At 39.9% G+C, this 144179-nt stretch overlaps 1 protein-coding gene across 2 annotated transcripts; it reads left to right on the plus strand.

The window, feature by feature from the left end:
• The first annotated feature begins 42027 nt into the window (after positions 1-42027).
• cntn3b (contactin 3b) lies at positions 42028-104497 on the plus strand. Of its 2 annotated transcripts, none has more exons than XM_075460248.1 (23): positions 42028-42446; positions 50611-50745; positions 55000-55135; positions 66404-66579; positions 70063-70161; positions 73158-73361; positions 76005-76107; positions 76437-76621; positions 77015-77151; positions 78141-78270; positions 78899-79049; positions 83068-83195; positions 85125-85300; positions 89436-89553; positions 92578-92736; positions 92868-93017; positions 94459-94529; positions 94924-95158; positions 95573-95682; positions 96676-96862; positions 98661-98773; positions 98865-99030; positions 99555-104497. In XM_075460248.1, the coding sequence occupies exons 2-23, from the start codon at positions 50670-50672 to the stop codon at positions 99644-99646; spliced, it is 3102 nt and encodes a 1033-aa protein (XP_075316363.1). In that variant the 5' UTR covers positions 42028-42446; positions 50611-50669; the 3' UTR covers positions 99647-104497. The 2 variants fall into 2 exon arrangements, with proteins under 2 accessions (XP_075316363.1, XP_075316364.1); XM_075460249.1 differs by having other exon boundaries at positions 42028-42361.
• The last annotated feature ends 39682 nt before the right edge of the window (positions 104498-144179 follow it).

Below are 144179 nucleotides of genomic sequence, written 5' to 3' on the forward strand. Positions count from 1 at the left end.
GTATGTTAGAGCAGTATCGGCCCGATACCCGATACCAGTATCGGTATCGGTATCGGTGCATCCCTAGTATTCACTTTCAATCACTTTCCATAATTATTACAAATGGACTGCTCCTCTGTACCCAGAGACTCACTGCCTGAGATCAGGAACTGCAAACAAAAGAGAGACACAGCGAAAATGCATTAAGAAAAAAAACACAAACCCACCAATTGACAGACTTTATCCACCGGTGGATCAAGGATTGGAACGATGGCAGGCATTATAATTTGCTTACTGGCAAAACATACCCGTTTTGGGTTCAACATTATTAAACAGATGCCCGAAAAATGAAGACTTCAGAATGGAGTCCTCTCTGTTTTTTTTTTTTTTTAATGGGACTCTACGGTGTCTTCAGATAACCTGAATCCATTTCTACATCTTTGAGTAAGACATGAAGGCTAACAGTATCTGATTTTGTGCTCTCACAGCCTTCAGCGGAACATGTAAGGTTTCCATTTTCACAGCAAGAGCAAAACACAACAAGTACCTTAGATGTTCTCCACCTAGCTCGTGCATGAAAAAAACAACTCATAAGATTTACTGAAAAAAACCCTTTGTAAGTATTTGCACTCAAATGATTTAAGTAATATTTAATGCTGCAATATCAAGTAACACTCACTTGCCAGTATCAAGTAAATTTTACTGACCATAAAACATAACAGTTTTGAAGATATTAAGTAACATTTACTTAATTACATCTAAGTTTTATTTAAACAAATTAAGTAAAGTCTACTTGTTTTTCGTAGGCAGAACATCATTTTACTCAAAATTTTAAGTAAATTTTATATATCTGTAGTATTTCCTGTTATGAAGTAGATTTTAACGTTAAACTCTTAATCATTTAGATTGTATGAGGAAACCTAAGTAAAACTTATTCTTCCCCCATAATTCATGTATTACGTTAATAAAATGTTTAATTTTACTTAAGAAGCTCTAGTTTTTACTGAATCTTAAAAATACAAGGTAGAAATTATGACGGTTACTCTAATAGAGTTTACTTCACCAAAAAGTCACTGTTTTCAGTGTGCTGTCTCCTCTTACTTGTTTTTTTTCAGTGGTTCCTCACAGAGCATTCAAATTAGCTGTTAAGCCACGCTCAACAAATAGTTTGGATTGGCAAAGTCAGATTTCACTCATACTTGAATGCAAGCACCTTGGCAACAGTCTCAGTTTCTCGTAGACATCTAAAAGCTTCTTGTCTGCAAGTAGGATCTGACGCTCTTTCTGTTTATCCTCCTCCGCTGGAGCGTTTCTTGCAATGGCAGATTTCCTCAGATCTCCACAGATTTTCATTGCGATTTTGATCAAAACTAACAGACAGCCACTTTTAAAAGAGTCGATCTTTTCCTTTTCAACTATTGCTTTGTGTCGTACGTCTGCTTTGGGTCATTATCCTGCTGAACAACCCATTAACTCCACAGCAAATTCAGTCACAAAGCAGGCAAATGCTTCACAGTGTTATGTGTGTTAGTACTTTCACAGAACAATGTTTTGCTCTGTGCGCTGAAAATAAAGATCCTATGCTAATGGCATTAAAACCATAAAAGTATACATCAGCCAAACTTTATGGAAAAACTATACAAACCCCCGTACGACCTCAAAGACAGCTAACTGGAGTGAGGCGTTAGCTAATCTTGGAAACACGACTGGAATTGTGATTCAGTACAACATCCTAAAGTTAGCCTAAGAGCGTCTTGGCACTACACATTGCAGCCTCCAACTATTTCATAAGAACCAACAATATGAATTTTAGGAACTAAAGATTCTTTTTGTCAAAAGAAAAATCACTGGTTTCACACTGGGAGAAAGGATTACCTTACCCAATTCCCTCTTTAAAGCCAGACAGCTTTCTGCAGCAAATGACTGGTCAATCTCACAATGTTTATCGATTATATTCAGACTCTTTTGCATTTGTACATTGCCTCCTTGGTGAACCTTGCTTACTGTACGATTTACAACAGGCCTCCAAGGAGCAGTGGAGCCTGAACACCCTTTTATCCTTTTGCCTCAAGACACAATCAGATAATTGTTTCTCCGAGCAACCATTTGAGCCGGCCAAACCATGTATTCCCCAGTGCTACTCCGATGGTGTGACAATAGCAGGAGACTGCTAGAAGCTCCAAGGGTCCAATTGTAAACTTGTGTTTGAAAAGAAATGGCTTTGAGAATTATTTAGGTCAGAATAGGAACCACAAGCCTTCACTTTCCCTTTCAATACCAGAGGATGTTTCTTTTTAAGGAGGGGATAGATGCTGTCAGATGTTCATGAAAGGGAAGAAAAGCCACCTTTTCTTCAGTTACAACTTGAAATCTGCTCTGTGTGCTGTTGTTTTTGCATCTTGCCCACGAAACTTCCCATATTATTTTTTTTTACTGTTACCTGTCAGCACCGTCACACTGCCTTTTCACACTGAGGCATATGGGGATTTAGGTATATATGCTATACTCATAGAGACAGTGTTGTTGGTGTGTTGGCTGCTTGAAATATTCACTGGTAACACTGCTGTAGATGTAGTACCAGAATCGTTCGGTAGCATCCTTCATGGAGGGGGAATGTGTCACTTGAAAATAAGAACATTTGTGAGATAGAGGGAAATTACTAGAAGGGAGGAGAAGATAAGATAAGAGAAGAGAAGAGAGAAACCTTTAGAGTGACCTTTGCAGACGGTGACTGGGAAATCACATCCATGGCATTTCAACTAAGCAAAACTATTTTTAGAGATGAATTGACTAATTGGAAAAGAGAGCTTCAAATCCCACCTCTAATTATTTATTTCAGCTAAATCATCACTCAGAGTACGTTTTGATTGAATTGTATTAAGGACCTTTTTTTTCCTCTCGAGGAAACTTCCCCAAACATGCTGCAGAGTGGCACATTATTCTTCACTGAATGGCTCTATTGTATGACAGTGGAGAAAAAGGGGGACCGTTTGCATTCAGGTGTAATTTTCTATCCGATATCCAGATGAGGTGAAGAGTCTGTTTATAATACGAGCATACATGCTGGTTATTTTGCAGATTTATTTATTTTTTCTCCCAGGTTTGAAGTGTTGTTATTCCCACTGGGCAATCAATTTTTCATGAGCGCTTTTGTTTGGAGGCCGTAATGCTTTTAAAAGCATAGATGGACAAAGAGCTTTTTCATATTTAAAAGAGGAAAATTTGCTGACCACCCGCATAAGGGCGAGGAGTCGCAGTGAACTTTAAACTTCCCACGTCTTCTCAAATCAGTGTCAGTAAAGGTGGAAAGCTTGAGGCCTCACTGACAATTCAGGCCTGAAATTTTTGTATTTCGCGTACTTGGCAGAGAGATATTGTATTTCAACGTTTTTGTATTGCTACGGACAGAACAAAGCTTTCATGTAAAGCTGAAACTGAATGATTTCAAAGCCAGCACTCTCTTTTGGATTCAGTCAAGGCCTGCAGCCTGCAGGTGTTGACTTGTTTCATGGAAATGCAGCGCTCTGTGTCAGCCGCCTCGGTGCCAGTCGTTCTAGCAGAGAATCACACTAGGTGAGCCCCTTTTCCAGCCTGGGAGCCCCTTTTCCAGCCTGGGAGCCCTGGGCCCTTTGCCAATACGATTAGGAAGCAGATGCTCTGCACATGGATCCAACTTAAAAGAACTCTTCTGACCAAAGCATTTCACCAAAAGACGTATTTGGCCTCTCTGTTCCCCTAACTCTAAAATTTCCTGTGGGTAATTTGAATCAGCTTAAAATTAAATGAACACTAAATTTATGGCACTGAGTTTTGCTAGATGATATTTGAATATCATGCACAGTATATAATGTACTAAATGTAAATTATTTCATCCACAGATTTCTCATTTGTAATTGAAATAGAAAAGACATGACAGCCGGTCAGTGAAAGAGAGGAGTAGGTTGTGTTCAAAGTAAATTAATGTGTAGGGAAGTTTTAAGTGTTTAGGGACCCAGGGACAGAGTAAGAGTGAGGACAAATGTGCCATCAATGAGAAACTGAGTTGTGCTGTAAGAGGAGAACATGGAAACTTGAAGAGGTAACTTAATAGGAGCTTCTTTAGCAAATGGCACAATTTTGAGATGAGATTTCTTACATTAAAAGTCGCTCTCCTTATGTTCTGCTTCTGAATATTTTTTCTGAGTGTTCAGGATGCGCTTCTGATTCTCCAAATTGAGAGTGCACAAACCACTGTCAACTGCAGGTAACTGCATACTTCACACTATCCCACTTAAAAATAACTTCATGAAATATCCCTTTAATTTTCAAACGAAAGGGCTGCTCCAAGTTAGTAAGCCCCTGCGCACACGGAACACAGATTTTTGTACGCATTGGCGTACATCACGTTGGCGTCTCCTGTTGGGACCAAGGATTAACGACACACAAGCAAATAAACCCTCGTTTTCCAGTTCACACATAAATGTTACAAGCGAAGTAAGTCAAGCAAGGAAGTGTCCAAAAAGCTAGGTTTCAGTGCCCAAATTACCATTTGCAAATTGTCTTGGTCTCAACAAAATGACAACGCCAACAAAATGTTGTCACCGCTACCCTTGCTAGCAGCACTTTGTACATGTTTATACGTAAATGTTCTGTTACTCTCTAACTTTATTGAAGAACAAAGGCGTCAGAATGTTCACCGTTGCATAATCTAACATAGAACCAGCTGCACACACCCCCGTTTTTTTTACAAGACTTGACCGAACCTCTGTTAGTTGGAAACGACTTTGAGAATTAAGTGGTTTCTAGTTAGCTGCTTTGTCTGTACATTGAGGGGAAGACAACCGTGATGAAAACACCTATAGGTGATTATGGTAGCGAATGCCTCTAGATGGTCATTTGGACAATAATAAGGCAATTATTACAAATTATAGCCTGTGTTAATGCAGTTAAAAAATCCCTTCCATAACAACAAGTAAGGACAATAGAAGCTTCTCATTTTTTGGTGTACATATTCATTTCCGAGTCTCAGTGAAGTTCAATCCCCACCGTTGGAATATAGTAAAAAGAGCGCATCTGTACTGTACAACAACTGCTCAGACTCACCACAGCTTCCTAGGGTGGAGTGTGCTGCCAGGAAATTCATTTGCTCATATCTGATACCGTTTGAAAAAGAAGTAAAAAAGGGGTATGGTTTCCACAGCAAATATGTAGCAAGAAATTCCTTTTGCAAGCTTTCTTTTTAACCAACTCTGTCTGTACCTTGCTGTTTATAAGAGTCCAGTCTCTGAGTTTATACTGTATACGTATAAATTAGAGACATGGGTACTCCCTTTTGTGGGCCACGATTTGTATTACTTGGTAACAGCAATAAAGCAGATAAGCAGTGATTTATATCTCAGAAACATCTTGTGATAGAAATGGCAGAAAGAGCGACAACAGTGAACATGACAAACCAACATTTGATCACAAGTAACGAGGCTTCGAGATATTTATCTGGAGTTTCACGTGGGTGTGATATTTAAAAATCCCACGACAAAAACAAGTTTGTGACATGCCCGTGAGTCATATCGAGGCAGGCATTTTTTCATTTAAATGTGCTTTTGACTCAATGGTATTCAAATTCTGACATAAATCTTCCTTGATAACAGCACAGCATGTGGGGATATGAGTAAATGGAATCCACAGGGACTGAGTTCTTCTGTAGTCAGAGGTGAAGTATTTACATTGCATGAGTGCACCGGATATTCAAATCCCCATCCGAAGAACACTGATGAATGCTCCTATGATTGGTGTGAGGTATAATGGAATGGCAGCATGCCAGTCTTTCGAAATGGGGTTTCAGTTGCACACGCTGACATAAAATTTGAATTCTATTCTTTTTGATGTCTATTGCATAAGACTGTTTATCGTTTCTGGGGGCTAAAAAGGAAGACAGCTCTTCAGCAACTCCAAAAAAACACAAAGTAAACCAGCGCTACCCAATTCTGATTTCCTTTTTATCCGGCCAAAACTTCAGAGATCTCTCTCAGTTTCCCCTTTAAATGTAAATTCATGCACATAGATCCGGCCCCTGCTCTTTGGGTTGTGGTTGCTGTCCGTGCTTGCCGATCTCTGTGGAGTCACACTACTCCTCATACATGGAGAAAATGAGCAGATTCTTGACTCTTGCTTGAGGCGAATATGCCCTCTGTGTGCCTCTCCATGCACGAAAATTGTGAACTGGGAGACTTGAGATATTTACCAAGCGCACCGTGGAATTGTGGACATGAGTAGATATGATTGAAACCTGTCAGAGATGATAACTGGTGTATTTCTGCCTTATAATCATCTTTAACTGAGTGTCCTTTTGGCTGTTTAAACTTAGATTATTGGAAGGGATGCTGATGCTGCCATTATCTATTAAGTTTCTTATATGACTGTCCTGTAGATTTGTTGAAATATTATAGATGATATAATGCAAACCATTTTGCTGAATTCTACATAATATATCATTTCTCCATCTAATTTGATAAACAGCTTAACAGAAGACATTAAACCAGAGCCATATAGCAAAACATTTTGTCCAATACTGATACCATGCTGCAAGGCTTTGAAGATGGAGCCCCTACCCTTTAAGTTCCGTGCACATGTAAAGACAGATACAGCATACAGGCAAACATTGAGTGAATGCAACAAGCGATAATAGGCATGCCCCAGGAAAAGCTGGGGAAATGAAGAGCACAAAATGCTTATAAACACAATTATCAATGTAAAAGGGATTAAATCACATTTTATTGAAGTCTTCATAAGAATAAGACAGAGAAAATACACTCAGTGCTGCCCAATGTACAAATTATTCAAATTCGCGTAAAGGCTGTTTGTTAGCTCACTTTGTGGCTATAGTCGTAAAAAAAAGAAAGTACACCCTCTTTGAATTTTAAAGTTTCCCTTATCAGATTATAATACAAGAAAAAAATGTCACCTGGTCCAAACGAGGTCTTAAAATCTGGGTAACAACACATGACATATTTTTCAGCCATTCTGTTGTAGATTAGCTAGCAACCTTGGTGCCAGTTAACACGGTTATCATCTCTGACAGTTCAGCTACGGTTATAGCTCGACTGGGCCTTTTAAAGGGGCACTAGGTAGCATTTTCACCTAAAATTATAGCCTTCAGGAGTTTAACAAAGGTTAAACAAGTCAAAGGTAAGCGAATGAAGCCTGTCTCGCTCCCAACAGGGGTCTGTATGCTGAAAATCCCATATGTAACTTCGGCAGGAGCGACCCGCTTCTGAAGTGTCGTGATGCGCGAGAAGAGTCGTTTGTGTTTACGGCACTTAGCTAGGTACTGTATGCTAGCTGTAGTTGTAGCTATGTGTTCGCTTGCGTTGAAGAGCCAACACCAAGCGTTTCATATTCTGCCTTTCACAGACTGAATATGAAACGTTCGATGTTGGCACTTCCCATCTTTGTGAAATTTCTCCGAGCGTGATCTTGTTCATCTACCATAGTGACCTGCGTTTTAGATCGTAAAGAGACAGGTGATGACGGTGCTCTAATTCCTTCTGAGTTCGAGACGTAGCCTAGCTTCAGAAATACACGGACTGACCTGATTAGAATAAGAATAGCGTTTTGATCCAAACAAGAATTGTTATCTACAAATGAAAATTGATTAATTTGTGATTATAATCGGAATAGTGTAGAGCTAGTCTGCGTTTATTGCGGCGTGTGTTGGTAGTGCTTGCGCGCATCTGTCTAAGATGTAACTAATACAAAGGAATCACTCCACGAATACACCATGATGAGGGAAGAATCCCATTCAAGATCAGCAACAGTCCATCCATACATCCATACATCCATTATCCCCCGCTTGTCCGGGGATCGGGTCGCGGGGACAGCAGCCTGAGCAGAGAAACCCAGACGAGCTGTCCCCGGCCACTTCCTCCAGCAACAGGATTATAGCATATTATCTTGAGTTCTCTCTTCAGAAAATCTCTGATTATAGTATCTTACTTGGGCAGTCTACACTTGTGAATCAGATGACCTAACTGCACTGACTAAATAACACAATGGCAGCATTTGCCACGATGGTTAGTTAGTGGGTGTGTACAGGTGGGCATTTTTACGACAGTGTAGAATTTCAGTTTGACCAATAGAGATCGCTATACTGCCGCTAAACTACCTTGTATCCCTTTAAGGAAAACTTTTTTTTTTTTTTTTTTTAAACCTGGACCTTATTTCTGGCATAAAATACGTTCATCTACTCACTGATAACAGTTTGGTGAAAGTCGGAAGTCCTTTGGACGATATTTAGATCCGTGTATATCTATATATAGGGGCTTCGGGCGATGCCACTGTTCACTCCTGTTATACGGATATACACGAATCAAAATAACGTCTGATGGACGCCGACTTCTTGTTCTAGGAATCAGGATTTGATACTTTGCTTAAAGTGATTGCCAAGTTGACACGGTCTTAATGGGCTGATTTCACATCGCACTTTCTGACACAATTAGCCGTCTGACAAAAAAAAAAGTTAAAAAGAATTTACAGAATTTGGCTGTATTAACATACACTTACACTTTAATCATTTAACAAAAAGATGCAAAAACAGGACTGTGGAGCAAGTGCAGAGTACTTAAGCCCATTTGATCCCAGTTCAGTGTATACATGCAGGATTGATTCGAACTCCAACCACATTATCTGGGTATGTTAACACGGCTTTGAGAAGCTCAATTCCATAGGATTACAGCAAGACTAGCATGTTTACATGTATTTTTAAAGTGTGATATTGGTTGGACTAACACAATAAATTGTACTTTCTGTGATGTAAATGGCTTAGTGTCCTACTCTCAGCCAAGATGGCCTCACATTTGGCTCTAAAATACTTTGGTATACAGTGAAATTCATGGTCAACTCATTGACTGCAAGGTTTCCAGGTCCTGTGTCAGTAAACTAGCCCAAATCATCAGCCCTCCACCACCATGTTTGATAGTTGGTTTGAGGTGTTGATATGGTGTGTTTGTTTTTATTAAATGTGTTGTGCATTATTGCCAGACATCTCTATTTTGTTCTCAACTGTCCAAAGGGCAGTGTTCCAGAGGTTTTATGGTTTGTCGATTGAGGCAGTTGGCCATCCTTCCTGAGTCTATTTATGCTTGAGGTTTCTTCCTGATAAAAGGGAGCTGTCCTCTCCACTATTGGCTCATGCATGCTCAAGGCACAGGACTGAATCGAGCAGAAGATTCGGTGCAACCTGAGATAACATATTAGCATAAAGAGAGGAGGCGTTTTTTATCTATAAAGTCATTGGTATTAGTTTTCCTAATTCTCTAAGTATGTATTTTGATGTTTTAATTCTGAACACACAGCACAGAGCACCTTTAAAAGCTAAATTTAACCAAGTAATTTGAAAGCCTCCAGGACTAGAGAGGGGGGAAATAGCCTGTCATGGGAGTGCATACAGAATCAGACACACAAAATACCAGGAAAAAAGGATATTCCAATATCTGCAATAGTACTTCTGAACCACTTCGATCTAGAAACATGCAGAAAGGTGCAAAAATTTGTAGCAGCATAAGAATTACAATCAGGGTCCACGGGAGCATGGTACCTGTTAATTGTTGATAACTAAGCATTATAGAATGATGTGCAACACAGTCTGTGGGATACAGTGATTATAATCCAGAGCATTAAGCGTAATCTCACTACTACTAGTAAAGGGAAAGGATTTAATTGGCAGATTTGATTGGGTTTAAAGCTGTATTTAAAAGCATGCAACTGTAATACAATAGAAAAATAGTAGCGTGCTTTTGGGTGCAGCGGAGGAGAAACCATCTTGACAAACTACAAGAAGGTGGAGAAGAAAAAAAAAACTGCAAAAGAAACTTCGGAGGCAAATGCTAACTGTGCAAAGCTTTTACAGATCCTTTTTACAATCCTGTCCTTGCCAAGGATTTTATTTAATGCAGGTTCAGTCTGTCAACAACAGGTGAATCTTTTTAAATCTCACAGTATAAGTATTCATATATGTATTGCCTGGTCTGACATTGTGTGCTCGACATGCTTGACATGGAATGTCAAAACACGATTTGATGTGATGCATTTTACGTCACCTAGGAAAGAACCCAAAGGTGAAGAAAGGACCAACCATTGCCATGGAGACACAGTTTGCTGCAGCAGTTTGGAGGATGTTGGACCCTGTGATGGAAAAAAACACAGGTGGGTTTTCAGTGCAGCTGCTTATAAAAAAAAAACTCAGTGTTCATGAGGCACATTACAGTTTGAAACATTCTTCTAAAAACAGAGAGCAGTTGACAGTGGGACAAACACAGGTTATTATTTGCGAGGTTTTTCCTTGTAGAAGAATGCTGAGAGGAGAAAAAAAAGACTGAAGGCAGACATAAATGTGCTCTGCTGCTCATACAGGTAGGCAGTCATAGAATACTTGGCATAGGCTGTGTAAACATTAAATGTATTTTACCAAAATAGAGAAATTATTGTCTTCCTACTGCAGACATTCTTTGTACTTTTGTGACCACAGGCTCTCCAGGGTCAGTGTTATATAGCATTACAGAGCAACTGTCATCCTTTGGTTTGGCATCGAGACATACTTTATTAGCATGTATCGGTAGTGTTTGTTCTTTTATGCCGCAGGGGGAAGACAAAAGTTCCACACTTCAGCTTTAATCATTCGCACACTGCATTTTTGTGAGATTCCGTAGAGCTTGTAACACTGTGTTTAAAAGATAAGCCCACCTTTCAGAAGGCCTCCAAATTAGTAAAGTGTAATATCTTCCATATCAACAAAACCTTCCCTCACTGGACAGCACTGACATGACATCAGTGATGTCTATCATCAAAGACATAGCACTTGTAGTCAGAGTAAAAACCTATAAGCTATACTTAAAATAAATTAAACTGATACAGGTAGTATAGTTTTATATTTGTATTTTTATTTTGGGCTCAATCATAAGTAGGAAAAAAACTCAACACACATTTTTTAATCCCTTAACTATCATGTAAGGTCATGAATGTGAGTGTTGACCAGTACATATGCAGATTTCTTCAGAGGAAGGCCATGGAAAGAATGACTAATGTTTGAAAACCTGTCAGCAATGCCAGAAGAGTATCGCTGTGTGTTTCCATTGTTCCAGAAATAAAAAAATGATTGTGTTTTGTCTGACAGAAACCAGATCTATTAAGATCTATTTTCTAATATGAACTTACACATAAGTAATGCGGTTTAGAATGGAGAGACTCCTGCATGTAAATGTTCAATTCAACTGGTTCTCACTTCTAAATCATCACTTTTGGTCATTAGCCTGTTGTATCGGCTTTGAACGCAGAGGGTTTAACCGAAGTATCCCACCATTCCGACAAGGCTTTCCACAAAAGGAAATTTGTGTTACTCAACAGGTGAGTCCCTTCTTTCTGTTCATGCATTTTCCCTCTCTCTGTGCCTGTTATTCTTCAAAGCTTGTGATGTTTGAAAGATATTAAATTGATACTGAATGATAATTTAAGGGTCAAATCTACAGTCAGAGGGGAGTATCAGGTGGATGTGGGCTTATTTCGGATTTTAGAAATAAAAATAAAAGATGATGGAACTCAGGATCCATCCACAAGGGCTATGTTGTTACTATTTCACTATAAATCTGGTGTGTTTGTGCAACAGCTGTCATGTCGCATACCGTCAGATCCTGACAATGTCATGACTCCGTGGTAATTTTCAAAACGCACTCCAAAAGCAAATTAATGATATTCAAATAGTTTATTACACAAAAAGGAGCGACAAACATAGACAAACACTGTTCACTTATTGATTTAAAACTAATAAACTAATAATAATACTAATACGTTTTGGGTAGCCTAATATATGAAATTGGTTTTATTTGCAGCACCGGGAGGTCGGACACAGGTGAGCTGTCACTGATTGTAATTATTAATGTTGCATATGATGTCAGCGTAAAAAAGACGCATGGACTCTGTGGAGAGCTCCGCTCCAGATGGTTGCTGTGACAGGTCACTGAGACTGTATTTCTGCTTAATCTAACATGTTTCAGACTCGCCCGATTTACATTAAAACCTGTATTTTGATATTTGAAATTTCAGGGGATTTTGATAATAATTCATAATAGTTGGTTTGCGAGGTTGTGGAGTTCCTCTTAAAAAAAAAAAAGGCTTTAACAGGCTACTAAAGGAATTGGCGGGATGTTAAAGATAAAACATCCCACCATTCTGACAATTGAAGGCCCATTCAGGCGTGTAGGGTTTGCTGAGCCGGAAACGTGGAAACATCGTGGGACGTATTTTATTATGTAGCTTAATGCCTAACCATGATGCTTACTTCACCGTGACGAAATACTATAAAAGTTTTTTAGTCTTTAAAAGTTATTACCACAAGGGGGCAGTGTTTTAATTGTGTATTTACAAACATATAAAACTAAATGGTATTTCTTCATACAAAATTATCATGAATTTTATCTCTGGAGTGTTTGGAAATAGTCATTAACCCGAACAGTTGCTTTGCACAAATTTGATATCCTAATATATTTATTGTAGAAAAGTCAAAAATCTGAAAAGCAGACTTTCGTGTAGCGCTTGCGATGGCGTTCTCCAGTTTTTCTCCTGCTTGTTAATTTCCTATCAGTGAACTCTTTAGTTACAGCCAGCATTACCATTTTGTGGTTTCATACTTTTTTCTGGCCCTTGACATCTGTTTGCTTCTCTCCCACTCTCGCTGTTCACATTCTGTACCTCAGTACAGCTAAATTCCCAATAAAACTGTTCTCATTCACACATTTTTCTATTTTTGTTGTCAGAGGGCAAAAAAAAGCAGGACTAGGACATGGTCCTTTTGAAAGTATTGCAACGCTGGGCTCTGCTCAAAGAAACTCTTGAACAGAATCATGTTACATAACCACCATCCTCTTAACTGAAAGGCAATCTCTGTGCTGTGATTTAAGCTGTATGTACATGAACAGTAATCAGTTAAAAATGGCAGAATGTCTCAGACGTCTTCTGCTGTGCAGCAGCTGCTTCTCAGCCCTGTCTGTGTTGTGCGGTGGGCACTGCGGCTGTGTTAAAGTGAACAAGTCGGCCTGCTATTTCTCACTCAATAGACCACATGGCTCCCACACAGCAGACAACTAGATCCTGTCCTCAAGGAGTAACTTTGTTAGCTTTCCTCTCTACAAAGTAGCTAACATTTGTGCTAAAAGTAACTAGACTTGTCAGCTGCGGTTTAAAAATGAAAAAACTGAGGTCACTGAGGAGGTGGCAGCTAAATATGGCAACAAATCCACCAAGGTGGCAACACTTCTTGATGCTCTGTTACACTCTGTTCATTTGCTACTCCTTAATCCTTTTCTTCTGTTGGCTCTAGGGCAACCGAGTCATTTAAAAAACCTAAAAGCCTACAGAAAAAAAAAAAAGTGTCATTGGAGGGGGTTGTCTGTCTACCTCCTCTTCCCTGACCTCCTGGAAGGGTTCCTTGAATGATGTCTTTCTGCTGCTGTTTGATATTTATGAAGCCGATGTGTCACTTACGATGGCTGAGGGATAGCGAGCAATATATGCCTGTAGAGCTGTTGATTATGTGTCAGAAATTGATGCTTAAGATGTACCCCTTACATGGAAAACTGATGCAAAGGGGTCTTCACCGAGCTTCAATATGTAATGACCTGGTAATGACAGTGTGTTGGTCAATTGGAGTGAAACTGGCCTAAAGGCCTCAGTATGCTTCTCCGTCGCTATCCGTCAATCCGTCTCCGTAGTTACGGAGAGGCTCTCCGTCCTTTCGAAGTTCTCCGTCGGGCTGTCGGATACGCAAGGCAATTCACCTCCCGATCAGTAGGCGTCGCTACGTTAAACGACCCAATCTCGCGACGTCTAGCGTGAAAGTCGTTGATTGATAGTTTACCTTCCGGCTCCGTTCCACTCCTCACAGTGAACGATGGCGGGCTTATTGATTTTGAAATGCAAATAATTTTGACCAAATGTTGACCGACACACAGTAAACTCTTTCAAAAATGTATGTCTTTGGTGATCGGTGGCGTAGTGGGTTAAGCAGACACCCCATGTCCTCGCTGCAGCCGGCCCCGGTTCGAGTCTTGTATCGGATGGCCCTTTGCTGCATGTATTTCCCCCTCTCTCTTCCCCCTGCTTCCTGTCTCTCTTGAACTGTCCTGTCAATTAAAGGCATAAAAGCCCCAAAAAATTATTTAAAAAAAAAAAAAAAAAAATGGCGGTGTTGTTGTTCTGAGAGGAAGGCGCTAAACCGGAAAAGTGATTCCGGAAATGATGTTGTTAGCCGACCAATCACAACCCTTGCGGTCTCCTGACTTCTCGACGGATAGATAGGAATTTTGGCCGACGCACGCAAGTGACGGAGAGCGTCTCCGGGAGGATCACCGTCGACCACAAATCAGCCTTAAGTGCTATGTGCATTCTTAGCAATTACACTCCATGACAATGATCCAAAAGTTACAGAAGAACCCAAGAAACGATGTGTTTCTTAATTGTAAAATACTTAGTAATGGTACTTAAACATACATATAGCATTCAGCTGTCCAACTTATTACCAATTTGCTCCCATTTTCCAGTTGTATGGGTCAATGATGAAATAGGGCAACCCAAAAAACGGAATACTAACAAGCCAAAAGGGAACATATTGTCACCTATTGTGGTAGAGTCCGACATACTTTGTTCAACATATTGATTCCCTCTCATGCGTTGAATTTAATTGGACTGCTTTAAAAGGACAGCAGTCCAATTAAATGGCCTAAATAAGCTATAACTGTCCTTCAACTGTCCATGTAAACGTACTGATTATATCCACACCTGAGGCATGCCAATAAACACGATGTGGACCCAATTCCGACTCTTCCAGACTTGTCACTTTATATGGAAATGGGGGGAAAGTTAGACATTATCATTTCAAATTATTACGACACATAATTCAAATCACACTACATGTTGTTGGCTCCGCTATTTCACAGTTGATACAGAGTTGATACTGTGTCTCCAAAAATATCTATTTCGATGGGGGTCAAGGGTTCTATTCGCAATTAAAATCATCACAGCTTTCTTAATTTCATCTCAATTTCAAGCAGTGTGATTGTTTGCAGACACCCTGCCCTCGGCCTCCTAACCCTCCTATCTATTTAATTTGATACAAAAAAAGACAACATAGCACAGTAAAATGATTAAGACTTAAAAATAGAAGAAAACAGGCATTAAAAAAAAGCTAAACACATAGAACACAAACCAACCAGAGAACACTCTGCCAAGCTGTCACACAAAGTATAATTATGTAACAGCCTTTTCTTTCAGTAACCCCCACGCAGATAGTTTGGACACTATGGGGAAAGTGGTTTTAGCATATGAAGATGGCAGGGCTGTATGCTCTTGCACATATCAAACCAGCCTCTCCAGCTGTAAAATATGATGACAGAACTGCGATCATGTGAATGTGGGAATATGTTTTGAGTGTGCTGCTGGGGAGCCTGGGGTTGGATGTGACATGTGCTGCATGTGATTGATTGTGCTGTTATTGCTAAGGACTCTCTTCCGGCAGCCTCCGGGACCCTTTTCGATCCATCCGCTGTCTGTTTGTACTGCTGCTCATAAATTTTACAGCCATTGCTGGAACCCACTGGGATCTTAAACAATTGCTTTATTGATGAATTTGTCTCATACAAGTAGGAGTGCCACACCAGGCTTGTATGAGACTTTCCACCTCACCAAAATGAATATTGCTGGGTGTTTCCTCACTTTTTTTTCTTTTTAATATAAATCTAATAAGAACAGGTGCGGCGTGTGTAGGTGAGGATGGCCCTTGAAACTATTTCACTGGTCTGCTTTATTTACCACGCCTTTGTTTTGTCTCAGGAAATAAAATGAATCTTTAGATGGAGAGGTGAAATCCTGGTTTATGTTGTTTGCAAGGCATAAGTAGTTTCATTAGATTCCCTTTAGGGCAAAGAAATGTAAAACTGTGGTACAAAGATGGCTTTTGTAATTAGTTTCTAAAGTTTTAAGGCTGTTTATTGTGAAAGTAACCTCAGACGTGGCTTTGTGTGAAACATACATTTATTAAAGGGTTTAGTGCTGCTCTGATATATTGAGATGTTGTAGTTGTAATCCACTTTTAAGTAAGTACACCTCACTTCAGGTTTGGGAATATATAAGGGTTAAGGGCTGTAACCATAAATATTGTGCATATAAATTCTGTAAAATGCAACTTTAGTTTGCTTATCATCAGCGAAGCAATTCCAAATGCATTACATTTACATGAATGTGAAATATAAAAAAAGTGGGCTGTTAAAAACTGTCTTGTTCCCCAACCTGCTACAACAACAAAAAAAAACCTTGCTCATAATGTGTTTGTTCCTCTAGTAATACCATCGACAAAGGCACAGAACCTCTGAGGGCGCACAGCGCTATTTAAATGGTTGCTTCATGTGTTGAGGTAGCAGCAAGTATTCCAGTTGATGCAGTCTGATAGATAATTTGTTTGTACACGTACGACCCTGAACGGCATCCTGTAAAGTAAGGTCCCAAACGAGGGAAATATCCCTCACATGAGCGTTTCCGCATCAGAGCAGACACAGGATGACGTCTCATACAAGTAGGAGGATGCAATGACCACGAAGAAGCCCCGAAACGGAGCAGGAGCTGGATGGCACCGTAACCTGCAGCGCTATCAAGCATTCGTGCATTCATTAGATGCATTCAAACAACATATGATAGCTTCTTTTCCACTTCTGATCTACATTCATAATAACACAACACCAATAATCCCAGAAAAGGATATTTCTTTATGCGGTACATGATTACAGGGTCACTTTTTAAGCAAGCAGTGATGTTTTTCAGACCTGAACCATCTCATTTTTAATTCTGAAATTGAACTTAGAAGGTTGTTGTGAGTAAAAGATCAATGAAGCAGCAAATGGAATTTCAATTAAACAGGGTGTAAATCCAAAAAACAATGTTTCAAAGTAGAGTAGAGGCCTTTGCACATCTCTCATTTTTGGTTGCGATTTTTTTTTAACAGAATCCAACGAAAATGATTAAGCACAGAAAGCTTGCACACTGAGTATGATACATTTTATGTGTTCGTATATTCACTATAAAAGGCTAGCATCCAGTCCACTCCTGCCCTGTTCCTCTCGGACATATGCGTCCTGCAGGGTGTGCCACATTTTATTCAGGGCTTCAGCGATCTTATACTACAGAAGAGAAGGCTTCCTTAAAGGATAAGACCGGTTTTTTGACATTGGGCCCTTGATTTCACATTATAACATGATGTTCTACTCACCCCTGCTTGTTGTTGAACATTTGGAGCTGTTCCGAAGATATTCGCGAGGCGTCTGGCTGCTCTCTTGAGATATTCGGCCATGAAACGGTTTCCAATGGGCAAGTTTATACAGGCACAAACTATGCTGTTTATAATTTATTAATTACTGTACACTAGCACTGATAACGTGGAGGTGCGTCGCTTACTTAAAAAAATCCGGGTTACTGTAATTTTGAATTTTTGTCGTAAAGTGGGTGTTACTGATGTCCTCGTCGTGCTACTGCCACAGACAGCCCACAGACCTGCTGCCTATTTATTCATTCGGCTAAAATTCAAAATTAGTAACCCGGATTTTTTTAAGTAAGCGACGCACCTCCACGTTATCAGTGCTAGTGTACAGTAATTAATAAATTATAAACATCATAGTTTGTGCCTGTATAAACTTGCCCATAGGAAGCCGAATATCTCAAGAGAGCAGCCAGACGCCTCGCGAATATCTTCGGAACAGCTCCAAATGACCAACAACAAGCAGGGGTGAGTAGAACATCATGTTATAATGTGAAATCAAGGGCCCAATGTCAAAAAAACGGTCTTATCCTTTAAGCAAAATCCCTTCTGTCTAATCTTTAAATTCTGCGTCTCTGTATTCTTTGCATGTTTTGTCATAAAGTGCTTTGTGCAGGGAAATGTGAATCAGTTTGTCAGATGCCATTTTGGATAATGACGTTTGTGTGTACGGTGACCTTTTGTGATTGAACATCTCTCAAAAATAATTGAATGGATGAAAACTTTATATTCACTGTGTACACGTTGTTGACCTAATGTGACTTTTTTTTCTTTTAAAGAGCAACAATATCGGACGAAAGTGTGCCGGCCTTAACTTGAGGGCACGAATGCAGTAAGATTGGACGAGATCTTTACTCTTATGCTGCGTGTACACCAAGAGCGACCTACGCTACCTGAGCGCCGGAAATCATTATTTCTCTATGGAGGGTGAGCTAACTGAGCGACCAGAGCGGATTCCAGCAATTAAACTCAAGCTAATATTATGGTAATGAGCTATGACGCGGTTTGGCGAAAACCAATGACAATCCACAGATTGTAGGGGTCTGACAATCCGCAGGGTTCGCAGAAACAGACGTGTAAACTTTGGTTCGTATCCAAACAATAGTTGTTTAATCCTCAGACTGTTGCAATTGCCGTGTCAATGCTTCAATACAATAGTGTAGTAACCCCACGCATACCTTTCTCACTGCAATTAAGTTTTATTTCGGATTTATTTCGGATTTTATTTCAAATTTAGTTTATTTTTCACAGCTGCCTCTGCTATTCCTGCTCTTCTCAGGTGTACCTAATGTAGTTTTACATAATTTGTAACGTGATGTATATCTTGTATAACAAATTGTAAATAACAACACGTTTATTCGTGTCCCTGCCCTGTCTTTCCTCATTTGTTCTTTTTCGTGGGGGTGCTGCACAGCCGCGGGGCCTTTAAGCAAATTCTCAAGCGAAGCTTCTCCAGCTACCTCCGCTACCAGGTAGCGTAGGTCGCCCTTGGTGTACACGCAGCATTACGCTTGTCAGAATGGTGTGCAGCGCCATCCTCCAACCCCTCTGACCTCCAAATGTGGACATCTATGCATATTAAATGTGACGCAACACTCACCACGCGACACTTTTGAGTCATTGTTGTGTGCTTTTGCATGAAAAAATAACAAAAGTCATCAATAGAAAGAATACATGGGTTACATGTCGCCATTCCGAAGGTTGTGTATTTTCAAAAATATAGCTTGCAGGAACCGTTTTTCCAAGATCTCAGACCCCACCTTTAACCTACTACGCCACCGACCGCCCCGGTACGTTCTATTTTTTATAAACATCCCACCATTCCGACAATTCCTTTAATAGCCTGTTAAAGTCAATTACAGACATCAGTGACAGCTCACCTCTGTCGGACATCCCAGTGCTGCAAATAAAACCAATTTCATATATTGGGCTATCCAAAACGTATTATTATTATTATTATTTTTATTAGTTTATTAGTTTTAAATCAATAAGTGAATAGTGTTGGTCTATGTTTGTCGCTCCTTTTTGTGTAATAAACTATTTGAATATCATTAATTTGCTTTTGGAGTGCGTTTTGAAAATCACAATTGAAGGTAATGTTGGGATGTCGGAATGGGTGGTGCAACCTGAATACATGACTATTTCACATTTTGCTGTGAGACCACATTGCTCAACAAAGAACAAAAAATAAATAAATAAGAAAAATACAAGTATGACCTTAAAACTTAAGTCAGTAGTTCAACTCTTTATTCAGAAGGCTAAAGAAGTCTGTGTGGGTGAGAGGCATAGAGAGGCACAGTCTACAATGTGTGTGATACTATTTATAGTGTGAATAACAGTAAGGTTACATTATTTTGGAGAGTGTATTATTGGTGTCATTAGTTGTGTTGACAGAGTTGGGAAGATATATTATGTCATTAAAGTCAGAACTTTAAAACAGGCGAAAGATCACACACTAACCTCTCGAAATCATCAAATCAGCAAGACACCGTCTGTTTTTACAGAATAAATATTGGAAGGAGAACATGTTTAATTCTCACCAGGATCAGCTCCAGGTTCCTGGTGAGTCAACCAGGGGTTGGGGAAATGGAGTATTGAAATATTTATCAGAGCGTTGCATATTCAGCAGTGGGTCCTTTGTGCATGCTCTTGTGATCTTTCACAACACGTTCACAAATTAAATATTTATCGCATTTAAATAAAAAGGCGAGTGCCGGGTCTCTCCAAGTGGTTGAATGTGTGTGTGTGTGTGTGTCTGAGAGTGTGAGGGGAAATGCTGGTTGTGTGCTATCCGAAATGATTGGTCTGGATTCCCGGGTGGCAGGGGTGTGTTGAGCCTGTCAGGATGGAGATATGTGACTCACCTTCATATCTACTCATTCACAGAGACTGGAATCAGCCTCAGCTTATCCACTGCACTGTGGCTACTGAGGGAATCTGCAACAGACAAAAAGAGCACGGTGCTCAACCTAATGCAGCTGTATACACTTTCCACAGAATAAATATAGAAACAAAATCCCAATATATGCACACCACGTTCATGACTTTTCATTCCGAATGACTGAACTAATTTAATATGCATTTGAATCCTTTCTTATACATCTTCTCTTTGCTAACTGAATTACTTTGGGAAATTTTTCTCAGTCCTTTTTGTAAGAATATTTCTTAAAAAAGTTCTTAAAAAATAAAAAAACAATTTTCTATTAATGTACGACGTCTAATAATGCTCCACAATCAACCAGATTTGGCTGACATAGCTTTGGGCTAAAGAATTTGTAAAAGAAAAATCAATAAAATACTTCGATGCACAAATTAAAACCAAGAAATTTTTATTTTTCATTGGCTTGGTCTTCGTGAAACAAACCTACAACCACCGATGTCCACAAAGAGGTACTTAATAATGGTCCACCTGGTCTTGTAACTGCTACACCCCGAATGGCTGAAAGTGTCACGATCACTGATGCTGGCAAAGGAGAACCCAGAAGCACGACAATGAGGCAGGCGATTAGCAAAGGAAGATCAGTTTACTTAGTCCAAAAAACAGTTGGGGTCAAAACCAGGCAAACAGAAAAAGGCAAACAAATCCGACAAGGGGCAGGCAGGTATCCGGAATCCAAGAGAGGCAAAACAGAGTCTGAACAGGTAGGCAGGACTGGAAATGCTGGAGAGCTTGGCAAAGTACAAACACAAGACAATCTGGCAGGAAACAAGTGAAAGTGACTAGTATATATACACTGAGGAACTGATGAGCAAATAGACTGCAGGTGAGGAGGAGATGGGCAGGAAACCTAGGTGAGGGAAATGAGTAAATTGCATGGCAGGATCTGAAATGACGGGAGAGTTAGTGAAGTGACATGAAATAAAAATAAATACAAACTAAGAAATAGTGTAACTACGTTACAGAAAGATGAAAGTTCCAAACCATCTCTGACTCTATCAGACTCCCTCCCACTCAAAAAAACAAGAAAGATGCATAAAACTAAAAACTTCATAGCTTGATAAACTTTATTGCCAGCTTGTAGGTATTTTCTCAAGACCAAATGTCTATGAACTACAAACTCAGAAGTCCATTACCAGCAGAGTTCAGGTTCTGCTTCAATGGGGAAGCCATGAGTCAAGCTGATCCTCTGAGGCAGAAACAAAAAAAAAAAAACAACAAAAAACAAACATTATTAGTATCTGACATGAGCGCTTGTTCCATCTACAAAAGAGTACCTCATCAACTCCAATAAAAACTATTCCAACATGACAGAACACCTCTGTTGATAAGCACATCCCAGCATGGAGCGCGCTGTAAATCACAAAATTAGGTTTTTCTTTTTTCTCCTTTTCACAGAACAAGGATATTTTATGCATACAACCCAATAAACCATACAAACTCAGGTCTTTTTTCTTTTCATATCCACTTATGAACTCTGTTGCCGATGCAACGTTTGACAGAATTTTTGTTGACAAGGGCAGCTGAGGAAGAGGGAGTCCGCCCCCATCACGGGGAGGTTCAGAAGCGTTTTGTCTTGAAAATGCAGCACCGGTTCATTACAGGGTAATGGTGCATTGATGATAAGTCTTATCCACCTCCTCTCTGCTCAACTAATGGTGCACTGCTCAGATGTTGACATCTTTCAGACAGTATGAATGTTTTAGTCTTTGGGTGAGGTGCTGAGGCTTTGCAAGCAGCCAATGCAGCATCACAGTTCTTTTCAGCAGAATGAAAGCAGTATTCAGGGGCAGGATTTATTACCTAATGCACACTATTCTCCCTTCACTAGTCTGTAAATCTTAATGAATTGAAAAGATAAATCAAAGACTAGGATATCTTTATAACCCCGGATCTCAGTTTTGCTTAAGGCACAAGAACCTGGTGTCACATAATGAAGGGTTACTTAGACTTTCATATTCTCTACCTTAAAATATGCCCAAATATTAAAAAAGTAAGACTATAGACTTAACAGTTATCTTTCACATTGGGCATTGGACATGTGGTAAAAGGGCATTGCTTTTACATTTCATCAACTACAGTGGCTAAAGAATACAAAGATGCTTGGATTTATATGTGATCTTGGCATCTAATTTGATGATATATTAGGTTATTTTAAAGTAATTAGGCAAACTGCGTCATTTATCTTCATTTTTTCAAGAATGGAGATTAGTAAGCAAAAGTGTTTATGGTGCCTGTGGTATATTACCTCTGGAGGAAGGTGACCGCAGTTACTATTCCTGGCCACCTGCCAATGTAGTCCAAGTGTTTCATAAATGAAGAGACTGAACAATCTTCGAAGAAACCTTCAGCCATTAAACTTTTAAGTTATATATTAGCTCATTTAAGACGGAGGCAAGAACGAAAACACCTAAAGTAGTACTGAATTGCTAAATTGTTAACCCCATTTCTAATGTGAGTGCGAACGAAGAGACTGTAAGTGTCATCCAGCTTGTAAGACATCTTATTCACATCAGCTTGTCCCAGGTGCTGCTTTCTAGTGGTGTAGTTGGGAAGACAGCAGGAGCATCCATCCTCCTGGGGGGGGGGGGGGGGGGTTGCGAGGCCAGAGGTGACATTTAATCCCTCCAACGAGTTCTGGGCCTGCACCTGGGCTTCCTCCCTGTAGGACTAGCCTGGAAAACCACCAAAGGGAGGCAACCAGGAGGCATCCTAACCAGATGCCCGAACGATGCGGAGGAGCATCAGTTCTACCCTCAGATTGCTGAGCTATAAGGCTGAACCAGCCATCCTCCGAAGGAAACCCATTTCAGCTGCTTGTATCCGCAATCTAGTTCTTTCGGTCACTACCCAGATACCAGTAAATTGAAATCTTCGCCTTCACCACAGCGGACCGAGCAGTAGAAGCAGCTTTGTGGATGTTAAACAGGCTTGATAAGTCCTCACTTATAAAAACAGCCCTGAAGTGAGCAGAGTGTTTTTTTTTTCCCAGGCCTGTAACAATTAATATTTACTCTCATAATCACAAGTAATTAAAATAGTGGTGATCTTGTCTGCATACTTGTTATCATTCACCTGTTGGAAATCAGCTGGGTGAAACTAACAGAAAACTATCAGTCAGGCAGAAGTTCTACAAAGAGTTCTACACTGTGTTCTACACATTTGTCTGACAAGTGGGAGAGGCAAGGTAAAGGCCGGCTCTGACCGCTTATGCCTGAGTGATTTTGAAATGAAAAGTTGACCTTCATGTAACTGCACTCTCAGTTGCTGCTTAGTTGCTGTTTTTTTTTTTTTTTACAAATGACCAACCATTATTATGAGATGAGATAGTTTGTGTTATGCATTAAGCAGTACATGGTTATGGTTAGGTATTTAAAAAAAATAGGTGGTTATGGTTAAGATGATTGCAACAGAAATAGACATTGTAGCCTAATAATTAATCTTATCAAAATATCCTATTCCTGGATTACTGGCTGCTGAGTCCTACCTTCTCATGTGCTTTAAATGAGTCAGATGTCCCAAACAAATACACTATACTGACAAAAGTATTCACTCACCCACCCAAATAATTACATTCAGGTGTTCCAAGCACTTCCATGGCCACAGGTGTATAAATTCAGCACCAAGGCATGCAGACTGAAATTTCCTTGCTACTAAATATTCCATTCAACTGTCAGTGGTATTATAACAAAGTGGAAGGGAATGGAAATGACAGCAACTCAGCCACGGAGTGGTAGGCCACTTAAAATGACAGAGCAGGGTCAGCGGATGCTGAGGCGCGTAGTGCGCAGAGTTCGCCAACTTTCTGCAGAGTCAATCGCTACAGACCTCCAAACTCCATGTAGCTTTCAGATTAGCTCAAGAACAGTGCGTAGAGAGCTTCATGGAATGGGTTTTCATGGCTGAACAGCTACATCCAAGCCACACATCACCAAGTGCAATGCCAAGCGTCGGATGCTGTGGTGTAAAGCACGCCGCCACTGGACTCTAGAGCAGTGGAGACGCGTTCTCTGGAGTGACGAATCACGCTTCTCCATCTGGCAATCTGATGGACGAGTCTGGGTTTGGCGGTTGCCAGGAGAACGGTACTTTACGGACTGCATTATGCCAAGTGTAAAGTTTGGTGGAGGAGGGATTATGGTGTTGGGTTGCTTTTCAGGAGCTGGGCTTAGTTCCAGTGAAAGGAACTCGGAATACTTCAGTGTACCAACACTGGAAACAGATTGGAGATGACCCCTTCCTGTTCCAACATGACGGCGCACCAGTGCACAAAGCAAGGTCCATAAAGTCATGGATAAACGAGTTTGGTGTGGAAGATCTTGACTGGCCTGCACAGAGTCCTGACTTCAACCCGATGGAACACCTTTGGGATGAATTAGGGCGGACACTGCGAGCCAGGCCTTCTGTCCAACATCAGTGTCTGAGCTCACGAATGCGCTTCTGGAAGAATGATCAAAAATTCCCATAAACACACTCCTAAACCTTGTGGAAAGCTTTCCCAGAAGAGTTGAAGCTGTTATAGCTGCAAAGAGTGGGCCGACGTCATTTTCAACCCTATGGATTAAGAATGGGATGTCACTTAAGTGCATATGCGTGACAAGGTAGATGAGCAAATACTTTTGGCAATATAGTGTACATTACTTTGAAAGTAGTGCTGGATAGCATTGCAAAAATATTTTGTCTTTGTCTGCACAACTGTATGCTTTTCTGTTATCTAACTATTTCACATTTTTTCGACGAGACTTGGTTGTAAAAAATGGAGTCATGCAAAATATTGACTTTTAAATAGCTTGTTACAATTATACAAACTCAGTTCTTACCTTTAATTGAATTTCAAGCAATCGCACTTCACTTTTTCACATAGAATGAAATGAAGGGTGGCTCAAGGCTTTTGGACAGCACTGTAATACATGCATACACTGTATATACCTATATATGTGTATACCATATATATATATATATATACTATATAACTTTATCATCCTCCCATTGCCATTCTGTAGTTTAGATAGCTGCAGCACTCACAGTTTGGTCAGAGGTCCATTGTTGGATCACTTCCTCACTAGATCTAACCACCAACCAGCTCGATGATAGCTGTCGCTCGTTGATTCTTCTCTGAATAATTTTCTCTGACAGGCAGCATTTTTTGAGTGCATCAACTGTGACTGTAATTCTTGACTGACTGACAGATTTTTTTCCCGCTCTCGTCTATGTGGTCGTTTTCACTCGTCAAGAATTTATTTTCTCTGGATTTATCATTCAGCTCGGAGCCTGAGCCTTATAATGGCATGGAAAAACATGCATTCAGGGATTAAGTTGAGGCGTTTTTTTTAAACTGGCAGCCTTTATCAAAAGATACAGTTTTCTGTCTCCAGGCATGTCAACTACAAAAGCTGCAGCGCGTTATTCTGAAGGGTTTGGAGTTGTTTCACAGCTCTGTTGGTGGAGGCAGGCTCAGTGAGAAAGTCAGGGAAATAAGTCTGAAACAGCTTTAAATGCTGAGTGATCGGAAGAGCTATGCAACTGCATTTTACAAGAAATATCCAAGCATGCATTGTTATCTTTTGTATTGAGGCCTTGATTTAACAGCCAAGAATGACAAGTTGTTATTATGATAACACTACACTGAAGTGATGCACATAGAGAGGAAGCATCAACAAAGACGAAGGACTAAACAAATATGTCCCTTCACATGAGCACCAAAGTGAGAGCATGCTCACATTGCTTACTGAGGAGGTCCAAATGTCCCCAGAGACACTTTTATTTTCCTGGAAACATATAACCTCAGAAACTGCCAGGAGAGGCAGCTAATAGAGTCATTCAGGATGGATGCTCAATCAGCCACAGAGTTCCAAAACTATGCACACACAAGCCGAATGTGCTGATGTCCTCGTAGAACAATGTGGTTGATTATTGAAGATACTTTTGTGACTGACTTTGAATCCTGTAGTTGTTTTTTTTTTTCTCCTACAACTGTCAGACAACCTTTTTAAGAACTGCATAATTGAACAGTGTTACTTTCGTAATTACTGCTAAGCCAGCACAGGCAGTCGAACTCTGCCTCGGGTCTTTCGTGTGGTTTCTTAACTGACAAATGTGCTGTTTTCTGGGCAGTCAGCTATTCCAATTGCCTACTGTTATGAAGATTAATGTTGTTCTGATTGTTATCATCTCCACCTTTGTTATGGGCTGATGGTGGACACAACTGGAGGAGTGGTCAGCAATGCTAAAGTTTACTGGTGACCCTGTGGGAAATGCTGCAAAGAGTAATTAAAAAGGTTTTTACTTCACTACATCCCTTAAAACCCTGTGGCATAAGACATTATTACAACCCCAGTTCCAAAAACTGTTATGATGCTGTGTAAAACGTATGTTAAAAGTGAGACATTTCACTATTTAATGAAAAATATGAGCTCATCTTGAACACATTTTTAAAAAAAGTTGGGACCTGAAGAACAAAAGGTTGGAAAAGTTAGTGTTAGCTAAAAAGAAAAACCTGGAGAAACATGTCACAATTAAGTGCGTTAATTGACAACAGGTCAATACCATGACTGGGTATCAAAAGAGCACCTTAGAGAGGTGGAGTCTCTAGGAAGTAAAGATATCCACCGGTCTGCAAAAAACTGCACATTCAAACTTTGAAGAAGTTTCAGAATAATATTCCTCTGGTTTGAAGAGAAGGACCGGCACTCAGTTCAAAAGCCTGCATATCTGAAGGTATGGGGGTTTATTAGTGCCCATTGCACTGGCAACATGTATATATGAAAAGGAACCATCAATGCTGAAAGTTATATACAGGTAACATATGCTCCCAGTTAGATGATACATCCTTGTATGTATCAGCAAGACGATGCTAAACCACATACTGCATATATTACAGCAGCATGGCTTCGTATTAGAAGAATCTGGTTGCTGGACTGGCCTGCCTGCAGTCCAGACCTTTCACCAATTGAAAACATTTAGCACATGACAAAACAAACAGTATGACAAAGAAGACCTAGGAATGTTGAGCAGCTATAATCTGAGGAATGACATGAATGGGACAACATTCCTCTCCCTAAAGTGCAACATTACTTTCCAGATGTTTACAGACTGTTGTTAATAGAAGAGAAGATAATAAACAGTGTAGAACGTGGTCCTGTCCCAACTCTTTTGAGACATGTTGCTGCCTTAAAATCCAAGATAAACTAACATTTTTCACGAAATGGTAAAAAAAATGTATTTGATATGTACCTTTGACAAAGCATCCCAACTTTTTGGGAATTGGGTTTGTAGTTATACTACTCCTTTGTGTCATGTTCACTAATGGTTCTTCTTTTCACAGTCAGACAACAGCATTTTTATTTTCCCATCCTCCCACTGTCCTAAAACAGTTTAAGTTGATTGGCGATTCTAGATTGAGCCTAGGAGTGAGTGTGAGCAGGTTTGTCTGGTCTGTCTCTGTGTGGCCCTGTGACGGACTTAAGACCTCTCCTGGGTGTGCCCCCCCCCCCCGAATTCAATTAAACAGGTGCAGAAAATGGATGGATAGATTTAGAAATAAGATCATTCAATTGCAACTGCCTTTCAAGGCTGCATGCTATTTCTCTAAGCAATGGAGGGGTGCGCTGGGTTCCTACAAAAAACTCCTGGGATTTTGGTTTTTCAAACTTTTTTGCTGAAGCTTCATATAAAGAGCTGAGCAGAGATCGCAGAAAAAAAAGCTATTCTCAGCCCAGAGAGAGCTGCGAGACCTTGGGGGGGGGGGCATGTGCCTTAATTGATGGGTGGTGATATACATATTATTTCAGTTTTGACAGCAAATCTGTTCTTAAGTTGCCGTGACAGCCACTCAGATTCTTGCCAGAAAGCTATCATATGGAATAGGTTATTCTCTGTGTTCCATGTCTACAAACCAAACCAAGCGGGAGAATGACACAGTTCCGCTGCCGGTGGTTTGTGGGGTGGCATGTTGCCAAGGTACAAAGGCCCCAGCTTGGCAGGAGCACACATGATGGAACAATGGGAACATCTTCATAGGTCAGGCTCGACATTCAAACTTATGCAGGTAAGGAAAAGCATCTGTCGCAGTCGATTGCAGTCTCGCTCCGATGTGTAAACCCAGATGGTAATTGTGCTCGGCAGTGGAGTGAATCATACCAATTAGTGTCCTCGTGATCCTTCCTTCCTGGCGAATGTAGATGAATACTATCATTGGTTCGCTATCATAATTGCTTACAGTACATCTGCGAATATCGTCGTATCAACATCTGCAGAAAAGGCCATGTGTGATGACTGAGGGGCTCTCGACTTCATGCACTATTTATATTCCTCCCTGAGAGGCCTCTGCTCTTCCGTGCCATTCATGGATGTAAACATGCAATTGAAGGTGTTTTTATGTTTCTTTTACATATTCTATCATTCCCTGCATGAGACTGTGTCATTAACATATGACAAGACGACAGATTTAAGTTTCAATTCACTTCGCTTCAGTCTTGAAAGCCTGCAAAAGAAATCCACTTTGCGGTGCAAGAGAGTATAAAAGCCATCATTTACCAAAAAGGAAGTCACATACCTACATCACTTGAAATTAAGCTATCGAAAAGGTGCCTTCAGTACTGTATTAACACCTAAAGTGGCATCCATGGGTTGCAGAATCAGCTTTCCTCGCCGCCATCATGCTCTTTGAAGACTTTCACACAGTAGCAAACATATGGTACTGCATATTTTCAATTTTCTCAGTCTGCCTCTAACAGTCGATACGAAAGACACCGTCAAGCTCAGGAAAATTTCATCAATCAATGTGGGAGTGCAGGAAAGAAAACATGTACAAAAGGGACAAAATGTTTATCTAAATATTAAATTATGGAAGCATGTGGAAGGAATGTAACCCAGGGGGAAAGCCAGATGAAAGGCTGTGATAGGACAGCATTGACCCAGATACCCTGAAATCTGTCAGTAATGAAGGCCAAACATTCTGCAATGGTAACATCCAGGAGCTTACAGTATATCTGATGTATTATTTTTAGCAACACATGATAGGCATCTCATTTCTTTACAGGATTCTTCTGCATTTTTTCCAGCTGTGCATAAAATCTTTTGTAAATCTTCACCTCCTGCTCTGCCTTCCTAACCTCCCTTCTAGTTGTTGTAACTGCTGTGCCCTTGCCTCCTGTTCATGTAATTTGGTAAAGTTGTCTCTAAATGACATATCTGAAGGTGCAGCCTGGTGTCATGAAAAAATGTGAAATTGTCAGAAAGCAGAAAGTCACCCAGCACTTCTAAAGTAGTGCATTTCAGTAGAGCCTCATGGTTGTGTTTTTAGACAAGGTACACATGCTTAACATCATCAACATAAGAAAACACGAGAGAGTTTTATTAGGTCAGCTTGGTATTCAGATTCTTCAAGGCTGATTAAGGCATGTGATCAGCAAGAGGTGGAAACTTAAGCACTTTCATAGATGCTTGCAGTCACAACATTTACAATACCCGAAAAAAAACTGTTCTCCCTCTAAAATGGGTCCCTGAGGAAACTCTCAAAATGAAGATGAACATATTCTTTAAAACTTGTCATCAGTCGTGTCCTCTCTATGGAGCTGTCAGACCCAAAGGGATAAGGCACAAAGAGGATATGGAAGATCTCAAGCACAGTGTGTAGTAGCCACTAACCAATTGGGCCACCTACACAAAGCCACTCCAGCAACCCAATGAAGCCACATTTTTCAAGCCACTACCGCACAAAGTCTCAACTCTCCGACTTTACTTCAGTGCAACAGAGTTTAGTTTGACAGTTATCTACACACCATTCAGACCATGATGGGATGAAGTTAATAACACTGATTATTTTCACACAAAGACTTGTGTCAATGTGTGAGTGAATTAGGCAGCAAGTCGACATTTTACTCTTTAGGTTTATGAGTTAAAAGCTTTAAAAAAAAATGTGACATGAGGATTTGACAAGGATTAATGTGAGAAGGCTTGATATCTGGGTCAGAGCAGCTCCAAAATGGCAGATCTTGTGGGTTGGTCCTCGTTTGAAGAAGATGGTCCCAATCAAAAGTAGTTCAGGTAAAGCCAAACTGTAAACTGGTGACAGGGTCTTGGGTGTCACTTATCTATGTAGTTTGGGCATTGTGATCAGATCCAACAGAAGAGCTGCTGGAGAACAGATTACAGAAAAACCCTTAAGCATCGCTGGCTGCAGAGCTGCAGACGGGTAGGGATGTCCTGCCTACTGATAAACCAGCTGAAAGCAGGATGCTGGGAAAACTTGGGTCAAAGCATTCATCTGGATGTTACTTTAACCTGTAGCATATATTCAAACATTTTTACAGACCAATATTAGATCTCAATCTAATCAAGCTCCGGTGAAAAAACAAGTCTGACCCATTTAGGTCCCACCTAGTAACTTACAGTCCTTGAAGGATCTGCTGCTCGTATCTTGGTGCCTGATATCTGAGGGAATCAGAGATTTCATGGAGTCCATGAGTCAAAACTAAGGGGTATGTACGTGATTTTACTTAAGGAAGCTGTTAATAATGCGACTTTTATACAATATTATAGGTTCAAAACACTCTGTATAGTATTGTATTTCTGTATTGTGTCGTATTATTAATATATTCACCATTATAGAACGGTGACAATGTTCCAAAGTCTATGGTTGATGGTATCTCAGAACAGATTCACAGAGAGAAAAAGTTAAATTGGCAATATAATTGTACTTTACACTATAAGAGTTACACGTCATAATTATTTTTCTGTTAATAAGCATGCACAACCATGACAAAAGTAAGATCATGAATAAACTCTGTTCCATTGATTAACTAACAATGTGACAATTCCTATTTTATGTCCTTCGATATAAAGTGTCCTTCCTGTTCTTCCTCATTTTGTATGACATTTGTGGTTAATGTTAACACTTGCAAACTACTTACAAAATTTTCGACAGCATTTCCACAGCATCCTGAAAACTACCATAAGCCAAGTAGGTAAAGTATAAGAGAAAAATGAAGCTACTCTGTGCTCAAAGCCTCGTGATTGTTATCTGTTAATGAAGCGCACTGTTAGGTGACAGAAAAATTTTAATTAATCTGTCAACAGTATTATTAAAGCAACGCTGTACTTCTTCCATAAGAAGAGCAGGTTTTACATTTTTTCAGCGTTATATTTATTTCTGAATCCCGGCTTAAGGTTTTTTTTTCCAGCAGTGGAGAGAAGTAGACAAGTCTGTGAAAATGGGGCAATTTGTGTAACAATGGACAACAAGTCTGGGGTTTGGGTAAATTGAATTTATTTCTTCCGAAAAACAACATCTATAGATTAGGAACTAAATGACTCTTTCAAAGTGAGTTGTAGGTTCATGGTAGAAAATAACACGAGTGAATCATGATGTTAAAAGTCATGCTTCGGGGCATACAGCACAAATCTAATCCAATAAATGTTGCACCAGACACCTGCATCAAAGCTGTTCCGCACCTCATCCACTAAATAGTGAAGTAGACTCTGTTCTTCTTTTCATTACTCTCATTAACTGAAAGTGAGACGTGGCAACTGAAATGAAAATTTGTTTCAGTCTCATTTGCAGAAACTGTTACGGCCCGCCTGTTCTGCAGGGGTGGACCCTCATCTCAAGGCTGAATTAGCTTTAAATTAAGGTGCATTAAAACAATTATGTAAGTACTTATTCCTTCAAACTTCTTACAAGTTAAAGACATATAAATTAACTTTCAATTTGACTGAAAAAAGGTTGTCAGCACTTTTTCCTCGATGCAAAAGTTTGCGTAACCACTGCTTAGGGTATAACTGAAAGTAGGGAATAGATCTGGATCTTACAGGAGTGTTACATCGTAACATAATAGGTTACACAGTCCAAAAAGTCCTTGTTTTGACATCCTTTCTTATCCGACTGGAATACGATAAAGCCTCAAAAAATCTACAATTTCCACCTTTCCCTTTCCCGCTTCTCTACTGCGAGACAGCGCCCTCAACACTTCCGATGGTTTTCACTCCAGTCGCAACGTAAGGACATTGATACTCGTGACATATTGATGTCAACAGACGACACTTTTGACGATGACAAGAGGTAAAAAGGGCAGGAAGAGCTAGGTGAGCAACACTTAACATCTGACTCTCAAGCAAGAGATAGTAAGTTTAAATCCTGCCATCCACAGTTCTTTTCTGTTTGGCCAGTACTAACTTTTCTATTTTTCCAAAAATGGCTTGGTTGGAAATGTAAAAGTACACAGTTATGGTTGGAATTGATGTACATAATTAGCTTTACATGTTGCAAAATATGTAGTTCGGGTTAGAAAACTGTCAGAAAACAGTGTCACTGACTTCTCACAGACTGCTCATTTTATTCTCATTATTCTCATCCTCCTGTCATGGAACGCAGTGCTACATGACAGAAAACAACCGTCAACAGAAGCATTGTCATATCACAGTTTCTTATCTTTGATCGTGACACTCCTCTGATTTTAACAAGGACAAAAGTATGTACGACACATTTTCTGGTGACACTGGGCTTAGTATGTCTGTGCCTTTGTCCCCATGGACTGTTTGGTTTGAAATTTGAAATTGCCGACTGAAAATAATTCTTCTAACTCTCAGAACCTTGACACTCAACAACCACAAGCTCCTCGAAGCAGCAGACTGAGGATCAGAAATTACACTAATTAATGCCTGCAAAGTAGAGTGGGCTATAAAAAGATATCAAAGTGCTTCTGGTTTGGAGCTTTCTTCGGCTTAACTGTCACTGAGGCAGGGAAGTCAGAGGAAAATGTGGTACCCAAAACACATCTGGGAGACCTGGTCATCACATAAAACTGCTCATCTGCTCGGCAAAGGCAAAGAAAAACCATATGACTACAAAAGAGCTGCAGTGGGAGGGGTGGTGCATTTTTCTTATTGCGTTTGAATGGAAATATTCTAATGTTGGGGTTGTGTGGCAACAACACCACGCAGATGTGCTTTAATGTGTCATCTTGGCTCAGAGGAACTGAGACGTAACCCAGAACACTTCTGGCTGTGACCAAGTTCCACTCACTCTGTGTTGGCTATATTTCAACTTATTTTACCTCCAATGATAATAAGCCCATCTATGCATTCCTTTAGTCCATCCAGGACAGAGTGTCAGGCGCAACAGTCCCTCTACACAGCCATGTCCTCCATCTCTCCCAGAGGGATACCACACTGGGTGTGCCCCAGGGCCTTCTCCTGGTGGAACTGTTCGACATACCTACCCTGGATATCTGGAAGGCATCCTGATTCGTTGCTTGGATAACCTCAACCGGCTCACATCAGGCCCATGTGTCCTTAAGTCCAATCTTGAGTTTTTCTTTTTCTTTTTGTAAACGTTTGTATATGCCACAACGACTGTTTGATCTTTTTAACTTGTCATTAACATTGAATATTGGTGGGTTTTTTCCCCCCTCACCTGGGGGATGCATTGTATCACCATTGTTAGAAATCAACAACATCGACAAACTTTTGTACACAGCTGCCTGTGTATTGCATTTTTTTTTTTTTTTCTAGGCTCACATATTTTTCAGTCAGCATACGTTTCTTTAAAGTTATATACTTAAAAGTCATTCCACTGAAACACAAGAGCCTGGAGAACAAAAACTCTAACTGTCCAAATACTGTACTTACACACTGGACTGTACATTTTGATGATTTATTTTTCTTTGGGCTTTTACACTTGGTCCCCTTTTCCACTTTACTTTTTTTTTCTTCTCTTTTGCTTCCCAGCTCAGACCTGAAGTTAAACAATAAAACTGTGTAATTCTCACCATCAGATGTTGTTATACCTCTGACTTTAGAGAACTGGCAGCCGCAACAATGAAAGCGACACACTGTGTGCTGCCAAGCCCGGAGTTTAAGATGGCTTCACCTTCAGGGGAAATTTATCTTTCTCTTTTCTACTCGCCTCCAACTTCTCTGCTCCTGATCTTCTGTCAGACGTTTTGTCTTGAGTATGAAAGGAATGGGGAAAGTGGAAAGTAGCGTGAGCCGTCCTTAATTAGACCCTTTCTTTCACTCCTTCTCTGGAGGATCAGATGAGCTGAAAAGCAATGTTGTGTTTCCCTTTTGCCTCATGACCTCTTTTAAAGGAACTGATTTGCATATGTTTATGCCAACACAAGGAACCCCTCCCTCCAAATGTTGTGTCCCTATTGACTTAACAGATATTATGTTTATTAGAAACATTATAGCGCCTTAGCAAATCCTCTGCTGTGGAGTTCTCAGTTGAAACAGTTTAGAAATATGTTCCCTGTAAAGCAGGGGTCTTCAACGTTTTTCAGGCCAGGGACCCCCAAACTGATGGAGGGACCCCCCTACTATTTATATGGCATACAATTGTGTTTTATATTTAACGGGGCTTAGTGCCGTGTATAAATATAGCTACTCTGTTATTGTACATTCAATACTAAGCTATTCAAATAATACACAGGTTAATATATTCATGTTTTTATTTGAAACATGTGCAAGGTACAGGGTGGCCGCGCCACTGCCATTTATAAACGAACATCTTGCATACAACACTGAGCTATTCAAATAATCCACAGATTTGAACTTTAAACATGCATGTAGATGGGACAATGAATCCTCAAACCATCTGTGGATGGCACACGTTTGCACACAATTTGTGAGAAAAAAAAGTTTAAAAAAAAAAAAAAGTTTTTTTTTTTTTTTTTAATGTTAAAAATTGTCTAATCAACCAAAGATTTCGCGACCCCCCTGCAGTACCTCCGCGGACCCCCTGTTGAAGACCTCTGCTGTAAAGTAACAATTTTTGTTACATTATCATCAAGTGCAGATTTTTACTGGCAAGTATTGGCTACAATACACATGTAGTAGTAGGAGTATTTACGCATGGAGAGGTTGGTGCTGTGTGATGAGGAGTATTTCTGGTTGCTGCCCATTACTCATGCAAAGACCACATACAGTATGCATGACTCAGCTTCAGATTCTATCTTTATTTTTTGCATCTATTGAGAGAAAAATCAATTCCAGTGCTGGGAGAAGTCATGCAAATACTAATTATGATCAAAATACTAAACATTGCATATGTATAATTTACATCATGAGACATTATTTTGAAAACTTTGAAAACTTTTCAAATTCAGTGTGAGGAGGACATGACGTTTAATATGAAACTCTGTTATTTGTTAATCAGGGTGCTAAGTGAGTGAGTTCCAGTGTGTTCACTGATGAAATTCATTGTATTTAGATGATAAAATCTAATTTGAAATCTGATGCCACTCAAGACATTTGGGAAACAGGTCCGTTTACCCTTGTGTCACAAGGCCTTCCTTACGATCACACAGTTTAATCAGCTGGGAGCTGAGAATAAAAATTGTTGCAGTTTTGCTGGAAGAGTGTGTGTCTGTGTCCTTTCTTGTGGTGCAACCCTCTCCCTTCCGATAGCGAACAATACATTTGCAATAGGAGACAGATCTGGTCCGCTGGCAGGCCTCTCAAGAGCAAACACACTCATTATAAAACTGGATAAATATGACTGGAAAGTTTTCCTTTGAATATGTTCAAAATGTAGAGTTCAGTTTGTCAAGCTCGCAGTCTCTTAGCCTCTTTGCTTTTTCATTCATCCAACTTTCTGGCACATGGTGCGACCTCTCTCCGAAATCCACCACAAAAGTTCAAATATGTTGACGTTCTTGAGGCAAGAGAGCTGAAAATAGAAGACAGACATTTGCACCTCTTTCGGAAACAAAGTTTTCTCTCATAGTACAGTGGAAACCGCTTATAGTGGTCACGGATATAGTAATCAACCGCTTATATGGATCAAAAGGCTTGGGACAGAACCATTTCTATACAAATGCTGTTTAAATAATTTGTTTATAGTAATCAAGAAATCCGCTTATAATGTTCATTTTTGGCCATTTTATGAATGTAAACATGTGCAAAAATAATTTTAAAACTACATGTAGCTATTTTATTTTTTACTCCCTTGATTCCTTTCTGGACGTCTGCTTCTGCCTCGCTAGCTAACGTAACGAGTTGACACCGGGCAGCAAGCGCGCGAATCATGGCTGGAAAAAGGAAGTCATTTTCTCTGAATGAAAAACGTAGTCTCCTCGAGGCGTATGACAAATGACCAAAAACGAGCCAATGAGATGCTGCGGCAAAGCTTGGCATTCCTCAGGTGCTTTTCCCGGGCGCCGTCGTTTTCTTTCTCCGTCGTTAGCATTCATGACTGTCTCTCGTTGCTTAATTAGACTACACAAGGTAGCCTGAGGAATGCCAAGCTTCGCCGCAGCATCTCGGCTTGCTGCCCGGTGTCAACTCGTTACGTTAGCTAGCGAGGCAGAAGCATAGGGCAGAAGCAGACGTCCAGCAAAGGAATCAAGGAAGTAAAAAATAAAATACCAAAAAAAAAAAATAATACAAATTCGGTTTTAGTAATCAACCGCTTATAGTGTTCAAATTGGCTCTGGACCAACGTGATCACTATAAGCGGTTTCCACTGTAATAAATAGACTTCTGGTTGACTCACATATGAACCCACGCATATATAGAAAAAAGGCACAGGCCTGTGATGAATGCACCTTTTATACCCAATCCTGACACCCTCACCAGCCATCAATTAATTTGCAGATTGCAGAGTTTCAGAACAGTGTTACTTGTACTTGTATACTCTATAAATGGTCCTGTCTTGTTTTGCCTGTTTCAGTTTTCCTTATTTTTCCACCCATCCATCCATTTTCTATACCCGCTGAATCCGTCGGTCGGGTCGCGGGGGGGGGGGGGGGGTTGGAGCTAATCCCAGCTATCATCGGGCGAGAAGCAGGGTGCACCCTGGACAGGTCGCCAGTCCTTCACAGGGCCACACAGAGACAAATGAGAAAAACAACCAGAGACACGCTCACACTCACTCCTAAGGACAATTTTAGAGACACCAATGAACCAAACATGCATGTTTTTGGACAGTGGGAGGAAGCCGGAGTACCCGGAGAGAACCCACGCATACACGGGGAGAACATGCAAACAGAAAGGCCCCAGCTGGGAGTTGAACCTGGAAGTCTCTCGCTGTGAGGCGACGGTACTAATCACCACTCCACCGTGCAGCCCCCCCTCCTCCATATTATAGTTATGAGCATCAAATTCCAGATTTGTGTAAATTTCCTGAATATAGGGACATTTGTTCAATCAGATAATCTCCTTTGTGGCTGTATCAATATGTTGCAATTTAGAAATCTTCCCAATTTCAATGGAAATGAGGTATATATTCTTGCTTTCACGTGCAAGTTTTGCTTGTTTTCATGCAGTCTTAGACATGCAGTAAAACTCATAACTGTGTCTTTTATAACAGTATGTTGTGACATTAAAGGACAAAAAAAGATTTGTTGAGATTCTGTCACAATTTGGACTGTTTGGACATCAGGTTACAATATTCCTACAAAATCTACAGCCTTCAAGTATCTCATTCATTTGTTGTTTGTGATCATAAGAGTACCAGGTGAACAACGGGATACATTTAGCTGTAAAAGTGCTCCGAAGCAGCACTGAGTTCGAGGAGTTTGAGATTCAGTGTATTATTCCTTATCATTTTTAAGACATATCTCTCATATTTGAAGCCACCCGTAGATTTTAGTTCAGACATTATGCAGGTTATCTGCTCATCTCCAACAGTTTTCAAAAGCATTAAATTGTATTTGGTATCAAATATTGGCTGTCTGCTTTTGACACATTGTGCACCAATTGTCATGACAGTACTTAAAACGCTATCTAAAAATAAATAGACCATTTTCACAGCAGCCATTTTGACATGAAATTGTAGGCAGACGTGTTGGTTGTACAAATTTAGCTTCTTTTTCTTTTTTATTACACTAAGCACAAGGTTTCGAGTCTCTTGCATCTTTTGGCTCTGCAGACAGAAAGCCAAAGATGGAGATTTGTAAGAAGTGGGCGTTATGCAAGTGTCGGGTTTTAAGCAAGTTGTTACGTTTTTCTAAGGCAAGCCACTTAGTTGTTAATGTCTAAATCTTACCACAGTACCAAAGATGTCTTTCATGTGGAAATCAGACTGAAGATTTAGCTAGAAATAATCTCAACACCTGGTTAATGTACAGACACTCCAGCGGGCTCTCATGTGCCTCTGCTCCTTCTTCTGCTCGTAAATGCAGAATGGTCCCATCATTCATTTCCCTACTTGGTTTACCTGCAGATGAGGGTGGATTATGTGCAGTGTCAGTGAACGCCACAGCCTCATATCTCTGCTGACCTTGATCTGTCATTTTCCCAAACACCACCCGCCCCTCCTCCACACCTCTCTTCAACCAATAAGACACCAAATGACCTTAATTAATGGAGTTTCACCTCCTCTGTATTTTCCATCATTTTCCATCATTGGTGTTCTTGCTCAGTCTTGCTCCTGTGACCAGAAACATTAAATATTCAAATATCCATCATTTTAATATTTACGTCCATCAATTGCATCGCTCCAGATCAAAGTAAGAGCAATTATAGCGACAGGGAGACGCATTTTGTGTGATGAGTGACACTTGGTGAAACATGAGGGTGAAAAATGTTGACTGCTTTCCATCTTTTCCGTTTGTTTTCCTTTGCTTCTTCTTTTTTGTTTGGTGATAGTGCCTCTTCCTAAGTTCAAAAGACAATTGCTGGGATGGCAGTGAAGTGTTCTGAAAGTGAGATGGACGCTTTTAAAAAACAGTGTACCTTCACAGTTACTGACAATACAAGAGTTTCAGTTATAATTATAGTGCCTAATCTGTGTTGTTAACCTACTGCAATGCACCACTGTCTTAAAAAAGAAAAAAAAAAAAGTCTCAGTCTGAACCCTGCAAGTGTAGAGTCATACACATGAATTTGTCATCAGCCTAGAAAGTCACCATCAAAAGACCAAAAAATGGAGACGGGGCAGGAAACCTAACCCGTTAACTGTGGTATCCAGTTAAAAAAAAAAAAAAACCTGCGGTATCTCAGCCCCTGCGCACTTTAGGGCAGTTTCAGGCCCGGGGGTTAGGGTCAACTTCAAAACAAGTCTGAAGCACACGATTTCAAGGTTCACAAACTCCTCTAATGTTGCATTAACATGAAGAATCCTCTTTTTCAGCAGCTCCAATGTTTTTGGTCACGCACTCAAAAGCAGTTCACTGGACGGGTGTGGTCTATGCTTTCTGCTATAAACTTCTTAATCATGAATGCAGATAAAAGATACCGTAAAAGTTCCATACAGTCCCAATAGGTTCGTACTTGCAGACGTATAAAGCATTTTACTCTCTTTGGCGCACTTAGATAATGATACGCTCCTTTCCGAGGAGTGTTATTCACTTGGCTGAATCATGGGAAGGATCTCGTGATCATCCACTCCTGCTGTCTTCTTTCAATGTCTTATCCTTTTTTTTAAATTTGTTTTTATCTTATAAAGTTTTTTGTTTCTTAGAATGCGCCGAAGTTTTGATTGATCCATTCTTAATCTTGACACTGCTTTCTTTTTAAAAGAGCTTCTTTTGTTTTTTGCAGCCTGTGGATGGTCTGTTTTTGTTACGTCGAGAGGCACAGCACTTCCAAACTTTAATGTTCTAGGGTTTTAATGTTGCACTCACAGTAATGGTGTCCAAAAGAATGTCCAATCCAGTCATTCACATAATTACCTTTTGGGTCAGCTGGGCTGAATGTTCTAATTCATGTAGTAACCACTCAAAAGTACTTTGCAGGGCTGTGGTACAAACAGGGGCTCTGCTGCAGTCTCTCCTCAAACAACTTCTTCTGCTCCTTGTCTTGTTTGTCTGGTCCGCTGTTTCTCTGAGTAAGCATTCATCCAGGCACATGCATAGTCTTTGTGTTGTGTCCAAGTGGCAACAAATACTTGGCCTGCACACAGTTGCTCCAGGAGGGACACAGTGAACCCCTGGGAACTGGGGAAGATTGCGAACTTGGTGTCACACAGGCCCCTTGTGTCCGAGCGGATTTTCATACTATGATTAGATCTCAGATCTAAAACCATGTATATTAATCCTAACCCTAACCATTCACGTGTAATGGTAAAAAGTAAAGAACTACAAGTGGGAGGGAGTAGAAAAGTATAATGACTGTGTGGAAAAAGTTATTGAAGGTGACTCTCAAACGAGGAATCTTTTCAAATACCCCATTTTGGGTGACAGGGCTCTGCTGCAGAATGATTTGAGAGCTCTCCTCTGCTGACTTTGAGCACTTAGATGTCCAGACTGGACCTATAGTGGCACAACAGTAGTGTGTCAAAATGCTTCAGATCAATTACATGTATGAAATATATACTTGTCTAGTTCTATTTATAGCAGTTTTTGACATAAAATATAAGATTAGGCTACTCAAAATATAACTTTTGCAAAAAACCACAATGAAAGCTTTGAGGTTTGTGTTGTTTTAGATGCCAAAAACGTGCTCTGCAGGAAGCCCTGTTCCAAGTAGCTGTTAGCTTAGCTCCCCTGTCAGATATTTTCTTGTAAAATGATCATTTAGAGAAAAAAAGTTAGTGGCCGTTTCTTACATAGTCCATAGATTCCTAAGGCATTCCAAGGACAACAGTGTATGTCCAAGCAGCTTGCAGGTGCAGCTGCTGCTTCTGTGATGCTGACAGAACAACAGAGGAAACGCTTTTTCCTGCAGGGGGAGAGAGACCTCATTTCTGTGGAGCAGTATTGCGTATGTTTGTCCTAAAAAGTGCAGGATTTGTCATTGTTTGCTTGTCAAAAAGAAGAAAAGTCATGAGCGCAGTCTCAGAAGAGGAAAAAAAATCCAAACAAAAACAGAATATCCTTTTTTTTTTTCAGGAAGTAGTTTTCCAGCTTGTGCGCATTCACCGCCTTAGCTCAACCGTCAGAATTCTCCGCTTCTCCAAACTGAGAACTGACAAGACACTGACTACTCAAGTAAGCTACTTCACACATCCCCACCTCTAAAAAAAGAAAGAAAAAAGGGTATATGACTATAAATACTGATAAACTAACAATGTCTATGTGCATGGACATACCATCACAAGAATCTTGCCAAGGTGAGCAGCCCATAAGAAAATAAATACCTGATGGCTCGTGCGTTTTTAATCAGCAGGTAATTGAATTCTGCAGCAGCAACACTGCGAAGTGCTGTGAGGAGGTAAAAATAATTGAGAAAAAAATGATCAAAACCTCTCTCAGATTGCGAATGGTTGCATCATTTAAAACAATGACACTAAAATGAGGTGAAATGGTGTTTCTCAACCAAACGGCTTGACGACACTTTCCCCTGTGATCCTCTACCACACATGGAGTTCACAGCTGCTGCCTTCTTCTCAGTGAAGGGCCCCAAGACGAAATCCTCACACATTTTAACGGGGATTTGACGATGAATAGATAAATAAATAAATAAATGAGTGAATAAATTAATGAACTGGGCTTCAGAACATGCTAAAAACCTGATGTGCGTCACTTTTTTCCCCCTGCATTTACTGAGAAGTGGTCAGCTTTATTAATGTCAAAGCTGGGGTGATTTGATAAGAATATTTTGCCCATTCTCACGACATTATCTTTCTTTGTTTCTCTTTTTATAATCAAAACAGTGCTTCCCATGTATTTTCTCCTTTTGAGTCATATCGACATGACGATAAATTTCCCGGCTATTCCACTGTAGCAGTGGAAAAGCGGGTGCCCAAAGGCTGGTGGCGCATTATAGTATGTGAGTATGTGTGTGCACGATGGGTGTTTTTTTTCCCCCGGTCTCTCTCTATCTCTCTCTCTTTCTCTCTCTCTCTGTTTCACTCGTCACCAGTGGGCGCGCTTCTTCCTGCGCACAAAGAGAGCAGAGCCCGAGGATGCGCGCGATGTGAGTATCCGCTCAGTGGCACCGCTGTCCTCTCCGCTTCCAGGCAGCATCTCTTGGAGTGTACGCAAACACGAGGAGCTCGAGGAACACCCCGGCGCCGCGCGCATCGAGTCCTCAGCCGGCAATTTCACTTTTAATTGTGAAGGAAACCGAGGCAAAGCTTACTTTTAGTCCTGTCCTTAAAGACTGAGTGAGCAGAATTAGGGGCAGAGCGCAACCACTGCTGGAGCAGAGAGCACCGATACCCTTTTCTTATCTTTTCTTTCCTTTTTTTTGGCGGTCGGGGGTCCTGAGAGAAGAGTTGCGGTAAAAGAAATGTGAGTGAAGCAACACATCTGATGGATACTGGACTTACAATCAAAGCAGGTTGATGAAGAGAAAAAAATCTCCATCATAGGAGCAGTAAGTGTTCAGCCAGGGATCACTGCTGCATGCTTTTCTCACCTAATTGTGTTGCGTCTGCTAAGTTTGCTGCCATTGCTTTGCAGGAAAATAGCACCCAGCGCAACTCACCGTGACAGAACAAAATGAAACTACCGTAAAAAGCCTTATTCCTCTGCTGAGAGGTTTTTTTTACCTACATTTGCAAGGGTGGGCATGAGCCAGAGTGTGCGTGCTGATAGTGGTCACACATGCGTGATGCTGATGGTTGCGTTTCTCGACGAGCCTCAAATGGTTTGAGTGGTCCTTCTGGGATTTTCAGTGTTGGGGCTCAAATAGGACGACGTCCATTTGGTGCTGCTCTGCTCAGTCACACAGAGAAACAGCATCAGGACTGTCCGCCTCAAGAAAAGCTTTCTCTCGAACTTGTTTGAGCAAATCGTTTGAGCCTCTGCTTAGACAAAGTGAGATCGTGTCGATTTTTTTTTCTTTTTTGAAATCTCTATTTTGTGATTTAAAAAAAAAAAGAAATGTATCCCCGTGTTCTCTAACAGTACAATATTCCAATACTGTGTCCTTAGAATTTAACAGTGTAATGATAGTGGAAGCCCACGGGGGATAGCACTTAAAGTGATTACTTTAACAGCTAAGCTCAACTTCTCTTTATCCTGCTAAACCAAATATTTAACCACCAGTGTTCTGTACACAAGTGTTCCCTTTTTTTCCCCCCACCCAAACGGACGGAAGAGTGCGAGGAAAATGCAGGGGGCTATATCTTCAAAGTATCCTCCCATTCAGAGGGGATTGCAATCGTTCTCCCCCTTTTCTATTCATGTTTATTTATAGAGCCTTTGCACATATTTTGAGAATAACAAGCAGTAGCCCAATGAGAGGTGAAGCATGTCTTTGATGCCATGCAGCAAGTTATTCCTAATCCAGGCAGTATTCAGCATGGCAGTGATGGGATGAGTTTGTACTGTTGCACCATTTGCTTTCAAAAGCCCTTTTGATTGAACCAGAGAGGCAATTACACTCTACTGCCAGTTTATTTTTCCCGAAAGGCTGTGAAATGAATTGAATGGGATCGAAGAATGAATGTAAAGAGGCTGCCTAAGTGTCTCCTTCCTCTCCCTTTTGACCTCCATATCATGTGTTTTGTGGTTGTATCAGCCTGTGGGGATGGGGGTCTGGGAATGTGACCATCTGATGATGGGGTTTGAGAGATGGATCGCTGCTTCCCTGCCTTTTAAGTGCACTTACTCTCCTGCCCCTTCGTCGGGGGGGGGGGGGGGGGGCGTCCTGCTGACTTCCAGGGATTCGGAGATTTCTCGCATAGAAATGCACAGCTGTATGCCTGCACAGTGTCCCTCCCAGATGTTTAGTTTTACAGTGGTAATCAGATTAAGGGGGAGGGGGGGATAACATCAGACTGTCACAGATTTCTGTTTGTGTGTGAAAAATCCCATTCTGAGGAGAGCTATCAAGTCGCTGCTTTTCACTCTCCTGCTTGCAGTTATTGCTGCATGGTTGCCCTGCATTCAAACCCGACCTTAGCCACTCTCCTAACCGCACTGCCCTATTGAGGTGTCAATCACAGGTGTGAAGTGGCCTTACCTGTTTTTTAAGCTCTGCAGTCTGCTCGGAATAAAACTGAAGTTTCCAGAGTGTTAACATAACAGCAGCTGAGACTGGGTTTGGAAGGTAAAATCCCTTTTTTTGTTGAAAACCTTCATGGTAAAATGTGTTATTTACCATGGGATGCATTACTCACACACATTTTCTCACACCCAATACCCAACAATCCCTCGTTTGCTTATTCTTTTTCATTTCCCCTCAGATGTTTTTGCTGCAGTTTAATTTGAGAAACACAATAATGCAGCATTTAGTTTCATTTTTTTTTTCCCCCTGACAAAGAGACAAACATCAGAGTACATTAGGAGGCATCAGTTGATCAGGTGGAGCCCCCTTGTCTCCCATGCTCTCCATCTGAATGATTGGATAGAGATGGCGGCAGATAGCGACGCAGACAATAATAACGTGAGAATGAATGCATCATATGCTGATATGAATTCATGCTCATTGTGCCACCGGTGATCCAATTTGGACGGAGTGAGTTTTTTTTTCCTTGCATGATCTGCCATATAGTAGTGCCATATCTCCCGATCAGTCTTTCTTTGTACTGTATGTGATCTGATTGCAGACCTTGAGCATGCACACCTCTTTGATAGAAAGTCTCCTTCCCTCCCTACCTTATTAGATTCTTTTGCAATTATGCTGCCCTCGGGGGGGAGGGGGGGGGGGGGTGGGGTGTGGATGGATGCCTTTAACCATCTCACCTATCAATTATGCACCAAACAACAGCCTCGCTAACCAAGAAGTCATCTCATTTACTCTGGAATGCCTTTAGCCAATGGCTTCCATTAGGTTTAGCTTCTGTGGAGGTGAAAGTGTGATGCCTCATTACATTTGGCAGAGCAATCTTTGGCTCATCATTTCAGCTGAGAAAGCTGAAGGGGGAGGAAAAAAAATCCCACAGTACCTTCGTTGCTACAATTCTCAGAGGGAAGGAGTCATTTTTTTTTGTTTTATGTGTCCAGAATATTGTATGCTTCTTATCTCAAATTTGATAAAACGTGAGGCGATTCTCAGCTCTAAGAACTCTGAGTCTAGTACAGGTTTTTGTAGGTTAGAGGTGTTTCAGTTTTGGTTTAAAAGAAGAAACGGTGTGAACCAAAGATCCTCAGTGATAAACACACAAGATTGGCACTTTCAAAGTGAAAGCCATTTTCAAATTTGGTAAAAAACAAACATCCCATTTTCACCCTTTGAGATGGTCTTGATTTAAAAACTCAAAGCTCAAAATTAGAAATTTTGTTCTCGGTTCTAGAAGCTGAAGAATAAAGGCATCCTCTGGGACTAGCATTCATTATATCAGCAGAGGCACAGTGTACCATAGACCAAATAACTATATAAAAAAAAGTCTTTCCAAGGATTTGTTTTTTTCACAAACTTGTAACTTGTAGAAATGATGGGTTGGGATGAAGAGGTTGGATCTTCTGGAAAACAGATGGCAGTTAATACTGTATTGCACTCAGACTGAAAAATGCTGCTCACATTTTTCCCTTTTCCTTTTGTAGAATCTCAGACCGTGTAATCCAATGTGATGGGTTTTTAGAGCGGCAAAACGCCCCCTAAATTTTGAAAGACACCAGGAAATCCACTCTGAATCTGGCCGTGCCCGCAATTACACAAGATGAGGAACAATTACTGGCACCAGGACAGTTGAGCTGAGCCAACACTGGCTATTAAGTTTTGATCAAGCAAATGGCATGATTTCCCCTCTCTACAGTTTCTACTGTGCTGCACACAACCCTATAGGAGCGACGCAGCCATTCCTTTAACATCCAACCACAGCCACAAACTAGTTATATAGTTACAACTTGGTGACACAAGTGAGTGGTTAGTATGTAGGTCTCATTGACGAATTCCAAAGATAGCCTTGGGCTAATCCACACAACAGGGTTGTGTTGTAAAGATGAGGGGCTGGGTTGAATTCTTAATCCTGAGAGGCATATCAGTTTCCTTTTACTGTGATGTAGGTCACAGCTCAAGCAAAGCCCCCCCTGTGCCACTGAACCGCACTGTTAGAGGCCTCCATTCCATCTCCACATAAGAAAAGATTCAATGTCCTTTCAGTCATTGGTCACTGGTTTTAGCACTAAACCACTACAGCTCCCTTTCATACCAACAGGCAACAGAAATGAGTAGAGGCATTGATCAGAGTGAGACATGATTAGGGCTGTCACAATAATAACATTTTACTTGACGATTATTTGTCATGGAAATAACTGCCAGTGATTTCATTGTTTTCATATAACCCTATTTGAAATGTTATACTTGCAAGTTCTGAAGAATGGATACGACAACATAAATAAAAAGTAGGGCTGGGCAACGATTAAAATTCTTAATCTAATTAATCACATGATTTCCCTGATTAATCACGATTAATCGCATTTGTACGCAAAATCCAAAAATGAATCCAAAAGTAGTGCATAGCTTTTTAGCATTTAGTTTTATTTTAAATGTGCTGCCATATGAATGAAAGTGCCATAACATTTGCTGTGCAAACACACTTTTAACATCAGCATCTTTCTGTAGTTTTTATGTAGAAGCCTCGCTCCGCTGTCTGTTTCCTTGAATGACTTGCTGCTATCAGTTGTGTGTTTTGCCTTTAAGTGATATTTTAGACTGGAACTACTACGCTGAGAAGACAATTCAACTTGGCAGTGTTTACAGATGACTTTGGTTCTGTCGACTCCGCCGTCTGGAAGAAGCATGCGCCTCATGTACAATAGGCTATAGTCCTCGCTGCAGCTGGCCCCGGTTGGAGTCCCGCATCGGACGGCCCTGTGCTGCGTGTTGTTCCCCCTCTTTTTGCCCCCTGCCTCCTGTCTCTCTGAACTTTCCCATCCATTAAAGGCCCCCCCCATTTATTTAAAAAAAAAAATAATAAAAATAAAAACCTGCGTTAAAGCGCAATAAAATATTTATCGGCGTGAAATAATCAATGAGTTAACGCGATAATAACGAGTTAACTCGCCCAGCCCTAATAAAAAATGATATGACTGTTACACTTTTTAGATCTGTACAAGAAAAAAACTGTATATGGTAGATATGCCAGCCCATTCTCACAAAAAAAAAAAACATGTAATAAGTACATTTGTCCACATCTTCAAATAACTTTGACCATTATTTTGTATTGGGCAGCATTCAGGCGACATAACACCAATCTGTAACCATACATTTAGAAATATGTAAGCCTAAAAATGTGTTTTTAAACAACAACCCCAACCAACTGCAGTTAATAGCAAAGTGAAAAAAGGGTTAAGTCCTTGGACAGTAATGGGCTGAATGGGGCTCAAACTTTGTTCTTTTGCATCGCAGCTCTTCAATGGCATCACATCATCATGACATTACTTGTTACGTTTCTTTCACTGTGCAGCTTTGAGCTCGAGCCACCATGTATAGATATTCAGTGTTGTGTTCCACTTTTAGGGGAAAAAGAAAGACGATATTGCTTCTATTGTGTACCAGCTAGCCAATCAAATCAAAATAAAAGTAGAATCCACATACTAATGTACCATAATGTATCCTGTTCATTCTCTATTGTTCCGTGTGATTGCTGTATAAACATTTCTCCAAGGCAATTACACTGTCAGCAAACAGCCCTATTTATATATAGTTTTTTTTCCCATTCAGTATTACAGATGGAGTCACGATTATGCATTCGCTCAAGGTTTCCAGTCTTTTTGATTTTGCTTTAGAGAAAAACAACAGTCTAACACTGAAAGAGCAGCAGACCCTGCAGTGGGTCAGGGTATTAGAGCACATTATGAATGTCAGAGTATTATGTGTTGCCTTTGCTGCACATTCTTTTCTTTTTCTTTTCTTTTTTTTCTCTACTCAAGTCAGATAGTTGTTTGACTTTTACATAAATAGTTACAGCACTGAATTTCACTGTCAGTTAAGCCATTTTCACACATGAGCACCAGAATTTTTTCTGGTGAATGTGTGAACAGTTTGGTCCAAATTTTTTCCGCAGTTTCTGTTCACACATGTGCTTTTCACAGCAGGAGATTTTCTGCTGGAGCTCTCGCAGCATGAAACACAAGGGAGGGGATGAGCGGAAGGCTGTGATGCAAAAAAGGGAAGCATGTGATGCAAAAAGTACGATGTGGAAATCTGTTTTATTCACAGCAGGTTAAGGGTGAAGGATTAAGCTTTTTTACTAGTTTTATTTTGTTCTATTATCAGTACAACACCTATCTGAACATATCCACAGTATTATTGAGTGATTGCAGAGCAACATACAGTCAGCAGAAAAAAAATTCTACCATCACAGTAACTGACTCACTTGCAGGAAAGTTTCGCCTGCTAATCTTCTAGACATTTTACTGGGATGCTGGGTTGAAAATCTTTGCAAAAGTTTTTGTGCTCACACATACCAACACTTCTGAACAGCTCTAGAACATTTCAGGGCTGCTGTGCTTTAGACAGCTTTATAAGTAGCAGCTAGCATAGCTCTTATAAGAATACATAGCACTTTAAGTCCTATCCTCACAGTGAAACTGTGAGATCACCTTCCCACTCTGAGGCCTAGATACTTTCTAACTTGATGAAGCTCAAAATGTAAATACATACATTTTTATTTAAATTGTTTTCAGGACATTCCTCCTCTTTTATTTTGATGCTAGCTAACTCTTTGCCCAGTCCTGGCACAAAGCAATATTCTCCAGACAAGTTTTGAAAATTAGGTTAACTCTAACTTCCAACTTTCTGTTTAAATGGCCAAAATAAGCTCATCAAATCCCAAAAGTGACTAAATTAAACCAACAATTCCTGTAATAAATAGTGTTGCATGCTACGCATGAATGAGATATGCTGCCCAGCAAAGATGTTAATGGTACGGTCCAAATCATAGAGGACTGCTGTCACATGCTGAGTAGACCAGAAACTGTAGTATGGGATGACACATTTCTGTACATTTATAGTGTAATTTTAACAATGTATTTAGTCAGCTTTTCAATTTATACTGTTTTAGTGTGTGGTCCTGTTGTATTCCTTTCATCATTTAGTCAAATCAGATTTTATATGCCATTTATAAAACCAGTCAGTTTAGTTGGGCACCAAACCAACATTTTGTGTTGGTGCACAGTCTGCCAGCTCCTATTTGATTGTCAAAGTGGGAGTGAAACACAAATTTATATATATATTAGTGGTGGGCCGTTATCGGCGTTAACGTGCTGCGATAATTTGAGAGTCTTATCGGGCGATATAAAAAATATCGCCGTTAATCTATTCTCAAAGTTGGGTTGGGAACTGGGTCAAAATAGGTAAGCAAACTGTGATGACTTTTACCAAACTTTATATCAAACACAGTCCGGCCAACGCAGACGAGCTAAAAGTCCAGCAAACCTCCCTTGGGCAAGTTCAGGAGCCGCTCGTGCAAGATGTTCCAACACGGTGGAATTCCACCCTCGAGATGATCAAGCGCGTGAGGCGCAACAGAGACGCACTGCACACAACGCTGTCTCAACAGCAGCACCATCTGGCCCTCCCAACAAGTGCTGAATATGAGAAGTTGGCGAAGCTAGAGAAACTGCTGGAGCCATGCATGTGAATAAACTGGTCTGCCTGCTGCATGTACACCAAGAGCGACCTCGCTGGAGAAGCTTAGCTTGAGAATTTGCTTTGGTAGCTTTGGTAGCTCGTGACGTCACATTTAGAATGTTAAATTCTTAAAGGCCCCGCGGCTGTGCAGCACCACCGCGAGAAAAAAACATGAGGAAAGTGAGGGCAGGGACACGAATAAACGTGTTGTTATTTACAATTTGTTATTCAAGATATACATCACGTTACAAATTATGTAAAACTACATTAGGTACACCTGAGAAGAGCAGGAATAGCAGAGGCAGCTGTGAAAAAGAAACTAAATTCGAAATAAAATCCGAAATAAATCAGAAATAAAACTTAATTGCAGTGAGAAAGGTATGCGTGGGGTTACTACACTATTGTATTGAAGCACTCGATTGAAGCACACAGTCTCAGGATTAAACAACTATTGTTTGGATAGGAACCAAAGTTTACACATCTGTTTCCGCGAACCCCGCGGATTGCCGCACCCCTGAATGAGCCATTTTAATCTAGATTAATCTAGATTAATTTCAAGATTTCAGTGAGATTAATCTAGATTAAAAAAATTAATCTATGCCCATATATATATATATATATATATATATATATACATAAATAATGTGTATTTTTTTAAGGTTTATAATTTCCTTTCTCATTTCTTTTTAAAGAAATGCAGCAAAGAGCTTGTTAGGTGGTATGATACGCAGTAAACGAAAACATACCCATTCAGCACCTGTTTCTTCTTCTCTGTCACCTGAAAATCTCACCGCCGGCTTGGAGCCTCAACTTTTTATCTGCGGCTTTTTTTCCACTCATCGCCTCTCAGTTCCTCAAGATTCACTTTATCCTAACTCAAAGTAACTCAAAAATAATAAGAACCACTTATATAACTGAGTGATGCTCTAATCATGTTTTTTTTGCTGTTGAATGCTTGTCGTATTTGGATCAAAATGTCACATTTTAATCACATCCATAATTACTTTCTCCTTAGATTAAATTCTTCAATTCAAGGGAGAGCATTCCATTCAGAAGCAATTGGATGACTGTTTTATGAGCTCCCGGCAACTAAAGATGATGTTACCATGGAAACAAATTGTTCTGCTATCAATCACTGGATGCCTTGCAGGTAAGACATTTTAGCACATACGTCAGTCTCACTCTACAGCTTCTTGTCATGGTTGATTTCACTACAATGTTTCTCCTTAAAGTGTGTTTTCAAAGTATATTTAACTGAATATGCATTTATTCAATGTTTTTCTTTTGTCTCACCAGTGTTGTTTTTGACAACCATCTTAGATTTAGTCTTAGTCTTAGTCTTTTGGACTAAAATGCTTATTAGTTTTAGTCACATTTTAGTCACTTCTATATGTGATAGTTTTAGTCCAGTTTTAGTCGACGAAAAGTCAAAAAGGTTTTAGTCTAGTTTTAGTCAAAAAAAAGAGAAAAAATAAGTATAGTCTACCGTGTTAAGAAAATAGTATGGTCTTAACTATCAAACAAGCAGAACGAAAATACATAGCTTATTAACTGACCCTGTACTAAAGCTTTCTGATTTTTCATTCTGTACTGTGCGTGTGTCCCAACTTTACTGTAAGCGCACTTAACGCACAGGTCCTGGTTAGGGCTGCACAACGTCACTTGTGGCTTTTAGGCTAAAGCTAGCAGACTCTACGTATAACAGTAACTCGACCTGTTTAACATATCAAGTTACGTGCTGACAGAACGTACACACGAAGAGATAACCACACCGTCACTGAATGTAAACATGCTGCTAAACATGCTGCTAAAGTAACACACACATAATGAATTGACGTTAGCGTAACAAAAGGTAACTTTAGCCTGAAGTTAGCAGCCCATTTGCGCCAGGAGTATGTGGAAAACGTACTAATGTATTAGCTTACTATGAAATTTATCGATTATGTTAACAGCATTTGTAACTTACCTTTGAAAAAATATCCCTGTGGCGAGCCTTAAGGTGCCGCAGCAGATACTTTTTAGGTTTTAATTGACACACACAATAAGCAGAAATGTCATGCATTTTAAACGTCTGACAGATCACCCACTAACATTTTCATCCATTCTCGTCTCGTCAACGAAAACTTACACACGTCTCGTCATGTTTTCGTCATCAGACAGCTATGTTTATCTCGTCACCGTCTCGTTATCGTCATGAAAAAAAGTGCCGTCAACGAAATGATTTCGTCATCGTCATCGTTGACGAAAACAACACTGTGTCTCACAGAGTGTGTCAAATTCTTAGTAAGAATGTCTCATTCTTAGCAGTCTTAGTATTTCCATAAAATGCTGTGATACAATCAGAACAATAGTCCTGGCTATAAAGGTTACATTGATTAAGGTGCAGTCATTATATGCACCTACAGTAATCCCTTTTTCTGCCCTTCACCATTCCCCAGCGTCCTGCTGCATGTTTACCGTACATGGTCAGGGGCAACCGAGAGTCCAATCCTATACCTGTTTATGGTCTGTCCAGATCATTATCAGGATCTATGCATTGAGTTCAGCTTCGCATTTTAGCACAATCTACTTGCCACCATGCCTCATTCTGCCCTTGGGCAGCCACCTGGGATTGTAGCACGAGAAGCACAGACATTTTACCAGAATGTCAACCCTTGTTCAAATGACATTGTAGCTCCCAGTGAATGTTATTCAAATTGGCTCATGGGTAATTCACGCACTGGGCCCAAGGGAGTGAGATCCGAGCAGTCTCACCTTCCTAGCGGACAAGTGTTTTTTAACAGGGCCTTTGTCTCTGCCTGTGGGTGCTACTTCAGAGTCAGGGTTGTGAACATACAATGGCAGTGGCTCAAATATCACTACAGCTCTCAACGGTCATTATCAACATGCGAAGAAGCATTGCATTCTGGAACAACTTCACAAAACAAACATTTATTCATTTGATTTAACGTTAGCTTGAAGCAAGTTCAAATTTCTCCATTCTAAAAAAAACCTCCACAGCAGCTGTGGATGACTGTCCTATCGCTCAACAATTATTCCCAGTCAAAACCACATGTAGAACTGCTGGCCACATGCTGCAATCTGTTAGCAGTAGGATATTAATTAGTCCTACTTTGACCGTCTGTTGACTATGCTTTGATTTACCAGATTGTTGTTCAGCATCTTTTCGTTTTAGGCTGCTGGCAGATGAGTGCATCCTTATGGCCCCAATTAGCTGGTGCTTGTGTAGTATGACACAGATAATCTTAGAATAGATCATACAAACTCTGTCACTCACAAGGAATCATTCATTACTGAGGAAATATTTGCGACTGGCTGTCTTTGTTAGTAGTTGACTTCTGCTGAGCGCTCAACTTAAGTCCTCAACTGCCTTCGTCATTATATTGTGTCCGAGACAGGTAATTAACACTGAACACCTCTGTTATGTTGAGCCACTCGACCAGCTATGTGGGACATTTAAACAGTAATCATATCAGTATTTGATAGTTTTACTATGTTTCTATTTAGTTACATTTTAAAAGTGACTTTTTAAGTAGGGAGAGAAATCAGATGTTGCTCATGTGTGGCATAGTCATTGTTTGTTATCTTACAAGCAAGTGTCAGGCTTATGTGAAATACGCAGATACAAAATATATTAGCAATTGCCGTACAAGGGTAATTGAAATTTACTTTCCTCACAGCAAGATGTGCAAATAATGAAGACACTACAGCCTGAGCAGCATCCTAATGTATTCCTTACACCACATATGTCAAAGTCAAGGCCCGCGGGCCAGATCCGGCCCGCAAATTAATTATCTATGGCCCCCTGGATGATATTTAATTACTATTAGAACCGGCCCACAGGCCACAGCTGCCCGCTGGTGTTTTACACGCACCAACACTACATTCCCCACAATGCAACGGTAGCCTGCAAAGGCACTGCAGCGGGCACAAGTGGCTTCATTAAGCCTGATTCTTACTCGGCGCAACCTCGCTTTGACCCATTCTTACTAGCTGGTCGCAAATGGCGCAAACGGTCACGTGACCCAAAATTCCGCCACGCCCCCCGTCGCAAGCTAAAAAATCCTCGCGCGTCGCAAGGGCGCGCACACAACTTTTTTTCTGACTTCGCGCGAGCTCAACCGGAAACAGCTGACCAAGAGAAAGGAAACATGAACACTGCAGAGACCGCGGTGACCGAGAGGGTGCGCCTCTACAAACATCTGTACGACACGTCTATGAAGTTACACTGGGACAACGTTGTCCCAAAGGACAACGTTTGACAACGTTCGTCTTGTTGCAAAGGACGAACATTCCACCTTCTCGTCTGTTTTTGCCGCAGCCGCTTAGCTCTGAGATACATATACAGTTCTACACCCAGAGTAAATTCATTCCGCATCAGATGTGCCAGCCTCTGCTGACGTGACACCACAGGTGGCATTGTGTATGCTTTCTTCGTATGCTTTTCTTCGTCCGGTTCTTCAGCTTGTTTCCTCAACAGTGACGCCCGCTGGTCTGGAGAGAACTGCAAATGTGACGCATACTCGGCACAAACTGCGCTTTTGAGCTGAAGGAACTGTGAAGGGGCTGGCGCTTTCGATGACGTCATTAATGGTTCTCGAGCCAGAACAGTTGCGCGGTTGCGCCGAGTAAGAATCAGGCTTTATTCATCAGCAGTCAGAGCAGAGATCAACTTTCAGCTACCCCTCTCCTCAAAAATGGCTAAACGTAAGGTGGACGCTGAGAACAGGGGGTTTAAAGCCAGGTGGGAAGCAGAGTACATGTTCACGGAGGTAAAAGGTAAACCTGTGTGTCTTCTGTGTGGAGAAAGTTTGGCTGTAATGAAAGAATATAATCTAAGAAGGCACTATCAAACGTCTCAGAAACACAGACAAAGACAAGAATATGGACACGGAACAAAGGCTACAGAAGATATTAATGTTAAGATATTGATATGAAGAAACACATTTTGTTTTTAAAAACAATTACATTTTTTGCTGTTTGCCTGTTGAAAATGTTTTCACTTGAAGTTACTGACAGAGCCATAACAAAATATTGCTTTATTCATTTAATCATTAAATAATATACAGTGTGTTAGGTCTTGGTTCAATAGGCTATGTGCAATCATTTCAATATGTTTTAATAAACATTGAACCAGTCCGGCCCTCGGCTTGTAACAAATTAGTTTTTTTGGCCCTCGGTGTATTTGACTTTGACATCCCTGCCTTACACTTTGCAAAGGGCAAAACTGTTTTTTGAGAGTAGGAGGCAGGATATTGTACAGTGAAAAAGCGATATGGACTTAGTGTTCCTGTACTTGTGTCAGATTTGCTTTTGCCTCATTTTTCCAAGTATTTTCTCTTCAGGTCAAAGAGACAAATTTTCTTGCTTGTACAGCTAAAGACTTTTTCCCCCTCTTTCCCAGCCTGTACAGAAGATGTCATATTTCAAGGGCCAAGATGGAGGACGGAGCCAAGTGACTTCGTTTTACCGATCAACTCCCCGGACCACCAGGCAACCATCACGTGCGAGGCAGAGGGGAGCCCTCCGCCGCAGTACAGGTACATTACCGCACCAGAGTGTCGACCTCAGCTGTATACCTACTCTGTGAAAATTCAGTGCAGCTGAATTGTGTCACCGCTGCTCGACTGCTTCATAGCTGCTTTCATGATTATCAAAAAGGCCGCTGGTAGCGCTGCTGTTGATTAGTTTAAAAACGTCAGAAGTGCTTGAGAGAGAAATAAGGCATCATCCAACATAAAGACAGGCTTCAAAGAGCAACTGCTTAATTGAGCAACCATCTCGTATTGAAAAAAGCTTATCTTTCTTGAGACTGAGCTATGATGTGGAGTCAGAGTCAACTGTACTTGATGAATATACCCACAACTAAAGAGGATTGAGGTTAACTTTGATAATGAAAATATTGAAACCACTGTGCCTGCTAGAGAAGATGATTTATAAATTGGTGGACGGCTTAACAAATCATTAGTAGAGAATAGGAGTTTCCAGCCACTCATTTGCACCACAGATCCTTTGATATCTCTCCGGCTACTCCCTGGCGGTGCAGGGAGCTTGTCTGAAAATGGCAGCTGGCAGGTTTTCTTTTCTTTTTTTTCTTCTTCTTTTTTGTGGTAGATTGTGTTTCGGAGCTTGGTCAGCACCATGCAGATGCTCAGCAAGCAGAGTAGAGTAAAGAGGCAGTAACCTTGTGAGTGACATTCCGTTCAGTGCTTACATTTCCTATAATGCGTCTGCGCTGAAAACACGGTTCAGGCACAGCAGCGGGGAGTATCATTATACTTGTTGTGCAACATGAGCCATCCCACGGATGAAGGAGAAACCATCCCCTGCATTAGTTCTCCCACAACTTATAGCCCTCTGTTGTTCACTTGTGTTGTTCTACAGGTTTTGTCTTTCAGCGCTTTATGAAGTTAATGCAGTCGTGGGAAATGCTGGTGTTTTCAGGATGATCTGTAGCTTTTCCTCGGGCTCTGACGCAATGTTACAACCGCAAATACACACAGATTATCACTATTGGAGTGGATTCTCGCATTAGAGCTGCCCCAATCAATATCCTATATGAACAATGGATCAAATGACAATGTATAATATGAAAGGGTTCGCTTGGTGTGACATACCCAAAGAGATTTATGACCAACTCTGCAAATCCCATTAGCGTTACAGAGTGCATTGGTGTTTTCCAGCTCATTGTTTTGGTTTTATGTTCAGCGTCATCACTGCCTTTGTTTCGCTTGCGTCAAGCACATAGCACTTCTTTTTCAATCCCAAAAGGAAAAGCTCACATAAATAAACCTTATTCAACTTACCCAGCACAAAACGCAGGGAGGTTAGCGACTAGCAAGCACTGAATAACAGCAGTCACCAGCTAATGTGCCAGATGTATTTGTCCGGGAGAAGGTGGAGAGCAAAACAAAATTTATCATTGGAATTACATTTGTCAGGTCACAGAAACACAACCCCAAATGACAGAAAATTCCCACCAGACTGGATGTATGAATAAGTAGTAGTTTGCTAAAATGTTATCTAATAACATGTGACTTTAGGGCTCCTTTTGTTCTCTAATTTTTGTATTTCAGAGAACTCGGTTTCTGTTTGGAGCACAAAAACAACTCGCATGCCTCGCTCTGATCGGCGAATATTATTCTAGGTCAGTCACTCCACTGCTTGGAGTCACTGCCCACAGTTATGGAATAGAACGTGAGACCAGGTTTAAAAAGACAAATTGATGCTCGAGTAGGCAACCTGTCACCACTGTGGATTGACAGTTTTCATAATGCTTTTAAAGACACTTGATTTTTCGCCCATAATTTTACTTCGAGTATTGAGACTTTTTATTTTTTAGCTCCTTATTTAGGTTGCATCAGTTTTTCTGACACTGATTGTCCTTGACTTGTTTCCCCCTCGGGCAAGGAGAGGACTTTTTTTTTTTTGTCCTGCTGAGAATATAGAAAGCGTAAATTTCTTGCAATTTATTTCACGAACGCTTAAATTAGAAGCTCAAAATGTCCCATGCAGGGCTGAGTGAAATGCCTTTAGGATGTGGTCATGCTGCGACTATCACTAGACTGTGCAAGCTCTGCGCAGCGCTATACCCTGCAAATTAATTGTATTTGTTTCATTAGTTAAGCCAAGCAAGAGGACATTATGTTCAGAGCACCACATTTAATTGCCAGTTACCCAAGATATTAACAAAAATATAATCCATTTGGTTTAATATCAAGGCAGAAAATGAGGCCTAGCAGTTTGGAATTGGTCAAAGATGATGTTGACAGGGAGTCTCAAAGGGAAATCCATTTAAGACATTTCACACTGTTTAAATGATCTGTTTTTAACTCGCATGTTACCTGGTTATTATATTTTCTTTTCTTTTGGTGTTTACTTCTTTTTTTTTTTCCAGTGGAAGGAGGCCAAGGAGACATTTGCCCTTTTCAGACATGTTCTAATACCATTAAGGGCTTTCATCAGTCTGTTACAGTAAAAACATAAGTCACTAATGTTCCTCGGTACCAACACAACACGCCATTCACATGTATTGGAACAGGTTACACATGTGCTACACACTGCTATAGAGTTTGCACACTTTTCTCTGCAGTGTGCAAAAGGAGGATGGATGGTGGACGCTGTTACTCTGCTGACTCTCAGGCAAGAAATGGCTTGATTTCCCGCTCGCTATTCTTTACTTTTCTACTCTATTCTGATCCATGAATATTTAGGGTAAAGCATTAAAAGTACATGGTTAGGGAAATGAAAACTATCGATGTTCTCCCCAACCTTGTCCGTCAACTGGGAAGTTGGATCTGGGGATCGAAGGCTTTGCACAATGACGAGGCAAATCCTATGTCATCATCAGCTCTGTATTCCCCTTAATTGGAGTTTCTGGTGAGGTTTAGATGGCGCAAATACATGGTTAGGTTTAGAGAGTACACATTGTTTCTGGTTTAATATTTTAATACTCATAGTCGCGGTTCCTATTATGGGACATTGATGTTGTCCTGTATCCAACAACAGCCCAGTCTTACTTTGCCTTTTCACAACTTTTCACAACCATGGATTGTGACGTGACAGCATTTCGGACATGTGGACAATCATGCCTATTGCACGTTGTCTGATGAGACCTGGCTGGTAATTCCTCTGAGAAGCTAAATGCCAATGCAGTAGAAAACGTTAGCAGGTCAGACTGAAGATTACAGTTGTGACTTGCGGTTTTACTCAGTCAAACATGATGACGACACATTCAGATGCCGCAACAATAGCGTAAGAATAAAATAAATGAGTCCATCTTCAAATAATTGCAAAAGAAAAAACAACTCAAAAGAAGAGGCAGAATTTTCTTTTCGAACCATCTAAAAATATAACAATTTGTCCTTTTCTGAATGCAACATGAGTTCTCTTTGATATTCTCCTCTCAGCTGGTGCCTACAGATGACTGCTGAAAGTAAAGATATTTAGAATAGGTTGTTTGATCCAAAAAAAAAAAAAAAGTCAATGTAATATTCTGAACATAATTGGTGCTGCATGGATTGCTCAAACAAAAGTAAACAGTGCATTAGTTGGGGGCTATTTTTTTTCTTTCCAGGAAGGAATGAATAGAGGCTTTTATATTCCCAGCGGGATGGAGGATCAATACAAAGTAAACAGCAGCATCCAAGTTCTTCTTAGAAAGAGAACATGTCACCCAGCATTGGTGTTCTCAGTGGCATGAAGGGGGAAGAGTTTCCAAGAAGGGTTGGATACAAGAAGATGTGCCCGCACAACACTTATGACACATGCAGGTGATTGACAGTAGGTGCAAATTATATGGAATCACCTGATTTCTCATTTTAATTGGGTGTAAATCATCAACAGTAACTGTCTTGAAGCTGGAGCGTCAGTCACAGGGAAAGTGAGTCAGAGACTTTAGAGTCACTTGTTTGTGTGGATGCTCAACAGTCACACACGTACAAAAAAAAAAGAAAAAAGAAAATGAAATCATCGTAGAAAAAGACCCAGCGGAGCAGAAAAAATTGCGGACTGGCATTTTGGGAAAAAAAAAAGTAGGGGAGCACGAAGTAAAAAGGGCTAAGGTTAATGGAAACTAAAAATAAAAATTTCATTTCTAATTTCTTACGTCGTAAACAGAAAATTACAGATTGCTGATATTTAACAGTGACATAGAGGTTTCTCCATAATGGGCCATTAAACAAGATGAAAAATTCAGTCTGGCTACTTTAAATATTGCAGTGCAGAAATGCAGCAGATATGATCAAATGCCAATGCCAGCGTGTCGCTTGTTTTTATGCTCATAATCCTCATGAGTTACTGGACCTGGCCGGCTTCATCCCACTGATTCTGTTTTCATCTCTCTGCTCCACCTCCCCCTCGCCCACTCGATGACACGGTGAACATACGAACGGGAGCCCTGACAGTTCCTCGGTTGACAAATAGTTCAGCGTAGCGCCGGAGCACAGAGCTCCGCTCTATGAATACACCTGTCACTGTGTTTACTATGAATCTGCTGTAACACAGGATCAAGGGCACAGCGGTGATTGGAAAGTGGGAATAAAAAAAGTGCTCTGGCTTGTTTTTGCTATCGTCTAATGTATGACTCGGCCTTAGTTTACAGTCCAGTACGCGGTAACGGAGACATGGAGACAACACGAAGGGTGTGATTAGAACGTGTTTTTTTTTGGTTGTGAATCGAATCATACTATAGAGCCAGATAATGGTGGTTTTATTTTTTGCTTAATTAAAAAAAAAAAAAAAAGCCTAATTTCTGAGGTTCTGGGAAGTAGATATAAGTTCTTGTTTTACTCTCTTGGCGTTTGATTGATATGGATTTGTTTACTTGATTTTTAATTAGTGCAAAATCGTCATATTCAGACCATAAAATAAATCAATTGTGCCATGCCTGCTGACAAATATCAGTGGGACTGGGTGTGCATGTATCTGCACGTTTGCTGTACATCTGTCAGTTTTTCACTAATTCCATGGGATTTTACAAGCTTATACTCACGAATACACATTCCCAAACATGTACACACACACACAAAAGTAGCCACAACGATAAAAGGTAGTTTGAGAGATATTCATTGTGTTACACTTGGTTAGAAAGCAAAATGAACATCAATTTAATAAAACACAGCAGCGATAACCTGCTAAACGTAATTGCAGAGAGTGCCCTGGTCAGCATTGAATTTCCATTATCAACTCTAAAGCTCTGAAACTGTGTGTGTGTGTGTGTGTGTGTGTGGTCACCGCAGTCTCAGTGGGTGTCTGGCCTAAAGGAAAGCCAGGTGAGCCAGTGCTGCTGCACTACAATCCCCCCCGGTCTATTTGATGAGGAAACCTCATGCAAAATTGATAGGAACCTCAAGGTCAGGAGGAGTTCATACAGAGCATGCTCAGATTGGCGCGGGCCTGCAGCACAGCGCAGCAAACAGAGCTGTTCTCCTGGACTCTGGTCGATTTAATGTAAGCTCCTCACAATATGGAATGCTGTTTGATTCACTGCTTTGACTGCGGGCTCCGCATATTAAGATATCTACCTTACTTTTCTCTATGACTGATGCGGTTTCAGTTTTATAAAAACTGATATAATTAGTAGCTTAATTATCAACACACGCGTTACTATCATTGCTTTTGTTTAGTTGTGTTTAATCAACAATTGGTGTTAGTTCAATTGTTCTACTTGGTTTTTTTTCTAACCCAAATTAACCAGTTATTGTAATACTTGCAATGCAATGCAATGCAATACTTGCAATAAATTCTGGCCTTATTAGTCTCAGAGATCTTATATATCAACAAGAATAATGCATTTCAAGGTGCTGTAAAAAGACTTATCCGTCCACATTGTGTGGACGGATAAAGGTAAATATGAATGTTCTTCCAACTTGTCTGGGAACTGAGGAGACCAGTTGTTGAACCTTTGGGAAAGGAATGTGGTCCCATTCTTGATATCAGATTCTAGCGGCTCAGCAGTTTTGGGGCTTAGTTGTTGTACCTTGTGTTTCATGTTGAACCAAATGTTTTCAGTTGGTGAAAGGTCTGGACAGCAGGCAGGCCAGTCCAGCACCCAGAGTCTTCTACTACAAAGCCGTGCTGTTGTAGATACAGTATGTGCTTTAGCATTGTCGTGCTGAGATATGGCCTTCCCTGAAAAAAGATCTCATCTGGATGGGAGCATGTTTCCTGTATCTTTCAGCATTGATGACACCTTTCCAGATATTCATGTTGTCAGTTCCATAGGCAATTATAGTATAATGCAAAATGTAATATAATGCACCCCCATACCATCAGAGATGCAGACTTTTCAACTAAATGCGCTAAGAAGCTAGGTGGTTCTTTTCCTCTTTTGGAAGGAAGATGCAGTATACATGATTTCCAAATAAAATTGAAAGAAGTCTAAATTTGATTCGTCTAACCACTGAACAGTTTTTTTTTTGTTTTCAGTCAACTTTAGATTAGCTTTGGCCCTGAGATGTGGCTTCTTCTTTGCAAGATAAAGCTTTAACCTTCAGTTGTGTGGATGGCATGGTAAACTGTGTTCACAGTTAATGATTTCTGGAAATGTTCCTGATCCCATTCAGTGATTCCCATGACAGAATTATGTCTGTTTTTAAAGCAGTGCTGCCAGAGGGCCTGAATATCACAAGCATCCAATATCGATTTTTGCCCATGTCCCTTGTCTCCAGATTGTCTGAATAATTTCCCATTGTTGCACATAATTCTGACTTTTTAGATGGATTATTGTGCAGGTTGCTGAACCTCTGCCCAACTTTACCTTTGAAAGACTCTTCCTCTCTAAGGTGCTCTTTTTTTTTTAAATTCCAGTCACCTGTTGTAACCTGTTGCCTGTTAACCTAATTAGTTGTAACATGTTCGTCCAACCGATTCTTTTTGAAACCACTTTCTTTTCCAGGCTTTTGTTGCCATCGTCGTAACTTTTTGAGACCCTTTGCTGCCATCAAATTAAAAAGGAGCAAATATTTTGAGTTAAATAGCAAAATGTCTCACTTTCAACATTTTATGCGCTTTTTATTTTCTGTTCTGAATAAAAAGTAGGTTTGTGAGATTTCCAAATAATTCCTTTCTGTTTTTATTAACATTTGACACTTTTTGGGGATTGGGGCTGTAGACTGTATGCATGTTAAGTGCCAGGCAGCATATTTTTTATATCTGGTGGCAAAAAGATAGCTCGTGTTGATCTTTCCACATCTACAAATCACATAACAACAGCAAACATGTCGGCTGGTATCAGAGTGAGTCCAGGTGTTGCTGTGGGAAGAGTGGGTTGGTGGCTAACTGATTGTGTCTGCACCATTACACCCAGCCAGCTTGCCTCTGCAGGGGTGTGTGATCTGTCCAGGATGCACACCTTCATCTCCTATTAAATCCAATCATGCTGGGCTGCTAAAGTCTTACTAGCTGCCCATCCCTTTTCATTTAACCTCCTCCCCTTTTGCACACAGAATAATCCTTCCTTTGGCACAAACAGAGGAGGAGAGGGACAGCGGAGAATTCAAGTGTGTTGTTATCAATGTTGGTGTTTTTATGAATATTCTTGGAAAACTTAAGCTTTTTCATGGCAGGTGTAGGGTCTTTGAAAGTAATATTGTTGAAACGGTGACAAAATCAGTCAGATTAAGTGACTGGCACAGACTGTTAGATGAATAATGCAGGATACAAGATGAAAGACAGCTTTGTCTTTTGTAGTCTGTCAGGCAGGAAACCGGGGAGAGCCGCGACTGGCTTCAAGACTGCATGATGCATCATTCTAACTGCCTGATAGTTTGCCTGGGAGGATAAAAATGATATTGATTATTTTTCCCCTTATGATTGGAATTTTCATTTGCAGCCCCGTTGCAGACGGAGACTCACACCTGGCATTCTAATAAGGCTTTATTTCTCAAATTCTAGAAGAAATGTGATACGTAACTTCTTATCTTTGCTCATGTTCTGAGATAAAGTCTTGTAAACCTGCCTGCTTTTAAAGGTGTCATGTAGAACTTTTCATCTCCTTCAAATATGTCTCACTCAGACTCTCAGATGGCTGGTTGCAGTGAATTACATGAAGTGTTTTTATTGTCGAGCTAAAACATTATTCAGTGCTTTTGTTTCTGTAGCTGTGATTAATTGCTGTCACTTGCTGAATAAAGCTTGCATGACTGCGTATCTCGTGACCTTTCTTAGGGAAATGATCTGTAGACATTGCAATATGAAGCTGTCAGAAAGCAATACGTCAGAAACACAAACGCACAAACAGAAAAGTAATTAGAAAGCACAAAAAGAGCACATAGATCTGCCAAGGCTGCTCAGTCCTTTAGATTTGTAACGTTGATATCACACAATATTTAGACATTTTTAAATTTCCATTTAGATCCGAATCTGCATCAGATTGCACAAACAGAAGAGATTACAGGCACGGTGAGGATTTTTTTCAAGTATGCAGTGCGGTAAAAATCAAGAAGCAAACGGGACCCAAAAATCTACAGCCCTGCTCACCACCAACACGTTCCTATTTCCAGGGCTGTCAAAGCCCCGGGCATCTCTGAGATGTGCAAGTGCCATTTTGTGTTGTTTACTTACTGTATAAACAGGCAACAGGGTCCTGAAAAGATGACTAAAAGGGAAGTGGAGGAAAGTCACAAGACCCTTACACATGAGACTTGAGTTTGAGACCACCATGGTGGAGCTTTTTGATAGATCGTTGTGTTAATTAATTTTCTTTGTACTGTTGTTTTTGCTTACTTTTTGACTTGGGGTTTGGTTAGGTTTAGCAATTACAATTAACTGGTTTGGTTGAGGAGCTAAAAGTACTTGGTTACGTGTAAAGGCTGAGTTATACCTCTTTTAACTGCCCTTGCGCTTGCGTCTTGCGCTTGTGTTAATGGCTCGAGACGTTTATGCTTCATTTTGCTTTGTCGGCGGTTGCGTGTGCTGCGTGGCGATTCACCGCCAGGACAGTAGGTGGAGTAGCGGGTTTTTTTCAATGACAAGCCTACTACGATGAAAGGAAATTCACCGCCAGGGCTTGCGTTGCGTCTTGCGTCACCGACCATAAATCAGGCTTAAGAATGGATTGTGGATTGTCATTGCTTTATAACCTTTACCCAGTGCATTGGCTAACACACAGTTTCACTATATTTACCTTGTACACTGTAAACTGAAGTGAGCGATCTCCACCCTAAGTTTAAAATGATGGCATAGGTCTTGACAAAGTGGCAGAAAGTGACGTTTTCAGAGTTAGATTTGATTGTAGCCATTTTGTGAAATTGTGCACTCCTGAGAGCTAAATGCTCCTATCTGCATGCTATAGATGACAGTTGTTACTTATCATCCATATTTATATCTGCAATAAACTTGTGGTGGTGAATATAATGCCCTGCTGATTTAAAGGTCAAGCAATGAGATTGACATATGCTAATTAGTGCTTAACAGAGTACATTTTAGGGTAATGGGAATGGCGGTAGTTTTGTTGGTATTTTCTAAACAAACATATCCAACCAAAAGAAGTGTAAAGCCAAAAACAGGGGATTACCAGAGGTAAACAATAGATTCCAGAGGAGAACAGGAAAATCTGCATCAAATGTAATTGCAATCAAAAGTGAAAGGGGTGAAACTATAGGGGGGATCTTTATATCTGTGGGCAACTTGTACAATATTGTGTACTTGAGCCACCCCTTATCTATTTATGTGTTGCAAGGAAAATTGTAAATCTGTGCAGCGACTTAATAAAACATGTACAATCCTAAATGGAAACGCTGTATATCAGGTGAAGTCAGAGTTTGTAGAATTGTAAAAAACCTTGAAAGTCAATATTTGGTCTGAGCACCTTTAATCTTCAACACAGTCCGAACTTTCTGCCATTTCTTTAAGGAGTCTTCAGGAATAGTTCTCCAGGCTTCTTGAAGGACATCCCAAAGCTCTTGTTTGGATGTTGGCTGCCTTTTGTTCCATTCTTTTAACGTTTAAAGTTGAGGTCCGGGCTCTGGGGAGGATTCATCCCAGCACACCATCCAGAGATATTCTTAAGTTTTCAACTCTTTGGGAATCACTCTTCTGGTGCAAAAGTACTATTTCATATCTGTAAAACTGTGTAATCTTTGGCATTTTTAATGGATGCAACTAAAGAAATGGCAACAAATTATTTGTCTTGGCAAAAGGCAGCCAGTAACGAAGTGCTTTCAGATAAGATCTGAAAAAGTTTTATGGCTAAGTTGTCCGTTATGTAGCTGTAAAGCACTTTGAATTACCTTCTGTACCTTGTGTGCTCTACAAATAAAATTGCCTTGCCTTGCCTTGCCTAGATAAAACACTGGTTCATCCCTTGAGTGAGGCGCCTTTTTCATACTTGAATGCCTTGAAGATAGTTGGGTGCAAGAGCTGGACTGTAAAGGAGAAAATAAAAATTTTTTAGACCTTGAAAAGCCAAGAAAATCTGGCTCCCTCGAAGTAAAATATAAAGAAACGTGGGGTGGCTCAACACTATTTCACAGCACTGTTTACCTTCAGTAATGTAATGTTGATGAATATATTGCCCTATTGTGCTAAACACAAGAGGCTGATGGGAATGTCAGCAGTTTTGCAGGTATCTCTTCAACTGACTCAAAAAGCCAAAAAGGAGATGACCAGATTTATATAATTAACCCTGAGGAGAACAATTAAATCTGCACCAAATTAAATGGAATTCCATTGGAAAATGGTCCAGATTTTTCACTCAAAAGTTGCAAGTGTGACAATCTCTGCAAAGCCAGAAGGATTTCTCAGGGCACTATTCATATGTCCTAAAACACATGATAAGAAACTTTTAAAAGTTCTATCTTACTATATGACAAAACATAGTTTTTCCACAGTCATTTCCTTGCCCATGGCCTCAGTTTCCATATAGTTTCAACACCCTCCAGTGAAGATATCCATCAATAAATCTACATTTTAGATATCCTGCTCGTAGACTTAGCTGACCAAACCTACTTATCAAAGCTGAGATTAAATTAATTCCTCTTCACCAAGCAAGTAAGAGAAAGTCATAGATGCTCAGTGTTGGAATTTTGCCGAAATTAACACAAATACTTACTTTATATATTCGAATGGAGTCAAGCTTATTGAAACCGTAGCTGTCTACATGGACAACAATTTTTTTTTTTTTGTTTTTTTTCTTTACTTCCTAACTCACATTTCTCTGTTAAAAATACAGATTCCTACCCATACTACTCACCTTTTATCCTCTAAGCATGATATGGGTGGACCCATCAAATCGATGTGTGTGATAAGACACTGCCAGCGTTCATCTCCAGGGAGCTCGGCTACTGATTGTGTTTGCGTTTTTCCAGATGGTCACTCAACGGAACACTCATTGATCTGGGGAGCGACTACCGGCGTCACATGTCTGGGGGCAGCCTGATCATTAGCAACCTGGACAAGGACCAAGACACCGGTGTGTACCAATGCACGGCTTTCAACACGTGGGGGTCCATCCTCAGCCGCAGAGCCAGCCTCCAGTTCGCATGTAAGTGATGCTACAGTTGCTAACCCGTCCCTGGCGTGGCTCTGCTGCATGACATGCATATTTTGCTTGTGGCTCAGATGGTTTTTTTTCAAATTATCATCTGATTTCTCATTAAGATTGCCCGAGAATAGATTTTCAAGAGGGGAGATGGTAATCGAGTGAAATGTCAGATGGAACAAACACGAGGGTAGCCTCTGACTGCCACTGAACCCCATTGATTCTCATTAGTGGTTTCAGCTCTGACAGCATCTGTGCTCCATCCGAACACACTCGTGCTTTGCCAAGTAATCTTCCCGGTCTTGTGATCCAAACTTTAAAGCAGACACAGACAAAAATAATGCTTGATAAGTCTTTACACAGTAATCACCACCTACTTCTTTGTGTATAACATATACAGCAGATTTTGAACTGATCAGACAGTGACAGGCAGCCTGCTGCTTAAAAGACAAAAGGCAGGCTGAAATCTGATGCTGTGAAATGGGGTCCTACCTCCCAGACGAGCACTGTGGAGGCACCACCCCTTTCTTGATCAAGCCTGCTGACTATTGATCTTGTCCCAAGGATAGGGAGCCTTTCACTTCCTCTCGTGAGATGGACTGCCATTACCCCTATAGCTGCGTAATGAATCTCACTTGTGGGGACCGAATGAAGAGCAGAGCTGCTTGACATTTATTGTCATGCCTAATGCACGGCGAGGGAGGCTGAGGAGATCAGCGAGGCTGATACTCTGCTTTTATGTGTAATGAGGCTACTGTCCCGAGACGGAGATGTTGTGCGTCCCTTGTTGCTTTTGTTTCTCCCTAGATATTCAGCTGCATTAAAAAGAAGAAGCGTGTCCTCTTACAGCTCACTTTAACAGCATAAACAACCTAAATTTCTTTCAATATTGCCAAGAAAACAAGAAAATAGGTGCATTTTTGCAGGACATTCCAAAGCTTTTCTTAGGATGTCGGCTCCCTTTTGTTCCGTTCTCTGTCAAGATGATCCCACACTGCTTCAATAATGTTGAGGTCCGGGTTCTGGGGAGGACTCATCCCTCCATAAGACCAGTTGCCACTGATTTTCAGTCCAGTTCTTGTCTTTTGACATACCATTTTCTACCTGTTTCAGTTCCTTAAGAATGGCTTCTTGACAGCCACCCTTCCATGGAGACCATTTCTGATGAGGCTTCAGTGAACAGTAGATGGGTGAACTTGTAGGCTGCTGCATCTCTCTGGGTCTTATTTCTTATGGACATAACTTTCAGATACTGCTCATGTGCTGTAGACATTTTTTAGGCCTGACACTTCTTCTTTTGTCTTCCACTTTCCTCAAATTTTTTATGGACACAGTTTTTTGGCAAATTGTTATTTTTTGGTGAAAAGATACCATTTCCTGTTTTATACAACTAGAGTAATGAGAACAAATTATTTGTTTGTGACAGACTATTAGTAATAAAGTGCCTGTTACATGTAGACACAGCATTGACCCATCTCTTGAGTTAGATGTTTAAAGTGGCTTCACAAAAAAAATGCACATTCCTCTAAAAAAATGTTCAGGTACAAGGACAGGACTGAAAATGAGTTAAAAAGCAGCCAATGGCCAAATAATAACTTTGACAGACCTTCAGAAAGCCTGGAGAACTATTGCTCAAAACCACTGTAAAAGATTAAAGGGATGTCTGACTGCCTGGAAGTAAGAAAGAAAGAGATGAGGGGTGGCTCAACACTTTTGCACATAACAGTTCACAAACACCTAAAATGTTTTCCAATATGCAGTACAGCACAGTAAGGACAGAGTACCAGAAGTTAGGGACTAGGAAAGCATGTTTTAAAAAAGATCTAGCTGTGCTATTGGCTTCTTTACAGCCTGTCTTATTATTATGCTTACTTACAAAAGCTCCTTGCTGCAGGAATACTAAAAATGATGTACGAGGATACACTGTTACCCCAACCAAGTCATAAATAACCTCAACTTTTCATTTAAATGTTTTTATACACTGGTCGAGCTGTGCTGTGGTGCCTCTTGAGCAGGTAGCTTTGCTTAAGAATTCTGTCGGACACAATATAGAATAACAGGGAGTGTCTCTACGGCGGCGCCATTGCCCAGCCCAATCATCTTCGAGCTGTAATGGTCTCTCTCTGTAATCTCTGGGCCAGCCATTCTTGTATGGCAGAGATTGATTCTGCTTACAAAGGACTCACTGCAGCTATAGTGAGTTTGGCCTCTAGCTTTCAGAGTTACAGTGTGTGGTCAGTTCACTCCAGTGAAGCCCATTATTCTTCTGCTCTGAAGCCACAGTAGAGAGAGGTGTATCCCCTCCAGCTACACCTTTACCCTTCTCCGTGCAACTCTGCACAATCTGGGTGAAGGAGTCATCCTTCCCTCTTCCACTAAGTAATCGCCAGTAGCTCTTTGATTCACCTGCTGCTGTTTTCAAAGGCGTTACTGTCTTGATTATCAACTGCTGTAATGTCAGCTTCTTAAAACCAGCTGGGCTTGACTCTCCAGCACAGCTAGTCAGAATCAGAAATGTTGTTCGGAGATGGACTCGCTAAGGCAGCATGGTGAGATCAGAAGGATGTTACCCCTGTCTGTATATCAAGTCCCTCCTCAGGACCTCCTCCTGTGGCCTCTCGTGGTCCTGCCGTTCTTTGGCTCCGTTTGATTCCTCTGCGGTCAACAGAGAACTGCTCATTAATCTTAGCAGCACTCTGTCCCACTTCTCCTTATAATCTTCCTTCTCCTAATTTCCCTTATCGGTCACACTGACTTTCTTTTGTTTGTGTTTGGAAGGCTTACTCAAGGCTGTTAGCCAGAGGGTGCAGACAGAGTGCAGAGCGGACTGCGGCAGCTTCCCTCCATCAGTCATGAAGCCGGGGATGGTTTATCATCCCAGGTTTTGGTCTTTCCTGCCAGCAACTGCTTATTCATTTGCAGGGGATAGAGTGTGCGGAGAGTATTGATGGGGAAGCTAATGCTTTTAAGTGCAAGATTACACCACATTTAATAATGATGTTACTTATTGCTGCTGGCGCTGCAAACTGTCATTTGTCATGCACACTCCCCTGTGTTTGTTCGGTGCACGCATAGCGTTTCCTTCCTCCTGCTCGTTTTCTCCCATTTCAGTCTAATCTCTTTATTGCTGCGTTGCCATGTAAATGTCACCAAGTCAGGTCCATCTATTTCATCAGCACCCCAGATGCCTTTGAAAGTATCGGCCGCTGTCAGGAGGTGTCCCAGGGCAAACGATGATGCCCTATTAAGGTTCCTGTGCTCAAAATGTAACATCAAAAACATGCCTCAGTGGTTCAGTGAAGGGAGTTTGGGGAAATGTATGTCCCTCTTTTCAAAACTATCCTTGTCAAAGAAACCCTTGTGAATAGACTAAAAAAAACACATTTTTTGTGCTGTCAGGCACACAGTGCAATGCTGCTGATGATTTAGTTTTTTTTTTTTCAAAGCTGCTGTCAAATTCCATTTCAACTTTGTCTGACTCATCAGATCTTGATAACTTCAAAACTCAGACGGTGAGGAGTGCTGTCAACGTCCGTGAGGGCCAAGGAGTGGTTCTTTTATGTGGACCTCCCCCACATTCTGGAGGTAAGTCTGCTTTATCAGGCTTTTGTGCATTCCTTGTTTTAACAATACTCACAGGAATTACCTCACATCAAAATGCAGCATGAATAAAGAATTACTCCCTTTGTAATTATATCTGTTTTCAGAGGCATTGTGCTCTTAATATTCATCCCCTAGTGTAGTATATACTAAATGCAATCAAACAAGTGTCAGTTTTTCTGTTTTTTAATTTATTTTTCCAATTTTAAAAGCATTTATCTCAGATTAGTCTTACAGAGGACATGTTATTTATGAATGACATCACTTTTTATTTGCTTCAGAGCATTTTTTGGGGATAAAAATACTGCTAGCTCAAAAAAGAAAAAGGGAAAAAAATGACTCAGGTACTTTGTTTGGGCCACCCTATGTTTGAAATTACAAGTGAATGGTTTCAATTTTTTGGATTTCTATGTCACTCTCAGCTCAGAATAGTTATACATACTGTATGTTACTTTCTCCTCTTTATTTCCACCAAACATCTTGTTCAATTCATTGTACCTACTTTCACTATGAAGTTGGAAGTTGAAACTCTAATTTTGTTGAGAAGTAGCCCAAATGACCAATATTTTTTTTAACATAACACAGAAAAATGGTCCAACAGTTTAGCAAGGAGTTCACCTGAGTTTTGACTAGAATATAAACGTGCTGGCTGACCCTTTCAATGCATTACTAAATGAGGAAAATTGAAATATTTGAGAATAAAATTGCCAGTGAAGTCTTCCTCTATCTGTGTGTGGTAGTCTGAGCTTGATTTGTTGTGTGTGCTATTGTGAGCTCTCAGGTTATTTACTGTGTCCTATAAGATGGTAATGATGTGCTTCAAGGGTTGATGGATCTCAAAAGAGGAGGGAGAGAAGGGTGGAGTGAGTAGCTCGGGTTTAAATTCATGTTGTTAAAAGGAGGTCTTTCTGTGTTCTTTTGATTAAAGCACGTCACAGACATTTCTTTAACATTTCAGGAAATTTTGCCAACTTGTAAAAAAGGGCATACTATTTCTCCTTTAAGGAGGCACACAATGTATATTTGAAATTCATTTTGATTCAAATTTAATTCTACACTCTCTTCTTGTCAATTGTAAATATGAGGCTGTAGTAAGCAGACATCTAGCTTAGCTTTTCATAAAGACTGGAAACAGGGCAACAGCTAGGTGCTGCCAAAAGGTGTCAAAACCACTGCATGGCAGCATGTCTGTAGCAGCTAATTAACACATTATACTGATTAGATATTCTGTAAAATACCTAGTGTTTTAAAGGGTGGTATGTTTTACCTAGTACTTACATTTTTTTTCACTTAAGGTTGACAGATAAAAGGTTGAGAGGCTAAAAGCTGGAACTTGTTGTCTTCACACAAGCTGTTTCCACACTACTTACAGTCTGTATGCTAAGAACATAGAGCTGCTGGCTGTAGCTTTACATTCATGCAGCATATATTCCAAAAAAGATGCTTTAATTGTTCAAGTGAGACGCTGAGACCGTGCTTTATAAATGAAAGGCTACGAATAGGAGATAAAGTTGTAAGCTGCACAGGCCCACCACTCTGCATATCTCCAGAAAACTGAGTACATGCACAATAGCTGCTGCCTAGCTTGTCACCCTCTTGATACAATAGCTTGCACACTGGCACAGCCAATTTCCTTCACAAGAGAACAGTGCATTGTACAGCTGGTCTTTGGGATAATGGGTCAGAGTACTCTGTGTGAAATACAGTTTGACAGCTTTCCTCTCTGACACAGGCTTATGCGCGGCTGGATGCTGTAACTGTAGCGCTTTTGTGTTTTACCACATTTTCAAAAGTGAATGAAAGGAAGGCATTGCAAGCCTACCGTACATTTCTTATTTCTTCTCCTTGCTGGCTCCCTCACTGACTCCCCATCTCCTTTCGCTCCAATTTTTCCTTTACTCTCTTGAATTTGAAAACATCGATGTCCCACATAACCTTGCACTCCACTGAACTATATTAGACACCTATGAGGCGTTTCTTCAGGTTTTCATTACGCTTGATTGGGTTTGAATTCCGCTGAAGCTTTCTCCCCTCTGATCACATGCTTTATCACACCACCCAGATACAAAAAAGTCAGACTCAATTTTGCCACAAATAATTGTCATTAGATGGCCTCTGTACTCAAACAGAACATTTGTTCAATTAAAAAGGGCTTTTTTATTTTTTCCCTAGTGCATAAAGGTTCTTGTATCGTATTTCTCTTCACTGGTGATAAAGAACTGCTCTGCGAAATTCTATCACTGCTCATTACAGCCACATAGTTCAGACAGGGGTTATGCTGACTCTGAGCTATGTGGATCCTGCTTGCCTAATCAGAAGCGGCTTTGTAACTGCATCGCTGCCCTCAACTTGGACACTCCATCCTATCCAAAGCCAAATGGCTTGCCCCTCAGGGCGTGTTGGATGTGATTGACAGTCATTGCAAACACCTTTTGACTCATACCCGATCCCCCCCCCCACGGTCCCCACCCCCACCGCCACCAACCCACCCCTCCCACCTCCGAAATGGGAAATTACATGGAGCATCTCCTTGCTCATGGAAGAATGTGTAACGTGTACCTCTTGAAAATGACAAAGTAATTCATCATGACAGGTCTATCCATTTTCATGGTAGTCTTGCCCCTTGTTAAGAGGAGTGACAGCATGTTCCTATTTCCTGATGACGATCCATTGATCCCTCAATCCATCCATTCATTTGTTCATGCCACCCTCAAACTGAGTCTCTCAGGGACCCAGAGAATGGAGGCCATGCGTCAGGGGAGGGTCACTGACGCGCTTTAATCCAGTTTGTTTCGCTCCCTTTCCTCTGCTCCCTCATTTTTTCTGCCCAGATAGGTATTACACTCTTGGTATCTCCTCCTAAGCAAACCAGCAGAATAAGGAGATGAAAATGGCATGATATGTACTGCAGGCCTGCCTAAAATGTGGAATCAGCAAAGGTGTGATGAGTGACCACTGCTGTTTTTTCCTCTCTTTTCTAGAGTTGACATTTGCATGGATCTTCAACGAATACCCGTACTTTGTCCAACAAGACAACCGAAGATTCGTCTCTCAAGAGACTGGAAGTCTGTACTTTGCCAAAGTGGAGACCTCAGATGTGGGCAACTACACCTGTGTGGTTAACAACACTGTCACAAGGGAGAAAGTTCACAGTTCTCCAACACCACTGGTCCTCAGGAGTGATGGTAAGAAAAAAGGAATGAAACTAAAAACAATTATAAAAATTACAGGTTACTCTTGGTTGGTGCCGTTGCTGTGTCATAGAATATGTTCACATAAGCAGCCACGTTGTTTGGTTCCGATTCAATTCAGATTCAGGACGGATCAGATTTAACAGTTCACAGTCATAACTCCAAGGTTCTTGCATCTGACTTTCATGTGAAGATACCTCCACCAGATACCTTTTTGCATTAGATATGTGTATCAACAACAACAGAAAACATCATATTTGTGAGATCACTGGCACGATTTCACTGAGCCACACAAGTGATTCTGGAATGGAAGCTGTCACAACAAATTTGTGGATCACATTAAGCTCTAGAGTACATCAACCACTTGTCCACCTTTGGAAGAAAAAAATGATTGGCAGCTAGCTTTCTTTGGTTTAGCAGCTATTGCTAGCAGTGGTACAGTTGTGCTGCAGGTTTATGCGTACAAGCAAAAATCCACATGAAACCCATTACTATTATTCTTACTCATGTCAAATATCTATCTGTCTCAGACCACATAATGAAGTGACACAAATCAGATTAAAAAATGAACTGACGATTGGATTTCTGTGTCCCAACTGTCCTGAAAATATCAGATATGAATCACATCTATAGAAAGAATTGGATTTAGGTCACCCGATGCTGGAAATGTGAACATAGCCATAGAGATTAAACTGCAATCTATTATCAGATCTTTTTCTGCCCATTTTCATGGTATTATTATGACTGATACCTACTAAACAAAATATAAGTGCAGCAACTTGACCAATGTATTGTGTTTCAGTTTAAACAGAATTCTGATCTATAGGGGGAAAAAAATCAGCCGAACATTAGTGCTATGATTGGCATCACCCCACCATATTTAAATCTGAACTTTTCAAATTTAAATGTGCCGTTACATTAATTAACAAACTATTCACAAGACTCTTTTTCATTTTTCTTTTTTTATGGCTCCAGTTGAATTCATTTCCACGGTGTGCTCGTTGTGCAGGTTTAACTTTCCACTTGGGACAATATCTTGATGGCTTATGCTCATATTCCAGTTTTGAATATAACTGGGGCTATTTTTTTATTAGAAAACTCTTTTAAATTGAGATTGCAATTAAAAGAATCATTAATTTCCCTAATTTCAGCCCCTGCTTCTTGTTTTTAGGTGCAACTGTGGAGCAGTGGTGGATAAAGTATTTGAGTTCTTTACCTTTACTTAAGGAAGAATGCCAGTTCAGAAATGTGTAAATATTAGCAGCAAAATGTAGTTAAAATATTCACTAAAAGTACTACTTTTGTTTCTGTCAATAACATTTTCTTACTATGATTGAGATAAGTAGAGTATTAACACAGTTCCATCTGTATGTAAGCATCATGGATCAATTGAAACTGCTGCAGATGGATTTAGAACTACAATAAAAATAGTTTTGTAAACAGGAACAACTCATGAATCATCTGGTGTTGCTAGATGATTAATCAGAGAAGAAAGGAGAAAAAATAAGCTCTGGTGGACTTCTATTGATTTACTGGGCTGGATTATTGAAACACATTTAAAACAAACAGTGTGGTGGAGCTTTGAACAACTCAAAGACATCTGAAATGGGATCCTGTTACTCTGTTTTTTGCAAACTATCAGAAACCAAAAATGTTGGAAACGTTCTATTTAATCTGTTATGATTTGTTTCATTTTTAATGTTTGTCATAATCCATTGTGTAAAAATTTCACCTTAAAAGTAAATAGTAATTGAAGTTACTAATTGATAATTGTAGAAAATGTTCAATGTTTACCTCAGATTCGAGGCCCAGAGTAGCACACAGTGGGCAGTATCCAAGTTCATGTACCTCAAAATTGTACAACACATGAGTGCGTGCCACCACTGCTGTGGAGTTAAGTTGTAGAAAAAATATCCTTAACCTGAATCATGTTTAGTGATGGTATATAACCATTTGTGGGTATTAGAGGCTTTGACAACCTTGAAAAATTAGAAATCTGTGATTATTTATCGATTGATTTGTCACTCTTACACTAACTCAACCACATCATTGGTCCTATTGGAATCCCCTTTCACCACATAAAGCTTTAAAGAGCTATTACTGTTAAATCATAGTAGATTCATATTAAATTAAGCATTAATACCATTAGGGTATGAATGATGTGTTGAAGGACATTCTGGCATGTTCTCCAAGAGGTGTATGCAGTGCCCACTCACCACAGTCTGTTGTGACTTTTAATCTGAGAGCATGCGCAGGATGCCAAACCTTGCTCTTGCTCCCAGGCTGCCGGGATGTAATTGGTAATGGTAAAGGGCGTGCTGCTATCTTAGAAAATAAGTCCAAGAGCCATCCTAGTGATGTGAATATAAATAAAGTCATAAATGAAGTCACATTCATAAATCTCTACCAAGCCAATCTTTTCCCTTGATGTGTTCTCTGAATCTTTTATGACCCGCCTCTGATTTCTCTCCCTCCTTATACCCTTCAGTGGTCACTTTTGCTCCATTCCCATAAAAAAACTAAAGAACTTTTCTGTTAGTATATTCCTACTGTGTCAGTGCTCTCTTCCTTTTATGAGTGTAATGTCTGTTCATCATTGATGTAAAAAGCTTCTTATCTATTGTCTCCCTGTTGTAGGAGTAATGGGTGAATATGAACCCAAAATAGAAGTTCATTTTCCAGATCCGGTTCCAGCTGCGAAAGAATCCGTTGTGAAACTGGAATGCTTCGCTTTGGGAAAGTAAGTCAGCATCATGGTGTCTGTGAAATTAGCTGTAGGTGCATTCTTGCATGAATTAGAGTGACTGAGAATGATTTGATGATGCACACGCATAAGTCATTCTCAGATCCATCAATCCATAGGAGAGCAAGTGCCAGCGCATAAAGACAAGCGAGCAGAAATCAAAGGGCCTTTAAAAGCATCTGAAATCTGAGCTATCACAGTTTGATTTCTGTGCAGAAGTATTTCACAAGGCTTTGGCTTCAACTGCTTTCCTTCTGCACTTAATCACACTTTGATCACCATAACTGACAGTTGCAATCCTTGGAACGTTTGTGCCTCCATTGCAGCCCTGTCCCGGAAATAAGCTGGAGGAGAACCAGCGGCGTCCCTTTCCCCAGCAAAGTCAAAATGAAGAATTCAAATGCCGTCCTCGAAATCCCTAATTTACAGCAGGAGGACGCTGGGACGTACGAATGTATGGCAGAGAATCGGCGTGGCAAAAATGCTGCACGGGGTCGCATTTCCTTCCATGGTAAGAGAGAGCCAGTTCAAATTGAATGATAATGAAAGAAGGGACACGCAGGGATAAAAGTAACAGATCACCAGCTTGAATCCTGTTTTATCTAGAACATGTGAAGTACAATGTTTATACATGAAATTTCAAACTGAGCCCTGGGATCTGAGGGTAGAATTTGAGAATTAATATTAATTTAAAGGTTTCAAAATGATTTCTGGTTAATACTGCTGTAATTTTTTTGTTATGATGATAATCCAACTGTTGAATTTCCATGCTCTTGCTAATTCATACTTAAATACTAGGCTCCTTATACAGTTTTTATGATTTTTGATACCAATTTTCTCCCAGTCCAGGGTTTCTACGAATAAAACACATGTTTGAATAGGTAATCCTTTCATTTATTTCAAGCTAAACCTCACTGGCTCCAGACAATGACAGACACAGCTCTGTCCATAGAGGAACACCTCTTCTGGGAGTGTAAGGCCAGCGGAAAGCCTAAACCGTCCTACAGCTGGCTGAAGAATGGAGAGCAAGTGATGGCTGAGGTATGAGGATTCGTTAGTTTGTCAGCATAATCACAGGAAACCTCAACAAAAAGGTGCCCACTGATGCAACCATCAAAGGATGAGATCAGAGTAGGCCAAATACCTCTTCTAGGTCAACAGTGCAAACATTTTTCTTCTGGTTAGCTAAGTTTGTTGCAGTAATATTTTGAACTGGTCTATCACGTGTGTTTCACAGTTTTGGTAACGGCTAATATTTCATGACTTAATGAGGTAACACAGTTAGTCCTGCTAATTAGCTTAACTGAACGTATAGGAAGAGAGGCAGAAACCAATTAAAGAAATAATTTGAGAAACAGTGAGCACAGATAGACAGCAATCTTTTGTATAAATCACACATTAAAAAAAGTTAACATCTGAGTTTTCATCCTGTAGCTACACAGAGCTCTTACTCAGAATCTGGATATAAAGGTTAATGCAAAGCAAAGATGCTTAAAGAGTCTGGAATGAGAATATCTCTGAATTAGGTCTCAATCAGGGGTAAATTCATACGATGCCAGCATACACAGTTAGTGTATATTTCTATCTGTCTAATATCTAATATATATTTGTTATATTAACTGTTCTATTGCTTGAGTACAATTAAGAAAGATTGCTCCATTCCCCCTGCAGTATTTATTGCATCCCTTTCCAATTTAATGGGTAAAAAAATCACCCATCATTATCCGCGTGTCACCATAGTTTTTCCAACTGAATGACTACAGAGACTAAACTACATTTTAATAACCTGTGCTTTTGTCAACATGGCTTGATTTCTGTGTGCCTAAGATGCAAGTTAACAGTTTTCACACTGCCTCCTCATCTATTCCGAGCTGAATATACATACAACGCTTTCCAAGATTTTTTTCCCATTTCTCCTCCCCTGCTGTCCTCCTCCCTTCATGGTGCATCAGTAATTGCTGCTGCGCCTTTGGAAATAATACTCTGGCCTTGCAATGGATACGCAGAAATGTTTTCCCTTTCCTCCGCAGGGCCGGGTACAAATCGAAAATGGGGCCCTTTCTATAACAGCGTTAAACCTGTCAGATTCCGGGATGTATCAGTGTGTGGCGGAAAACAAACATGGCATTATTTATTCCAGCGCCCAGCTAATGGTGTTAGGTAAGATTGCCTCCCTCATTTTGCTTTAACTCTGCTCATCTCACCTTGCATTTGATCGTCTGCGAAGTTAAAAATCAGCCCGCCGTATTGTTCCTCCAAAATGGGTCTGCTCACTCATTTGATGTCACCATGGGCTCTGCCAACAAAAAAAATTGAATCTGATAGAGTGTCTCATGTTACTTGCAGTCGTTTCATATATTGATCTGGATACTACAAACACATTGCCTTGTGGCATTGTGCATGCTTTCTCATGTAGACCGGGTATTGATTGATTTGCAAAGCTTTGATGACTTCCATCTGACTGGCTCCATGAGAAATTCAATTCTCTCTTGATACACGTGATGACACTTGAGGGTCTGAATGATGGCTAACTTAAATGTGATGATGAGTGCAGACAGTGGCTGCTGGCTCGAGACATGATGAAGTTTGTGTATCGATGAAGCTGAAGGATGAGGCAACCGGTATGCTATAGCCTTCAGCCCGGTAGGCCTTTGTGCTGAGACTCCAAGCTTCCCTTAGTGAAAGCTGAAGGAAGGCCTATCTCAGCACAGCACTGCTGACCTGCAAAGGCTCATTTTATTTAATTTTTTTTTCAATCTCACACCTTTCTCTTTCTCCTTGAATACAGCTTCAGCTCCTAGCTTCTCCAAAAGTCCATTAAAGGCCTTGCTAAAAGCTCGCTCTGGCAGCGAAGTCACTCTTGAATGCAAGCCTCAGGCCTCGCCCCCAGCAATTAGCCTGTGGAAGAAAGGGAATGAGATCCTGCAACGGACTGAAAGGTAGGATAAAAGTCCATGTGCATATTCGCAACAGCTTTCATTCACATTCCCGAGTCGACTCGTTTCAATGGTGTATTTGGCATTTGTGCAGATGCATAAAAGGAAAGGCTAATGAGGAGAAAGAAAGCAGGGCACCCACCAGTAAAAATGACACAAGCTGAAGTTAATATACTGCATTCACCTTTACATGGAAATAGCTTGATACGAAGATGCCAGGTGGTTGTATCAACACTGCATATGTTAAATATTTAAGAGGATAAAAGATTGGCAAACAAAATCGCTGATGAAAGTAAAGTCTATCCACTTTAGATAGCGGAAGGAATTTAAAAGTAAAACTGGGGCTTTGCACCTGTAATTATCTACTTTATCATGTTCAAAAGGGAGATACAAGAGTGTGATTGATGCAATCACCAAAACAGCAGAGATGAAAGCCTGGTTGTAAATTGAAGAGCAGAAAAATCTCACAAGACCAGAAACTGTCCACATCGGCATGATTATGACAGTGATCAAATAAATACAAACCACCACTTCCTACACCCTAACATGGTGCTTAAGTAAGGCTGTTACTCTACTCTTTCTGATTTTTTTTTATTGAACATGCCAAAAGACGTCATGAAAATTTTAAGGACAAATTAAAGGTGGAGAATTCCAAAAGCAAATTAAAGACACATTTGAGCAATCACTCAGCAGACAGAGACAAAATCTCGCTGCTAATGGCAGAATAACACAGGCATCTCAGAGCAGCGACGAAATACTGTTTGAATCACTCCCATGCTGCTTATTGTAAAGGAGGTCTACAAAATAGTATGAGAAAATGATAGTGTCCAAAAGACACTCAAGCCCTAGATGAGAGGCTGCTTCTCCAGCTGCAGATAATTGGTAGAATTCCCAAACCGACTGACATTTAACGTACTGTGCGTGAAGCCCACATACTGAAGGTTCATAGCAATGAACATAAGCAGACTGTGGCATGGAGGAGGGAAACTGTCAGAATCTGAAATAGATTGGCTCAGTAAAATAATTAATATGACATTAAATGCAATTGAAATTAAATACAGTATTAAGTAATGCAATAATTAATCACAGAATGTGAAGTAAATCTATATTTCTGTTTTAATTTTCAACCATTTTCATTTGTTTTTGTAATGGTACCCAGACTGGTTTACTTTGACAGTTAATTTTCAATCTTATTCATAAACTTGATCATTTATTCATACATGCATTTTTTTGTATCTTTGTACATATTACTCCATTATGTTTTCTTGCATATTCCTATGTATTTTATGAAATTAAATCACTGCACATTGTATGTGTAATTTATGGATGTATTTTTTTCTCCGTATTATTTCCTCTCTGACTTTTCGCCTCCTGTCTATTTCCCCAAGTGTATTTGTTTTTGCGTTTCCTTTTTTTTAACATTTCTGTGTACATTTCTGCTTCATTCTGCGAATGAGAGGCCAGTTAGTGACTGAACAAAGACAAGCTGTCACAGTTTGTCACAGAGTTAACAAGTTATTTGTACACAGCTACTTGCAAGAAAGTACCGTTTTTTTCCCACATCTGGTTTCTGCTCTCTGATGATCAACAAATATGTTGGTAAGTTGAGCTACCCTCACTTGCATAATGAAGGAAAGATGCACGTAAAAACGGTGCCAAAGAAATGCTGAGGGACTCACGGTAATACAAGCGCTCTTGGAAAAAAACAGGGAGAAAATGCAAAGGATAGACAATAGGGAATTACAGTGATTGGAAGAAAAATCCACTAACAAATTTAATAGAAACACAGAAATGAATAATTTAGAGGAATTACAGAAAGGACAAAAATGAATATACATTAATAATAAAGAAACAAATGAAAAAGAATTGTATAAATAAGTAAATCAGATTAAAAGAAAGATATGGTAAAAAAAAAAAATACAGTTGATAAATGATGTTAAGGTTTGGTGGGTTGTGGAGTTTGTTGAGGACCCAAATTTAGAACACCAGACTGGGGGCAGATGGAAACTTACCTGAAGGTTTCAATGAAACAAACAAAAGGTTCAGCCAGGCTGGAAAAGCAGAAACTGAGCTAATGAAAGAACAAAAGACCACACGAATCATAAAATTACTAGAAGACAGAAAACAACCCGGAATAAACGGGAGTAGCAATGACGAGGCTCTAACAAAGACTGAGCTGAACCATGGAGCTTGAATACAGAAGGGACTGATGAGACAAGTGACAGCAGCTGAAACCACTAAGCTGGAGACAGGTTGTGTAGAAAAGCTGTAGGAGGCTGAGGAAATCCAAACTTAGGGAACTGGGGACAGCTACAGGTGCGCATGTGAAACTCAGCAGAGACCAGGACTGAAATAAACACACAAGAACAGAACAGAGGGAGGACAAGGACCCTAAGACTACATTAGATAGATATTTCAAAAGCAACAACAACTAAGGGCAAATCATAAAAGATACTAGAAACAAAAAAGGTACAACAAAACTAGACTAATACAAACAGAGAACAAATCCTAATCCAAGGTAAACACAAGAAACTTGTGCTAAAGAAAAAAATAAATAAATGAACCAGACTCCGTGAATAATTCCCTATACTCCCTATTTTATAGATCAGTGAGCAGTGCTGACCAACATGTCATTGGGGTCATCAGGTGGGAACCTCCTTTCATCAGTGTTTCGTCTAGTTGGGCCCACGACACCTCCAGGAGGCTAGACAATGACCACTGGCGTCCCAGAGTCACCCCCCTAATGCCAGCCAACACTGCTCCTCACACCACAACAACCATCTTTTACAGCCACAAGCTACCTAATCCTAAAACCATAACTCAAAAATACTAAGAACACAAACAAGAAAACAGAATCAAACAAAACACAGAAAACAACAATACCAGGAAGCCTAGAGCCAAAGTCACAAAATAAAACATAAAAAACCTCCACAAACCCTGCATATCCGCATTGCATGAATTTATTTTACCTTTATCTATTTCTCAGATGGCAGTTTCAGTCCTCCATACTTTGAAAAGAAAAGTAATATTTATGTGTACAGATCAGCTATGACATTGTTACCACCTGCCTCATATTGAGTAGGTCCTCATCTCACCAAAACAGTTCTGACCAGTAAAGGGATTGACAAAGTACACATGAGGGTGTCGTGGAGTGTCGTGTATAGATCTGTTGTGGGATGTGGGGCTTTATGGATTGGACTTGCTTCCCATAGATGCCACCAGATCCCATCATATTGGTAACTGTGGAGTTTGGAGGCCTGGTGAACACCTCAAGCTCTTTGTCTGTTCTCTAAGCCCTTCCTCGGCTGTTTTTGTGGGGCTCACTCCTGTGTTGCTGGGTGTGGCTGCCGCTGTGCAGAGTGCTGTTGCCATAAGGATAAATCAATGTCAATGCCAGGATACGACATTTCCCAGCAGAATGAAAGCAGTGTTACTCCCTTTTTGCCATCAGTGGTGTTAATATTGTATGTACATTCATGTTAAAAAATTAAGCAATATCAATCAATCAATCAATCAATATACTTTATTATATACAATTATATTAATATAAAAAAGTATAAACGTTTAAATTCATTAGCAGCAAAACACACCGAGAGTGTTAGTGATATGACTGCCCTTGGTGTAACCAGCTTCCAGCTAGCTAGCATCATCAAATCAAACAAAGTTTCCCTAATGGTTCAGTTATTTACAAACACTCTCTGTTTTATTGTTATTCCACACATTTACCATTTACCATTTTCACGTAATTCTGTCTTGTAGTCACTTACATACTGTAGTTTTATCAGCCCAAACATGGTGATAATAGGCTACATTGAGTGTGACCTAAATTTCAGATCCACTTTATTCAGCTGGATGGTCGGGTATATTTGTTAGCTTTAATCATTTATCTACATTTAATTTTTCTGGGGGGTTCTTATGTTTAGCTTACAGCATTAAGACTGCACAGGGGGTATTTAGTCTGTGTACTTGTCACTTTGTAAAATAGTTGTATTGTAAAAGAGAACTTCTTTGCTTTCCACAGGATTAGCTTATTTCCAAATGGAACATTACAAATTGCCAATGTAACCAAACGGGATGCAGCTAGCTACACGTGCATCGCTAAGAATCAGTTTGGAACGTCGAGCACAACTGGAAGGCTCCTTATTACTGGTAAGTTCTGCTATTACATCAACAGCTGCCAAAAAGAGCTAATCACAGCTAATCAGCTGGAGGTAATTGACTGGGAGGCCCTGCCTCACTGTGTTACTTTGCCATGCGCGACAAGCAGTTTTTCAGTAATAACAATGGAGATCTAAGCTTTAGATTTTCACCTGGTCGATTTTTTTTTTGCCCGGTTTACAGATTTTCTAATGATGACGCCCATTAAGTCAGTGGTCATAAAGAAAAAAGTTAAAGCTAAAGTTAAAGCTAAAGTTAAAGAAAACCTTTACATTTGTGGTGCTACTTGTGCTACTCCACACACAAATCATTAAAGGGATGGTTAGGATTTTTGAAGTGGGGTTGTGTGATGTACTAATGAGTAGTTAGTACCTTATCTACAACAGTCGGTAGTAGTTAAAGGACTGTGTGTGGAGAAGCAAGGAGGAATTCTTATGGTGGAGCCACTGGATAATTAGTACAGCGGTGGAGAAAATGATAGGCTTCGCATAAATTCTAACTAATTGGGGAAATTTACCAGTTATTTTTTTATCCACAGTTTAAGTTTTCCCTCTTCTGATTTATTTGATATTGGTGTGTTTGAATGATGTCACCCACAATGATGAAGATTGATGTAATTATCATTATACTGTATGTACAGTGAGCTCAGCTAGCCTCTGCATGAGGAAACAAACTGCTCCTATGATAGAAGATGCCTCTGCATTGGATGCCAGATGGCAGAATTGTGAACAGGTTGAGGCTGGGATGGCTTTGGTCTTTTAGTACCTTTTAGGCTCTGTGCAGACACCACACCTCACTTATATCACTGATCCTGGTTAGATAGGTACAGATGTTGCTCTGTGCAGTTTAGCCACCTGCAGAGCTGTGTCAGTCATTTCTGTGCTTTCTTAATGACTACACAAGTACCTTTGACAATGCAAGTGAGTGAGAAATGCTCTTAGTTCCTACCATATATCAAACATTTTTTTCCCTTTAACATGAGAGAAATGCTGAAGAACAATGCTGATTCAATGATTTTGGCAAACCAGTGCAGAGCAGCCAGTGTTGCCGTAACGTACATATTGTATCAAGGTACATTATAATACAATTTATGTTTAAGTAAACATTAGGTTACAACTGAAAGTAATAAGCTGGCTGTATTGTTGTTCTTGGAATAGCAATATAAATAGACCATCCTGCACACTTGGTAGATGCCAAGTATTCCTCTGTGTAGAGTTGTTATCGGACCATTTCTTTCTGGTTAAATGATCAGCTTTTGAGAAGTTCTTACTGTTTCTGCTAATAGCCTGAGAGCATTCAGAGAATTGAATTTATTTTTATGCTATATTGCTTGTATGATATTGACAACCAAGGTTATTGTCAAATGAATGTGGTCGCTAATACATGTTATATAAAATAACAGTTTAAAAATACAAGAAACATCACACTTGATTTAGGTAAAGGTTGTTATTTGTGAGTGCTTGTACACCTTGTGTATAAAAACCTGTTTTCTTCTTTTGTGTTTGCCGCCAGCTAACTTATTCTCATTAGCTTCTACTCTATTCTTGTACACAGCTGAAATCTTTAATGTCATAGTTTTTAATTACTGTGACCTTTCCTCAACATACTCCCAAGTTCTCCAGCCCGCCACAGTCACAAGTGTGTGCTCTGATCTCTGTAATACTATTTTAAACTTTCTCTCCCAAACTGATCCTGATAAAATACAATAAAAAAAAGTCCTCAGATGTCATTAAATGTTTTTAATGGACAGGCTTGAAATTTGACTACTTGTAGAAGCACGCAGTCATGGCTGATTTAATGGTGGTGAATTGAGTTAGCTGCAAATTGTAGTGAGACTGCTGCTGTAGGGGTCACGGGGTGTTAGCGGTGCTGGTGGCAGAGATATTAACACGTGTGCACTGTCATCTGCTCTCTGGCCAGATCCCACCAGAATCACTATGAGACCCACTAACATGGAGATTATTGTTGGCGAGAGCATCGTGTTACCCTGCCAGATTGCCCGCGATCCAGCGCTGGATGTTTCTTTCTCGTGGGCGTTCAACGGCCAGCTCATCGACTTCCAGCGGGACAGCGATCACTTTGAAAGAGTGGGCGGGGTAAGTCACCCTGAGCTCGGTTTTAACTTGGTTACTCTCAAGCTCGTGTGGGATTAATTGGGAGACGCTGTGTGGTGTGGGAGGGCATGCTCCACTGCCCGGCTAAGGGCTTCTTAGACACCAGTAATGCCCAAGCGGAGAAATTCATGCCAAGAGTTGTCCATTTGAAAGTTTCTCTGTGGTTAGAGATGAACAGAAAATCAAAAGCAAGAGATAGCTACTGGGAGCTGATTATATTCGGTAAATCAAATATTTAAAAATTTCAGTCAATGGCGCTATCAGGCCCATAATCTGGATCCTTACTTTTTGAATAGGCAGGGTGAGCTGCCATGTGTTACACCTATATTGGTGAAATTCCATTTTAATTTAACTGTCCTCATTAATAAAGTCTTCATACTTTTCATCCCTTTAACTTCTAATTCTTGTACCTCAAGGGAGAACATTTTCTTATCATCTCCCACCACCATAATTGAATTTGCATACCTATTTATGAATCTTTAGCCTTGGAATAATTAAGTAATGAGCTGACTGGCACTCACCAAGGGCAGGCCTGACACCGGTAAATGTTCGTTTGAAAGCCTTACACCTTGAAATAATGACTCTTTGTTGGATATTTGTTCCTTTTTGATGAAGGGCAAACTTAATTGTGCAGAGCTTGTCAGTCTAAAATTATCACTCACACTCTTTTTGTTGTTATGTAGCACCATTTATCATCCAACATTTGTCGCGTGATTACTGCCAGTCATGTGTTAGAGGTTGATATCATATTGGAATACCTTCACAGTGTTGTGGACATGCCAAGCTCATATCTTCATGAATGCAAATGGCAATTACTGGTGACATTGAACAGTGAGACTGCATTTAATGAGATATAGTTTTCACAGAATCTGCATCCCCTGTCCAGAGAGATTACCAGCCCCCTGCTCAACAGCTTCTGATGAATTAATTAACATAATTAAAGCAAATCTGCCTCATCACTTCCATCCTGCCAAGACAGGAGGCTTCGCAACTCATCGCAGGCTCTCAGGTCGTCCAGGTGGCGGTTGACATTGGAAAGCAAATCAGATGTGGAGCGTAAAAAAAGCTGTTTAGTGTATGGAAAGGACATGAAAGAAGGGGGAAGGGAAAAAAAGAGGGGTGGAGGCAGTCTTTTTCCTCCCATGGCCAAATCGAAATCCCATTCGCCTCAGCTCAGCTTTGTCAGGTGCGCCTTACAGAAGTGGAGATCCAGAGGCATTCTTTCCCTGTTGCGGCACAGTGGCTCTATGATGACTAGCCACTAGGGGTGATGAAATCTGCTGTGACTGTTATCTTACCCCGGGTGACTAGGTCCTAATGCAGCATCCTCCTTTTTACTGACATCCTTTATGACAGGCCAATTCGAGAAGTGACTTTCAGGGGGTTGATATGGTCGGCAGTCAAAATGAGGACTAAATGTAATTGTTTGGGCTGTTCAGGCAAGCTTTTAAATGACTTTTTAGTTTAATATATATGTGTTGTTTGAACAGGTAAGGATGGGGATATTTCGACATTTTTGTTTTTGTGAATCCAACCAGAAGACTCACATTGTCAGTGAACTGATCCTGTCAAAGGTAATTTTCATGAAGCGCAACAACAGCAGTCTGAACATGTTCAGTGCATGCGGCACTGTGCAGGATAGCTCTAATGATAAACTGGGTGCACTCGTTGTCCGAAAGACACAGACCCAATGCTTAGAAATTGTACAATGTCAGTTTTTAGACTTTTAGTGTTGAATTTTCCTGCACATTAAGAATTCTCACCACACAATGACACATATTCAAAAGAAATATTTTCTTTGTGCCCTGACCTTAATAAATCTAAAGTTATCTTGCAGCAAAACTCAGTTGTCCAAAAACTGAAAACCTCATTTCCATAAAAGTTGAGATATTCTGTAAAATGCAAAAACTGAATGAAAGAAATCCTAAAAATCTGTCATTTGTTTATTGGTTTGAGCATTCACTTAACAGCCACACTTAACAGCCACATCCAAAGAAATTACTTATTGTTATTGTCCATACTGAGTCCAAACTTCACTGTAGTTAGAATTAAATAAAATAGAGATAAAATGTGTTGCTGGCAACATGCTCATCGAAAAGTTGGCATAGAGGCATGTTTACCATTGTTACACCTTTTTTTTATATTACACTTTTTACTAATTGTTGCAGTTTTTTCAGAGAATTCTGTGTCCATCCTTGATGAATACAAAATTTCATCAGCTTGTTGTTGTCTCTTCTCCCCTTTCCTCAGTACATGTACAGTCATGCGCACACACTGTGTCTATGAAGACACGCCACTGTAAATTACACAGAGTTTCATACTGAAATAACCCAGGAAAAAACGCCGCCTTAATGGTAGCATACGAGTCTCCAAAAATATACAATATACAACTCTGCACCAGGGCTGCAGGGTGATGTGGTGGTTAGCATTGTCACCTCACAGCAAGAGGGTTCCTGGATTGAATCCCAGCTGGGGCCTTTCTATGTGGAGTTTGCATGTTTTCCCCATGTTTGCCTACCGCCCCAAAACATGCATGCTAGGTCAATTGGTGACTCTAAATTGACCCTAGGAGTGAGTGTGAGTTTGGATGGTTGTCTGTCTCATTTGTGGTCTTGTTATGGACTGGCGACCTGGCCAAACTGGATAGTCGTTGTCATCTTTAGTTCTTAGAACCCAACGTCGGTTTTTTTTGCCCAAAAGCAGCTGAAACGTCTCATGAACACAGAACATATCCACTGTCTTTCTGTCCATCTTGTGTATATTTTGGTATAGAGTTGATGTATGGCTTCCTAGTTGTGTGATACAGTTTCAGGTTATATTTCTGGATGCAGCAATTCACTGTGTTGAGTGCAAATTGTTCTCAAAAGTGCTCCTGAGCCTATGTGGTTATATTGATCATGCTTGATCATGATGATTTCTCATGCAGTGCCTTCTGCACTGTCACATGTATCCAACAGGGATTTTTGTCCTTGGCATTAATACACATATTTTCTCAGACTCCCCGAATATTTTCACAATATGATGCTCTGTAGATGTTATAAAACCAAAGTTTGTTGCAATCAACCAATGACAAATATTTTCTTGGAATTTATTGATGATTCTCTGATGGATTTTAACACAAAGTGGTGAGCCTTGACCCATCCCTGCTTGGAAAGTCTAAATCTTTGATGGATGCTCCTTTTATACCCAATCCTGACACCCTCACCGGTCGCCAATTAATCTGCTGATTGTCGAATTTTCCAGAATGATTTTTGTCATGTGGATTGAATAAACTGTCCTCCTTTGGTTTAAGTTCCAAGTTTAGTTTTTGTTGCATTTTTGAAAACCTCTTCATTTTATTGGGAAATGAGGCTTGTATGCACGATTTGGTCCCACTATTCTAGTGGTGACGTCTTCTGTTCATGACCACAGGCAAAACTGAATCATGAATCGTGAATTTTTATAGCCTAAGTAATAAAAAGTACAAGTGTACCCAATGCAAATTTTTACACTGCTGTAAAAAGTCCCAAACACATTAACAATCAGTCCCTCTTTAAGTATTAATACGAAAAGCACTGCTCTTTTAAGAAAGCACTGTCCCTTTTTAATATTGAATTACACGTTGTTTGCATTTGTTAATTGTTTTTAACAACATTCAGGAACAACCACGCGATCTGGGTTTGCATTGTTCTATTGACAGAAAAAAGTATGGAATTTCGTAAAATTAATGTTTGTTGCGATGTTGTTCTCTTCATGAGCACCACAGGTACACCACTAATGTAAGACAATATTTCTCTTTACATTGGGATTTACACCCATATCATGCCTGAGTGTATGTAATTAGAGTATAATAAGCATCGCCTTGCCAATTAGCTGCACTGTTTGTTTTGTGTGTCCTGTGTGAAGCTGGTGGCTGCTTGCAGGGGGTTGAGATGCTGGCTGGCCGCGTATAGCCTGAAGGACAGCCAGTAGCTTCATTTGTGCAGCGTACATCTGCCATATTGTTGCTTGTAGAGATGCGTAAATCGGTGGCCTTTAGACTCAGTGATGGTAAAAAAGACTTTTAAAAGTTAAAAAAAAAACAAAACAGTGCCAGACGCACACTAATGAAATAACACTACATATCTATCTGTTTTAGAGCATATCAGGGGATCTGATGATTCGCAACATCCAGCTGAACCATGGTGGGAAATATGTCTGCGTTATCGACACTGATGTGGAGAGCCTGTCAACATCAGCCATTTTGGTTGTCAAAGGTAGGAAAACCAATTGATTTCAACAGCCAGTTTGTGTCAGCCATTGCATGAATAACCCAGTTTATTTCCTGCAGAATAGAAGAAGAGGTGTGGAAGTACTCAAAGTGAAAGACATTTGAGAGAAATGTGGGGAAAAAAACCCTCAGGCTTCCTGTAGAAATACAGTATACGGAAGCAAGAATGGATGTTCCCCAAGTCAGTGTTATGTCAGATTCTATTTATATCGTAGAATAGATGCAACTGAAATGTAAAAATGACACATTCAAAGTGACATGTGCAACTATGGGTTCAGCTATGCTATTGTAGCTTGTGCTTGGTGTGCACCATAAGGAAAATAGTTCCTCTTCTTGCCAGCTGTTTAACTGGCTTTATGAATCATGGCTTTGTACCAATCACAATGATGTCTGCTATATTAGTTCCAGTTATTAAGGATGGAAATGCTAAGGTGGGTAGTTTAGATTATTACAGGCCCATTCCTTTAGTCATAATCTTGTCAGAAATCCATAAAAAAAAAATCCTGCTGGATTGATTAGATGAGTTTATTATTTAGAGGTTTTATAACAAGTTTGGCTTTAAAGGTAAACAAGTCACACTGACTTGTGCAAATCTATTACAAGAATTCTGGATTATTGGTATGTCCACATGCAAATTAACTGGGGAAATAGACTTACAGGCCCATTTGAGTTCAGCAACAAAGAGGGCTTTTATCCCTAATTCCTTTTTAATCTTTATATAGATGACGTGCCCACACAGCTTGTAAAGCCGGGTCCATGGTTGGTCATTCACTTTTCAACCATATTATGTATGCAGATGATGTGTTCATTATTAACACTAGCCTCCAGCAGCTCCTTTGCACAGCAGCTTTGCGTATGCAGAGGACATGATATCAAATATGATGTTACAAAAGTGTGGTCATGATCTCCAGAACCAAAGAGGAAATGTCTGAAAATACCCGACTTAAAATTGTCTTACAATAATCTCAGTGAGTCTAATAAGGTTAAATATCTGGGGCATTTAATCACAGAGCACATGAAATGAATTGATGCAGATATTTATTGGCAATGTCGTGTGATCGATGCCCAGGTAAACATACTCCTATAAGTTAAGCGAATGTATAAATGGAGTAAAGATGTCTTTGTTCATATTGAACACCACTTTACGCTGCACATGGAAAGCAAATTACAGGAAAGCCTACAGAGACTACGTGTTCCTTAAAAGGATGTCATGACAATATTACTTAAGACTCAGAAGGTACAGTGCAAGTCAAGTGTTTGTAGCTGCAGAAGAAATTTAATGTCTAATATAAACAGTGTATTATTTTCTGGTCTATCTAATGTACAGTGTGGTACTACACATTATCTTTGGAGACGTTGGTATACAATCACAATTCCAAAAAATTTTGGTACGCTGTGTATAGTGCAATGATTTCCAAATCTCATATTCCAATATTTTGAGCATAATAGGACATAGAAAACGTATCAAAAGTTGAAAATTAGACTTAACTATTTCATGAAAAATACTAGCTCATCTAGAATTTGATGGCAGCAATAAGTCTCAAAAAAAGGGGATATGGGAGTGACAAAAGGCTGGAAAAGTAAGTGATAATTAAAAGAAACAGCTGGAGTAACATGTTGCAACTAATCGGGTTGATTAGAAACAGGTCGGTAACGTTACTGTTTATAAAAAGAGCACCTTTAAGAGGCAGAGTCTGTCGGAAATCAGCATTGGATGCTTGGAACACTTCTAGAAATAGCTGTCTGTGAACACATCCACAGATGCAGGTTGAAGCTGTTATGGACAGAAGAAGAAGCCAGACGTGAATATGATCCACAAACACTGGTATCTTCCCTGTGTGTGGGAGTTTTTATGGTGTTTATTCCATGTAACGTCTTGATTTTGTTGTGGATATTGAGTCTGCAATGATGTTTGAAAATTGTCTCTGGTGATTCCGATGATAGTTTAACAAACTTTAGTGGCTGTCCCAGCTGCGTTAAGAAGGCAGTGTTTATCACATAAAATGACTCCACTGAGTCCTCCCATGAATGTCATTTGTTCGATTTACACTTCAGCAAAATAACTTTGAATATTAAAGCAGCACAGGTAACAGTCGGCGGGGTTACATGGCACTGAAAGAATCGGATTTATGGCTAAATTACAATAAGAATGAGTTATTAAGTTCATGTATACATCTTAGTTTGACAAAAAATTTGATCGGATCGGGTTACTTGCAGTTGGATTAAGACCCCGAGATAACTCGGTTGAAAGTCACACTAAACGTGCTTGTAGACGGTGAATTAGACTTTGCGTTCTGCAAAGAGATTCTTTCCCGGGTCGTGAACCGGAAGTCAAAGGAGACGGTATTACTGTTGTTGTCGCCGCCATCAGAAAGAAACAAAGCAATGGAGAATGCGCCGTTGTGCATCGCATTGGTGCAAGAAGCATGCTCATCACAAACGAATGTAGAGGGACGTAGCTTCATCTTGCTCTTAGTTCGCCATCTTTCTCGAATGTCTGAGTTTTTTCTCTGTTGTTGGTGGTGAAGAGGTCAACCAGAAGTGGCTCTGGTAGCAATAGTTGAAATGGGTACAGCGCCACCTGTGCTATGACTCCATTCATTCACCGCCATATATCCAAGGATAATTGCCCTTGCTCAAATAAGGAGCATAATTCAACTATAGCCATAATCCAATTAATTCCATCATGTAGACCCAGTGAGTGACAACATGGTCACGCACAACAGGTGCACAGTGGAGTCCACATGTAACACCTATATGCTCTTCTAATAAAAAATTCCATCTGGTTTATCTTTCAACTGCCAGTGACCTTGTTTTCAACATGCACTTAGTAGTTTGGCACATCACACAAATAGGGTGAACACACCACATACCCAATTCATAATTAAAATGACTACGATAGCTTTGATGTGGAACAAGGTGAAGAAGTCGTTATGAGTTTGAAGAGGAGAGGTGCTCTAGAAGGGGTGATTACCTCGGGTTCACCCTCCTCGTTGTCTGATTGATGCAGGTCCCCCAGGCCCTCCGGACAAAGTCGCAGTGGAGGAAATCACAGACAGCACAGCCCAGCTATCCTGGACTCCTGGAAGGGACAATGGCAGCCCCATCACTGGCTACATCATCCAGGGTCGAACACCTTTCACCGTGGGCTGGCAGGCTGTAGACACAGGTGTCCCACAACAGCTGTTCTTGTAGTATTTATGTCTGGCCTTGGGAGGGTATTTATTTATTTATCATTCCATTTGTGGTGTGATGCTCTGATTTTTTTTTTTTTCTTAAAGTCTAATTTTAACTTTACAGTGCCAGAGGCGGTCAACGGAAACATGCTGACAGCCACGGTGGTGGGTCTGAACGCCTGGGTGGAGTACGAGTTCAGGGTGGTGGCCCGTAATGCTGTAGGTCTCGGAGAGCCAAGTCCAGCCTCAGCCACGACCAGGACAGAGGACACCAGTATGTCAAACTAAGCACTTAGAAAACTGCACACATACATAGAGATGAAATAGTTACTCACTGGGAATTGAATATATTAATTGCTGAGAATTCTTGAAAAGGTGATAAAAGAGAAAATAATTTAAATATCCTGCTGCTTTTAGTATTTTGACAGTAACAAAGCAACAAAAATCATAACTCTGTCCTGTGTGTTGACCCAACTTGCGATCATGCAAGAATGTCAGTTTTTAAGGCATTACGTAGCAGACAGAAAGTAGAAGCGTTGTGTGAAAAAGAGGAAGTACATCCCATTATTCAACAGCTTGTAGAACCACCTTAACAGCAATGACTTGAAGTAATCATTTTCAGAATGACGTTATCAGTCTCTCACATTATTGTGGAGGAATTCACAGGCGTAATACAAGGTAGATAGATAGATAGATAGATAGATAGATAGATAGATAGATAGATAGATACTTTATTCATCCCAATTTGGGAAATCATTGTGTTGCAACAGCGTACAGTATAAAAGATGTAAACAATTAAAGGAAAAACAAGCAAATAGAATAGAATAAAAATAGAGAATAAACATCAGCTATAAACAAATCTACAGTATAGATGTCATGATCCTGTAGCTGCAAAAGAAGCCCAAATCATCACCCTTCCACCACCGTGCTCACACTGCATCTACATTTGGGCTTAGCTTTTGTCAAAAGAATAATGACACAGTCTAATATTTCATATGTTGCTGTTCCTTTGCCATCGTATTCACTTGGTAATAAGAACTGTGTGTGACCAGAGGACCTTTTTTTAATTTTTTATTATTAACTTCTAATATGTACAACCTTAAAATCTGAAAGAGGGCGTATTTTCTTTTTCACAGGACTGTTTGAGCTTTCATCAGAGAGGCTTTGTCGCTTTGGAAACAGATATGTCCCTCCACTCATTTTCTTTCTTTTTCTTTCAATTTGGGAAAAATACAGAGCTACACAATCTGTGTTGGCTGTAAGGAAGTTTGGGAAAGAAAGAACAAATCTTGGCAAGAATTCCTGGTATCTCAATGCGTCATTCATTCCTGCATCAGACAAAACTGCATGTTATTAAAGCAGGGCTCCACTTACTAACGGACACTATGAGGATGTGGATGAGGGCTCTTTTTCGCCGACACGCTGCAGTGCACAAACAGCTGAATGGGAATAGAAACAGAGTGGGCTGAGTCAAATGTCACTCGTAAAATATTACAAATCCTGACTTGCGAGGGTACGCACTGTGACATTTGGACAATGTGAGTAATTCACAGTTCTCTGAAATGTTTATGTTTGCAGAGTGGGGTATGTGTGGGGTGCAGAACTGTATCTGCAGCAGGCAGCCTTGACATGAGGCTACAAGTACAGTTTGAAGATTTTCGTTGAGCTTTGTAAACAGAGTTCTAATTGCTCCCCCTCTGGGCTTTACCTCTCAGTTCCTGATACAGCTCCCACTGATGTTGGAGGTGGAGGCGGCACAAAGTCTGAATTAGTGATAACATGGGAGGTAAGTCATCTGTCACATTTTACTGTTCTCTTCGTCGCAGAGTAATGGTTTTGCTTAATTGTGCAGAATTGAGTGGAGCAATTTTATGACCTACATTAGAAGGAGACATCCCTCGTCTGGCTCAGCTACCAAGTGCCATTTCTTTTTCCCAAAGCAGCGACAGAGAGTACTTCTTTTGAAGGGTTTTGCACTTTAGATACAATTCCCAAAACCTTGCAAGAGGAAAGGATAAGGGAAAAGGGGGTTGGGGAGACTTCTGGGTGGTTATGGCAGATAAAAGGGGCTGTGTCTGCTTCACAGAAGCCCCAGTTAGTATGCTGTGCAGAGAGGGGCCTGTCTGTTTCTCTGTCTGTATGCATTTTAATATCACTATAGTTTTGTGTTTTGCTCCCAGCCTGTGCCTGAGGAACTGCAGAATGGAGAGGGTTTTGGCTACATCATCGCCTTCAGACCTGTGGGCACGGTCACGTGGACGCGAGCGGTTATCTCCACGCCCGGCATGGCGCGTTACATCTTTCGAAACGACACCCTCCCACCCTTCTCGCCTTTTGACGTCAAAGTAGGAGCCTATAACAACCGAGGGGAGGGGCCTTTCAGCTCTATCGGCATCGTGTACTCGGCAGAAGAAGGTATAGACTTCACAGTGGCAAAAATATGCTAGAATCTCTCTCCTTACAACTATGACCTTGAACAGAGATGATGATATGAGTTTTCCTTTTTTTCTTTTCTAGTGCTGTTATTTTCCTCCCCTCAAAGCAGGGAATGTCAACTTGATATTAGTTATCGTGCTGGTAGATTAGAGGAAATCCTAGCAGACACTTACCACACGGTGCTGTCAGGGAAGTATCCTGTTAATTGAATTTACTGGGCAGATAGTCTTCCCTTATGTCAGTCACAGATCCCATTAAAAGAGAACAGGGGAAATAGCTTCTCAGTGAAACTGCAGGTCTGTTTTGTGCCTTACCTCGCATTGCTATTAGCGTGTGTGATGGTGTTGGATGAGTGTGTGGGATCCTCACCGCATTTCTGCTCTATTTCTGCAGTCCCCAGCGTGGCTCCGAAGAGGGTCGGGGCTAGAAGTTTGTCTGCAGCACAAATTGAAGTGATGTGGGATGCTCTCCCTGACATTTCTGAAAGAGTGCTTGGATATGAGGTATGACTCACTGTAAAGTCATTCTATTTTTTTTTTTCTGTAAATAACATGATAACTGAGCATTTCTTAGCAGTTTGTGATTTCAAAACAATCCTTTGTTTGTTCGTTCATTCGTTTTCTTTCGTCTTTCGCTAATATATTCAACTAATGTACATCAGCTCGCTCTCTGCAGAGACCTTGTTTTACCCTTTGATAATATCATGAAGTGACCTTTTGAACGTCCACAGCAAACCCACAAGAGAAAAACCTAATTCCTCATCTTTTCAGAAATGCAAAGAGGGCCTTGCTGTTTTTAAGTCCCGACGGTGCTCTTTGAATATCTGTCACCTCTGGCCCTTGGCACAAGACTCTTCAGTTGCCATAGCGCTGGTCACACTGTCTTTTCAGAACAGAGCTCAATTCCCCAATTGAAGTCTCAGAGTGGATTAAGGCTGCTGAATCTCAATAGGCCACCAACAGTATGGAAACAGAGCTGTGTACTGCATAGGTGTGGCATTTATACTTGAATTAGATTTTGATGGGATGCCAAGTCAAATCCAATTCCATATTAGATCCTCTCAAGAGATTATGTCACTGTAAACTGTAGCACACTCACACACTGTAGCACAAATGAAAAGCAGATGAAGAGCATCCCTAAGGGAAGACTTCACAATTAAATTATTAACCCCAAAGCAAGCAGAAAAAAAAACTCCTCTTCATTCTCAATATACAGTTTTCTCAGACAAAGACAGATGGAGGTTGAATCTTCCTTCCTGCCTAATTTATCACATGGCCCACTAATGGTCCATTCAGAGGACCTGGGTGGCTGACAGGATGTGCATCAGTAATTGAGACTCCCCTTGTAAAAAATCCATTATTCATCTCTTCCTTCACCCCCTTCTGTGATATTACCAATTTCACAATCGAATATGAATTTTTTTTTTACCAAAAAAGAATGAAAAAAAATTGAAATTTTTTCATGATCATGACTCCCACATCTCCCTTCTTTGCCAGGTGGTGTACTGGGAAGATGACACAAAGCCTGACACTGTTGGCAAAGTGCGCATTACTGGAAACTACACACTGGTTAACATCACGGGGCTGAAAGCAAACACTGCGTACTACCTCTCTGTGGCCGCCTTCAACACCGCTGGCCCCGGACCGCAGTCAGCCCCCATCAACAACACCACCAAGAAAGCGCGTGAGTGCATCCCCTGAGGAGCCATGACGCAGCTGTAGCATTCTTTCTGCTGTGTCACTCCTGCTCCTGACAGTAGACAATGACAATAGAGCTTTGATGAGGTCTGGCTCTCAATGCCTTACACCTGCAGTGAATATAGAAAGTTTTGAGGTGCCCTTGAAGTTGAAGAAATATTTCCACACACACACACACAAGCAAATGGAGATGTATCAAACTAAAGTCGTTTTCAGCTTCATCAAATCTCCATCATGGTGGGCACATTAAACACAGATTGTTTACTTTAGGGAAAATGATTAGCCACTAAATTTTCAGGTTTTATGTACCAGGACATAATGAAAATAAGAGAAAAATGATGTTAAAAAAATAGATGAACAACAACAAAACATGACTGTCATTATTTATTTAATAAAAACTGAGACAAAATGTAGAAGCAGCGTGCAAAAAACACCTTGTGATTCAATAACTTGTAGAGCCACTTTTAGGCAAGGCAAGTTTATTTGTACTACAAGGCGATTCAAAGTGCTTTACAGAGACATTAAAACAGTAGAGATAAAAAGCATGATTTAAAACAGAATTTACCTGAAGTTATTGTTTTCTGTATGATGTTATCAGTCTCGCACATTGTACATTTTGGTCCACTCTCATTTACAACGTCTCTTCAGTTCATTGAGGTTTGCAGCATTTGATTATACACAGTTTCTGGCAAGCTTTATCTGTCAGACAGATGGCCTCACATTTGACTGTAGAATACTTTTGTATACAGAGGACTTCATGGTGGACTCAATGACTGCAAGGTGCCCAGGTCCTGTGGCTGCAGAACAAGCCCAAACCATCAGCCCTCCACCACCGTGCTTGACAGTTGGTGTGAGGTGTTTTTGCTGATATGCTGTGTTTGGTTTTCTCCAAACGTGCTGCGTTGCATTATGACCAAACATCTCCACTTTGGTCTCATCTGTCCAAAGGACATTGTTCCAGAAGTCTTGTGGTTTGTTCAGATGCAGCTTTGCAAACCTAAGCTGAGCTGCCATGTTCTTTTTAGAGAGAAGAGGCTTTCTCCTGCAACCCTTCCAAACAAGCCATACTTGTTCAGTCTTTTTCAAATTGTTCTGTCATGAACTTTAATATTTAACATGCTAACTGAGGCCTGTAGAGTCTGAGATTTGCTCTTGGGTGTTTTTGCAGTTTCTCTGCGCATTGCACAAGTCTGAACTTGGGGTGAACTTGCTGGGGCGTCCACTCCAGGGAAGAGTAACAACTGTCTTGAATGTTTTCCACTTGTGAAACATTTTTTTCACTGTAGAATGATGGGCCCAGATTTATGTTGTCTAAGATCATTGCTGATGTCTTTCCTCCTTGGCATTGTGTTAGAACACAACTGTCAAAATTTCTGCTTGTGTTTACACTGGATGATGGTCACCTGGCGGCTACTTACCCTCTTCATTCTTAGGAAAGTAAGGGTGGACTTAGTTTTTCACGCACTGCTTTGGAATTTTGGCTTAGTTTTTGTAAAATAATGGCAACATGGTATCATATGTCAAGCTTTTTTGTTCATCAAAAGTTGTATTTCTGTAAATTTAATACCTGGTGAGGCCCAGATGATTTTTTTTATTATGTCCTGATCTTAGAATCTGTCAGTACCATACCTATTCTATTTCTGTAGGTTTTCTGTGAGGAGCCTCCATAAAACCAGGACTCTCTTAATCATTCTATATGTGTTCTATATCCTTCAGAAAGACAACCAGAGATTATACTAAACCAGCATACCATATATATATATATATTTACCTCTGATTTCTAGCTCCAGATCGAGCCCCGCTTAACATACAATGGACCATGACTGGCTCCACACTCACACTGCACTGGGATCCTGTAGTAGCCACAGATACGGAGTCAAAGGTGACTGGCTATTTGGTAGGTATCTGCTCTTTACAAAGCTCGGATTTATGCTCCTGTGAAACGTTTTGCATTCAGTCATTTTTTGCATCCTCCTCCCCCGCCTCAGGTGACACTAAAGAAACATCGCTACAATGAAATTCACACTATCTTCACCAATAAAACCACAGCTGAGCTCAGCCTCTCAGCCAATGACAACTATCTCATTCAGGTCAAGGCTATGAGTGAGGGCGGTGAAGGTGTGGGCAGCGAAGCCATCCACATCCACAAATTGAGTGAGTTTACTTTCCTTCCTTCTTCCTGTCATTTTCTTTTTGACCTCTGATAAAAATCGGAACAAGGAATTGATCATTGAGAAGGGAACATTTAATTTAGGCTCATTGCATCCCTTTTCCAGTCATGTGTAATAGACTTATTTTGAGTGCAAGGAAAGCGACCTTTTTAAAAATGCGTGCACGGTGTCATCCATCTCTGCCATTGGGTTATTATTCCTCGTTGACTGGCTGCACAGGGCCGCAGCATATAAAGCAGTTCTGTGCTCCCATCTTGCCCCTGTGCAGAATTGTGAGGTTGCTCTATTTGCTGCTCTCCTCTTTGATATGATCCCAACTTTATCTTCTTGGGATACTTTAATAGCCTCTCCTGTTGAAAAGCAGGAATAGTGAAGATATGGAAAAAGAATTCACACTTGGCTTTTGATTTATGAGAACTTGTCCGAATTTATTCGTTTTATTTTTTTATTTGGATGGGAGAAATATTTCTGCTTCTTCACGAGCTGATTTGCTGGTTTTGGTTGCAGGCATGGGCGCTCGGGGCTCCGGAGCAAGCCACCTCAGCCGGTTTTCCTGCTCAGCGGTCTTCATCTGCGCACTGCTCTGCTCCGTCGGGTGATGCAACAGTCCTCGCCCTGTGGAGCCCCACTCCTCCTCCATGCCTTCATTCAGCCTGCTCTATGTTGACCCTTCAATGGACTGAAAGTTTCAGAGGCAGGACTGGGAAAGAGTAGGTAGGATTGGACTGCGTCAATATCCTAAAGGGACCGTGCCACTTCTTTTAACTGACCAGTTGATGAAGACATGTTGAATTACGTTCATGGTATCTTTCGGTATTTCTCCCAGTGTTAAAAGTGCCGCAGTGCTCTAGGTTTTCATTTTAGAAGTTCCGGTGTCTTCATGACTTTTCTTCTTTCGTATCTTTGGAGATACTGTTGCCTTAAAATCCACTTATCGAAAACAGTCCAAACCAAAGTAGATGACTGAGGCTGCTTGCTGTAACTCAACGTTAAACTTAATCTTTACACTCATTTTCGTAGGCGGAGCAATTACAATATAATCATTGGTGTGTGTTTAATTTCTTAGCTCAATTTTTCTCAAATAATCCTTCTTCCCTGAAGAAATAAACTCATAAACATCCTGTTCAGCTTTTGCCAATAGAAGCATCCAGTGCAGTCATAAGATTTTTTACCAGGCTTTGTCAAATATATGGTTGATGCATAATTGATCAGCTGTGCCTGAAACCCACTTATCTCTGTCCTGAAAGGATACTGTCTGTTCGAGAGCTACGGGCTCCTGAGCTTTAGGCGCCCTCCACAACACTCTGATAGATCTTGGTATTTTGCTCTCTATCTCATGCTCCTCTTGAATTATAAATGGCTATCACACTCTGGATTCTCAGTCTCGTGAAAAAGTCGTGATTGAGGAGAATAGATGTGTGGTGTGGCTACGTCGAGCAGATCCCACCTCTAAATCAGAACCATCAGTGTTCTAAGTCATATCAAAGAACACGTGCAGTCTACACCCCGGATGAGCAGCTGTCACAGTGCACATTGGACTACAGGATTACAGTGCCTTCACCAGAGCTCACCCCAGCATTTTTCTTTCTTTCCTTTTTAAACCGCAATGAGAAAGATTTGTGTTGCAGCAGAGATATTGTTTGCTTTGCTTGTCTTTTCCGAAGAATATCAGTTAAGAAGGAGAGGAAGCTCAGACTGTAGGAGCAAACCTTAATTGGAAATGGTATGTTGATTAAATTTTCATTGGAGCATGGGAGCACCGAAGGGTTGACAGCTTTGGGAAAGCTTCGATGGATAGCGATATATGATGGAAATTTAGGTCCCAGTATTTATGATCTGTGGCATAATAAATGTATGACTCCATCCGTATCATAATTTATGGGCTATTAAGGCATCAGAATAATGGATGAGAATACCATGGCGAAGGAACCCTGACTGGAAATGCAGCACAAGGCATGGTTGTCATTCTCCCCTCACCTCACCACCGTCTGTTGGACGCAGACCAGACCGAACAGTAACAAAAGAACATTGCTGCTCTGCTGAGGGAGCTACTTTTCTCGCCCTTTTATCGTGTGGATGAGTCATCCAAATAAGAGCTGAGGTGTGATTGCTGGCGTCCTGGCAATGTTTAAGTGGAAGGATACAGTCAACTGAACTGCTACACATTACTGTGCCTTTGCCAAACATGGGGTTGCGTGTGGTTGTTAGCTAGAGGCTTTTGTTGTCTGCATTTTGCACTCTTTACTCCCCCCAACCTTGCATCCTGAGTCGAATGAAAGCACAAGGAATTGATGCAAGGTGACTGGAAGTCCTCACTTAACTGTCTGAACAGGTGTGCGGGACCCCAGAGGCCTCATAAAAGGTCCAAACAGCCGGCATAATCAGGCTGTCCTATCTGCTCCTTGACTGGATTCATAAAACTCATTGCTGGTTGATTAGACTGCTGCAGACCAGTCAATGGGATATTGATTTTCCAGGCCCATTATTGCGGCTGTCACAATTCAGCTGCTTGACTGACTGATGGCCATGTTCTTATGCACTTGCTCTATTGTGTTACTGTGATGTTTCAGATGTCCTTCACTATGTCCTCCACTATTTCCATGACTTTACTCCCCATCAGTTGACTTGAGATGCTTTTTTTTTTTCTTATTGCAGTTTGGTTTGATTAGAAATCTCACTGTATTTTTCACAGCATTTGCTGATTTCCTTTTCAGATTCAGAGAAATATAGTTGTGGTGAATTAAAAGATTGTGATTTTTATTTGGAGCAGTGACCTGCAATTGATTAGCTGGTTGATTCTTTTGAGATGCAAATCAAAGCAAACCTAGCTTAGTGCTCCTAAGTATTATTGCTGTATCTTTCTTGCTAACAGCATAGAAGCCCAGCCACACCAGTATCCAAAACTGTGAAATTTAATGTCGACAACCATTTTGACCGGCTTTGATCATGGGAATCACATTTTTATCTCAATTTGAATATGGTTGAAATGTATTTTTTGTGCTGTTGTTGTTTTAGTCGGTAAGCAATGGCCAAAATTGATTGTGCTTGTAGCTTATTATCTGTCTTGCATTGTCTGCATTTATTTGTCCCTAATAGGTCGAATTATAAGCAGCCTCAGAAGAGTCGTGGAGTTTCAGAGGCGCAAACATGTATCTTTTATAGCCTTTAATGTATCAATATCCACAACAGCTAATGACAAGGTGAGCATTACAAACTCTTAAGTGTGAAAATCAGTTTCTAGTTTATTTTTTTTAAATGTCTCTGAAAAAAGCTTTTACCGAACAAATCTTAAGATAAACATTCATTGGAGAGTGACTATATGAGTTGTAGTCATAAGCAGTGTTGGTCAAGTTACTTGGAAATAGTAATTAGTCACTGATTACTTCTCCAAGAAAGTAATTAGTTACTTTCCAGATTATTTTACTTAGTTACTTTTCAAAAACATGATGCACAACCTGAGTACGCTATAAAGCAATCGACCTTTCAGCCTAGATCTATTCTTTCTCCATATTCCATCATATAGAATTGACATAATGGCTTAATGATAAACATAAAAACCATTATGTCGTATTCTGTCTCAAGGTATCCTGCAAATGACTTTCTCTGCGGTAGCTTGACACCGCTTTTGGTCGGTATTTTTTCTACGATGCGGAGCATCCAATATGCGGATGGAGGTCCACAGTGGAAATGGGCAATATGTCCTTGACAATGAAGTTTAGCTTCTTCAGTTAAGCAGCACTAAGTCCTGTTGATCTTCAGTCTTTTTTTTACCTGTTTAGCAGGAGAGGTTTGCCCGGTGGAATTGGATGTGGCAACCACAGCGGTCATGTCAGTGGGGGGATCTGGGGGTTTCTCAATGAGTTTCACATTCCTGTGCCGGCTTGCTCGGTGCTTGCTCAGATTTGAGGTGGAATTTTTCGCTGTAGATAAAAATTTTCCTCCCACACAGAGTGTACAGCGGACGCTAATGTTTTTGTCACTTTTTACTGAGTCAAACTCAAAGTAATGTCGGTACTTCCAAGCATTAAACGCTGCAGGGTCCTGCTCTCTCCCGCGCTCCATGTTATCTCTTGTTGATCTTCACACGCACTGACGTCCCGCCGCTCATACATGATTGTCATGAGACAAAAACAAAACAAAACAAAAACACGGTTTAGTAACGCAGCCTGCTTTTGGGAAAGTAACAGTAATCTAATTACTGTTTTTGCAATTGTAATCCCTTATTTTACTCATTACTCAAAAAAGTAATCAATATTGCGTTACTTCTAACACGTTACTCCCCATCACTGGTCATTAGAAATGTAAAATAAAATCAGAGAGCTAGCACTACCATCTACCTGACTGGCTAGCATGTATAGCTGTTAGCGCAACAGCTAGTACAGCTAGTTTGCCTTATTCATATATTTTATCGATACCTGTGAATAATCCTATACAGTCTGTAGACAAAGGACAGGAACTCGCCAGTGGAACTTTTCTGGTTTCCAAAGACCAGTTTGGAGTTGTATTTCATTTGACCGATCTCGTTTGAGCGGGCTTCGGTTGTGCGCAACCATCAACGACCATTGTAAAGAGATTTAGCTTTTTATTAGCTTTTTAAAATCGTATCTGCATTCACTTTTTTTTTTCAAATTAGTATATAGTACATATCTCTTATATGGAGTCATGTAAAGCCTGGAAACACTGGCCAACATTTCCCCAATAGGCTAAATCATCGGACAATATTCGATTGGTTTCAAACGCCCATTTCACGTATATTTCAAGTACATGCAGACAAATATGTGCGACTGTGCTACTCTCTGGTGTGGCCAGGCCTCAGAGCTGCTTCTCTGTTGATCCAAGTAGTGTAATTATTTTTGTTAATATCTTTAAATGAGGTAACCTGAGTACCAGATGATGGGCTAGTAAGTTAATGATTGACATTATGTAACTGTGTGGCAGTTTTTTTTCTTATTATTTGCATAGTTGTAGTGGAGCCTGGTGTCTCTCTGTCCATTGTCACATAAGAAAAAAAAAAGATGTTTTTGGCTTTGTACTTTGATTAATACTACAACACAAAATCTAAAGAAAGTTAAGGAGTTTATCGGTATTGGTTGGACTGGTTAAACTGTATTGGTCACAGAACAAAAACATATTTATATCCATGAGATCGCTTTAGTTAGATTAGCCTCTGTGGTTATCACTGTTTGAAATGAGTGCTCCTGGTACAGTGTAAATAGCTTGCATATATTTTTTGAACATAGCCATCAAAGACAACCTGACTGCTTTTCAATAGTGTGTTCTCTGGCTTTAATACTGGTGTATTAATCAATGATCTCTGTGAGATACTGACATGTAGAATGAAATTTTCATATTGAAAAGTAACTGTATTGTCTTGTATACTAAAAATGTGCATGTTAATCATTGTTTGATTGGTGTTTTTTTTCTAAAATTGTAACTTAATAAAATGTTTATTCCAGCAATTGACTATTTTTCTTCTATTTCTACCAAACTAACTTATATACCAATAGCTGTGCAACATCTAGGAATCTAGACACTGTACCCTTTGGACATCCTGAGTTTTATGGTGATTTTGGATATTTGGTAGTTTTGCTGAGATTTTTGGGTAATATTGCTGAGATCAAAAATTTGACATTTAAAAAAGATATCTCAAAGTAATTAGAGGGTCAACGTAGTAGGTTGGAAAAAGTGCTAAAATTGTACGTTGTTCCTAATTCGTGTACCATGTGAAATGGAAGAAAGCTTGAAATTGCCCTATCAAACGTTCAAACGTATCAAACGTTCAAATATTGTGATTGAGATAGATCTGTTAGAGGGCACTATAAAGAATCCAATATTCCTTTTCTTCAGATATTTTGCAACTAATACGTACAAGATTAACTTTTTATAAAATCAAAGTTAGGGCTTGTTGTCATGGGCAAGAATGTAATGAAACATAAATATCATGACCTAGTTTTTATCCCTACATGTGCCATGCTTCATACCAACTGATCCTGCTGTTGAATAATTCATTGAAGTTCAGTCTTTACAGATATCAAGTGAGATCTAATGAGAAAATGAGATGTATTAACTTAAACATAGCCAAGCGGCATCTAAGCAATGCTTGATTAAGCTAAAAGCACCTCCTCCCTTAATCCACACCAAGAACAGCAGAAAGCTGCTGCTGGTGGGATTCACACATCGCTGGCAGGCTGGCCTTTTTAGTCGGTGAGATCTGAACAGGATTACTTTATGTCACAGCAGTTTGTAGAGCAAAGGAGTGTTTTAGAATATAATCACCCAATTCATCAAAGCACAGCTTTGCACTGCCTGCTTGGCTCTGCATTTTACCCGTCATTAGCACTGCAGAGCCACAGTGCCCATGAAGAAAAGATGCTTCTTTACTTCTGACCTGAGGTTCTATATCTCCGTAATATACAGGTTGTGGGATTTGAATTTGGATACAATATGAATACAAAACATCATGGTAAAGTTTTATGGCAATATAACTTTTTTAGATTTAAAAACAAAAAGGAGTGGTAACTGCATGTGTTTTGCTTACGATAAGACCAACCTGCATACAATAGTCTTTCAAGGTACTGCTAAACCTCGGGGACCTGCTATTCATTATAAGCCCCTTTGAATCAATTTAAAAGGGTTAATGTCCAATTGTTAAAATTTTCATTTCAGTTCAGAGAATATTTTCTTTTTTTCAGGATGTACTGTTTGTTTTCACAGTAATCAATATTGCTAAAGCTTTCATACAACGGTTGCACCTTATGGGCATAAAATAATGTCCTAATAAACCTGCTGTTGTTCCTCCTGGTAATTCAAGCATTGCCAAACGGAGGAAGCTCAGCCATGTAATGCTGTGTCCTTACACACATCAAGCCGGCAGCATGGAATCAACTGAGTGACAGTAGCACTATCGGTTAGAGTTCCACGATGCCGGCTTGATGTGCCAGCACATAAGGGGCGTGACCATATCACCGGAACTGTGGAAGACAGTAAGCTGTGAGATATTGTTACACTGCATGCTCATTGGAAGCAGAAATAAATGCAGTGCAATAATAATTATAATTATAATCTGGTCTTTACCAGGTCTTAAAATCAGATAAATGCTATCTAAGATAAACATCTCAGGGCAAAATCGTCATTATTCAATGAGTACAAATTCAAAAATGCAGAAGCAGTGCATGTAAAATTAAGTCTGCCCTCACTGCTTCCATAAGAATTAAGACGGTAAGTATCAGCCAGCTGCTGAACAAATGCATTTGATTAACTGATCAGCACAAACACTTCATACCAACTGCCATGCACGGTGGTGGAGGGCTGATGATTTGGGCTTGTTTTGCAGCCATAGGACCTGGACACCTTGCAGAGTCCACCATGAACTCCTCTGAATACCAAAGTATTCTAGAGTCAAATGACAGATAAAGCTTGGCTGAAACTGGGTCATCAACAGGAAAATGATCCCATACACAGCAGCAAATCTACAACAGAATGTCTGAAAAAGAAAAGAATCAAGGCGTTGCAATGGTCCAGTCAAAGTCCAGACCTCAGCCTGAATGGAATGCTTTTGGGTGGGACATTAAGAGAGCTGTGCATAAACAATATGTCCTCAAACCTTGATGAAGTGAAGCAATTCTTGTAAAGAAAAGTGGACCAAAATGTCTCCATAATGATATGACAGACTGATAACATCACATTGGAAAATAAATATCTCATAATTCAAACCATGAAGAAACACATCAATCAGAGATGAGTCATTCAAGCATCACAGATACCAAAGAACGCCTTGACCTCGCATCTCAGAAGAGTTTTTACGAAACTGCACAAGAAAATCCCAGATACTTGTTTGTCTTTGGCTCAGGTCAGATTGTAATCACAAGATTATTGTCCCGCCAAATGTCACCAAATGTTTCGCCAAATGTGGGCGAAACTGAGCATTTCAAGGAAAAGGAATTTGTTGTATACCACCACAGAATCTCATTTAATTTGATGAAAGGTATGAAATAATCTGCAAGACATACAGATGGAGACTTCTGCCACTGTGCAAATTCATAGATTTCTCTTCAGCGGCAGCGCTGCTTTGTCCCGGGTCATTATAGATGCTCCATCAGTGTTCGCTAATTAGGAGGGCACCTTTTTTACAGACAACAAGGGGAGAGACGCAGGAGGGAGGCTTGGAAATTAATCACCGAGGTTTATTAATGAGGGGGTATTGGCCTTGTGTGCCCAGAGAACAATATGAAAAGGAGCGATCAGAGACTGGATTCATTCATCAGTCTGGAGACTGTGTGACGCCACTAGCAGAGTAAAGCTTTTTGAGGCAATTTACAAAGGCACAATTTCAGGAGAGTAAATTGTCACTTCGAATAACATCATTTTTCTAATCTGCTTGCTATATTAACCTGCTGTGTATGTAGTGTTTGAGGGGACCTTGATAAAAAAAAATATGTATATATATATCTTTCAGGCTACTATTTAGAATGAATTTCCCAGAACATACAATTTTGATCTGGTAGACACATCAAGGAGCTCTGTCGTTCTGCATAAAGGACCAGAGACTTACAGGTGGGCAAATTCACTGACCACAGTAAACTTTCTTCATTATTTACAATCATCGATCTTATTTAGAACATCGTAAATATTAATGTTATTTTTGTAAATTACATAATATATTAAAAAACATTTATATTTTGTGTATTTTTTTGGGAATGGTTGGCAATTCTTCTGTGATTTTATTCCCAGCAAAACTAATGAATTGCAGCTGCCAGGAAAGCAATTGTGCAGATCTGTGCAAATCTAAATTTTGGATTGTATTTATACATGAAGGGGCTCATACTCAGTCACGGATGACCATATAAGGAAGAGGGAAGAGGGCAGAAGGACAAACTGGGACAAGGTCCTCCCTTACTTGCAGTGAGGTCAAGGGAACCTCACATGGGAGCTTTGACCCATAGGTTGCTCCAGCCAAACCCCATCATATCTCCCAGATCTTACTGAGCTCCATCCAGCAGGCAGCATTTCAAGTGTGGAGGGCCTGGAGACAGTGACTTTGTGTTGGAGATTTTTGTGGGTTACCTCATAACTACTTGTAAGTCCTACATGAAGTACACAGGGCCAGCGGAAGTAGGACATTGGTTATTCCGGTGAGAGGCAGTGCTTTCAGATGACAGGAGGTTATACTGAAATGATCGAGAAATGACCTTTGTGACAGAAGGTAAGAAATCCAGTAACATTTTCAGCAGTGTGTTTGAGCTCAAGATGGATTGCTAGTTGTCATGGGAATCTCAGAGGTTTTTCTTCCAGTTAGAGTCAGCTCAGACAAGCAGGTTTCCCAATTCAGCCAGAAAAGATTTTGAGCAGGGAAAGTGAAAAAGCGAATGTGTATTGAATGCTGTCAGACTGCCCTTGACATAGTCACTTAACCCCAATATTCCCTCTGCTCTGTGACCAACAGCAAAGGCTTTTGACTGTGCTGGGAAAGCTGAAGAAATTAACTGAGTGAGATGACATGAAGCGTATTTTTCATTGTACAACTTTGAATAATAACAGTGTTTTATTTAAAAAAGGTGACCTAGATTAGATTAAATAGGGTTTTCAAGGTCAGTTTAACCTTTTGTCATGACTTTATACAGGGAAAAGAGAGAAGAAAAAAACTCAAAATCAGAAGCAGAATTTTCAGTTTGATCTCAACTTTAAAAGTAGGGGATTTTATCCTTGATCTGTAAATAGTAGTTACAAAAACTCACCTCATCCCATGATTCACTCAGTAGGTGATCAAAGGCCAGACCTCAGCTTCTATTGTAGCTTAATATGAAAAAAGAAAGGTTTATTATTATAGTTAAGATCAAAACCTCTGTAGGTCATTCCTCATCTCTGCTAGACTGGCATAGCAAATTCATTTTAAGATAAGCTGTCAGCTTTCAGCGATTTAGAAGAAGAACAAGTAGAGGTCATTCCTAATATTGCTTGTGTTTGGAACAAGTTGGAATAGCTAAAGAAAAGTAGAAAAAAGTAGGACATCATCCACAAATAGTTGAATATCTACAAAAGACTGTAGATAGCATCACAGACATGTAGTTTCTTCTTTTGCCTGTATTACTGATTGTTAGTAACAACAGAACCTTTGGAGACTGTGGGTTGGGTGTGGGGCCTTCCATCCACCCATTTCCAACACCCACCAAATACAATTCAGGGTCACAAGGGGTGAGATCTGTGTGGATTTGATTTGCTTCCCACATCAAATCTACCGTAAATTCTGGACTATAAGCCGCTTCTTTTTTCCCAGGCTTTGAGCACCGCGGCTTATAATAAGGTGTGGCTAATATGTTTTTTTATTTCCTTTTTATCATGCCACAAAAAACATTTTGCCTCGTAACATTAGACCAATAAAATTAATGAACAGTTTGCAGTGGTCCAATGAAATTGTACGATAAATCAAACACACTTACACTACTAAATTATTGTAAATCGGTCATTTGTACTCACCCTCAACATGGAAAACAAACGAAGAAATGAATATGATGCAGCCTTTAAATTAAAGGCTCAATCTGTCTGTTGATGAAGGAAACAGAGCTGCTGCACGTAATCTTGGCATCAATGAATCGATGGTGAGACGGTGGAGGCACTGTTCGGGGAAGAAAAGCATTTACGCCACATATTGGTGCGTTACAGATGGGTATTTAAGTTAAAACCATCGGTGTTACAGGCACTGTTCGGGGGGAAAAAAGCATTTGTAGTATGTATTTGTTTGTTACCATACGCATTTAAAATCCTTACATGTAAAATCTTTCTGTGTCAATATCTCATATTACACCCGCGGTTTATAATCCGGTAAGATTAGAGGGTGCGGCTTATATTGAGGTGCGCTCTATAGTCCGGAATTTACGGTAATCAAATTGGTATCTGAGGAGTTTGGAGGACCTCGGAATCCTTGTTGTGGTTTTTATTTATTTATTTATTTATTTATTTATTTTAGCTTTTACTTGGTTGTTTTTGTAGGACCCTCTGTTGCCCTGATGGGAGAGACAGCTATTGTAGGGGAGATCTGTTCACTTATTGGGGAGTGTGACTGGTCTCTTTACCTAAATCTTTAGGGATGTGGCAAGAGTCAAAGTAAATTCCAATGGTTTTCCTATGACAAGAAGATGAGCAGTGTTATTCACTGCACCTGTCAGCTGTCTTAATGTCGTGGCTGACCTGTGTATACTGTAAATATTGCATGAAACGTGACTCTCACTGTCATAAGTATGTGTGAACAGAGCTGAGGAGGAACATCAGTGCAAACTGATCCAAGTCTGACTGACAGAATGCTGTGGCTTTAACAGACTAATTAAGACAACATGGTTGTTTACATATGTGAGAGACTTTTGGTGATTATCCCACACCTCTTTTACATTCCTAAAAATATACAGTAATGGAGAATTAACATCCAGCCTACTCTCCGAAAGGTTATTCTGCAGTTGCAGTATGAAAAATTAATGCTACGCTTGCAAGGACACGTTTTCCTGACAAGGAAAATGTAAACAGTCCTTGCTCTGCCTTTGTTAGAAACTGTGTGTTCCCTGCAATTATCTGCTTCATGTACTCATGCCATTTTGTGTGTGTGTGTGTGTGTGTGTGTGTGAGGGGTGGGAAGGGTTCTCTTAAAACACGCAGAATTTTCTGGTTTCGTGGAAATAACGAGTCCACTCCATGTCTTTTACATGCACGTTGACCCACGAATGTCAATGTCTATTCTGCACGTACGGGCATCTATTGGATGTGCGTTCCTCCATGAATGAAGTCACTTTTTTTGGGCTATATTTAGTACATACTATATTTTTTATACTTGTCTACGTAATCATAAAGTGGAATTATTAGCTTTTTTGGTTTTGTTATAGTTAATTATTCTAGATTCATTATTTCTCTGCAGTGATCTACGTGAGTCGTATCTGTTGTAGGATGGTATCTGATATTATTATAGAATTCTCAAAGAGCTTACTGAACAATACACCTCTGCCCTTTAAGACAAGGCAATGCCATCACTCTCCGACAAGCCCAATCTCTGAGAAAGACATCATCTGGATGGGAGCATATGTTGCTCTAAAGCCTGTATATACTTTCAGCATTGACCGTACCATTCTAGTGTAAGTTGCCAGTTTTGTGCACACTATTGCGCACTTATAACCCATGAACTGAGCGCTAATAACAAGCTGCGTGGTCCCGTTCCTCTTTAGTCTTGGGGACAGGGTGTCCGTGATTTCCGAAAAGAACTTCAAATTTCAGTTAGTCTGACCACAGAACAGTTTTTTTTTACTTTGCCTCAGTCCATCTTAAATGAGCTTTGGTCCAGAGAAAACGGCAGCGTTTCTGGATCACCTTCACAAATGGCTTCATCTTTGATGGATGGCATGGTGATCTGTGTTCACAGACAATGAATTCTGGAAGTGTTCCTGAGTCCATGCACTGATTTCCATGACAGAATCATACCCGTTTTTAATGCAGTGCTGCCTGAGAGCCCGAAGGCATCCACTATTGATTTTTGGCTGTCCCGCCTTGAGTGTTGTCTCCAAATAGATTTCTCCAGATTCTCTGACTCCTTTGATGATATTATGAAAGGGGGACGATGGCATATTCAAAGTCCCAACTTTTTGGGAATTTGATACTGTATTGTATAGTTAAGGATCGCATATAGGAAAGTTCTGCCATATAAACCTGATGCAGAGGTGCAGCTGATATCTGCAACTGATATCTGTATGCTGTATTTATCTGTGGACATATAGAAATGTCCAAAGGCCTTCTGGTGGATCTCTGCCTTTATTAATATTTACATTGCCAGTTTTATAGCAGAGCATTGTATGGTGGCAATTAATACCAGTGCCTGCACCTTCGTTATCAAGACAGTGACAGATTATTATTTTAATGCTCAAGAATTGTTCCTGTACCATGAACACATTTCAGCTCAGGTAACTTAAAGGAATTATGGCAAAGTTCAAACAATACACTTAAATGATAATTCTTCTCCTGTATCAAAGCAGTGCATTGTTGCAACTAAATCCTAACCAGACTTGATGATGCTGCACAAGATGCTTCAAACTGCACAGCCTGAACTATTGAAATCATGAACCACGTTGATTTAATTTGTTTTGTCCGCTTGAAACAGTTTGAGAAGGACAGCAAAACAAAAGTAAAATGTAAATACAGTTTCTCATGATTTTAAGATAATACTCATTCCTTCTCAACCCAAGTGACACCTAAGTGAAAACTAAAAACCTCCCTTTTCAGCTGATGAGAAATTGATTACAGTTTTACACTCAGGTTATAATCACACTAAAACTGAAGTCGTATGTGCATTGTTCAGAAAATGTACTGAATGTCATCCTTCAGGATTAACTGCTGTTGTTTATGAATTCTTCTGTTTTGTTTTAGTGATAATGGCAGCAACGCAGACAGTGGAATTATACACTTGTCTCACAGTGATGATACAAGAGCTGACCCATTGTTTAAAGTTAGAAAAGCAAGATCTCTAATTTAGGCTGATTCGTGTACAGGCACTGAACTAACTACAATCAGTGTACAATCTAGTCTGCTTTATTCAGGAGAAAAGAAAAGGGGTTTCAACATGGATGTGAGTTCGAAGTAGCAGAGCAAGCGTGTGTATAATGTAAAGCTCCCCTTGATGCCCGAGTACTGCTTATTTATTTATTTTGCTAAAATACTTTAAAGATGTTAATGCCGAACCTGACGGGGGGGACAAGGGAAGAAGGAGAGCATCACACATGGTTTTTAAAAGAAGGCTAAATTATTATAAAGACTTCACTTTGGAGGAAAAAAAGAGACAAATTCTGTCATCCTTGAAGATAAATCATCCCCATACACTGCACAGCTCGACAGAAATTCAGAATACATTGATTGAAAGTTAATTTCAAAGAAACATAAGAAATGTCATCAGACAAAAAATGGACACCCAAACCATAGCAACTGACAGAAAAATCTAAATCATTATCTTTGCTCGGCACAAGCAACGTTGTTGAGGAGGTGTTGTAAATAGCAATGGCTTCATGTGATGCCAAACTCCCGCAATACCTAAATGTATGAGTCATTTTGTGACAGTATTACAGTACATACTTTGGCAAGTTTATTAACCGGAGTTTGCAGCATATTATGAATAATTGTACAGTTAAATGTCACATCAACCGTTAACAATTATTTATAAAGCTTGGAAAACCTTTTTTTTTTAACTTTTCAAAAAATACTTTTCAGTGAGACTGATATATTTCATGTTCATACCGTCTTCTCATAAGAATAAATTTATAATGTGAACCCTAAATCTGTCGGCACTGTAATTTTTAATCACATGCTTCTGATATTTCGATCCTCATTTCTCTGCTTATTTTCCAACTCCGAACTATTTAAATGTGAATTTTTGAATTAGATTTCATTATTTTCAGTTTATTCATTGTTGTGTTGAGGGAGGGCATAGCTTACAAAAGTGAGCACTTTATAAAGTGCGTAATTGTAAGGCAGTTTTTTTGCCTCAGCTGGGCTGGGTAAAAGAAAAAAGAAAAAAAAAGAGAAAAGGAAAAAAAAATATGTATCATTCTTGATTAAACTGAATTATTTAGGAGTGACTGGACGGTTAACATGGTCAGCGGTATTTTTCACACTTGACCTGATCAAGAAGCTCCCAACAGGAATGAATAGACTTCAGGTTCACTTCCATATCAACACACAGATGAGAGAGAAGTGCAAGTGTTTATGGCCACCATCCCAGATTACATTTTGAGGTCATACTGAGTCATATCAATATTAATGAGAGTTTGAAATAAGGGCCTGGTATGCAGGTCCGGCTGCCTGAGTAGATGAAGTAAATGAAGGCATCAGCCAGTTCAAACTGGCCAATTAGGTCAGAAGCCTTGAGAAGGAATTGACTAAACTATTGACAAATACAAAAGACGGTGTCAAAACTTTTCTAACTCAGCATCTCAGTGGATAGATTAACAATCTATCAGCTATAGTCTTGGTAAAAATTCTAAATAAACAATAAATTTGTGCATTTGTCAGAATTTGACTTCACTACCTATTATTCAGTCACACATTTTTGATTGTCCAATCAAAGCATACACACCACAATTGCATTAATATGTTTAAATAGCAGCACAAGATGGCATCGACAAAGAACACATTCTAAAAAGGTGATGTCTTTTTTAGATGGTCAAACAAACTTCCCTTTAAAGTTAAATACAAGCGAGCCTACAGAAAACCAGCAACTGATTTTGGATAGTGTCAATGAAATAAAGAAAACAAGAACCGAATGAAAATGCGTTTAATCTTCTCCTTTCTACCCAAAGGTTAGCTTGTAGACAAAGGGGGAGCTGGTGCTTCATCATAGTTAGGTTACCAGCAGCCCATTATTCTCCACTGTCACTGTTCCAGAACTGCAGCCTACCCGGAGAATCCAGAAGCACAAGCTGTCACCTGCTCAGAGACGTGGCTCGGGCCAAAATGGGTGAAGACAGACACCACTAAAGACGAGTAATACGCTGAAGTGTCACATTTAGAGCAAGAAAAACCCGAAGACAGATTTTCAGAGATTTTATAGCCAGATGACTTTTGATGGGACAGATGGATGAACTTGTGCTGGATCACTAATGGACTCAGGACACCACTTTGAGTCAGGTCATAGCGAGGTGGAGGACTGGTGCCGTTATGAGCTGCTGCTATTATCAAGGTAGAAGCCGGTTTAACTGATTCAGAATAGACAAGTGAGTTTGGTAAAGATATTTTAGTTGCCTAGCAATTTCACACACTGACAGTTGCCTATAAACTGGACATAAATATTCAATATTCATATATTCCCATGAAAACAACAACACTTACTGTGCCTTACTTAAGTATTCAGGCTGTGTTTCAATAACATTTTAGACTGCATGGGAGCATTGTATCTATTTAATAATCTAATCAATCCCGAGGAATCCAATGTGCCAAATATTTGTGCATGCAGTATATTTGCAGGATATTCCCCAAATTCAGTCTTAAGTACATGACATTAAAGGAAAGTGAAGGATATGTGAGCACAAAGGGCTTTCACATGAAAATGAATTTTAGATACTTAACAAATCTCCATGAAGAGAGCATTTGGTGACAGAGAATAAAAAATAAAATAAAAACTTCTTAAATAGGGATTAGTGAGTTCCTCCAAAGTTTGAAATAGAAGCTTTGGACTTTCTTCTCTCTTTAGACTTCACAATTATTTCATTAGTCTCTGAAGAAAAGTACTGAATTGCTCTGTAAATACTATTTGTGTTTATACCAGCACAATTGATGTTGCTGAGATTTCTATATTTTGTTTATGCTGCCATTCTGAACACATCCAGTATGGTCCCGTGCTAATTGGCTTTGTGGTTCTCATTACAAAAGTCCCTATTTTATGTGATCTGATTCAGTTGGATAAGTGACATCTTAATTTGCATAAAAAGTTTCTGTAAAAAGTTGCTAAACACACACTTTGCAACAGTACAATACCAAGTCCAGGAAAGCTGAACATCACAACATCACACATTACTGCTATTACAGACTCCAGCTATGCATCTACAAGGTGAAGGAATCATATTATGTCCTTTTTATTCACAAGTCTGCACAATTTTGAAATCTTACTATCTACGACATTCTTTGGTTAAAGGGAAAAAAAACACCAACACGCTACACCTTTTTTTAACCATGTTTTTACAGCTCTGTTTATGGTATCCCGTTTTAAGGGGGGGATACAAGCCAAGGAAATACCATCTAGAGCAGAGATACTCATTGCGTGGCTCGCGAGCCACATGCTGCTCCTCAAGCTTTAATTGGCGGCTCGCACTTGCATAGTAGCTCATAACAATATGGTAACAATAACAATACATTTTTTCAAATAACATACAGCGAATACTGCACAGTATTAAGTATTTTTATTAAGTATTAATTAAGGTGTTTCCTAAAGGGGGCCACTGTTAAACCTGGCAAATCAGCTCGCTTAAACCACCGTCACACTTGACCGCAGTGCATGCTAGCTCCTTTAGCCAGTGCGAGATGCAGGCACAATGGATTGGTTTTTAATTAAAAAAGGGCAAAAACCAGCACAAAAACCAAACGAAAATCAGCATGAAGACGCCAGAGAGGGGACGAGCAGGCAAACACTGGGTGTACCGCGAGATGCAGGCACAATGGATCGTTTTTTAGTTAAAAAAGGGCAAAAACCAGCATAAAAACCATGCTCACCTTGAATGTCTCACTATGATTACAACAACAAACTACAAATACAACATGAAGAAAGTCAACGACATGCATGCCAGCTTCTGCTCATCCCAGTATTAAGGTAAATGTGGTCTTAATTGAAAATGTATTGGCTGTGTTGTTTCTTTTTTTGTGGGATGTTTTATATGTAGAAATGCACATTTGGAAAAGGGGACTTTAGTTTGTTGTCGTAAAAGTGTCTCTTCCCTTGATTTGGCTCTGCCAATGTGGCTCTTGTGAAAAAAATAGTGAGTATCACTGATCTAGAGCAACTTTATAGCGAGACGATTTCCTCCTGAAGTGCTCACATCCAAAGACAACAACTTCAGTTGTCGGAATCTTGTAGCACAAAATTCAGAGTCATCCAAGTCTCTAAGTCTTGGACACATTCTTGCAGTCTAATCAATTGATTAGGTTTATCTGGTTTCATAGCTAAGTATAGCTGAGTATCATCAGCATAACAATGGAAATTTATGCTATGTTGTCTTACAATATTGCGTAATGGAAGCATGTATAAAGTGAAAAGAATCAGTCTAAGCACAGAACCCTGTGGAACTCCTCGACTTACCCGGGTGTGCGAGGATGGTTCTTTGTTAACATGGACAAACTGGAATCTATCAGATAAATGTTACTTAAACCAGCCTTTTAATCCCAATGACATTTTCAAGCCTCTGTGACAGAATATTGTGATTGATTGCATCAAATGCAGCACTGAGATCCAACAAGAAATGCACAGACACAAGTCTGCTATCAAAGGCTATGAGGAGATCATTGGCAACTTTTACCAGTTTCACATTTTGAAAGTGACTAAAGTAACTAGCCTGAGAGCTAGTACTAGCACAAACAGCATTGTAACAGGTCTTACAATAGCACACACTGAGCAGATAGAAAAATACTTCCAATGTATATTATTATATATGTATACATATATTTTGACAAATAAAACTCAATCCCTCTTGAGGCATGTTATTACGTTATGAAAGAAACCACAGTATCCAGCCTGAGAGCTACTGCTAGCACAAATACCAAACAGGGCTCACACAAGCACACACTGTGCCACAAAGGTAGAAAGTCAAAATCTTGTAATTCCTCTGTCACAAATTAGCTTTCTAAACTCTATTGGTCTGTTTGCTGTGTGTTTTAGGTTTTTAGCAGGTTACGTAAAGAACCGTTGCTCCTATCAGCTACATTTCACAGATGCCGACGTGTTTATTTCTGTTCCAGTCCCGTTCATTGATGCTGCTTGACAAATGGAAAAACAGAATTTCCATTTTTTGACTGGGAAAAATGTAAGAATGCCACAAAAAAAATTGGCTTTCCTACTTGGTGAATTAAGTATTCATGAAAGTAGTAGTGGAGAAACATTTGCTTATTTCTTTCTTAAATTCAACAAATGTCTGACTGTGACCCATGTTTGTATCATCCACATCTGCCCACATAGAGTTTGCCTGGTAACGTGTCAGGGGCAGGTTGATAATCAACATGTGGGCGGAGTTGGATGGTCCAACTCCATTTTCCACAACTTGGTTGCAGTGAGAGGCTATCCCTTACATTAAGTGAACTCTCCAACTACTGATGAGAATTTGCTGTTAATATCAAAGCAAAAGGAATGAGCAAGCATCTCAGCTTACCAACCCTGTGCTACAGCAAATGCAACATGACTTGAAGCTGATAGGCGGAACTAAAGATGTGGACGCTAAACAATTCTACTCTGAGCTGAGAGTGTCACATAACCTTAAGCTTCAAATCTAAATGGCTCATGAATGGGATATTTTCCAACCTACAGGCGACTTCGAAGCAGTGGGACAGGTTGTGTGATATTAGACGTTTTCAGTTAGGTCACTTTCACAAATTTCAGAATATGTCCCCTTTAATGCAGAAGTGTACTTCACTGTCCAAGTCAAAATTTTGCAAAATTCTGATTTATCTGAATTTGTGCTGTACATTTAAATCTACTACTATCTATACTACTTATAGATCATCTTGGCAAGAAAGCTTAAGGAGGAATTATTAATAACATATGTTAATGCAAGAATGTATGTGCAACAGATACACTACAGCATTGTGAGTCATCATTTCATCATGGGAAGCTATTTGTCAGCTTAGAGAAACATCTATGGAAAGCTTAAATAGTTATTTAATTGAACATCTTGGAAAAAAACAGAGCCTGACATATGTTAATATGTCAGTTTTTTTCTGCCCATTAATGTGTTCTCTAACACATAAGCCTAGAGCAAATTAAATATGCATTTGAATTATCTGAATTATACATTTGTATCAGCAGCACATTAAAGCAATGACGGTGCGGTGATTAACACCCCTTAATTGCTGCTGTGTTTAATCAATACCTGTCTGTATAAGGGCAGTTTCACAGTATATATTCTTGAATGGTAATGAATACATTGATCTGTATCTTCCAAGAAAATTGCCATGTGTCAGCACATCATTTTCATTTACAGCAACTGAGTGTCTCTGAAAATTCTCAAAGTTTGGGTAATTGGTGTTCTCGTTGTGCTCGCCATTGTAGCTCTGTGAAACATCATTCTCTCAGTCTTTTTCTGGTGTTCATATATGAACAGTGTACTGCCCTGAGCTTTCCTGAAGAAGGGCATGCCAATCATGTAGCCTTGTAAGATAATTGAGGTTTGTCACCATCCACCAGAAATCCCTGTGCTGGAGGTAGCATCTCCACCCCTCCTCCTCCTCCTCCTCCTCCTCCTCACTACAGCTTAATTAAGACTCAACACACAGATGTGGATTCTCTATCCTGATGCTGCTGAAATTCTCTGTTGAATTCACACAAAGGGATTATTTTCCACAAAGAAAAAACATGGGGGCCTTGTTTCTTTTATGAATATACTAAGCTGTGCATATCAGGACAAATATCGTGCTGCTGCAGCTTCTTATTGTGAGATTCAGCCCAGGGTCGGGTGAACTGAAACACCTCTCTGGGCTGTGGCGAAAGGCCTTTCTGTGTGGTGTTCCATAACGCTGGCGTTTCATGGCAGGACCTGAATACAGTGCTGCCTGTCGGCCCAAGAGAATGTGAATTACGGTTCAATGTTCCTCGACAGTGCTGAGCTGGTGGCTTCATCTGTTCTGACAGGCTCTTGACTGTGTGTGATGATGAGAGACAGCTCCGTGTTGGGGCTCGGCACCGGCCCTTCAGCTGACAATGTGAATTATGGAGGCCCAAAGAAGCAAGAGCATGCATCAGCAGACCCCCACTCCTATTAATCCTCCCCTCAGAGGCTCCACCGCAGAGACCCCAGTCATACCTTGTTGTTGCTCACACACACTTCAGGCAATGGCTGCGGCATGATAGAGGCAATACACTCAAGTGTTTCACTGACTGTTTCTGCATCTTAAATTTCTCTCCAACATACACGTAATTATTCAGTGGATTCTCTTTGAGTGATTGGATTGAGTAAAATGAATAAGAACTGAATCATACTTTATTAATCCTCGAAGGTAAATCATTTAGTTGCGGTTTATAATATGGAAAATGAATATACTATTGTTAATGGCAAATTTTTTTGTTAAATAAAAACAAAAAACAAATGAATAGTAATTTTTTTTAAGGCTATTGCGATTGGACAAGAATGACCTCCTGTACAGGTTCTTATTGCAGCAGAGCTGAAGAGGCCTCTGACAGAGGAAATGCATGTTGTTTAATCAGTATGTAGTGTGCAGGGTGTGCAGTGTTTTCTATCTTTTTAGAAGCTCGTGAATTTTGTTTTCCACTGGCTTAATTTCACTCTCTACCACAGGCTTTTCGAAGATAAGCAAGATCTTGCAGCAAACATGAACATACGCTTCCTCAAGAAGTAGACTCTGCTCTGTCCCTTCCTGTTGGCGGCCACAGTGTTGCATTTCCAGTAAAGTAAATCTGTTCTCCAGATTAACACAAAGCTTTTTGTAGTCCTCCACCTCTCCAGAATGGAGACAGTGTTTGGCTTATTTCTGGTCCCCGTAAAATCCAAAACCATCACTACATTCAAGATGAGGTGTTCCCACACTATGCCCCTAAGTGGTCAACCCAGTGCTCAGCCTCTTGTTTATCACAGATACACCCAACAACTGCAGAGTCAGTTGCACTGAGAGGTGTGAAAAGAAAGAGGGAGTACAGTTCCCTGTGGTGCTCCTCTGCTACTGACCATGTTCTCAGACACACAATACTTCAGTCTAATAATTTCTCCACCAAAAACGGACATAATTCATTTGTTTATACCCCTCAATATTGCTTATAGCGATGTCTTGTAAAGTACAGCCCCTACAAGCGGCAGAAGGAAAATATGAGCGTTTCCACATCAGAGCAGTTGTCATTCTCAATTCTTTCACTAAAGAGGCTTCAAAGTCCTCAAAAGAAGGAAGAAGATGGGGGTGGATTAATATCACTGCACGAACAACAAAAATGGCTTTAGTCAGTTATGTTCCATTAACAACACTTTATCACAACAGCTCTGTTACTACATGGTTGGGTTTAGACACTAACATTACTTGGTTGAAAAAGATAAGCAGGTAAGTGCTGCTCTGTCTACTGTTGTGAGATATGAGAGAACAACATTTGTTGCATCAACACTTCAATAAAACATTTTTGTCACTTCCTGTTTTTATGTTTTGGCAATAACATTACTCGGTTATAGTTAGAAAATTATTTCAATAATCACTAAAAATATATTTGTTTAACAGCATGATGTCCATCATTCTCATGGCTAAAAAACTTTATTTTTACACATGGTCATATTTTCATGGACACAATTTTTACCCTTCACATGCAGTTTTTCTCACAACCAATTCAGCTCAAACTCATACTCAACCCAATCAAACAAGAGTGCATTTGTTTTGTCCTATTGATACTTTTGGCATAAACTGCACAATGTATTCAGTCATGTTTCATATGTTTCCAAACCACAGGGACCATAAAAAACTGAGGTAAAAGAGAAATATGAAGTATGCATATGTGTATTTAAGGAATATATATATATCCATCCATCCATCATCTTCCGCTTGTCCGGGGATCGGGTCGCGGGGGCAGCAGCTTGAGCAGAGAAACCCAGACGTCCCTGTATATATATATATATATATATATATATATATATATATATATATATATATATACATATATACATACAAATAAAAGGACTTAAAACAAAGGTGTATATTTTCTCTAGAATTTGACATGCAAGATCACCTATTAATTTACTGAGCCTGTCAGGACTATTTAGACAAGGAAGAAAAGGAAACTTTCTGATGAGTTTGCAATCAGGTAAGTATTGCCATAGTAACCAATGTTATTTTCATTCACATGATTTAAGAAGTTCACTTGCTTAGAAATTCTGTAAAAAATCTTTGCATCAAATTCTCCAGTTTCTTTATACAACATGTTGTTGACCTTGAAACTAGCAAACTAGCATGGCATGACATTGGCATGGCTAGCAAAGCTGTCTATCTTACAATGATAATAACGTCAACGTTAAAATTTCTGCAACAGCAACACATGCCCAACTTGATTTTGTTACCAGCATAAAACACGGAGGAAATAATGACTGTTGGGAACTTGACAGAGTGTTCCAAATTGAAGAAATTTGTCAAGGAAAGTTCCCTGAACTGACATTCCCAAAGGGAGCATGGAGTGCTGTTGCTGTTGCTAATATGGTCTTTCTAACAGATAAAAAATAGCTATAGCCCAGCAGTTTCCTTTTCTGGCCCTGGGGACTTGTTGCCCTTCATGTTGTACATGTTTTCCTGCTCTAAAACGCCTGATTCAGATGAGTGGGTCAACTTATCATCAAGCGCTGCAGAGGCCTGATAATGACCCATTTATTTTAATCAGGTGCATTGGAGCAGGAAAACATCTCAAATATGCAGTACTGGAGGTCTTTGGAAACACTGCTATAGCGTTAGCTATGGAATGACAACACACATGATTGATTGATTGATTGAGTGATTGATCATTTTTATTTTCGAACATGTATAAAAAAAGAAAATGTATGTAACTATTTGTACATACAAAAGAAAGAAAAAGAGAAATAAAAAAAATAAAAATTTAATCACATAAAGTGCTAATACATAACTATAAGAAAGCAGTATCAGCTCTTACAACTATGTTTGAAGGACCATAGTATCCTTTAGGTGGGGATATCTTGCTTCTTATGGCAGCAGTGGTCATCCCAATGTTTTAGTAATACGCTATTTGAGAGGTAAAGTTTTTAAATTTTATTTTTACCCGTATTAGTTTTAAGAAATCATTAACACTGTTTCTCATTGTTTCAGCTTGGCATCTTCTCTGTGTGACTGGTTTGGGTACATTTGAATGAGTTTAGAGAAGCACAAAGTTTTCCGACAGCTTAGCTAACCTATGCAAAGTGGGACCAAAAGAAGGGCTTATTTTTGCCCATTTAAATCAAATCACAAAATTTTGTGGATATAAACACTTTTTACACTTTCGCATCAGTTGTTTACTTTTTTTAAACTGTGTAGCAACAGGGTCCACAGTGCGTTCCAAAACAGTCCTGGTTGCAACACCATATCGCATCATGGACCCTGTTTAAATACCTATCGCAGAAGTGACAGTGTAAGAATACACAATATAGCTTTCACTTGAACAGCTTAGAAACTTTTTGGTTTGAGTCGTTTTAGATGGTGAAAAATTGCTCTCCTGGTGTCTAAATAGCTCTTAGCTTTAGCTCATCCATCAGGATACCATCTGATTCTCTAAACTAAAAGTGCTGACTGCTTTCCACTGCAAACAAGACTCTGACTGCTCATTTCAAAGATGCCACAATATCCTTTTATGCAGGCAAGCTGAACAACTCCCTTGAGAATTAGGCAAACTTCAGAAAATGATGCTCTTTGTAATTCGTGCTCATCGAGTAACGTCCATCATACATTTCCAGTTACTTCAGAATCAACAGAATAGGAAGCACCGCAGTGCTGAGCAGTCATTGAACCCTAACTTGAGCCTCTGCTGAAGGAGATATCAAAATGGAAACCATTCCAGTAAAGAAAAACCATATCCTGTTTCTTGTTCATCGCTAACCTTCCTTCTGGACGGTAAATACTTTGCGGCGCTTAGAACACACACCACCCAGGATGAACAGCGATGTACAATTTCCAGGAGACAATAGAATCGGTGGGTGTGTTGTCTCATCTCATGTCTCTGCCAAGTTTACATGCCCACACACACACACACACACACACACACACACACACTCACACTCTGGTGCCAACAGCACCCTTTCCTTCACCCCCTACCTTCATAACCCACCCACTACTGCAACTCATGATAGGTTTATATCCCAGAAGCTATTGGTAAGAATATATAGAAAAAAACAGCAAACCTTTTAGGAGGCATTTTACACTTAAGGGAATGCTGAGTGTGATGGTGTTTGCTTTTATCTCTTGTAAAATTGATCTATTCCATGTATAGAAATGACAAATAATTCAATGATATTGTAAAAGTTAATGGATCCTGAATTATAATACTGGGAATCCTTTGGCAGCTCACAACAGTAAATCTGACCAGCAGTGCACCTGAGACTATCCTGTTGCACATATGCTGTCGGCTAATTTTATTACTTAAAAGACCTGCCTCCACTATTGGCCTGTTGTCTGAGGTTACCCCCTCCCTCCTTCTCCTCCTCCTCCACCGCCTCCTACTCCCACCCAGCAAACACAGAATGTGTGGCTGTTGAATATATCTATTTCACTTTCAGTGCAGTGTCGATAGGCACCTTTGCTCGACTCTAATGAAGTCCGCAATTGATTTTATATTCCGGGCATGCTGTGTTTTCCAAGATGTCGAACCAGGAGGCTCCGACCTCAAAATGCATGTATATTATCGCACTAATCAGAGCATTTGTGCACTCAATGTTTGTGTGATTGAAATTTCACACTCACTCGATGTTTTTCATTGATATTTTTTCTTTTCAACAGGCCACATATGCATTTCAGGTTGGAATTCAAATTCAAGGAGAAGCTTTTCTCCTACAGTTCGAAATGACCATCCATTCATTAAAGATACTTGTATATCTAGTGCCATGGTAAAGCAGAAGGCATTTATTCCCCTCATTGTTATGTTGCACGTTTCTATCCTGTCAGGAACTATAATATTTCTGCTGGAAAATTGTCAAATCGTATCAAAGGGCTTTAACCTCTGCTCAATTGAGTTAGATTCTTCACCGGAAAGGACACATTATTGAATTGACAGATCCTTACTATCACCAGCCAAACCTTCTCCTTAGATATACCTCGATATGCATTGGATTCAACAGAATTCAATTACATTAATATTAATCTAATGTCTTCCATGCTGTGTTTTCACACAACATCAGCATCCTCTTTCATTATCCACTACTTCTTTGGAGGTTTTCCACTGCACTCATAAATACTCTGGATTATTCAGTCGCTGTCAGTGTGTCTGCTGCTTCATAAATATAACACCGCCACCACAGTACAGGGTCGCGGGATTCAAGGATTCAAAGGGGAGAGCTCCTGAATCTCAGGGGGATTTCTATGTGAGGGAGGACTGTTGTATATTGTATCTGTAGCCCCATCTTCCTGCAGCCCATGATGCTCTGATGGAGAATTCTTTTGCCTTGGGGTGTACCCGATCTGTGCAGTGGTCACACAGATGACCCCGGCCTTAGACATGAATTATGAAGACTGCAGCAGAAGCAGGGGGGGAGATACAAAGGATGTAAAGTCACAGCATGTCTGGTTAGTGAGGTAGTTCGGCTTCACAGGGGGAACAAAGGAAGGTAGCACTTTAGATTTCTTTATATAATCACCGAAATAGATGTATGAGATGTGGTGGAAGTGGTGTAATTTCCCCAGCTGTTGTAGTAATTTACTTTTTTTTTTTTTTAAAAGCAGGAAAAGATGTTATCAGAACATGTTAACTGTTAAGATGCTTTATTTTCTTAATTGGCTGACGGAAATCTAATTAATGCACTTTTTCCACCAAAAGTAGAATCTAAACAGTTTTTTTAAAACCTTGTTATTTTTTTTTGGAGGAGGGGGGGGGGTTGCGCTTTTTTCCCCCCATCTGTGCTCTGGAGGCTGCAGTGTATTGAGAAACACTCCAGTAAACAAAGTTTCTGATCATCAAAATGTTTTGAGATAATTAGTTTGTTATTTTTAATTGAACCGCGGCCCTAGATACAGCAGGACTGAACGATTAATCTTGTCTCCTTTTTCCACACAAGCTTCTGTCAGTTTTAGGGACTCTGTGTGGGGAACATTACGGCTGGTAAACATGTTTCCATGAGGAAAAAGTGAGCTGTGCCCACTCTTGTAGCCCTGACTACAACAGCCTTATTGAAAATTAGAGTGTACACCCATGTGTTTGTTTTCAAACCAATGCAAATAAGACCTGAAAACTATGCATAGCTATAACCGCTGCACAGTAATTTTCTTTGGGACTAAATGCCGAATAAATAAAATTCCCACTGAACTCAAAAGCCCAATGTCAGCAGTTGTAAGTGTAAAAAGGGCTTAAGATGCTTTGTTTTTTTTCACACTTCTTCTAATACCGTCACAGAATGAATTTGAAGAAGACATGAAACCAGACAGAGCAGAAAATATGACAATAAGAGCCTCGCAGCAGCTGCTGCAAATCTTTTTTACAGCTGTTCATCTTTCGTTTTATACATTTTGATAATCGATGTGCCTGAAATATCATCAGCCACATTTCTAGCTGTAGAGAAATATAACATCACCAAAAGTTACCAAATGTTTATTTACTGAATTAGCAGCTTAGTACAGAAACTACTGGGTACAGCCTTGGCTGTGTCAGTACCTGAATATTAGTTAGGTTTAAAATGTTTTCCCTACATTTGTGATTATAACATGTTAGGTACTTATGAATTAACACATTCTCATGTGCTGATCATGAATAAAATCATAATGGTAATTTAGCTGAAGACGGAAGTACAGGTTTTTTTTTACCAAAGCAAGTTAAACCAGTAGTCCTTTTTTAACAGAGTGAATTCGACACACCTAAGCAAGGTCATTATGGTGCTTATATGTTCAATTATGTTTGTACAAGAAACAAACCATTGTTTTGTTATCAGCTAACACTTCTACTGGTTTGTGACTCGATAATTTGCACTGCGGATCGTTTTAGTCGACAATAGACAATAGACTTTGTCTATTGTCTTGTTTTACTATGAGTAAATAAAATATGGCCACTCCCATCAGTGCTGTTTCTGGATTGCAACCATGAGCCAATTTGCAGGGGTTAGTAAATCTGGCCCTTGGTAAGTAGTATTCAAGTTACAGCAGGTTTAGAGTTTAGTTTCTTGTCTGTTAAAAGCTCATTCTTCAGTGAAGACATATCATGAAATTTGAATTAAGTGAGATCATTTATGCAGCAGTGGAAATTACTTTTTAATCTCTCTTGTTGGTTGTCTGATACCAACACAGAGGTAGTCCTCATAAATGTCCAAGTTGTTTGCTAAGGTTGCTGGAGTGCAAGCACAGTATATTAAACTTTTATTACAATTTTCTTTAATTAGTTGAAGGATTTTATGGAGAGAGGCAACTGCATTTACAGTAGCAGACTGGGAATCAAGTGTTTTGGATTATCATTCATTATTATTCATGAGATTTATTAAGAACAACTGGGTTACGTGTTCAAAAAATGGCAGTCGCTTCGCTGCTTCCCTTCGCCGCTTCCCTTCGCCGCTTCCCTTCGCCGCTTCCCTTCGCCGATTTGAAGGATTTAAGGATCCAGAGACGACGTATCGAGGAGACCTGCTTTATAAAGATCTAAACAGAGATATCAGGGAGACTGTAGATCTAAAGATGGCAGACGTGTGGAACTTATCTAAAATCAGGGCTTTTATGTGATTAATAATTGCTGAGTTAATGTAATTTACAAAGTTCCAAAGCAATTATTTGAATTCAGTGGAATAATTATGTTAATATTTTATCAGTAACATGGTTCTTTGTAAAAATCTTATTTGACACCAGTAAATGAACTGCAAATAAACATTTACAGCATGATAACATATGATATGAAGGCTATTTTGCATAGATTTAAATATATCAAGCCCTTATCAGACAAGTCATACGTAACATTAATGACTTCATCAATCTGTTGTCAGTCACTCATTCAGACATTTGTCACTTTTATGTTAATACTTCTCACGGCTTCCTTCAGACATGGCCATGAAAGTGACTGATAGAGTCATTGTTCACGCAATATTTGGCTTTTTCACAAGATTGGACGGTACATCAAATGGAGCATATCACAAAAGACTACAAAATATGGGAATGCATTTACGATTCATTTTAGCGGGCCAAGTAAGCAGTTGTTGTATTAAAAAATCTGGGGTACTCTTGTGGAAATTTAATTGCTCTACTGTGACACACACAGTAGTTATTATCAACTTGAGAAAAACGGGATGTTTTTTAGATCATTGCTATGTGATGAGAGAAGAATGCTGCATTTTCTTGAACAAATAAAGGGTCTAGGGAGCAGTTGAAAGTGTTGCTATGGAGTCAGAGAGCAGCTTTCTCTCTCTGTCATAGTTTTAGAAGAACACAAACTAGACAGAGCAGCTAATCACTGTTGTGAAACCATGGATTAGGAAAGTTGGGACAAATGTGATATCCATTTATTTGATAAAGCAATCTATCATTTTCATCTGAGCAGCTGATCATATTCCAACACAAGCCATTTAACTAGAACTACGGACAGGATGAGGGGTAGAAATGATCTGACAAATGCTGAGAACAAACCGGGAGACTAATTACTGTGGGGAGAGTGATTAGCGAGTGAATGCAGCTGAGGATCACTGGACACAGGTGAAGGGAGTGGAGCTGATGACTGGCAGGAGGGAACTAAGAAAAGAGGGAAGGAAATGGCAAAACTGAGACCAGACAGAAAAAAATACAACACATAGATCGTGACAATAAGTGCTGCCAGTTTCGTTCAGGGTAATATTATCCTCCCTCCTCTGAACACAACATAAAATCTGTATATCTCAGACTTTACAAAACCTGTGGAAACTTCATGCTAGATAGGAAACTTACCTTTCTCTTTGAACTAACAGACCGCTTACATTTTTTTGTGAAAAACACTCACTGGCATGTCAACACTTTTTAAACTATTTCACAATTTAATATGTGGTAGAAAAAGGCACAAAAGTAAAAAGTTTGTTGACTGGTCAAGATGTATAACTAAATTTTGAGATGTTTTGGATTCCACACTCCCATGTACAATTATCTGTTCAACTAGAAGCATTTTCAGGGTCGAATAAAATGGAGATTGTGCTCTACTGCATCATACTGCTGCCTGAGTGACTTGGCCACTCTCATATTTATGCCATATTTAATGCTCAGATGTATTAGTCAAAAAGTCAGACTTGGAGCTTGCAGACATCTCAGATTATGAAATAATTACACTAAACACCTATACTGTGTTCTTCCAGAAACGCCTAAAGTTTGTGCGAGACCAAGCTGAGCATTACAGCGGACAGGGGCCGCTCCGAGACATGCAGGCTGGACCAAAGCAGCAGATTTATTTTGTCCTGGCTTCCAGCCCTTTTCACGGAGGACTCCTGAACCTCGCTGAGCTCTTTATACAGACATGGTTTGTGTATCAGAATGCCCCAGTCAGCACAATTCTTGCAGCGCTAAGAGACTTTGTCCTCAGGCACCAACCCCCACTGCGCTTCGCCCCAAGTATTCTCTAATAGCTCTCCACTTGATGTGTGAGAAGCGCAGCTTGTGGTAGACCACAAAGCATTGAACCATTGTTTGCTGATTAAACACTCAACACTGAGAATGTATACAGGGACTCCGTCTCCTGAGTGCAAGCAATGACTGCAGATGAGACCGCATGGCCTATGCTGTTCGATTTCATTACAGGCAAATATAATAACACTGTGTGTTCTGCAGAGAACGGCAGCTTTAAAAAAATACTGTCTCCCAGGTTTCACTGGGTACTTCTTAAGACTGCCCAGGCAGGGGGTGTCAACAAAAATGACTGAAGAGGATTTTGGTTCATGACTATGACAGAATGACTGAAGGATCCTCATCTAATAACTGCACTGGCTCATAAAATGCTTTTCAATCTCTTTAAGCACCAATCTTTATAGCATTCAAAGCAACCAAATAATAAAAGTAAATAAAATCATCACTTCATTGCGAATGCCGATTTGAGGATCCAAGACTCTTGACGGTGAAAAACACGCACTTCTTACAATTAATTCAACAAGAGACTGGCACTCCGATAAAAATAGCTTTTGATGCACGCAGCATGTGTTCTGCTAACTGTAAAGCTGTAGGCGCAATGGGCTGAAGTGAAGACTGTCAAATTAGGCACCAAATTATGCATTAGATCGAAAAGGCATGGCTGGTGACTAGTATGATGTAGAGCAGCAAGAATTCTACAAAAGGTGAGGCTGGAAGGTTGTCTTCCACTGTAATGGAGCCTGACAACCCTGTAAGAGGGAGAAAAGAAAAGCACATCTTTTTTTTTTTCGCTCTTCTCACACATTCACACATAAATCGCTGAAGTTTAGCTTTTTTTTAAAAAAAAAAAAAAAAATTCTTTGCAACTTTAAAATCCATTTTTGCCACTGTTTATGAATTAATTTATCTTGCAGCAGATTGTGGTCATAAGCAACCTTATCTGCATTTAGTATACTGGATTTGCAGATATTAGGGGATTTCATCAGGGGCTATATGCCATAGCATTTACAGTTATCTTTCAATTCTAAAGTTGTAACTGCAAACGGAAATGGAAAAAAAAAACATAATATAATCATTACAAGGTCTTAGATTAGGTAAATACAACCTTTACTGAACAACAACAATATGATATATTTATTTAAAAATGTTAAGGAGGAAAGACTTTAGCGATGGTCTTAGAGAAGCAGTTCTTTGTGTTTAGTGTTTAGTGCTGATCACTATTGGAATGGAGTATAAGGTCTTTTCAAATTATTATATTGTGAGAAAGATTATTTCCAAGTAGAAAACATCTGAGTTTGTGCAACATCTCAGACTCTACAAGCCTCAGTCAGCATGTTAAATGTTAAAGTTCATCACAGAACAATTAGAAAAAGATTGAAGTATGGCTTGTCTGGAAGGGTTGCAGGAGAAAGCCTCTTCTCTCTAAAAAGAACATGGCAGCACAGCTTAGGTTTGTAAAGTTGCATCTGAACAAACTACAAGACTTCTGGAACAATGTCCTTTGGACAGACCAGACCAAAGTGGAGATGTTTGGTCAGAATGCACAGCAGCACGTTTGGAGAAAACCAAACACAGCATATCAGCACAAACACCTCACACCAACTGTCAAGCACGGTGGTGGAGGGCTTGTTCTGCAGCCACAGGACCTGGACACCTTGCAGTCATTAGCCGCTTTCGGACTGTAGGAACCTTTGGCAGTTCCTATAACCTTTTCAGGAACGGGGCCGTTTTTTCCCGCATTCGCACATACAGGAACTCGGGGCCACGGCCCTCAGTTCCTATAACCATTTTAGCTCCTTCTCCTCAGCTGGGTCTGTTCTGGTTTCCATAGGAACACATCTGACGGAGGTGTTTGGTGGTCGGTAGCTCCGCCCCTTGTCATGTTGTTACGGCTGAAATGTTTCCTCATACGACACGGACACAACCTGCGCGTGTTTAATAAGTTAAACTTACACATCGTCTCCTTTGTCTGCAGCGCTCTGCTCTCCTTCCTTCATGAAACGAAGAAGTATGGCCTGCGCTCGATCCTGACTCTCTCTGTGTGCTCTTCCAGCCTCGATGTTAGACGCCTGATGTGATCGTCCATGATTAATATCACCATCATGCAGACCATGAACACGGAGGCCTCCATATTAGCTTCTTTGGGGTGTTTTTTTCTTCTATCCTTACTTTTCGCGGTTTTTGTTTTGTTGTTGAATGTGGCGCTAAAGTAACACGTCACTGACGCAGACGGCTGCGCGCGGCGCATCAGTCCCGACACGTGTGAATGCAAACTGAAACAGTTCCCCTGGGGAAGGGCAGTTATCAGAACGAAATTCGAGTAGGACCGTTCTTATAACTGCGTTCTTAGAACGGCTCTTTCCGAAAGCGGCTATTGAGTCCACCACGAACTGCTCTGTATATCAAAGTATTCTAGAGTCAAATGTGAGGCCATCTGTCTTACAGCGAAAGCTTGGCTGAAACTGGGTCATCAACAGGACAATGATCCCAAACACAGCAGCAAATCTACAACAGAATGTCTGAAAAAGAGAAGAATGTGAGAAAGTGTCGCAATGGTGCAGTCAAAGTCCAGACCTCAACCTGACTGAAATGCTGTGGTGGGACCTTCAGAGAGATGTGCATAAGCAAATGCTGCAAACCTCAATGACCTGAGGCTACATTGTAAAGTGGACCAAAATTCCGATGTGAGAGACTGATAGCATCATACAGAAAATTTTATACCATGGTCTGGGTGAATACTCGATTCTGATTGGCTGGAGGGTGTAGGTTAAAAAGTGATAATGGACACCTAGGAAAGACAGTCAGTCAAATTGCCTTGTGTTGGAGAAGCAACACAAGGAGGTGACACCAGAGTAATTGAACAAATTAGAGGATGACAAGGACGAGATAAACACAAAGAAAACCGCGACAACGGCAGGTAAAACACTAAGACACTTTCTGGCTGACAAAGACATGGACATCAACTTTGAAAGCTTTAAATTTTGCGACTGTTTTATGCGTCCGTCCGGTCGGGAGATCTTACATAGTCCGCTCAGCTGTAACTTGTAAAAAAAACAAAAACTCATGATTTTAACTCTAAAACACATTAAAGTATTAATTATTGATTGAATATTTATTTATTTATTTCGTAAGTGACCATGGCATTATCGGGATAATGCCCTCCTAGATGTCCATTATCAGACGCTTCGCATCAGACGGTTCACGCCTCACCGTCGTCGGGCATTATCCCTTACATAAACTTTAACTTATTGCTGCTAAAGATGGCTCTAAAAGCAGTTGAATCGTGGGGTCTAGTTAGTTTTTCACACACTGCTTCTACATTTTGTCTCAGTTTTTATTTACCTAATTTTAAGATTTGGTAAAGACCAGATTATTTTTGTTATCCCCTGGTACATAAAAAGCTAGAAATGAAAAAAATGTGTAATTTATTTTTTTTCTTTCACACAAGACCATCATACATACGGTGGTATACTGTATATTCTTTCATAAAATACCCTAATGGCTGTTGTAACTGATCAAGTTTAAGTCTGGTGAATTTCCACTAAACAGTCTGGATTTCAAATTATTTCTACCTTATTTTTCTTTTTTAACATCTGCTCAGTAGTCTCCATAGAGATCTTGAGCATTATTTCTTAAATACCCTTTGAATAATCTCCAAACGCACATTCGTGCATGATATTCTTTTGGAAAACAGTCACTGATTAATCATTTTTTGAGCAGTAATAGTCTCAAAAGAAATTACAATCTGCCTTTTTTGCACCTTATAGCAGCGAGACAGCTCTGCTCAAGGTGATGAATGACTTGCTTCTGGTAACTAAGGTGGAAAATCCTGTTTTAGTTCCCCTAGATCTTAGTGCAGGTTTTGACACAGATGATCATTCACTCCTACACTCTGGGCTGGCATCGGTGCAACTGCTTTAGGCTGCTTTTCAAAGCTTCACACATTTTATCAGATGTTGCTGAAGAGTTCAGGTCATCTCTGCGGTTTCCTCCATAGGTCCATGCTAGGTTCAGTTATTTTCCCAATATATACTCCACTTACTTTAGATGACATGCTCAGAGGCAGCAGAAGTATATACGGACAGTGTTATACTAAAACACTCACAAGTTTAGCAAATTAAGCACACTGTGATTGCTGATAATCCAAAATGTATCAACACTACTTTAGATCATCTTCAGCTGTTAAATAAAACAAGTCACTGCTGCATAAAGAAAAGAACAATTTATGACTCAATGCAGTGTATTGCAACTGTGTATGAAATATTAAACTTGAGGTGATTTTCCTTTTTATGAACTAAAATCCATATCCATATTTTAAACAATAGGCATAGGCATAGAAGTCATAAACATTAGACAGACTGCACAAGACGAGTGCAGCATAGCCACTCAGTGTTTGGAGCAACAAAGTCAAACTAACTTACTAATAAAAACTAACCTTAATTTGGAACCAGTTTTGTTCATGAAATACAGTGTGCAACAGTTCTCATTAATAAGCGGAGTCCCACCGCTCATTAATGTCATACTAGCGTGGAACCGGGCAACTATGCACATATGGGCCTTTGCTCCAACAGTTTTCTAACCTGGAGGGTTTTAGATAATGGGTTACATGAAGCCATTCTGACATCCCACCATTCTGACATCCCACCATTCCGACATGGGCCTCCAATTGTTGGAATGGCAGCACTTAATTTTCTGTCAAACATCCCGCCATTCCGACAATTCCTTTAATTGCCTATTAAAGCTTTTTTTATATATATATAGAGGAACTCCAAAACAAAATAGCCTCGCAAACCAGCTAGAATAAATTATTATCAAAATCCCCTGAAATTTCAAATATTAAAATACAGGTATTAATGTAAATCAGGCGAGTTTGAAACATGTTAGATTAAGCAGAAATACAGTGTCAGTGACATGTCAAAGCAGCCATCTGGGCGAATTACCCCCACCCCCCCCAAAAAAAGACTTACCCCGCCACCAACAAAACAACATATTATATTGTTTGTATTATTTTATTATATATAAATATCTTAAATAAAAAAAGTTCAAAAAGATACCAAATGTAGCTTACAAAATGCCATGTCAATGTATATTAGAAGTTATTTAAGTTATTTAATTTTGCATATAGCTCATAACAATAAGAAAAATCCACAGTCAGGACATCTGTGTGAATTTGCACTCGTTGTGTTGCAAACACAAACTAGACTAGGTTGCCTATGGATGAAATTAATTGCATGACATGATGCCTCAATTCTAATTCTAGTTCAGCAAAACTAAAAATCAAATACAGTCGTGGCTAATATCAACAAATTAGCAAGAGGCTAACAAATAGCCTATAACCTACGTAGGGTTGCCAACCGTCCCTTGAAAAACGGAATCATCCCGTATTTAGAAACAAATGTACGCGTCCCGTATTGAGCTGAAAAGGGACGCACTTTGTCCCGTATTATCTTGAGAATCAAAAATAGTCCATAAAATGTCAGTGGAATAAATTAATAACGTGCCTCTGTGAGCATTGGGGGCTGGGCACCCCTAAAGACCAGATCCTAAAATCGCCCCTGCCAAAGAGTATAATGTTTGTGAGTTTTTATCGGCTGAAAAGAGTGACTTTAGAAGCCCCGTACACTTCGGAACGCTACATAATTATTTCTGACCCATAATGCATTGCAATATACAGTTACACCTTGTAAAATATTAGAACAAGAAGCTGTAAGTTTTCCCTGTAGAAATTACAGAAATTTGTTACAGTGTGTGCCACCATCAGGTCTTCCTGTGGACTGAACCTTTTAATCTTCTTTATTATCCATTCATTCAGTGATTTTCCCTCAATGTCAGTTCTGAACATACAGAGGGCAGCTGTGGGATTTACCACTGTGAGTTGGAAGAGGAGACCGGATGTTCAGAGCTAATTATTGACAAATTACAGATCACTGGACATAGTAGCTTTTAAGGGTCATTATAGTAAACTTTAACTGAGGGAAGACTGGTTCCCAGTACTACTAACAGTAACTAACCAATGATGGCATCGTAGCTTCGACTCATTAATTCCTCTTTGAGACGTAAAGATTAATTGTCTTATAATTTACAAAGTGTCTGTTTTATTTAGTGTGTCTTTCAGCAAGGGATTTTAATTTTTGTGTATGTGTGTAGGTTACTTTAGTTTTTTCCCAGGTCTCTGTGATCAACAAGACTTCCTGAATAAATACGATTTAAATCTGTGTTGTTGCACCTCGATTATTGGACATGTAATGACTTATTCATACGCATTAAGAAACAACAAAATATATTTACGTTTTTTAACTGAAGGATATACATTTCATTGCTCTGAACAACATCTGGCAGATCTCATGACAAAATGTGAAATAGCTACATTGGTCCACAGCACAAAAACACAAGGCTAAAAATTTAATATGTTTTCTTTGCTTGGTTCCCTACACAGATACAGCATAAGTTTTGATTTGTCAGTGTGTTGCTGTCCGGCGTCTCCATGTTTTCCATCCCTTGCTAGTGTTTACTCAGCCACAAATGGTTTTAAGGAGGAATGAGGGCTTGGCGGGGAGCACTCATCCAGGGACCTGCATGATGCTCTGAACAACCCTTGTGCAAGAGGTTGCTCCTTCAAGACGCATCATACAATTGTTTCAGCTGTCATTGTACATTTTTGTCTACTTCCCTCCCCCTGCTTCTGTCTTGCACTCTTCAGAACTGGGTAGAATTAGCTGTACATGGTTAGGTCCTACATGTTGTACAAAATATATGGTTGGACAGTTACAAAGGTCTTCATGGTAATAGCTACACGGTTATATATCGACTTGTATCCATACACAATTCAGTCTCATGACAGAACGTAAAATATGTGTATTTGAACGAAAAGGTATATCAAAATATGTAGGAATTTTATGATAATGGTTAAAAGGATTGCACAATACCTAAATTTTCCTTCTCCCGTCCTCTGTTGTGATACAGCTAGCCATGTTTTGACTCATTTCAAGATGTGACAATGTTGGTGCTCACAACATATTGATGTCAACTGTTGACCAGACAAAAGAAATGCCACATTTAAGGGGGAAGGGTTTGTGGGTTTCATTACTTGTCATCTCAAAATTCTTAAGCCTGGACTGTGAAATCGCTGTGTATTAGACGATAAAATTTCTGTTTCCCAGTTTCTGGTGCGACTGGGCTGTCACATGTCATGATTCACGTCACATGTATGCTGTCAGACAGTGAACAACACACATGGGATACATTACCATCTCAATTGTCACGACGAATTGTGATAACTATGCTTTCGAGAAGTGATCAAATATACATGTTCCACATTCTCAGGTGAGACTGAGACTCCACTGAAAAGAAACAATGTTCGAAAGATCCCAGACCAAGCTGCACCTCTTTTATTTTTGGATCAACCCAATTCAATTCAGTTTGTTCATATAGCGCCAAATCACAACAAATGTCATCTCAAGGCACTTCAGTAAACGGATCACGTCACAAGTGTTAAACGCTAAACATAAGTGAATATGTTTTCAACAGAAAACTGTAGAACAACTTTAAACTCAGATATTTATTCACTCTTTTTCTATTCTTCAGTTACAAAGAAAGTCTCTTACGTTTTTGTAGATTCACTTAATCAAAAATTAAATTAATAACTACTCTTCATTCCTGTATTTGCTTAGCTTATAACCCAAGACATTTAAAAAAAAAGTGATTTTATTGCCTACTTTTACTAGACATTGTTCTCATTGCAAATGTACACACGTCATCCAAGGTCTCTCATTAAAATGTTGAGAGAGACAATAGAATAAAGGTGCTGCTTTGACCTATACAACAATGTAGGCAGTCTGCCTCATCACTCCATTATTCCCAATGGCTGTTGTCTGCGTACAGGCGCAGACATTAAAAATGTACAGAGAGAGCCATTGTATATTCATTCAATCACCCTGCCTCTGTACTCAAATCAATACTTGGATTTAAGCGGAAGTCTGTGACATATTTTTGCTCTCCCCTTCTGACTGGAGGGCACTTTAATTGGTGAAATCTATTCCTCTGATTAGACATAATTCACAGTGGGCATTGTTTAATTCACTTGTAATTAAGGAACCAAGTAAAGAGACAGGGCTGTTCAATTAATTAATGCTCAGATTCTTCACATGCGCTGTGGATAAAATCTGCAGCACACATCTCCATTTATAATTCAAAGACAAAAGTGAAAAATTTCCCACTTGTCCCCACAGTGATAACATTCAGTCTGACGAGATGCAGAGTCATTTGAATTTGTCAAGTGAAATAAGTTATGTGGAGAACCAGCCTGCAAAGGATCGATTAAAGTGTGACAAATCTGCATAACATGGAGATCTAGACGTGAAAATAACCTCTTGTTTTTAACTCTGGTCCATCTGCACCTTTGTTTGCAGATGTTATTTGGGTAAGGAAAGCAGCTGTTAACGCAGATGAAAAAATCTGCATTTTAGTTTATATGCCCTAGTCTTACAGAACTCCTTACAAAGCCCATTGAAAATCAATTCAACTGAACTAATAGTGGAAAAAACATTGCCAAAATGATGCTTGGGAGAGTTATGTTAACAGAATTAGAAAAATGAAATCAAATGAAATCGATCCTTCCCCCTCAAACAATTTACAGACAAGCAGCCCAAACCGCCCAAAATTAGGTCAAATTAAATTTGTAAGTTAGAGAGGAATTGGAATGAACAACACTTTCCATCCATTTATGTTAGACTGGAGTTCATTGGATCATAATAGAATTGGTTGCAGTTACTGTCCTAGTGGTATCCAGTCTCCAATCCTGTAAATTCAACTGCATTAGCCGCTAAGACTTGCTAGGTCTTTTCTTAACCCATTGAGGCCAGGAAAGCATTGCCGCATTTCTACCTTTAAAGCCGGGGGCACTGTTGCGTTATTCTACCTTTAAGGCCGGGAAAGCGTACACGTCTTTTTTCATGTATAAGGTTGTTTTGCACCAATTATTGACCTCTGCGCCAATTAAATGCATTATAATAGACACGTGAGAGTGTCGTCATGTTCCTCGTGTCATTGTTTGGAAGTTAAGTTACATCGAACAAACATGGAGGACTTTCAGTGGGAAGACATTTCAGACAGTAGCGATTGTGAGGAGTTTTCTTGGTTTTGAATCCGATGATGCTGATGAACGTGCTGACCCAATTGATCGAGATTTATGGCTAGCACATATGTTTGAAGATGACGATAACGACGAGGATGATTTTGAAGGGTTTGAATGTGACTGACAATTACCACCTTAATCGACGGAGAGAATTCAACCGCACACCAGGGGTGAAAGTGGATTTACCTGCAGATGCCACACCGTTGCAGGCATTTAATCATATTTTTACTGAGGAGCTTTGGACGCATCTCGTTTCTGAGACGAATAGATACAGTGACCAGGTACATCAGACTCCAGCTCGAGCAAAGATGGCAAGGTGGTCACACGTAACTGTGCCGGAGATGAAAACATTTATTGGAATGTGTATGGGCATGGGACTCCTTGTGCTGCCAGTACGAAGAGATTACTGGCGATAAAATAAATAGATAAATAAATAATTTAAATATAAAATTAAATTTTATTTTATTACTGTTTCCCAATTGAAAATAGCGCTGTTCCTGCACTTTACTTTTTACATTTTCTATTTTCGTGAAGTTGTATGTAAATAAACTCAATTTCCAAAGAAAGCCACAGGTGTAAGCTCTCAAATACTTTTTGAATTTTGTTTCTATCTGCTACAGAGGCTGAGAAATCAATCATTTAGTAGGCGTTGACACAATTGCTGAATTTCCAGAAAAACTTCAGGTTTTAGGGGGTCTTTCTGAAATCGCCCATAGGTTTTACAGGCATTCTTTTCCAGGCGTTTTAGGCCTAAATGGGTGTTATGGAATTATTGTCTTAACTCCCTATTAAGATTTTGCTTACCTTCCTATTACATCTGATGAGAAGTGAAATATAGACTTTCAATGTTTGTGCCGGCCGGCCACGTGTTTATTTTCTTCTGCAAAAGAGGTCAATCCTCACCAGTCAGCGTTCGTGGTGAGAAGAGACCCAGAACAAAGGAAATCAGAAGCATTTATACAGAAAGAGGAGGGTTTGGTTCTTTCAGGTGACACCTGAAAGAACACACCGTGTGTATTCTCCAACTGTCTCCTTGCCACACCCCCTGGGGGAAAGTCTCGCACTTTGGGGAGATGCAGAATCCGGAGACAATGGTCATTTGAATGATTATTGTCAATGTGTTAATCAACAGACACATGGTCTGCAGACATTGGGTCTACAACAAGGTGTCTTTTAAAAGACAAGTGGTTAGCAGACATCAAATTTACCATAACAATGGGTTAAAGGGATGGTTCGGAGTAGATTCACCCTAGGGTCATTTGAACCGTGACATCCAGCCAAGTAGCCCACCCGAAGTTTTTCCGATCTTGGCCGAACATCAGCCGAGTTATCCCGAATAGCTTAGTACAAGCGCTAACGGACCCTGGCAGTATCTCCAAAATTACCACACTAAAATCACATGCCATGACACCAAACGTCTACAGTAGTACAAATATGGTCTGTACTCACAAAACAATGCATTTGGAAGTTTGTACATAGTTCAGGAGTTTATTATTATCAACACAAGCCTAATAGCTTCTCTGCTGCTAAAGCTGCGTCGATGTCACTTCCTTGATCTGGGACGAGCCCGTAAAAGTCCTCATCGAATATCTCCAAAACCTAGCAGAAAGCCTGCATCGGGTGATCTCGCGATATCTGATAGTTTCTGATATATAAAACCTTATTTATTGGCATAATTACTTGCAGAACTATATACAATCAAATGGGAACATAAAATCTAAACTATGCATTGTCAAACAAACAAGGCTTCAAAGTGGCTTGAATCGAGATGTCGATTTCCTGATCAGCTCTGATTTGTCAGGCCGGGGGACAGGAGCAATGTTCTTTAGAAGTTTTTCCTACGAGCGGCTGGACGGGACCAATCTTCAATGCTCCTTTCATCCCTCCCAACAATGTACTCTTCCATGTCTTCTCTGGTTTCTTCTGTCGTCTTGTGTAGTTTACCGGCAGTCTCTTCCGGCAATATATGCCATGCTGTGGGCAGGATATCGCGAGATCACCCGATGCAGGCTTTCTGCTAGGTTTTGGAGATATTCGATGAGGACTTTTACGGGCTCGTCCCAGATCAAGGAAGTGACGTCGACGCAGCTTTAGCAGCAGAGAAGCTATCAGGCTTGTGTTGATAATAATAAACTCCTGGACTATGTACAAACTTCCAAATGCATTGTTTTGTGAGTACAGACCATATTTGTACTACTGTAGAAGTTTGGTGTCATGGCATGTGATTTTAGTGTGGTAATTTTGGAGATACTGCCAGGGTCTGTTAGCGCTTGTACTAAGCTATTCGGGATAACTCGGTAACTCGGCTGATGTTCGGCCAAGATCGGAAAAACTTCGGGTGGGCTACTTGGCTGGATGTCACGGTTCAAATGACCCTAGGGTGAATCTACGCCGAACCATCCCTTTAAGTGTTTTGGATAGTACAAGTGAACTAATCCACAGGCTCCTCACTTCCACAGACAGCAGAACTGCATGAATACTCGTGTTTTCTTTTGCAGTCAACAACAGAGCATTTGGCTCATGGCTGAGAAATCTTTGAGTTCGAAGAAGCAGCAGTAGCAAGGGAATAATGACCAACTGTGAAGCAACTGTTCATTTTAAGTAGCTTTGTTGTAGCGTAGCATGCCTAACTATGCACTATTCAGGCAGATGACAAGAATAATGACAAAAAAGGTCGGACAACACAGCAGTTTTTTCTGTCAGTTCAGAATAAGTGTTTTCTCCTCTGAGAGTAGATTTTGGCCTTTGTGAATTTACATTCACATGTACACGTTTTAAAAATACCACAGGAAAGTGAAAAACTGGAAAAGCAGAAGCCCTCTTCAAATGGAAACAGAAACCGGGTACATTTGAAACACAAGTGTACATAACAAAAAAGTTATGTTAAGGGTTATGTTGTTTTATAAATAATGCAGAATTTTTTTTTTTAACACGGTCAATCTCAAGTGCATTGGAGGCTCTCATCACTGATGGGATGCATGAGAACTCACAGTCTTGGAAAACAGTTTCCAGTTCTACAAATGTATTTGCCTGCAGTTTTCTAAGACTTCCAGGAACTTTTATTCCTTCACTTGACCTTAGCTGAAGCCGTGTGCCAGATTTGTTCGAATAAACATGATACGCTCGCCTGATCAATTCAGAATGAAGTAAATACTATAATATATCTGTACACAATACATCCTAATATCTTGTTAGCACTAAGTCTTTTTGCATTGCCATTGTATTCCTATTAGCCTCAGACAGTGAGCACACTGTCCGGGGGGGGGGGGGCATTACCAACTCTTGTATATTTATGCAGTCTTGAAAATGTTCTGACATTGTCCAAGAACATTAGTTTTTTTCTTATTGTCTCAGATCTCTGCATACAAATAACTCCCAAGCAGAAAAACACGTTTGAGTTTTATTTGTATGATTTTAAAATGTTGCTAAAGGTTCCGTGTGCCAAAAAACATGAGATAAGGCTCTACCTCTGAGGGAAAAAGAAGAGATTCGTGGCTACTTGGGAAACCTATTGACTTGTTTCTTTTCATTTGTAAAATAATTCAACATGAGAAGACCTTGTGGGACTGAAGTTTGCCTCTGTCAGGTCTCATTATCCCCACAGCCTTCTGAAAGGCTCCATTTGGCCGTGTGCAGTATGACACTGTCCCAGCCTCTGATGACCATGACATTAAAATGCCTGGTTACATTGCAAGTCTGGAATAAAAACAAAACAAAAAAAGAGTGTTTAAATCATCACTCTCTATCATCCTTAATTTGTATTATTTGGAATTAAATGATGAATATGCCCTAGTTTAGGGGTACAGCAATGACAGAGAAGCTATAGCAATGCACCAAGGTTATTTTAGCATTGGGCTATCTAAACCCTCTTAGAAAGAAAAATGTAATGTTTTTTATGAAGGTAATGTTTAATACTATTCGGGAAATTAGAAAAAAAAGCCACAGCAACATATTTCAGAGATTTTACATTTACAGTAGTTGAGAATGTGTTACCTTTGAGGAGCAGAGAGAAAGGTGTAATATTTCTTTCTGCATTATGCTCAGTTTAGATAAATACTTTCAGCGTTTCCTTAGGAGTATTAATATGGGGAGTGATATTCAAGACAATTTGACTATGTGATTGGATGCTGTTTGGAGAGCTGTTTCGCCCTTCATATCTGAGCGGATGATAATGAGCTGGCCTTTCAGAATGTAATAGATATGGCTCTGTCCACAGCAAGAAGGGTTTTTGCAAAACAAACTTTTTCTCTTGTGTTTGCACCTCTCAACCAAATGCAAATGGTATTCTTAGTCAGCAAAACGGTTTAAGAAAAGAAAAGCTTTCCAAAATTAAGATTTTTTAAAAGCTCTGAACTCGACAAATGAGGGTTTCATGCGTCTCAGTCTACTTAACGCATGCTCACTATTGCTTTCTCTAACAAGCATGCATTGGAAACGAAAACAGCAAGGCACCTATATATACCGGCTTTTCTCTGATTGGTTTGTGTAACCTATATTGTGACATCCCGTTGAGCAGCAGCTCTACTTTATCGTCTGTTCACACAAACAAATAACATTTGTCTGTCAGTTTCACCATTAGGCAAATACAGTATGTTCAGGCATGTTCAGAATGTTTTTCCCTTTTATTTAGATGTGTCGTTAATGTAGAGGTTATCGCCACCCACTGACCTGCCATGATTATTTCAGCATCTGTGGGAAATTCCTGCGTTCTCAATCTGGACAGACATATTTTTTCAAATAAAGAGGAAAATTCTGGTTAAAAAAATATCTAGTGGTGTAGTAGAGGCCTCACTATGGTATAGAATTACCACTAATACTTACTCGCTGTCATTACAGCATGTATTTACTGTGGCTTCACTGTCACTTCAACAACATTTTTTTCCGGCCCATAGTTGCATTTGTAGATTGTAGTCAGATCACTGTGTCAAGCCCTTTCCAGCCTATCCTACATATTCTGAATGGGGTTAAGGCCTGGACTCTGTGGTGCCCAGTCCATGTGTGAAAAGGATGTCTCATACTCTCAACCAATCTTCCAAAATTTCTTTACATTTCTTCCTTGAAGATGATGGTTCACCACTATCCCTCCTGGTTTTTAACCAGTTCTTAACCAAATTTCAATTGTTTTAGAAATGTCCTTTGTGGTTTTGTATGCTTTATGTGGACTGATAAATTGAAACAGAGGAAAAACTTTTCCACAATGTGTCTTCTTACATGGTTGTTGGAGGAATCAGAATCTTCTAACTGCATCAGTTAGGGTTGAATAACTCGCTGCCTGCTGAAACAAATTAATCACTGCAGTAGTTTTCTAATGGAAGCTTCTTACCTATTGTTTAAATCCAGGGGGTGACCTTTTTTTCCCATTTGGTCTGGCAGTTAGTTATTGTAGGGGATATGCGCTACCCTAATTGTTTGGTATTACATTTTTGCAAATATGTCTGTTGTTGTTGATATATGATATATATATATATATACATATATATACATACATACATACATATATATATATATATGTATATATACATACATATATATATATACATATATAAAAAATCTGAAATGTCAATGAGAATCAATAATTTTAATAAAGACATAGAATTTGCATACAGGTTTGATTGTTTCGCAGCTTGAGCATGCCTCATGCAGTGACGGGGTTAATATTTTCAGCACGTTAAGTCTCGCTAATATGTGGCCATGACCCGACAAATAACGTTAGACACTGGAACTGACTGTCCATATTAAAGCAATTCTTTTCATCACATCATTTAAACGACCTGTTAAACACGGTCAAGCCTCGTTTTTTTTTTTTCTCCCACCCTAACTATGCATCTTCATTAGGACTGTGTAATGCTCCAGGGACTGCCTTTTCTAATCATTTGTGTATTTGTCATGCACGCTGCACCATCAGCCCAATGTTCAGGCATTATGTTGCTAACTCTGGCATGCATTAGGATAACTCGTATTAAAATAGTAAAATATTAGTCTTTCAACACATTTTCAGCTTGAGTGACTCTGCTCATACTGAGAGGTGACAATCAGATGCGACGTGCGAGCTACAA

This window comes from Odontesthes bonariensis, chromosome 3 (genome assembly GCF_027942865.1).
Source record: "Odontesthes bonariensis isolate fOdoBon6 chromosome 3, fOdoBon6.hap1, whole genome shotgun sequence".
In the NCBI taxonomy this organism is placed as follows: Eukaryota; Metazoa; Chordata; class Actinopteri; order Atheriniformes; family Atherinopsidae; genus Odontesthes; species Odontesthes bonariensis.

Coding starts and splice junctions, on each gene's coding strand:
- cntn3b (XM_075460248.1), top strand. CDS start 50,670: ATGAGCTCCCGGCAACTAAAGATGATGTTACCATGGAAACAAATTGTT. Junction 85,301..89,435: donor ACTTTGAAAGAGTGGGCGGG/GTAAGTCACCCT, acceptor TATCTGTTTTAG/AGCATATCAGGGGATCTGAT. Junction 98,774..98,864: donor CAAAGGTGACTGGCTATTTG/GTAGGTATCTGC, acceptor CCCCCGCCTCAG/GTGACACTAAAGAAACATCG.